The sequence below is a fragment of the Pristiophorus japonicus genome, chromosome 6 (assembly GCF_044704955.1).
Source record: "Pristiophorus japonicus isolate sPriJap1 chromosome 6, sPriJap1.hap1, whole genome shotgun sequence".
Lineage (NCBI taxonomy): Eukaryota > Metazoa > Chordata > Chondrichthyes > Pristiophoridae > Pristiophorus > Pristiophorus japonicus.
This window is the reverse complement of record NC_091982.1, coordinates 83,039,194-83,183,372: the sequence shown is the minus strand read 5'-3', so window position 1 is coordinate 83,183,372 and position 144,179 is coordinate 83,039,194.

Below are 144,179 nucleotides of genomic sequence, written 5' to 3'. Positions count from 1 at the left end.
GTCCAGTGGCAAGGGTTAACCAAGACAACTGGAGACCAGCTTTGCTGCACGGACCTAGTGCGCACACATATCACAGTGTGGACTGGTCCATGCTGCCCCTAGGCCCACATATCTTCTGGGCCCCGAACTCACACCTCTCCTGGGCCCCGATCACGTCGCTCCACAATCACGCGCCACTCCTACTGTTATCGATGTGGACTTGTATTTACTCTGTACAGCCACCAGAGGGCTCATCCCCTGGAGTCCAAAGGGATCACATAATCCCTTGCGAGCACAGGTATTTAAGGAGGCTTCACAGGTTGGAGAGGCACTCTGGAGACCTGCAATAAAAGACTACGGTCACACTTTACTTTGAGCTCACAGTGTTCAGTCTGACTCTTTCTCCATACACAACAACTGGCGACGAAATACAGATAGCGAACCCAAAGATGCAGAGAGCAGTGGGCATCCAGGAGAAATGTTCGAAGGAAGATGATTGGGAAACTTTTGTGGAGCGACTCGACCAATACTTCGTGGCCAACGAGCTAGATGGGGATGAGAGCACTGCCAAGCGAAGGGCAATCCTCCTCACCGTCTATGGGGCACCAACGGACGGCCTCATGAAGAATCTGCACGCTCCATCGAAACCTACGGAGAAATCGCACGACGATTTGTGCACACTGGTCCGAGAACATTTGAACCCAAAGGAAAGCGTTCTGATGGCGAGGTACCAGTTCTACACCTACAAAAGGTCTGAAGGCCAGGATGTGGCGAGTTATGTCAGCGAACTAAGACACCTTGCAGGACATTGAGAATTTGAAGGACATTTGGAGCACATGCTCAGAGACTTTTTCGTACTTGGCATTGGCCACGAAATCATACTTCGCAAACTTTTGACTGTAGAGACCCCAACCTTGAGTAAGGCCATAGCAATAGCCCAGGCATTCATTGCCACCAGTGACAATACGAAGCAAATCTCTCAGCACACAAGTGCTGCTACAAGTACTGTGAACAAAGTGATGTTGTTTTCAAATGGTAACGTTCAGGGCAGGTCGCACATACCTGCAGCTGCACGTCCGCAGATGACGCAGAATCCACCATCAAGGGTAATGAATGCAAGGCCATTAACACCTTGTTGGCGCTGTGCGGGTGATCATCGTTTGTATTCATGCCGATTCAAAGAGTATGTTTGCAAGGGCTATGGAACAATGGGACACCTCCAATGATAGTGCAGGTGAGCTGCAAATCCTGTTAAACCTGCAAACCACCATGTTGCAGAGGAGGACAGATCCACGGAGAATCACGGCGAACCAGAGCCTCAGATCGAGGAGGCAGAGGTACATGGGGTGCACACATTCACCACGAATTGTCCCCCGATAATGCTGAATGTTGAACTAAATGGACTCCCGCTGTCAATGGAGCTGGACACGGGCGCAAGCCAGACCATCATGGGCAAAAAGACTTTTTAAAGGTTGTGGTGCAACAAGGCTTCAAGGCCAGTCTTAACTCCAGTTCGCACGAAACTAAGAACTTACACGAAAGAACTGATACCTGTAATCGGCAGTGCTACCGTAAAGGTCTCCTACGATGGAGCGGTGCACAATCTACCACTCTGGGTGGTACCGGGCAATGGTCCCATGCTGCTCGGCAGGAGCTGACTGGGAAAGATGCATTGGAACTGGGATGACGTCCGAGCGCTATCGCCCGCTTACGACACTTCGTGTGCCCAGCTCTTAAACAAATTTCCTTCGCTGTTTGAACCAGGCATCGGGAAATTCCAAGCAGCAAAAGTGCAGATCCAGCTAATTCCGGGGGCGCGACCCATCCACCACAATCCACCACAATGCGAGAGCAGTACCGAAAAGGGTAGAGATCAAGCTAGACCGGTTGCAAAGAGAGGGCATCATTTCACTGATCGAGTTCAGCGAGTGGGCCAGTCCAATTGTCCCAGTCCTCAAGGGAGACGGCACCATCAGAATCTGTGGTGATTACAAAGTAACTATTAATCATTTCTCCCTGCAGGACCAATACCAACTACCAAAGGCCGACGACCTCTTTGCAACGCTGGCGGGAGGAAAGACGTTCACGAAGCTGGATCTGACATCAGCCTACATGACGTAGGAACTGGAGGAATCATCAAAGACCCTCACCTGCATCAACACGAACAAGGGTCTTTTTGTTTATAACAGATGCCCTTTTGGAATCCAATCAGCGGCGGCGATATTCCAGAGGAACATGGAAAGTTTACCGAAGCCAGTCCCACACACCGTGGTCTTCCAGGATGACATTTTGGTCACAGGTCGGAACACAGTCTAGCGCCTGCAGAACCTGGAGGAGGTTCTTAGTTGACTCAACCGCGTGGGGCTCAGGTTAAAATGCTCGAAGTGCGTTTTCCTGGCGCCTGAAGTGGTTCTTGGGAAGGAGGTTTGTGGCGGACGACATCAGGCCCACCAATGCGAAGACGGAGGCAATCGAGAACGCACCGAGGCCATACAACATGATGGAGCTGCGGTCGTTTCTGGGACTCTTGAACTACTTTGGCAACTTCTTACCGGGTCTCAGCACCCTGCTAGAACCACTACATGTCTTACTATGAAAAGGGGGCGAATGGGTATGGGGCAAAAGCCAAGAAAATGTCTTTGTAAAAGCGAGAAAATTGTTATGCTCAAACAAATTGCTTGTGTTGTATGTTCCATATAAGCTTTTTGTACTAGCATGTGATGCGTCGTCATATGGCTTCGGGTGTGTATTGCAACAAGCTAATGATTTCAGGAAACTGCAACTGGTTGCTTATGTGTCCCGGAGTCTGTCTAAGGCTGAGAGAGCCTACAGCATGATTGAAAAAGAAGCATTAGCATGTGTCTATGGGGTAAAGAAAATGCATCAATACCTGTTTGGGCTAAAATTCGAATTGGAAACTGACCATAAGCCACTTATATCCCTGTTCTCCGAGAATAAAGGGATTAATACCAATGCATTGGCCCGCATCCAGAGATGGGCGCTCCTGTTGTCCACATACAATTATGCCATCCGCCAAAGGCCAGGCACAGAAAACTGCACCGATGCTCTCAGTAGGCTGCCATCACCCACCACGGGGGTGGAAATGGCGCAGCCCGCAGATCTAGCCATGGTTATGGAAGCATTTGAGAGTGAGCAATCACCGTCACTGCACGACAGATCAAAACTTAGACAAGCCAGGGCCCCTTATTATCTCTAGTCAAAAGCTGTGTGCTTCACGGGAGCAGGAAGAGATAAAGCCGTTCCAGCGGCACAAAGATGAAATGTCAATACAGGTAGACTGCCTTCTGTGGGGCAATTGAGCAGTGGTCCCCAAGAAGGGCAGAGACACCTTCATCAATGACCTCCACAGTACCCATCCAGAAATTGTAATGATGAAAGCGATAGCCAGATCCCACGTGTGGTGGCCCAGTATCGATGCGGACTTAGTCCTGCGTTCACAGATGTAATACATGCTCGCAGTTAAGCAATGTACCCAGGCAGGTGCTGCTAAGTTTATGGTCTTTGCCCTCCAAACCGTGGTCTAGGGTACAGGCCCGTTCTTGGGTAAAATGTTCCTTGTGGTTGTAGACGCGTATTCCAAGTAGATTGAATTGAGATAATGTCGGCTAGCATGTCCGCTGCCACTACTGAAAGCCCGTGGGCCATGTTTGCCACACGCGGCGTATACGATGTCCTGGTGAGCAACAACGGGCCATGTTTTACCGGTGCTGAGTTCACAGAATTCATGACCCATAACGGGATCAAACATATCACATCTGCCCCGTTTAAACCAGCGTCCAATGGTCAGGCAGAGAGAGCAGTGCAAACCAACAAGCAAGGCTTGAAGAAGGTAACTGAAGGCTCACTGCAGACTCGCCTATCCCGAGTTCTGCTTAGCTACCGCACGAAACCCCACTCACTCACTGGGATCCCACCTACTGAACTGCTCAGGAAAAAAGCACTTAAGACAAGGCTCTCGTTCGTTCAACCTGATCTACATGAACAGGTAAGAGCAGGCAGCTTCAACAAAGTGCATACCATGATAGCGCAAATGTGCCACGCGAGATTGAAATCAATGATCCTGTATTTATATTAAATTATGGACAAGGTCCCAAGTGGCTTCCCGGCACTGTCTTGGCCAAAGAGGGGAGCAGGGTGTTTCGGGTCGAACTTTCAAATGGACTCATTCACCGGAAACACTTGGACCAAATCAAACTCAGATTTACGGACTATCCTGAACAATCCACCTTGGACCCTATCTTTTATGATCCCCCAACATACACACCAGTGGCAACCGGCACCACGGTTGACCACAAAGCAGAACCCATCAACCACAGCAGCCCAGCAGGGCCCATCACACCAGGCAGCTCAGCAAGGCCAGCAGCACAGCAGCCCAGCGAGGGCCGAACAAATTATTCAACAATACCAGCTTTCACACCGAGACGATCAACCAGGGTAAGAAGGGCCCCAGATCGACTCACATTGTAAATAGTTACACTATCGACTTTGCGGGGGGAGTGTTGTTATATATGTGGACTTGTATTTACTCTGTACATCCACCAGAGGGCTCATCCCCTGGAGTCCCAAGGGATCCCATAATCTCTTGGGAGCACAGGTATTTAAGGAGGCTTCACAGGTTGGAGAGGCACTCTGGAAACCTGCAATAAAAGACTAAGGTCACACTTTACTTTGAGCTCACAGTGTTCAGTCTCACTCTTTCTCCATATACAATACCTTCGCCCCGGCCTCGCCGCTCCTGCTGTACCTACCCACGTTCCTATCACTGACCTGGACCTTGATGACGTCCAATTCAGTCGCCCTCTTCACTGCGATCGCCCTCCTGCACCAGCTCGCGCTACTCCCTGGAGTGGTATGCCGCCACGCTGGTTCCAGAGCCTGCAGCTCCGCTCCTTCCTGCCGTTGATGGTTCCACGCAGGTCGGGGCCACCACGCTGCTGTGCTATGCTTGTGTATGAAACCAGGCACATACTCATCTCTATGCCCTGGGGATCAGATGCGGAAACCTTAAGGAATGCGAGCAGCCAAGGATAATATGCTGCTTCTTGACTGTGAAATGCTCGCAGGAAATAGATGTGCAGACATTTAAACATTGGTGATTAGCCTGCACTTGCTGAACCAGGGTTATTGGAGTGGGAATCAGGTTTTGAAAAATCTGTTGTTGTCTCAGTACAATATCCGCAAGTCTTTCTGTACTCTCAGCAACCAGCCGGTCAGGCATATCAGACATTTTACTTTGTTAAAGTAATCCCTGTTGCTTTGCATTCCAGTACACAAAACATAATCAGACTCAAAGGGGTAGTAGGCACATACTTACCACTGAACAAGCTAGAATTTAATGGCTCCGACTATACTATCACAAAATAATGTTTTTCTTGCTCCAATTTTCCTTTTGACTTTTTCTGTTACTGTTCTCCTGAAGTCATGCTAGGGTACAGTCCGACAGCCACTAACAGTGTCCCTCTGGAACCCGATTGAGTGGCCATTCTTAATCTAGGAGCCTCAACCGTGAATGGTGACAGACTATAAGAACATAAGAACATAAGAAATAGGAACCGGAGTAGGCCATATGGCTCCTCGAGCCTGCTTCATCATTCAATAAGATCATGGCTGATCTTATCATGGACTCAGCTCCACTTCCCCACCCGCTCCCCACAACCCCTTGTCCCCTTATCATTTAAGAAACTGTGTATTTCTATCTCAAATTTATTCAATGTCCTAGCTTCCACAGCTCTCTGAGGCAGTGAATTCCACAGATTTACAACCCTCAGAGAAGAAATTCCTCATCTCTGTTTTAAATGGGCAGCCCCTTATTCTAAGATCATACCCTCTAGTTCTAGTCTCCCCCATCAGTGGAAACATCCTCTCTGTATCCACCTTGTCAAGCCCCCTCATAATCTTATACGTTTCGATAAGATCACCTTTCATTCTTCTGAATTCCAATGAGTAGAGGCCCAATCTACTCAACCTTTCCTCATAAGTCAACACCCTCATCCCCAGAATCAACCTAGTGAACCTTCTCTCAACTGTCTCCAAAGCAAGTATATCCTTTCGTAAATATGGAAACCAAAACTGCACGCAGTATTCCAGGTGTGGCCTCACCAATACCTTATATAGCTGTATCAAGACTTCCCTGCTTTTCTACTCCATCCCCTTTGCAATAAAGGCCAAGGTACCATTGGCCTTCCAGATCACTTGCTGCACCTGCATACTATCCTTTTGTGTTTCATGCACAAGAACCCCCAGGTCTCGATGTACTGCGGTACTTTACAATCTTTCAACATTATTCTCCATCTGCCAAATTTTTTGCCCACTCACTTAGCCTGTCCATGTCCTTTTGCAGATTTTTTGTGTCCTCACTGCTTTTCCTCCTATCTTTGTATCGTCAGCAAACCTGTCTATGTTACACTCAGTCTCTTTTTCCAAGTCGTTAATATAGATTGTAAATAGTTGGGGCCTCAGCACTGATCCGTGCGACACCCCACTAGTTACTGGTTGCCAACCAGTGAATGAACCATTTATCCTGACTCTCTGTTTTCTGTTAGTTAGCCAATCCTCTATCCATGCTAATATATTACCCCCAACCCCGTGAACTTTTCTCTTGTGCAGTAACCTTTTATGGGCACCTTGTCAAATACACCACATCCACTGGTTCCCCTTTATCCACCTTGTTCATTACATCCTCAAAGAACTCCAGCAAATTTGTCAAACATGACTTCCCCTTCATAAATCCATGCTGACTCTGCCTAACCGAATATTGCTTTTCCAAATGTCCTACTACTGCTTCTTTAATAATGGACTCCAACATTTTCCCCACCACAGATGTTGGGCTAACTGATCTATAGTTTTGACCATGAAGACTATCACAGCTGAATCTCATCCTCTTCTCATCCAACATTCACTCATGCACTTTCCAGCAGTGGTCACTCGCTGTCAATTAGGAGCAAGGGCCCTGGCTGCATTCCTCTCCCTCCTCCCCACCTGCCTCCGCCCCGCCCTGGCCCCATTTCCCCGGCACAGGCTCGACGGGCTGAATGGCCTCCTTCAGTGCTGTAACATTCTATGATCCTATCAGCAGCTTGGCAACACCAAGACCAACTGGCATTGCCAGCCTCTCTGAGATGGGCTAATCCAGCACAGATCATAGATCAAACCTGGGATTTTAGATTCGGTACCACACCTCATGGTGCATTTATCCACGGAGCCATCAGAGGAGCTGTACTTTCAAATATCAAAGATTATTCTATAACTTCAAATAGCACTGCAAAGTAATATTCACTTACACCATAGAATGCATTGCATTTGGCACAGCCTAGATGGTTTAAAAAAATCCCTTTTGGCTCACTTTCCTTTTCGTAACAAATGTTATATATCTTAATTTTTTTAGTTGGTGATGAGACCCCTTGTTATTTTGAGGAAATGTCCTTCTATCTAAAAGTTTGCGCATTCTCTAGCAATGCCATTCCAAAAGTGACCACTCAGAAGTGTCCAAGAGTAGCCGGAGAGTTATTTGCAGTCTTTCAGTACCTGGTACATGGTGGCTCTAAGTTTTGTTCTAGTTTTTCGGGGGTGAATTTTGCCCTCACCAAAAGAGATGGCTATGCTAAGGAAGGGAATATTTTTTTCAATTTTTGGCACCAAGTATCAGAATAAGGCACACCCAGGTCAGGCACTACATGGGTTAGAAGCAGAGTAAATATCCACCTACTCTGCTCCAGCTCAGGTATAGGTTGCGACGTGAAATTTGCAGGATATTGATCTAATATCTTAATTTATATTAGTCAGTCCAGTCCAGTTGCATTCCAGATTTCTGATTTCTGTGGTTCCAGTACGTGTGTTTGGGTTCCTTCTGCTGACCTGTATAGGAAGAGCAATAGTGATGCCTCAAAATAGACATACTGTTCCCATTAGTGGTGTTTGAGAACCAGAAAGATGTAAAATTCTGTGATTTAAGGGTGAATAAATTGTTTCAGCCTCAACAAGACCCTAAACGCAGGTTTTGATAATATAGAAACACAGAAGTAACTACCCAGGTCACAATTGGAAAACTTTCGATACATTGTCCGTTGGAAAGGAGTGTCTTGTACATTCTGGCTGAATGTATTCCAGGAGGTTTCATTACATGACCTCCAACTGCTCCGCCCTCATGCTCCAGCCATTGGTCGCCCGACATGTCCATCCTCACAGTGCACCACCTTCCTGCGCCATGAGGATAGTGAAGAGACTCCTCGTTACCTGATTGGAGAGAACTTGACAGTCAGACAGCCTTTCTTCCCCTCCCCCATCTCCAATATTTTTATAACTAATAAAAGCATTACAAAGAAAATGCCCCTATGATTTTTCTTACAGGTTACTTGCAATGATTTATCAGTAATTCCTGGAGGGAGAGAAAGAAGGAGAGGAAGAGAGAAAGAGAGAGAGAGAAAGAGGGAACAAGAGAAAGAGAAAGAGAGAATGAGAGAGAGAGAAAGAGAGAGAGAAAGAAAGAGAGAAGGAACATAAGAACATAAGAAATAGGAGCAAGAGTAGGCCATTTGGCCCCTCGAGCCTGCTCTGCCATTTAATAAGATCATGGCTAATCTGATCTTCGCCTCAACTCCACTTCCCTGCCCGCTTCCCATAACCCTTTGCTCCCTTATAGTTCAAAAATCTGTCTATCTCCACCTTAAATATATTCAATGACCCAGCCTCCACAGCTCTCTGAGGTTGAGAATTCCAAAGATTCACGACCCTCTGAAAGAAGAAATGCCTCATCATTTCCATTTTAAATGGGCAACCCCTATTCTGAAACTATGCCCCCTAATTCTAGATTCCCCCAAGGTTTTATGAAAGGGAAATCATATTTGACAAATTTACTGGAGTTTTTTGAGGATGTAACGAGCAGGGTGGATAAGGGGAAACCAGTGGATGTGCTATATTTGGATTTTCAGAAGGCATTCGATAAGATACCACATAAAAGGTTGTGGTACCTTTTCGAATCGGATTGGGAGTAATATATTAGCATGGATAGAGGATTGGCTAACTAACTAACAGAAAACAGAGAGTCGGGATAAATGAGTCATTTTCAGGTTGGAAAACTGTAGCTCCACTGGGATCAATGCTGGGGCATCAACTATTTACAATCTATATTAATGACTTGCATGAAGGGACTGAGTGTAATGTAGCCAAGTTTGCTGATGATACAAAAATGGGTGGGAAAGCAAATTGTGAGGAGGACACAATAAATCTGCAAAGGGATATAGACAGGCTAAGTGAATGGGCAGAAATTTGGCAGATGGAGTACAATGTGGGAAAATGTGAGGTTATCCACTTTGGCAGATAAAATAGAAAAGCAAATTATAATTTAAATGGAGAATAATTGCAAAGTGCTGCAGTACAGAGGGACCTGGGGGTCCTTGTGCATGAACACAAAAAGTTAGTATGCAGGTACAGCAAGTAATCAGGAAGGAAAATGGAATATTGTACTTTATTGCAAGAGGTTGGAGTATAAAAGCAGAGAAGTCCTGCTACAACTCTACAGAGTATTGGCGAGGCCACACCTGGAGTATTGCGTACTGTTTTGGTCTCCGTATTTAAGGAAGGATATGCTTGCATTGGAGGCAGTTCAGAGAAGGTTCACTAGGTTGATTCCGGAGATGAGGGGGTTGACTTATGAAGATAGGTTGAGTAGGCTGGGCCTATACTCATTGGAGTTCAGAAGAATGAGAGATGATCTTATCGAAACATATAAGATAATGGGGTAGAAATTCCGATGTCCCCGAGCCCGTACGAAGTTTCCATGGACCCGGGAAAGCATTAGAAAACTGACTTTTCCAATCTGTCAAGCTGGAGCTTTAGCCAGATCGGGAGCAAGGACAGTTGTACGGGCAAGATTGCGATATTTACGCATATTTTGACCAGCAAATGTTCTCAAAAATCTTGTGCCTGAAAAAGCAGGCGCATAGCCTTCTTTTACAGGTGCAAGTGTTTTGAAACATACAAAAACATTTTAAAATAAAGTTATGAAAACATATTTTAAATTAATTTTAAGGCATAATTAAAAAAACTTTCTTAAAAATCGGGAAAATATTTTTTTTTCTAAGACATTAATAACTTTAATTTAAATGAATTTTAAATATGTAGTGTATATTTTCTATTTTTTATTAGTGTTTTGGGTGTTTGGGGGGGGTTCTCATTCATTGTAATAGCAGTTTCAGACATCCTATTACTATGAATGAGAATATACTATATCTGATTGGCTGCCCAGAGCCATGTGACTCCAGCTCCAGGCCTGCGCATGTCCCGACATGCACGCTCTGCGACGCGCAGGGAGAGGAGGCCTGCGGATCGGGAAGTCGAGCAGGTGCAGCAGCTTCAGGTGGTTGCGCATTTTTTTTCTAAAATCTAGTCGAACGCCGGTGGGAAGGAGAAAGCGGAATTTCCACGCCATTGGGGGAGCTTGACAAGGTGGATGCAGAGAAGATATTTTCACTCATAGGGGAAATTAAAACTAGGGGGCACAGTCTCAAAATAAGGGGTCACCCATTTAAAACTGAGATGAGGAGGAATTTCTTCTCTCAGAGGGTTGTGAAGCTGTGGCATTCTCTGCCCCAGAGAGCTGTGGAGGCTGGGTCACTGAATATATTTAAGACGGAGATAGATAGATTTTTGAGTGATAAGGGAATAAAGAGCTGTAGGGAGCAGGCAGGGAAGTGAAACTGAGTCCATGATCAGATCAGCCATGATCTTATTAAATGGCGTAGCCGGCTCGAGGAGTCAAATGGCCTACTGTTATTCCTATTTCTTATGTTCTTCTTATGTTCTTATAAGAGGAAACATCCTCTCTGCATCTACCCTGTCAAGCCCCCTCAGAATCTTATACATCTCAATAAGATCACCTCTTATTCTTCTGAATTCCAATGAGTATAGGCCAACCTGCTCAACCTTTCTTCATAAGACAACCCCTTCATCTCAGGAATGTGGTCTCACCAACACCCTGTACAGTTTAGAAGGACTTCCCTACTTTTATACTCCACCCCTCTTGCAATAAAGGCCAACATTCCATTTGCCTTCCTAATTACTTGCTGTACCTGCATACTAACTTTTTGTGTTTCATGTACAAGGACCCCTAGTCCCTCTGCAACATTTCATAATCTCTCCCCATTTAAATAATAATTTGCTTTTTTATTTTTCCTACTAAAGTGGGTAACCTCACATTTTCTCACATTATACTCCATCTGCCAAATGTTTACCCACTCACTTAGTCTGTTTATATCCCTTTGCAGATTCTTTGCGTCCTGCTCACAAATTGCTTTCCCACCCATCTTTGTATCATCAGCAAATTTGGCTACATTACACTCGGTCCCTTCATCCAAGTCATTAATATAGATTGTAAATAGTTGAAGCCCCAACACCGATCCCTGTGGCACCCCACTAGTTACTGTTTGCCAACCTGAAAATGATCCATTTATCCCGACTCTGTTTTCTGTTAGTTAGCCAATCCTCTATCCATGAGGAAGGAAGAAAGGAAGGAAGGAAGGAAGGAAGGGAGGGAGGGAGAGAAGGAAGGAAAGAAGGGAGGGAGTGAGGGAGGGAAGGAAGGAAGAAAGGAAGGAAGGAAGGGAGAGAGGAAGGAAGGGAGGGAGGGAGGGAGGGAGGGAAGGGAGGGAAAGAGGAAGGAAGGAAGGAAGGAAGGAAGGAAGGAAGGACGGAAGGACGGAAGGAATTATAGAGTGCCTATCAGGATGTCCGAAAAGGCACTTTTTTGTTGTGTAGTCACTGTTTTAATGTAGGAAACGTGGCAGCCAATTTGGGCACAGCCACCTCCCACAAATAGCATACGATAATGAGCAGATAATCTGTTTTTCGTGATGTTGATTAAGGGATAAATATTGGCCAGGTCACCGGGGATAACCAAAATGTTATCTTATATGTGAAGTAACTGGGACAATGGGCACAAAATCCATCATTTTGCAATGGGGTATACACTGAAAATAATATGGCTACCACCATGTTCTGCACTGCTGGCAAACACCATGCTGATAGGACATAAAACTCGGGCTGCAAATTAAAAATCAAGTTTAATGATAAGTAATAATGGGCCCAAGTTTCGGAGACCTGGACGCCCGTTTTTCGCGCCACAAAGTGCGCCTAAAAAAAACTTACAGATTCTCCGGCTCCCTGCAGGTCGTTTGCAGCTTGGCGCGGTGCAGCACGAGCTGTAGGGGGCGGAGCCAGGTCCCTGCGCTGAAAACAGTGCCGGGATCTCTGCACATGCGCGCTACTGTGGCCGCACATGTGCAGTAGCTCCAGGCGCCCAAATCTGTGTGGGAGGGGCCCGAAGCACGCAGCCCCTAGCCCTGGCCAAATGGCCGCACTGGGGCTGCATGCATAAGGCTGCCTCCCACGCCCAGCTCCTGCTTCCTCCCGACCCGACTCGACTCCCGCTTTCCCCCCCCCCTCCACCCCCGGACCGGACCCGACCCCGACCCCGACCCCGACACCGACCCGGCTCCCGCTTCCCCCCCCCCGCACCCACCCCCGGACCGGACCCGACCCTCCGGACTGGACCCGACCCGCGCTCACCCCCCCGACCTGACCTCCCTCTCCCTCCCTCCCTCCCCCTCAACCCGAACCGACCTCACCTCCCTCCCTCCCTCCCCCCCGACCGAACCGACCTAACCTCCCTCCCACCACCCCCCCGACCCAACCCGCACTCCCGACCTCGACCCGCGCTCCCCCCGACCCGACCCGTGCTCCTGACCCGACCCAACGCCACCTACCTGTAAATCTGGTGCTGGGGACGGGCACTGCCTGAAGTCTTGGGCCCTGCCCGAAGTCTTGGGCCCAGCCGGGCCCGGCCCGTTCAGCCTCCCTCCCCCTTCTCCTTCCCCCCCCTTCTCCTTCCCCCCCTTCTCCTTCCCTTCTACCCCCCTTCCCTATCCCCTTCTCCCCCCTTCCCTTTCCCCTTCTCCTCTCACCCCTTTCCCCTTCTCCTCTCCCCCCCTTTCCCCTTCTCCTCTCCCCCCTTTCCCCTTCTCCTCCCCTCCCCCCTCCCCCTTCTCCTCTCCCTCCCCCCCTTCTCCTCTCCCCCCTTCTCCTCCCCCCTTCCCCTCCCCTTCTCCCCCATCCCTCCCCCTTCTCCCCATCCCCCCTTCTTCCCCATCCCTTCCCCTTCCCTCACTCCCCCTCTGCCTCCCTCCCTCCCCTCCCCCTGCCCCCCCCTCTCCCTCTACCCCCCTCCTCCCCCTCTCCCCCTCCCCTCGCTGTCAGAAACACAGACACCGACAGACAGAGAGTGAGAGACACACACAGACAGACAGAGAGAGAGATAGAGACGCTGACAGAGACACACTGGGGGGGGGGGGGGGGCTCCCGGTGCTGCAGTCGGTAAGTAGAACATGTTTTATTTATTGATTTTTTTGGGAAAAAAAATTTTCTTATTAATTTTTTTTGATTGATTTATTGGTTGATTTATTGATGTTTTTAATCATTTATTATTGATGATGGCTCTTTATTTGTAAAACTGAAGTGTTTAATGTTTGTAAACTTCCCTTTAAACCTACGCCTGATTTGTAACCTACGCCTGATTTTCTAAAGTGTAGACAAGGTTTTTTCGTGTGTACAAAAATCTTCACTTATTCCATTCTAAGTTAGTTTGGAGTAAGTTTTCACTGCCGAAACTTTAAAAACAGGCGTAAGTGGCCGGACACGCCCCCTTTTGAAAAAAAATTTCTGTTCCAACGTGTAACTGTTCTAACTGACTAGAACTGGAGCAAACTAAATGCCGAGAATTTGAATTTCTAAGATACTCCGTTCTACACCAGTTGCTCCAAAAAATCAGGAGCAACTGAGGCCGAAACTTGGGCCCATTAAAACAGAAACAAGGTCAAACATAACAGATTTAGTTAGATTACAATAATTCTTGCAACTTTCAGTATCAGAACAATAAAAGTTTTTAATATCTTAAAAGTTTTCTTCAATAGCTTTGCATCTTGTCTGTAATGATAATCTTTGCAGGGGACTGAATACTCACAGGGTGCTCAATTCATTCCAGGCATGTAGAACAGAACAACTAGGTCGGAAAGTACTACAGAACCAAGGGTGTGAGCCTGATTATATCTTTCTCTTCCCTTTGAAATCACCTTGGTACATATGGAAAGATAAAAAAATGTTTACAATTAATCAAAACTGTCAATCAAATATATATTTCAAAGATCCATTCAGGTCTCACACATCTAATTAATACCTTGACAAGACATAAATCGATAAGCCTAGGTGATCGCTGGTTGATGTGTCAAACGCATGCTGCATCCTGCAGACAGCATGCTATATCATCTTGTAGACAATAGGGGGAGAAAATATCCATTTAACATGGTTCAGAGACATATATATTTCCAAAATGTCATTTACTGGTATCAGATAAAACCCACTGTCCTTTCAAACAGTCCCAAGCTAGACAACCTGGTCTCCTCCACCTATGTACACAAACCTTCTCAACAAGTAGTAACATATACTAATTTTAAGTTGTTATAATAATAAAAAAATTAAATGTTGAGATTTTTATGAGGGTGATTCTGAAAGCTACTCTCCCAGTGTGGCACCCACAGAGAGAGCACCTCAGGAAGTCAGGGGCTGCTCATCACATCACTGAATCATCTCTACCATCAGAAATGAATGGGTCCATTACACCTTTCGCCTCAGCCAGCGACAGCTTCAGGGGATGTGAACCAGGTGACTGGCCGCTCGCGGGGCGCAAGTTAAAGGGGAGGGTCCATGCTGCGATCTGTCAGCTTGAGTGCCAGGCTGTTGGCATGGCACCCGCGCCCCCTGGTGGTTCAGGTAGAACCCATTCATTACTGCAGAGTTTGCAGCTTGAGCTCTTCACTTTAAATGAAGGAAGAGTCCCTCCTACGCGGCAATGATACACAACCCAGCGCACAGCGCTGTACACCGCTCACGACCCGTTCGCCCCACTATCGCCCCAGAAAGGAAGTGGAGGGTGTTATTTAAGTCTTGCGCCTCGTGAGTGTTTCGCAATTTTTCCCCCTGTAACTCTACTTGATTTGTTTTCTGCATGAATTTTATCTCATGCATACTTGTGGAATGGAACACTTTTAGTTTCAGGTATCCAGCATCAAGTCATTCTATGCTGTTCCAACATTGAGCCTTCAACTTTGGAAGAGCATCCTTTACTAAATCAATGTAATAAACATAACAATTTTCCATTTCCTACATCAGCCATCCGGTGGCCTCACTGACTGAGAATGCTAAAGCAGTTAACTATTGCCAAACTAGGTGTCGTTTTCTGATGTGGGCCTCTGCACACTAGGAACTGGATTGAGACAGCACAAGCATTCCACAGAGGATCTTTTACAGCCATTCTGAGACTGAATTTGAATCCAGGTCCCAGAACTGAAAAGCCATTATCTAACCCATTGCACCATCTAATCCTTTATAATAAAAACAGAAAATGCTGGAAATCTCAGCAGGTCAGGCAGCATCTGTGCAGAGGAAGCAGAGTTAACATTTCGGGTCGATGACCCTCCGTCAGAACTGGGTGGCGGTGTGAGCTGTGAGGAGGACACTAAGAGGCTGCAAGGTGACTTGGATAGGTTAGGTGAGTGGGCAAATGCATGGCAGATGCAGTATAATGTGGATAAATGTGAGGTTATCCACTTTGGGGGCAAAAACAGGAAGGCAGAATATTATCTGAATGGCGGCAGATTAGGAAAAGGGGAGGTGCAACGAGACCTGGGTGTCATGGTACATCAGTCATTGAAAGTTGTCATGCAGGTACAGTAAGCAGTGAAGAAGGCAAATGGTATGTTGGCCTTCATAGCTTGAGGTTTTGAGTATAGGAGTAGGGAGGTCTTACTGCAGTTGTACAGGGCCTTGGTGAGGCCTCACCTGGAATATTGTGTTCAGTTCTGGTCTCCTAATCTGAGGAAGGACATTCTTGCTATTGAGGGAGTGCAGCAAAGGTTCACCAGACTGATTCCCGGGATGGCAGGACTGACATATGAGGCGAGACTGGATCGACTGGCCCTTTATTCATTGGAGTTTAGAAGGATGAGACAGGATCTCATAGAAACATGTAAAATTCTGAAGGGACTGGACAGATTAGATGCAGGAAGAATGTTCCTGATGTTGGGGAAGTCCAGAACCAGGGGACAAAGTCTTAGGATAAGGGGTAAGCCATTTAGGACTGAGATGAGGAGAAACTTCTTCACTCAGAGAGTTGTTAACCTGTGGAATTCCCTACCGCAGAGAGTTGTTGATGCCAGTTCGTTGGATATATTCAAGAGGGAGTTAGATATGGCCCTTATGGCGAAAGGGATCAAGGGGTATGGAGTGAAAGCAGGAAAGGGTTACTGAGGTGAATAATCAGCCATGATCTTATTGAATGGTGGTGCAGGCACGAAGGGCCGAATGGCCTACTCCTGCACCTATTTTCTATGTTTCTATGTTTCCAGCATTTTCTGTTTTTATTCCAGATTCCAGCATCCGCAGTATTTTGCTTTTGTAATCCTTTATAATTATAGCTGTACAGTTAATTCAGCTGCCTCATAGTGATGAGATCAGTAATTTCTCCTAAGTAACACCTTGTGTCAATGATTATATCTCTACTGATGTTAATTCAGCTACCTCACAGAGTCAGGCTCACAAAAGATGCTTTTAGTTTACTCCAGTGTAGATGACCCCTTAGACTGAGATCTTGCGCAATTGATGGCACTGGCAAACATAAACTAACTGGCTTCCAGACAAGAGGCAGCAGCAGAGATGTACCATTTTGTGAATCTCCCTATCTGCCACCAGAGCTCCCTCCATGGCCTTTCTAAATACTCTGACCTGGTTCAGTGTATCAACGTGCTTGTATCTGTCATTACTCAGATTTCTCTGTACCATCCTGTGCTTCCGTTCTCCTACAGACTCATTAGATGCTAATTTAGATTCAGCACAGGCACAGGGCAGTATATAAATAAAGGTGGGAACAAGAGCTTGGTTTAGCCAGGATAAATGCACAATCACTTTAACTCCTCTCAGCTTGTGCTGATGGTGGAATCTGGTGCTCGTGCAACTCCATCACATTGCTGGTGACTCACGTTTCTTTTCATCCAGCTTCTTCAAAAGTTTAAAAATTTATACCAGAATGACAGAAACAGACAAATATTAAGGTCGATCAAAATTCTAATTTACTGTCTAACTGCTCTGCTGACTGGTCCATTGAATAGTTTTGTTTGCGACTAGCAGCAGTTTTACATTTTCTCATATCATCGCTCTGTGGCACAAATGAAGAAAATCCAATCCCGATGAGAAATTCCATTGCTGGTTTTCCACAGCAAAGCCAGGCTTGGTGAGTGTGAATTGGGCTGGCAGAGCTGCAGGGAGCTCCTCAATAGTACTGGCTGACAGCAGTGAATGTGGATATACAGGTACGAATGTCTGTGAGCAAACCGTCTGCTGCCACTGCTGCTCCTCAACGGAAACCACACCGAATTCTCTTGGACATGCTTCAGGAGAGGAAGCATCACCCTAACTGACCAAAATAAAAAGGTAAGGGGATGTTATAGCATGACTAAGGGTTGCTGAAGCATTTCCCTGTGTTGGTAATTTGCTGTGATTGTCAGACATCAGTTGAATTTTGTCCAAAAAGCTATTTCACAGGAATTCTTAACTGGTAATATAAGTAGTTTTAGTCTATTTTATTCTTTGAATTCATGTGAGATTTTGGGTCAGAATCTATAAGGTTTACATCCAGTTGTGTTAAAGAATCATGATGATAATAATATACTTCTATAGTCAGTTCCTCCTGATGCATATAATCTAGGGTCCTTGAATTTTTAGTCATTTTGTTAGCAAAATAGAGTTCACATGAATTTATAGTACCTTTAAATGCCTGCAATAGCACCTTAGAATAACACAAACACAATCTTTCATGTGCTGGGGTTAGGGGATTGTCCTGAGCTTATTGACTCTTAGCACTGCCTGGATGCCCACAGTTGCTGAGTGTGTGCTGTCAGGAATTGCTGTTCCACCTATTTAAGGAGGTTTGAACTCGCAGGAGAAGGTGGGGGTCGGGGGCAAGGCAGACAGGTATCATGTGCCAGTAGCCTTTTAAACCGGGGCTGACCTGCATGTGCATCAAGTCCAAAACCCGATTATATAGCACACATGCACTGAACCTTTTAAATTCTTACTTCAAGCACTGAAACGCTGTTCTATCCATCTTACCTGGTTATAAGTGCGCCACCTGTCACATGCTAGTATTGACAGAAACTCCTGAATCCTGGTCTATTACAGCCTCCTTCCCTGGAGCAGGACAGCAGTCAATGACTGATCGGGAATGAAGAAATGAACAGAATCAATATACAGGATTACTGGATTAACATCTTGTTGAAGACAACAAGCAGAGCACATTATCATGATTAGACTAGTAGATTAGAATGGTCTAAATAGTTACTATAGCAACAGCATCAGTATTGTTCAAAATTGTTCACTGCCTTCTTTACTGTCATGTTGATCTCATAGATCCAGAAAACTCATCTTAATTTGGAAAGTTATGCACGAAGATCATGGCTTTCTAAAACAGGGTTATAGTGAAGAAAGTGTAGATTTATATTTTGACCCCACTTTGGATATGATACTGTTAGTGTGAAGATGAATTACAAACCAGAATTTCCTAAACTCTTTGCAGAAAGAGAACAATCCTTCAGACAATTCCCAACATGCCTTCTGTCAATCCCTACCCTGTTTCAGTGCCATTTATTTAAATGGTAGAAGTTTTTCCTTTTTATTTGTGGGATTTTTCCAAAACAAATACAATAACATGATATACATAAAAAAAAATGTTTTTGAAACTGAATCTCCAACGTGTTTCCAACAGTTCTTCACTGTAAAAGTGTCTTCCAACAACCTTGTACTTGCATTGCTGGTTAAAGAGGAAATTAATGCAATAGTAAGAAAGGACATTAGCTTGGATGATGTGGAATCGGTATGGGTGGAGCTACGGAATACCAAGGGGCAGAAAATGCAAGTGGGAGTTGTGTACAGACCACCAAACAGTAGTAGTAAGGTTGGGGACAGCATCAAACAAGAAATTAGGGATGCATGCAATAAAGGTACAGCAGTTATCATGGGTGACTTTAATCTACACATTGATTGGGCTAACCAAATTGGTAGCAGCGTGGTGGAGGAGGATTTCCTGGAGTGTATTAGGGATGGTTTTCTAGACCAATATGTCGAGGAACCAACCAGGGAGCTAGCCATCCTAGACTGGGTGATGTGTAATGAGAAAGGACTAATTAGCAATCTTGTTGTGTGAGACCCCTTGGGGAAGAGTGACCATAATATGGTAGAATTCTTTATTAGGATGGAGAGTGACACAGTTAATTCAGAAACTAAGGTCCTGAACTTAAGGAAAGGTAACTTCTATTGTTTGAGGCATGAATTGGCTAGAATAGATTGGCAAATGATACTTAAAGGGTTGACGATGGATAGGCAATGGCAAACATTTAAAGATCACATGGATGAACTTCAGCAATTGTACATCCCTGTCTGGAGTAAAAATAAAATGGGGAAGGTGGCTCAACTGTGGCTAACAAGGGAAATTAAGGATAGTGTTAAATCCAAGGAAGAGGCATATAAATTGGCCAGAAAAAGCAACAAATCTGAGGACTGGGAGAAATTTAGAATTCAGCAGAGGAGGACAAAGGGTTTTATTAAGAGGGGGAAAATAGAGTACGAGAAGAAGCTCGCCGGTAACATAAAAACTGACTGCAAAAGCTTCTATACATAAGTGAAGAGAAAAAGATTAGTGAAGACAAATGTAGGTCCCTTGCAGTTGGATTCAGGTGAATTTATTATGGGGAACAAAGAAATGACAGACCAATTGAATAAATACTTTGGTTCTGTCTTCATGAAGGAAGACACAAATAACCTTCCGGAAGTACTAGGAGACCGAAGGTCTAGTGAGAAGGAGGAACTGAAGGACATCCTTATTAGGCGGGACATTGTGTCAGGGAAATTGATGGGATTGAAGGCCGATAAATCTCCGGAGCCTGATAGACTGCATCCCAGAGTACTTAAGGAAGTGGCCCTAGAAATAGTGGATGCATTGGTGATCATTTTCCAACCGTCTATTGCATCTGGATCAGTTCCTATGGACTGGAGGGTAGCTAATGTAACCCCACTTTTTAAAAAGGGAGGGAGAGGGAAAGCGGGTAATTATAGATTGGTTAGCCTGACATTAGTAGTGGGGAAAATGTTGGAATCAATTATTAAGGATGAAATAGCAGCGCATTTGGAAAGCAGTGATAGGATTGGTCCAACTCAGCGTGGATTTATGAAGGGGAAATCATGCTTGACAAATCTTCTGGAATTTTTTGAAGATGTAACTAGTAGAGTGGACAAGGGAGAACCAGTGGATGTGGTGTATTTGGACTTTCAAAAGGCTTTTTACAAGGCCCCACAGAAGAGATTGGTGTGCAAAATCAAAGCACATGGTATTGGGGGTAATATACTGACGTGGATAGAGAACTGGTTGGCAGACAGGAAGCAGAGAGTCGGGATAAATGGGTCCTTTTCAGAATGGCAGGCAGTGACTAGTGGAGTGCCGCAGGGCTCAGTGCTGGGACCCCAGCTCTTTACAATATACATCAATGATTTGGATGAAGGAATTGAGTGTAATATCTCCAAGTTTGCAGATGACTCTAAACTGGGTGATGGTGTGAGCTGTGAGGGGGACGCTAGGAGGCTGCAGGGTGACTTGGACAGGTTAGGTGAGTGGGCAAATGCATGGCAGATGCAGTATAATGTGGATAAATATGAGGCTATCCACTTTGGGGGCAAAAACGCGAAGATAGAATATTATCTGAATGGCGGCAGATTAGAAAAAGGGGAGGTGCAACGAGATGTGGGTGTCATGGTTCATCAGTCATTGAAAGTTGGCATACAGGTACAGCAGGCGGTGAAGAAGGCAAATAGTATGTTGTCCTTCATAGCTAGGGGATTTGAGTATAGGAGCAGGGAGGTCTTACTGCAGTTGTACAGGCCCTTGGTGAAGCCTCACCTGGAATATTGTGTTCAGTTTTGGTCTCCTAATCTGAGGAAGGATGTTCTTGCTATTGAAGGAGTGCAGCGAAGGTTCACCAGACTGATTCCCGGGATGGCAGGACTGACATATGAGGAGAGACTGGATCAACTGGGCCTTTATACATTGGAGTTTAGAACGATGAGAGGGGATCTCGTAGAAACATATAAGATTCTGACGGGACTGGACAGGTTAGATGTGGGTAGAATGTTCCAGATGTTGGGAAAGTCCAGAACCAGGGGACACAGTCTTAGGATAAGGGGTAGGCCATTTAGGACTGAGATGAGGAGAAACTTCTTCACTCAGAGAGTTGTTAACCTGTGGATTTCCCTGCCGCAGAGAGTTGTTGATGCCAGTTCATTGGATATATTCAAGAGGGGGTTAGATATGGCCCTTACAGCTAAGGGGATCAAGGGATATGGAGAGAAAGCAGGAAAGGAGTACTGAGGGAATGATCAGCCATGATCTTATCGAATGGTGGTGGAGGCTCGAAGGGCCGAATGGCCTACTCCTGCACCTATTTTCTATGTTTCTATGTTTCTATGTTTCATTGTGATGCCCTCTGCGTGTCTTCTCTCTCATGGGTGAATTGAGGTTCTTGGTCAATTCAAAACTGATACATAAAGTACTAGATATATCTTACAAATATTTGCTCTATTAGGGCCCTGATTGGCAAAGTGTTGTTCTACAGTGCCCCTTCACTCTCGGTACATGCATTTGAATCCAGGTTACACTAACAGAATAAATAAAACATCTCTCTACAAGTTTCAAGAGCTCAGAGTTAAATATGCTGGTAGGAACTTTTTTTTTCGAGAGGAAGGATGATTTTTCTCAATCAACTGTAAATCAGGACTGCTGAGATTACCTGAGCAACTACAAGCTCAGTCATCATTAGTTAGCTTGATGGTTAACTATCTTCTTTTAGTGTGTGGATTTAGCCATTTTTTCAAACATGGGCCCTTTTTAAAGCATCATTTCAGAGAAGGTTTGGAGATCCAGTCTAACCTGCTGCCTGTGAGCAGTTACTTGACTATTCAGCAGTAGAAGAACCTGGCAGCACATAAACATTTAACTTTATATCCTAGTAGACAATAGTCCACACCATAAAACTGCTCACAATTCAACATAAGCCAATTATGTGCAAAACTGGTTCAAGATGTGTGTGCTGAAAGATTTCCAAATAGTCAATAGCAACAACTGCATTTTTCTCCTGGCTGCCCTCCAACCTGTTAATCCACATTTAAATTTAATTGAAATAAAATATTAATCTTTCAAAAATAATTCTTGTGCCCGTCAGGTACATTGAACTTGTCTTTTCTTCTTCCTCATTGGTTAAACATTTAAGTCCCTGTGTTTTCCATCTTTCCAGTTTCATTATTCATCAAATCATTACCCAACTAAATGCCATCAAAATAAAATACTATCCACATTTCAGCAAAAAGAGATACAGTGGCCATGAGCATTCCTCTCCTCTCCCACTGTATCCCTGAAGATAAAAATTCACATAACAATCACCTAAACCTTTTTTTAAATCAGAAACTTACTCATAATCTTGACTTTCATAATTTCCTCCACTGTTCCACAAACAGCAAATGATAGAACTTTAAATATATTGGGCTCCAGGTGGACTCTCCCCCAATGCAACATCCCCACCCAGCCAGAATTCAGACGCTCCCGATACGCATATCCCGGCAAGACCACAATTCCCAGAAGCAACCACATGCAGAAACTGACCATCTGATTTTTAATGTTTGGAGGCACCCCAATGGCGAGCTGTGGGCCTGATGTGTGCCATACTCCATTGTGGCTCCTTGAAATGGCTCAATATTTGAAAATCATGACCAACAACATAATCAGTTGTCAGTATAATCAGTATATGGGGCTGACAGAGGAAATATTCTCATCACTCATGTTACTCTTTTGTGAGGAGGGAGAGAGAAAATAAAACTAGGAGAGGAAAAGACAGAGAAGACAAATAAAAAAGTGTGAGGAAAATGAAAGGAAAACCATAAATGAAAGGGAGAGCAGTTCTAGGAAGCATGATTGGTCTCATGGCTTAGTAGGGCTATGATACAGAACAACATATCCTCTGGCAATGCCATGGGAAGAGTATATCCATAAATATATTGGGGGGACAATTGCAGTCCGAGGCTTCCTTCGTGCGAATGCCTCCAACTGGAAAAAAAATGACGAAAATACCTGGTGGTCCTGGAGGTATGTAAGATTGCAATCGGGGACTAGTTTCGCAGTCCAGCGTACAGAAACATGTCTTTCAGGTATGTATTCGTATCCTGAGATCACATGGGCCTGGACCATCAATGAATATCTAATATTCTCATTGGTGATAGTGGGAGCTCCGTTTGTACGAGCTCCCATTACTATCAATGAGAATGCCACCCAAAAACAAGAAACCCAACACAATAAATTAAAAAGCACCTCACATATTTAAAATTAATTGAAATTGAATGTAATTAAATGTTTTAGAAAAAAAATATATTTTTTAATTTTTTTTAATGTGTTTTAATAGGGTTAAAAATAAACTTACCTTGATGGACAGGGTTTTAAATATAAAAATTAGTGATTAAATTTAATTTTCTATGTATTAAAATGCTTACTCTGGTAAAGGTAGGCTATATGCCTACTTTTACCAGGTGTAAGAGTTTGAAGGACATTCGCTGGGCAAGAGTGGGGCAAATAGCCCAATCTCTACTCGCAGATGTCCTTTTCCTGAGGATGCGTGCGAGTTTGACAGATCACAAAAGCCGATTCTCAGTGAATGCGCATCGTGCTCTGAGAACCAGCATTTGCGAGGACTCTTCGGGTGTGCGCACATCGTACGCACCCGGTGAGGCTGCAATTTTTGGCCCAATATGATCTTTATAATTGAAATTGCGGTACTTGTAAAGTTTGTGTCACACATGTATCTTCCTGACTCAAATATCATACTCAAAGAACAGCAAACTACATTTGTAGAATCTTAAAAAAAAGTATATAAAAATAAATCAGTAATTTCCTATTGGTTTCTGTGGACCGTGATAATTTGACCTTCCCGAAGGGGAAGAGCCAGTGATTTACATGCAACAGCCAATCTAATGACAACATTTCATCAACAAAAGCAATTAGCTTTGATTGACTTAATTATTACACTTCCCTACAGCGAGTACACTCTGTGGCCTTAAAGGGACAGGCTCCAGTATAACTCTCCTCATGAAATTTCCTTTTGGTCGCATTCCTGCCTCAGAGTCAGAAGATGAAGGATTAAAGCCCACTTCAGACTGCCCTGGCTTTTAGAGACTAGAATATGATCTCTAAATACTGGTTTGACATCCAATGGGGTACTCACATCCAGACAGCGTGACCACTGGCTCAGTGGTCGTACTCCTGCCTCTTAGACAGACGGGTTGAGTGTTGGCCCCACTGCTGACAGCCCTGGCAAGCAAAGACCGGAGTGCTGGCTCTGAGTACTGGATTGATGTCCAGTGGAGGTACCTGTGAACAATGGATGTGGGTGCCCCACCCCCACCATCGTAAAGTGTAGATGGGATCTTTAGGCCTGGTTATAACCTATCTAGGAGAAGGTACTCCAAAGTTAAGAGCTGTGAGGAAGGCAAAAAGGGAAACCATCTCCACGACTCTTGTCTAGTAAGCGGCTCAAGAATCTCATGTAGGACCTGCCCTAGGGCAGAACACAATGAATGGACGGACGGACATGATATATCTCTCCAGTTCTAAACTACCATGTAATATGCCCTTACTATACAGTATAAATGCACACGAGGCTCATACTTGAGAGAAGGTCACTCTGTGACCAGTAACCTTTATTAGCCAGCACTGAAGTGATGAAGGTGGGTGGAGCTTGCCCTTTTACACCTCAAAGTCCAGGTTAGGAGTGTCTCCCACAAGTTCACCACCTAGTGGTCAATGTTCTCAAGGTGTACAACTTAGGTCAGTTTATACATGGGTTACAGTGACAGTTAAATACATGACATCACCTACCCCCCAAAGTCTTATTGGGATCACAGGTTAAGTCTCTCTGGTGGTTTACGCTCTCTTGTAGAGCGCCTGAATTGGGGCTCCGGTTGTTGGGCGCTGGCCTGAGTATGTACTATTTGCGGTGCCTCAGGCCTGTCCAGACTGTCCACAGTGACTGGGCTCTCCTCCGCTTGGTTCCAGTGTTCGGTCACCTGTAGAGGAGTGAACTCTGCATCGTGTTCCTCCTCTGCTTCTCCTATGGGGTTGCTGAACCTCCTTTTTGTTTGATCCACGTGTTTGCAGCATATTTGTGTAAGTTTAACTACCAGAATCCTTTTCCCCTCTTTGGCAATCACAGTGCCTGTGAGCCATTTAGGCCCTGCAGCGTAGTTGAGGACAAAGACAGGGTCATTGACATCAATACATCACGCCCTCGCATTCCCGTCATGGTAGTCACATTGTGACTGGCGCCTGCTCTCAACAATTTCTTTCATGGTGGAGTGTATAAGGGATAACCTGGTTTTGAGCATCATTTTCATTAGCAACTCTGCGGGTGGGACCCCGTGAGCGAGTGTGGTCGGGATCTATTGGACAACAGGAGGCATGATAAGCGGCTTTGTAGGGAACCCCCTTGGATTCTGAGCATCCCTGTTTAATTATCTGCACTGCTCGTTCCGCCTGGCCGTTTGAGGCCGGCTTGAACGGTGCCATTCTGACATGGTTGATACCATTTCCTGCCATGAAAGTCCTGGAATTCAATGCTTGTAAAGCACGGGCCATTGTCGCTGACCAAGACATCCGGTAGACCATGGGCAGCGAACATTGCCGGTAGAATTTCTACTGTGGCAGAGGATGTGCTTGAATTGAGAATGTCACACTCGATCCATTTGGAGTAGGCGTCTACTACAACCAAAAACATTTTTCCCATGAAAGGACCTGCGTAGTCCACATGGATGCGTGACCATGGCTTGGCGGGCCAGGACCAGGGGCTAAGGGGGGCTTCCCTGGGCGCATTGCCCAGCTGGGCACACGTGTTGCACTTGCGAACACAAAGTTCCAGGTCTGCATCTATCCCTGGCCACCAAACGTGTGACCTGGCAATTGCCTTCATCATGACAATGCCCGGGTGCTCATTGTGGCGTTCTCTGATGAACATCTCTCTGCCCATCTGGGGCATGACTACTCGGTTTCCCCATAGTAGGCAATCGGCCTGAATCGAGAGTTCATCCTTGCGCCTGTGAAATGGTTTTAATTCCTCAGGGCATGCCCTGTACGTGGCTGCCCAGTCCCCATTCAGGACACATTTCTTGACTAGAAACAATAACGGGTCTCTATTTGTCCAGACTTTAATCTGACGGGCTGTCACGGGTGAGCCTTCGCTTTCAAAAGCTTCAACAGCCATGACCATCTCAGCAGCATGCTCGGTTGCCCCCTCGGTGGTGGCTAGTGGGAGCCTGCTGAGTGCATAGGCGCAGTTATCAGTGCCTGGTCTGCACCGAATTGTATAGTTATAGGCGGCTAACGTGAGTGCCCACCTCTGTATGCGGGCCGATGCATTTGCATTTATGGCCTTGTTGTCGTCCAAAAGGGATGTTAGGGGTTTGTGATCTGTCTCCAGCTCAAATTTCCTGCCAAACAGGTACTGGTGCATTTTTTTTTACAGCACATACACATGCTAGCGCTTCCTTTTCTACCATCCCATAGCCCTGTTCTGCCTGGAGGCATAAGCTACCGGCTGTAACTGACCCTTGGCATTGACATGCTGCAACACAGACCCGACCCCATAGGACGATGCATCGCATGTTAACACAAGTTTCTTACATGGGTCATATAGCGTTAACAGATTGTTGGAACATAACAAATTGCGTGCTCTATTAAAAGCCCTTTCCTGGCTGTCCCCCCAGACTCATTCGCGACCTTTGCGTAGGAGCACGTGTAGCGCCTCTAACAGCGTGCTCAATTTGGGAAGAAAGTTTCCAAAATAGTTCAGGAGCCCCAGAAACGAACGCAGCTCCGTTGTGTTACGGGGTCTGGGTGCTCTCTGGATCGCTTCGATTTTGGACGCAGTAGGTCTGATCCCTTCTGCTGCTACCCTCATCCCCAGGAATTCTATCTCTGGAGGCACTTCACCTTTTTCAGTCGCAGCCCTACCCGGTCTAGTCTGCGTAGCACCTCCTGCAGGTTTCAGAGGTGTTCTTCAGTATCACAACCCGTGATGAGGATGTCGCCTTGAAAAACCACCGTCCTTGGAATCGACTTGAGGAGGCTTTCCATATTTTGTTGAAAGATTGGGGCGGCCGAGCGAATCCCGAACGGACATCTGTTGTACTCAAACAACCCCTTGTGTGTCGTGATGGTGGTCAGCTTCTTCGACTCACTCGCCAGCTCCTGGGTCATGTAAGCTGAGGTCAGGTCCAATTTTGAAAAAGGTTTGCCACTAGATAGCGTCGCAAAGAGGTCCTCCGCTCTCGGTAGCGGGTACTGCTCTTCGAGTGACACCCGATTGATGGTGGCCTTGTAATCACCACATTACCTGACCGACCCATCCGCCTTGAGCACCGGCACAATCGGGCTCGTCCAGTCACTGAATTCGACTGGCGAGATGATGCCTTCCCTCAGCAGGCGGTCCAATTCGCCTTCTATCTTTTCCCGCATCACGTACGGCACCGCTCTGGCCTTGTGGTGTACTGGCCTGACGTCCGGGTTTATGTGAATCACTACCTTGGTCCCCATGAAAATGCCAATGACGGGTTGAAATAGTGAGTCAAATTTGTCCAGGACCTGTGAGCATGATATTCGCTCCACAGAAGAAATTGCATTGACATCGGCCCATTTCCAGTTCATGACAGCCAGCCAACTCCTCCCCAGCAGTGCGGGACCGTCCCCTGGGACAATCCAGAGTGGCAACCTGTTCTCCGAATCTTTGTGGGTCACGACTACCGTGGCGCTGCCTAGCACCGTAATGATCTCCTTTGTGTGTGTCCGTAGCTGTGCGTCAATTGGCTATAATTTCGGCCTCCTGGCCTTGGACGCCCACAACTTGTCGAACTGTTTGGTACTCATCAGGGACTGGCTGGCCCCTGTGTCTTGCTCCATTGATACCGGGATGCCATTGAGGAGCACTTTCATTATTATCGGTGGCGTCCTGGTGTATGAACTGTATATGTGCTCCACATGAACTCGCTGAACTTCAGCTTCCAGCGATTTCCTCCAGTGCCCATTTGGCCTCGTAGGACTTACATCGTCCCCGTCCTCCTCATCCATCGACCTGGCTGCAGGCTTCCTGCACATATGCACCAAGTGACCGCTGACATTACAATTTCTGCAGGTATATTGCTGATACCTGCAAGCTCTGGCTGTGTGTTTGCCTCCACACCTCCAACATGAGCCATTGTTGGAAAGAAAAGGTCCATTACCAGTCGACCGTCTCTGACTGTCTCTTTAACTGTCCTTAAGCGCACCATTAACAGGTGTTGATGGCCCCATTACTGGCCGCATTGTCCCTTGCGATGACATGAATCGCCATTCAGCTAGCCATTGTCTCTGTTGAATTCCCCCTTTGGGTTTGACTACATGCTCGGGCATGTCCGATTGCCCCTGTCTGCCTGGAGAACTGTGTGCCGCATTAACAATGTTGACTCCTTGTCCATTTGCTGCATTTAAACTAAGATTTTTGTCAAACATCATTCTGGTCTCTTCCTCCCCTGAGATAAATGTCTGGGCCATCAAAGCTGCCGTTTCCAGGGTCAAGTCTTTGGTCTCAATCAGTTTCCTGAAAACCCCAGCGTGCCCAATGCCCTCAATAAAAATGTCTCGCAGCATCTCCGCTCTGCATGCATCTGGGAACTTACATAGGCTCGCCAGTCACCGGAGGTCTGCCACGAAGTCTGGAACGCTTTGCCTTTCTCGCCGATGATGCGTGTAAAACCGGTGTCTCGCCATGCGCATGCTGCTCGCCAGTTTAAAATGTTCCCCGATCAACTTACTGAGCCCTTCAAAAGTCTTGTCCGCTGGCTTCTCTGGCGCTAGAAGGTCCTTCATCAGGGAGTACATCCTGGACCCACAAACCGTCAGGAGATGAGCCCTGCATTTGTCGGCTGAATCCTGTCTCAGCCATTCCTCAGTGATGAAACTTTGCTGTAGTCTCTCAATAAAATCATCCCAATCATCACCAACACAGTACCTCTCGTCTGTGCTGCTAGTGGCCATGCTCGCGTGGTTTAAATCCCAGTTTCTTGTCGCCAATAATATGCCCTTACTATACAGTATAAATGCACACGAGGCCCATACTTGAGAGAAGGTCACTCTGTGACCAGTAACCTTTATTAGCCAGCACTGAAGTGATGAAGGTGGGTGGAGCTTGCCCTTTTATACCTGAAAGTCCAGGATAGGAGTGTCTGCCACAAGTTCACCACCTAGTGGTCAATGTTCTCACGGCGTACAACTTAGGTCAGTTTATACATGGGTTACAATGACAGTTAAATACATGACACCATGAATAATCCTGTGGGAGTTACATCAGTAATAATAATGAATGTAACACTGGAATTGCTGATACACATTTTACTAACTGTTGGCGAATTTGCCTTATTATGGAATAATCATAAAGGAGTGTTGACTAACCGAGTATTAAAAAAGATTAGGTCTCAACTAGTATCACAGCTAAACTCTTGTTGTGTACACCATGCTACTTAAGGCACTCATTGATACTATTGCCAACAAAATTTGGGGCCACCAGTGGCAGCAGTTAAAGTCTTGTAGCGGATGTAAATTAGTGACTGTTAGTACAAGCAACCTAAACGCTCCCTGATTGTATCAGTAAATATGCAGCAGAGGATTGACGAGTCTGTTGAGATAAGTAATGAAGTGTCGAATGCTGCCTGTGTTTGTATGTGAGGAAAGTTCTTCTGAAGGTCCCTACTGTCTCCCCGTCACTTAATTTTCATATGGTGAATGTGCTTAGTACATTTTTTGTGGACTTAATAAAAAATGATTTTCATAAACACTCCAGAAGGAGATTTTTTGTTGTTCCCAGTGCTGAAGAAATCATCCATTTATATTGTCAGATGGTGTCTAAAGCACTAAATCCACTAAATAAGTACTTGCAAGCTTGTTTATGCACTGCTATTTTGCTTTCCTAGGGCCTGCTGCCTTCTCTAATAGTTGGATGAGACTAATGACAGCACCATTTATGTTGCTATCTTGAATACTTTTTCATTAACTTTGGGGTTGCTCCCAGCAACCAAGCCAATGGGGCTTTAATGAGTTTTTTTCGAGCGTCAGAATCCATTATAATGACGGACAACAAGTTTATTAAAATAAGCATCATTCCAAACTGCCACAAGTTGAAAGGGCATGAGCTTTGCCACTGATTCTCCCCACACTGAGTTCCCAGTCTCAGTTCAGTCACTGTGGGGAGGTGCACCAGTTGCTCGCCACTGAATCCATTCCCTGAAACGGGCACTCTCAGATTGAACCAGACTAGTTGAAATCTTGGTATCCTCTTCGAACCTGAGCTGAGCTTTAAGCCCATATCTTGTCCATTAGCAAGACCGCTTACTTTCACCACCGCAACAATTCACTTCTGTGCACTTACTTCAGCATTCCCCCGCCACCCACCCGAAGCCACTGGTGAAACCCTCATAAATGCCTTGACACCTCCAAACTCAACTCCTATAATGCTTTCCTTGCTGGCTCCCCTCCTCCACTTTCCTTAAACTTCAACTTTGCCAAAACTCTGCTACATGATCCTGTCTCACACCTAATCCCACCCACCTAACATTCACATCCTTGCAGATTGAAATTGACTCCTTATTCCCCAACACATTCAATTCAAAATTTTCATTGTCATTCCAAAATCATTCCAATGCTTTCCTCCATCCACTCTATCTCTGCAATCTCTTCCAGCCTTATATCCCCTCCCAAATGTTCCATTCCTTGACTCCAGCCTTCAGTGCATTCACCCTGTTTTTTGCCCCACCAGTAGTGGCAGAGCATTCAGCCTTCCCTAAACCACTCTGTCTCTGTACCTCACTCTTCACTTTTAGAAACCTCCTCAAAACCTATCTCTTCAACCTAGCTGTCAGTCACTATTCCTAATCTCTTCCTTCCTGGCTCAACATCCATTTTCGTTATGCCTATTTACGAAGCACCTTGAGACATTTCTTTATATTTTGCATGCTAAATAAATACAAGTTTTTGGTGTAACGTTTGATGCTAATATGTGTGTATGAAATTGCCGCTTTCTATAAGAGCCATGACAGCCTCAAAGAGGTGACCGCAGGTTGGTAAAGAATCACTGATCAGTCGGCATGGAGGGGCTGTCATTTTGTTAATTGCCCTCCTTTACGTTTGGAGCAGTGCACGGAACTGCTCTGCTCATTTCCCCCCCTTTACCAACCAACAGTGACCCCCTTTCAGAAATTGCCCTGCGGGAAATTTCCCTGTGCAGAATTGCCCTGTGGGAGTGGTGCTGCCGGCGGTTGCTGCCCCCAGCGGCTTTCCTCAGTGGGAACCTTCTTGTGGCTGGGCGGCGCATCCAAAACCCTTTCTGGTGGTCCAGTGTTTGCCACTAAATTGGCTCCACAGTTCACCTTTAACAGAAGGGGAAGGACGTTGTGACGCATCAGTGCGATGCAGCATGTCCGCGTCACATTGACAGCGATGTGCTGACATCACCAGCGCGGTGCTGATGACTACGGTCACTCCGACCCGCCCACACTTCTGCCCCAGTGACGACGGCCGCTCCGACCCGCCCACACCTCCGGCCCGATGACGACGGCCGCTCCAACCCGCCCACACCTCCGACCCGATGACGACGGCCGCTCCAACCCGCCCACACTTCTGCCCCGGTGACAACGGCCGCTCCAACCCGCCCACACCTCTGGCCTGATGACGACGGCTGCTCCGACCCACCCACACCTCCGGCCTGATGACAATGGCCGCTCCCACCCGCCCACACTTCTGCCCCGGTGACGACGGCCGCTCCGACCCGCCCACACTTCCGGCCCGATGACAATGGCCGCTCCGACCCGCCCACACTTCTGGCCCGATGATGATGGCCGCTCCGACCTGCCCACACTTCCGGCCCGATGACGATGGCCGCTCCGACTCGCCCACACTTCCGCCCCACTGATGACATCAATTCCACCCCGATACAAAAAAAATTCAAAGAGCTGAATTTCTCCGGATTGTCTGCCCCGTGCATTGGGGCAGACAGAACCCTTAAAAATTGGTAGGTGCTCCCTGTTTCGGGCGGAGTGCAATTTCAGCCCCATAGTGTTTTACTTCCAGTCCCTCACTTTGAATAAGCCAAAATTCACCAACATTGTTTTTAAAGTCATTGTGAAAGAATGCTGACCAGAGATCAGTATGAAGCAAGCCCAGTGGATATTTTTCTGGATCTGTTTCTGTTGACTGGATACATCAATGATTTGGATATAGGGCTTAAGGGAGTGGTACCAAATTTTCAGATAATACTAAAATAGGAGGCATAATAAATACTTCTGAGGGTCATTGTTGGGGGATATTGTTAAGGCAATGGAATGGACAAAAAAAATCGCAGATGGAATTCAATGATAATAAGTGTTAGGAGGTATATTTTGGTTAAAAAAAAGTGATATTTATACTTTGAATGGGGAAAGCTGGATGAGTGAAAGAGCAGAGGCATTTGAAGGTTCTCAAGACATCAAAAGCAGTACTCAAGTGGATATGGCTATAAAAGGCTAATGTAATGCTATGTTTTATGGCAAGAGATGTAGAATATAAGTCAAGATGTAATGGTGAATCGATATAAAACCTTATTAAGACCAAAGTTGGAGTACTGTGTGCAATTCTGGACTCCACACTATAGGAAGGATGTTGAGGCAACAGGAAGGGTACAGTGCAGATTCACTGGATGCTACCTGGCATTAGGAAATAAAAATACGTAGAACGACTGGAAAATTTGAGCAAAATTCAATCTGCCATTTTTTTGTCTATTCCATCATCTTACCAATATCCCCATTGCAGCTTTCTTTGATCATCAGTATTATTTATTATGCCTCCTATTTTCAGTAGAACAGAAGATATTATGGGGTGAATTGATAGAGGTGTGAAAGGGGACAGAGTAGATAGAAACAGACTGTTTCCAGTGGTTGAGGGGCCTAGGACAAGAGGACATAGCTATAAGATTAAATGTAAGATATTTAAGATAGAGAGCAGGTAACATTCTGACACAGTGGGTTATGAGGCTCTGAAATGCACTGTTGTAGTTAGTGATTGAAGCAGAGATCAAGTCAACATTTAAAAATAGGTTAGATAGGTGGTTGAAGGAAAGAGGAATGATGCATATGGGAAGAGAGAGGCCAATGGGATAAGGATTAATGCTCATGTGGAGGGTAAACCCAATATGGACTGATTGGGCTGAATGGCCTATTTCTCTGTTGTAGTTTCTATGTAATTCTGAAGTTCCCAAAAGAAACCTGAAGTTTCCGGCTGGGTTGTAACTGCCCTCCCTCCACGTTCCCCTGCCCTGCACAGGAGGAGAGCCAAGTGTGGGACTGTAAAACGAAGCAAACTAAAAGCAAATTAAGTCGAATTTCTAGAAACGGAGTCATTGAACCTCAATTTATACTTGTGCTTTTTATTTGAAAGTTAGCAGCAAAAAGGAAATCTGAGGAGTGACTGGGGGAAGTAATTGCGCCAAATAGTACAAATAGGTTCACATCCCAATTAGATGCCTTTCTGGAGAGAGAAGGAAAAGATGAGGAGGTGGGAGCAAGATCAATCAAAAAGAAGTGAATTTGAAACAAAGTAAAACTACTTCTACACTGCCCCATAAATGCATTTGAAACTCAGTAATCTGGATTAGATTTTAACTCAGATGCTGGAGGTGAAAAGCAAGGGTTATAATACATTGCATCACCCAGTCCCTCCTGAAACTTTGTCCTATCAGGAACTCTCCATCTCCTTGATATTAACTGATTCCAATCGTTATGCTTATATAGTGTCCTATAAGAACATAAGAAATAGGAGCAGGAGTAGGCCATTTATCCCCTTGATCCTGCTCCGCCATTCAATAAGGGGATGGAGTATAAGACAGTTTCTTAAACGATAAGGGGATAAGGGGATAAGGGGTTATGGGGAGCGGGCGGGGAAGTGGAGCTGAGTCCATGATCAGATCAGCCATGATCTTATTGAATGGTGGAGCAGGCTCGAGGGGCCATATGGCCTACTCCTGTTCCTATTTCTTATGCTCTTATGTTATTATAAAAGCAGGGAAGTCTTGCTACAGCTATACAGGGTATTGGTGAGGCCACACTTGGAATACTGCATGCAGTTTTGGTTTCCATATTTACAAAAGGATATACTTGCTTTGGAGGCAGTTCAGAGAAGGTTCACAAGGTTCATTCTGGAGATGAGGGAGTTGACTTATGAGGTAAGGTTGAGTAGGTTGGGCCTCTACTCATTGGAATTCAGAAGAATGAGAGGTGATCTTATCGAAACGTATAAGATTATGAGGGGGCTTGACAAGGTGGATGCAGAGAGGATGTTTCCACTGATGAGGGAGACTAGAACTAGAGGGCATGATCTTAGAATAAGGGGCCGCCCATTTAAAACTGAGATGAGGAGAAATTTCTTCTCTCAGAGTGTTGTAAATCTGTGGAATTCACTGCTTCAGAGAGCTGTGAAAGCTGGGGCATTGAATAAATTTAAGACAGAAATAGACAGTTTCTTAAACGATAAGGGGATAAGGGGTTATGGGGAGCGGGCAGGGAAGTGGAGCTGAGTCCATGATCAGATCAGCCATGATTTTATTGAATAGCGAAGCAGGCTCGAAGGGCCATATGGCCTACTCCTGCTCCTATTTCTTATGTTCTTATAAGATCATGGCTGATGACCACTGAACATTAATCGAAAATATATAAGGTCATTGTTATTTCGTAGCATCTAGAAGTTGGACATCGTTGGTACCCCTGAAATTTGCAACAAGTTCAAAGTCAATGAAGCTATATTCTCATTGCCAGAGGCCCTGTATCAGATGGCAGCATCACCTCAGCCATTGTAAATGTTGCCATCACGGGTAGAGGGACCAGATCATGTGGTCACTGGTAGGCTGAGAGGATGAAGTGCTGCCAACAGCCATGTCAAAACCAACAAAGCTGGTTTGCTATCTCTGATCTCTGCAAACATTCCCCAGCCATTGGCTGAGGCTGAAGTGCTGCTGCCTGTATTATCATCTGGTACATAATATAAAAAATGCAGCATTTTCAGCAGCAGGAACAGTATTTAATATTGGATATTGCTTCAGGAAGCAGTTCTCCAGTGCAAATACAGCATTACAGAGGTTCAAATCAAATCCACACAAAGTGGCTCCTGTCTGTCACTGTGTCGATGAGAGCTTCAAAGGAATGTGATTTTTTTTTACAAGCACACTGTGCACTGATATACTTCACATTGAAATGCACCATATATGTTTGACTGTGTTGTAATGAGTGATGTATGCGTCGCATCTTTTTCCAAGTCCAAAAAAGAATGGAGGGCAGGATAGGGACCAAGGCCTAAGTTCTCACATTGGCTTTACTGCTGCTGAAAGTTTATTGAAACATGAACTACCAAGGCCACCAGATCAGACACTAAAGAAATGTAGGAAAAAAGTGACTTTTGTCTACTTTAGAGTGGAGCAGTAGAATGACACTACACTATCCCAGTGCCACAGGGACAAAACCATCACTGCAGGTGACCCCTGGGGAGGAGGTCACCATTAATAAACAAATGGCCCAACCAAGCTGATACGTGCAAGATACAAATAAAACCAAATCCTAATCTGGGTTATTTAAAGGGGCTGCTCCTCAAGTTTTGGCTAAATTTCAGTCCAACGCTATTGAACTTGGGTACATGTAAGTGAGCAAGCAAGTTGGAGGACCTCCACATCAGTCTGCTCCTGGGCCTGGCCAAATCCGCCATTCATAGGTTCAGGATGCAGAAAATCCGCGGGGTAGATTGATTCGATTGTCTGCCTCTCCTCCACAGCCTGTGGGTGCCTGGGTGGCGCTGGGGAGGAATCATGCGGAGTCCACCGGGACACGTGGGGCCTTCTGCAATTGGGGGGCACCACAGAACATTTATTGTATCATTAAAAAGTGAATTTTGTCAGTTTATATGTTACAAATATCCAAATTGCCTGCTCAAGAACTGGACTGGAAAACTGAATGGCTGCCAAACACTTTTTCACAAAGACAGTAACCCTTTAAATAAAGAACTGGTTTAAAAATATAATGCAAAGTTGGTAAAAAAAAAACATTATTTTGATGGGATAAAAACATGCTGGAAATACTCAGCAAGTCAGGCAGCATCTGTGGAGAGAGAAACAGAGATAATGTTTCAGGTCAATGATCTTTCATCAGAACTGAAAAATGTTAGACATATAACAGGTTTTAAGCAAGTGCAGAGACTGAGTAAGGAGGGAGGGGAGGAAAGAACAAAAGGGAAGATCTGTCATAGGATGGAAGGCAGGAGAGATTCAATGACAAAAGAGATGATGGTGCAAGGCAAAAGGAGAAGGTAATGGGACAAGTAAAGAAACAAAAGATGGGTCCAGAAGATGTGTAAATAGGAATGGCAAAATCATCAATAGCTGCCATTTGAAATGTGACATGTTGCATACTTTTCAGTTATTGATAATTATTTGGACTTGGCCATCGTGGTTCTAAATGAAGGTGTTTCAGCAAGGTAAAAAATAAAAGTTCTCTGGGAAGCATTAAATATAACATAGAAGGTCAGAGGCACAGACATGGAATGACAAAAAAAATTATCTGAAATTGTTGAAGTCCAGAAGATTGTAAAGTGCCTCATCGAAAGATGAGGTGCTGTTCCTCAAGCTTACGTTGAGCTTCATTTAAACAGTGTAGGAGGCCAAAGACAGAGAGGTCAGAGTGGGAGTGGAGCGAAAAATTAAAGTTACAGGTGACTGGAAGCTTGGGGTCAGGCTTGTGGACTGAACGGAGGTATTCCGGGCTGAGGACTGATTTTTCAGGGTCAGAAAGGGGAAGGTCAGAGGGTGAGGTTGGAAGAAGGGAAGGAGGTCAGAGGAAAGTGAAGGGGAAGAAGGTTCAAGAGGGTCCCAGTCACCTAAAGCTCCTAAATTAAATATTATAATTTCCATGTTCAGTATTACTATCGGACTGGTAGTAGGTATCAAAGCAGGTGCATCACCATTGTGACTGATGGTGTTAATATAATCTGGGCCTGTGTTGTAACTGATAATATACAAGAATAGTCAATTAAACTGGCAAGCAAAGCACAGACTATCAGTTGAAATCAGGCCTCCAGTTCCTTTGGCGTAGAAATTGTCCAATTACAGATTCCCAATCAGGACCAGCACAAATCATATCAACCTCAGGGGTAGAATCCAGGTGCAGATAAGTGCTGATTGACTACCAGTATGAGATGATGTCAGCTGTTTATATTACAGTCTTGCCTTTGGAGACAGAGCTGCCATATAAACAAGGCAGTGTACTCGTCTCCTAAGATAAGAGGAGATATCAACACTGGGAAACATCAGCTGCCAGAGGGGCAAAGTCTTAGGAGCCGAAATTGGTGGAAGTTACGCCCGCAGTCACCGAGGTACCGCTGGAAATGTATTTTTTTGGAGCGATTCCTCCAGAACCGCCCATCTGGCGTCCACGTTTCGCCCGGCGGGAGATTGGCCGTGGAGATTCCGCCGGTGTGATGTCGTGCCGCCCGCCTATGCCGGATGCTGGAAATGGCCCATTTTGGTCAGGGATGGTGGCCTCAGATCGATCTGCCGCCCGCCAGAAGGACCGCTCGCAAAAAGCAGGTGTGAGCTGGCCGTGAGTCGGGCAGCAGGGAGAATGGCTCCGAGTGCTGCAGTGCTGCACATCCCGGGTATCGTGCAGATGCTGCAGCATTATGAGTGGGACTGCTAGAAAAAAGTTTGCTGGATGTTGCTTTAATTTATTGATCATGCTCATGTTTAATTGATATGTGATAAAAGTGAGTAAAATGTGTCTTAGCTGATGGAAACTTTTATTTTTGACCTTGCTGAAACACCTTCATTTAGAACCACAATGGCCAAGGCCAACTAATTATCAATAACAGAAAAGTATGCAGCATGTCACATTTTGTACAGCCAAGCTCATTAATTAATTCTGTGACACAGTCCTTCTAAAAGTTCTCAGGGAAGCACTAGATATAACATAGAAGGTCAGAGGCACAGACTTAGAATGATCTAGTGTAAGCCTGAGACAGCTGCAGACTCTCACAACATTTGTATGGGAGGGAAAGGGTATAAAGTTACAGCTATTCAACTTTAGGGGCAGCGCTATTACAGAGGAAACTGAGGAAGGACTACAGTCAATAGAACACAGCAAGAGACAAGCGCCGTGGTGACTCAGTGGCCTATCGTTGAGGTTTCAACAAATAGACTGTCACTATCGCCTAGTTAAGTTTTATTTCTTTGCACTGCAAAGAAACTACTTAATAAAATCTGTTCTGCTCACTCACAAAACACCTGTACCCAGCGTGCTTTGTTGTGGTCACAGACATAACTCGATTCTGAGAGATATAATAAATCTGACAGATCGAATAAACCTCACAGCACATAAAGAGTACTGTGATGGACCTTAACCTGCACAGAAAGGGTTCACATATGTTTCTCCATATGACTCTGTTGAAGGGAAGGTGTGGTAGTAGAAGCGGCAATGAATAGTGAAAGATGATAAAGGCTCAGTGGAGATGACCTCCAAGTGTCTTGAGAGCATTTAATGCGGAACATATTCATGCTCATTATGGGCCCAAGTTTCGGTCTGCGCCTAGAACGGCGCAGCCCCGACCTGGACGCCTGTTTCCCGCGCCACAAAGTGCGCCGAAAAAAACTTACAGATTCTCCGGCTCCCTGCTGGTCCTCTGGAGCCAGGCGCGGCGCGGCACGAGCTGTAGGGGGCGGAGCTAGGTCCCTGCGCTGAAAACAGTGTCGGGACCTCTGCACATGCACGCTACAGTGGGCGCGCATGTGCAGTAGCTCCAGGCGCCCAAAACTGTGTGGGAGGGGCCCGAAGCACGCAGCCCCTAGCCCTGGCCGAATGGCCTCACTGGGGCTGCGTGCATAAGGCTGCCTCCCACGCCCAGCTCCTGCTTCCTCCCGTCCCGACTCAACTCCCGCTTCCCCCCCGCCACCGCCCCCCCCCCCCACCCCCGGACCGGAACGACACCGACCCGAATCCCGCTTCCCCCCCCCCGCCCCCGGACCGGACCAGACTGGACCCCCCGGACTGGACCCGACCCGCGCTCCCCCCCGGCCCCACCCGACCTAACCTCCCTCTCCCTCCCTCCCCCCCTCCCCCCCCGACCCGAACCGAACCGACATCCCTCCCACCACCCCCCCCGACCCGACTCGCGCTCCCGACCCCGACCCGCGCTCCCTCCGACCCGACCCGCGCACCCGACCCCGGACCCGACCCGACCCAACGTCACCTACCTGTAAATCTGGTGCTGGGGACGGGCCCTGCCTGAAGTCTTGGGCCCGTCCGGGCCCGGCCCGTTCAGCCTTCCACCCCCACTTCTCCTCCCCCCCTTCTCCTTTCCCCCCCATCTCCTTTCCCCCTTCTCCTTTTCCCCCTTCTCCTTCCCCCCTTCTCTTTTCCCCCCCTTCTCCTTCCCCCCTTTCCTTCCCCTTCTCTTTCCCCTTCTCCCCCTTCTCTTTCCCCTTCTCCCCCCCTCCTCTTTCCCCTTCTCCTCCCCTTCTCTTTCCCCTTCTCCTCTCCCCCCGCCTTTCCCCTTCTCCTCTCCCCCCCCTTCTCCTCTCCCCCTCCTTCTCCTCCCCCCTTCCCCTTCTCCCCCTTCCCCTTCTCCCCCCTTCCCCTTCTCCTTCCCCCTTCCCCTTCTCCTCCCCCTCTTCTCTACCCCCCCTCCCCTTCTCCCCTTTCCCTCCCCCTCTGCCTCCCTCCCTCCCCTCCCCCTGTCCCCCCTCTCTCCCTCTATCCCCCCCCTCCTTCCCCTCCCCTCGCTGTCAGAAACACTGACAGACAGAGAGTGAGAGACACACTCAGACAGACAGACAGAGAGATAGAGACACTGACAGAGACACACTGGCGGGGGGGCGGGGAGCATCCCAGCACGCTGTTGGAGGGCTCCCGGTGCTGCAGTCGGTAAATAGAAAATGTTTTATTTATTGATTTAAAAAAAATATATTTCTTATTAATTTTTTTTGATTGATTTATTGGTTGATTTATTGATGTTTTTATCATTTATTATTGATGATGGCTCTTTATTTGTAAAACTGAAGTGTTTGATGTTTGTAAACTTCCCTTTAAATCGCCCCCATTCCCTACGCCTGATTTGTAACCTACGCCTGATTTTCTAAAGTGTAGAAAAGGTTTTTTCGAGCGTACAAAAATCTTCACTTACTCCATTCTAAGTTAGTTTGGAGTAAGTTTTCACTGCCGAAACTTTGAAAACAGGCGTAAATGGCCAGACACGCCCCCTTTTGAAAATAAAATTCTGTTCCAAAATGAAACTGTTCTAACTGACTAGAACTGGAGCAAACTAAATGCCGAGAATTTGAATTTCTAAGATACTCCGTTCTACACCAGTTGCTCCAAAAAATCAGGAGCAACTGAGGCCGAAACTTGGGCCCATAGTGACTGCGCAGATGGTATGGGATTATGTCAGGCTGAATAAGTGAAAGTTAGAAGATGTAAAAATAGAACACATCACTGTAACTGATAGTCGGAAGAGCATTACATAAGGTATGGAACACGGGAAAATACATTTAATGCACTGCAATGCAACTGATGACCATGTCATCTCAGGGGTGGCTCTCCGCCATGTTTGGCCTCGGAAAAAGAGGGTTGAAGTACAAACCTTAAGGTCTGCCCTGCACGTAGGTAACGTGAGTGTCATTGAATGGCAGCCTTCCTGCATTGGTGACCCTTCCTTGTCGTGTTGCGATGGCCTGATGACAGGACCCATTATACAGTGCAGTCATATGTGGATGGGAAGATATTCCTGATAAAGCAGATTACCTGAAGGACAAGGCTCCACACATGATGTCAAAATGAGACACTGACCAGGAGAGGGTCAACAATGTGAGTGTATTTACAAGTGCACAATAACAAAGGTTACATAATATTATAACATTTAGGAACATTCCCACCACCAACACTCACCCCTCCACCCGGCACCACCACCTCTCTTCCACCCCTTGAAGTGAGTCCCATGCTCCTCTTCCTCGCCCCGCCTACACCACGGCGTGCCACTCCCCTGCCCCTCACTGCCTCTGGTTGATGAGGTTATGCAGGAGGGCAGCGGGATCTCTGCAGACGTGTGCGTCTTGGTGAGAAGGTAAAGGACATGACCGAAGGCGACGGGATCTCCTGCTCCTCTGGATTTGTCTGCTTCAGGGTGTGGGGTCGGGGGTTTGCACTACGTGTACAGAAGCCATCTCTTGCCTCATCGCCTCAACCGACTCGGTTGTGTGCTCCAACACAGTAATGAGCCGGTCCATCCTGTCATCATGCTGCTGTGAAGATGGCGATGCTGCCAGCTATCCCAGCCATGGTCTGGAGCATATCGCGACCTATCTCCACACTCGTCTGTGATAGCTGGACCATCTCCTCAATAGCAGAGATCGGTGCTGCATCCTCAGCTGGTTGCTCGCTTCTGGTGGGTTCAGGCGTCTGGGTTGCCTTCGCGCCGCGACCTCTGTGCTTGGTAGAGCTTGCCAGTGTGGAGTCCGTTCCAAACCCCAGGAACTGGGAGCCGGACGCCGAGGTTCTCTGGACAGTTGGCTCACATGGCAGGAGGCTGCTGTCATCCTCTTCCAGCTCCTCGAGCTCAAGGGCCACAAAGACGGGCCCTACTCCCTTCTCTCTCTCCTCATCTTCGTGGCTCTGGGTGGCGGAGGAGGGAGTGGTGGAAATGGGTGATCTGCGGGGTGGGAGGTGGGGGGGAGTTGGAGGAATGAGCTGCTGTGTTGAGCTGGGGACAACATCGAGGTGGGAGACGTTGGGGTCTGATGGCTCCTCTGAATGCCAGAGGTGGATTGTGTGCATTGATCCGTGCTGTCCGAGTCATCATCTGCAAGTAGAGGACAACATTTCAGTCTGTAGGGACGAGGTGGTGCTGGTCAAGCTGACATGTGAGCCATGCCATCTCACATTGTGCCAGCAAAGAGTTCCATCTCTACATTGGCACACCAATAATGGGCGACAAAGTGTGCATTAAACCGCGATTGCCTTAACATTGCATGATCTTTCATGCCATGAGCGTGGCACACACTAGAAATTAGTATAACCTTACCATGCTGTGGCACCGGATCTGCTCAATCGTTGTAGTTGCACGACGGCGGTCACCCACAAATGCCAATGCACACTCCTCCAGGCTGTTCAATTCTACCAACTCTGCTGGGCACCCTCTGGTTGCACTCAGGTTTGCTGCCTTGGATGCATTTTTCTTCTGCACAAAGAAGCGTTGCAGCCTTTAGCCCCTTTGCTGATGCCCCCCACACAAACTGCCACACACACACGCATCTGGCACACAACCTTTTTGAAGTTGGACAGGAGGGGGCAATAAATATTTATTTACTCTTGCTGCTGCCACCAAATCGTTCCAACGTTTCCTGCATTGTTTCCCATCCCACACACGTGCCCAATGCAGACACGATCTCAGTGATCTCCCTCCAATTGCATCGATATTGGGATGGTGGAGGCTTGCCATGACCATCCTGGGTGAGTTATTTATATCTGCGCTCTACCTCCATTATTAGCTCCTCCAATTCCTCTTCATTAAACCAGGGAGCTCTGGGCCTGGTTTTGACAGTCTTCATTGCAGATTTTTGGCCACTCATCCTCAATGATTAAAGGAATGGCTGCTCGAGACTTTGTGGCTCTCAATTTACAACACTCTCCCCTCTCCAACTCAGCCTCTTCGCTTTCATAAGAACATAAGAACATAAGAATTAGGAACAGGAGTAGGCCATCTAGCCCCTCGAGCCTGCTCCGCCATTCAACAAGATCATAGTTGATCTGGCCGTGGACTCAGCTCCACTTACCCGCCCGCTTCCCATAACCCTTAATTCCCTTATTGGTTAAAAATCTATCTATCTGTGATTTGAATACATTCAATGAGCTAGCCTCAACTGTTTCCTTGGGCAGAGAATTCGACAGATTCACAACCCTCTGGGAGAAGAAATTCCTTCTCAACTCGGTTTTAAATTGGCTCCCCCGTATTTTGAGGCTGTGCCCCCTAGTTCTAGTCTCCCCGACCAGTGGAAACAACCTCTCTGCCTCTATCTTGTCTATCCCTTTCATTATTTTAAATGTTTCTATAAGATCACCCCTCATCCTTCTGAACTCCAACGAGTAAAGACCCAGTCTACTCAATCTATCATCATAAAGTAACCCCCTCATCTCCAGAATCTGCCGAGTGAATTGTCTCTGTACCCCCTCCTAGTTCCTTAAGTAAGGTGACCAAAACTGCACGCAGTACTCCAGGTGCGACCTCACCAATACCCCGTACAGTTGCAGCAGGACCTCCCTGCTTTTGTACTCCATCCCTCTCGCAATGAAGGCCAACATTCCATTCACCTTCCTGATTACCTGCTGCACCTGCAAACTAACTTTTTGGGATTCATGCACAAGGACCCCCAGGTCCCTCTGCACCACAGCATGTTGTAATTTCTCCCCATTCAAATAATATTCCCTTTACTGTTTTTTTTTCCAAGGTGGATGACCTCACTTTTTCCGATATTGTATTCCATCTGCCAAACCTTAGCCCATTCGCTTAACCTATCTAAATCTCTTTGCAGCCTCTCTGTGTCCTCTACACAACCTGCTTTCCCACTAATCTTTGTGTCATCTGCAAATTGTGTTACATTACACTCTGTCCCCTCTTCCAAGTCATCTATGTATATTGTAAACAGTTGTGGTCCCAGCACCGATCCCTTTGGCAAACTACTAACCACCGATTTCCAACCCAAAAAGGACCCATTTATCCCGACTCTCTGCTTTCTGTTAGCCAGCCAATTCTCGATCCATGCTAATACATTTCCAGTGACTCCGCGTACCTTTATCTTCTGCAGTAACCTTTTATGTGGCACCTTATCAAATGCCTTTTGGAAATCTAAATACACCACTTCCACCGGTACACCTCTATCCACCATGCTCGTTATATCCTCAAAGAATTCCAGTAAATTAGTTAAATGTGATTTACCCTTCATGAATCCATGTTGCGTCTGCTTGATTGCACTAGATGTCCCGCTATTTCTTCCTTAATGATAGCTTCAAGCATTTTCCCCACTACAGATGTTAAACTAACCGGCCTATAGTTACCTGCCTTTTGTCTGCCCCCTTTTTTAAACAGAGGCATTACATTAGCTGCTTTCCAATCCGCTGGTACCTCCCCAGAGTCCAGAGAATTTTGGTAGATTATAATGAATGCATCTGCTATAACTTCCGCCATCTCTTTTAATACCCTGGGATGCATTTCATCAGGACCAGGGGATTTGTCTACCTTGAGTCCCATTAGCCTGTCCAGCACTACCCCCCTAGTGATAGTGATTGTCTCAAAGTCCTCCCTTCCCACATTCCCGTGACCAGCAATTTTTGGCATGGTTTTTGTGTCTTCCACTGTGAAGACCGAAGCAAAATAATTGTTTAAGGTCTCAGCCATTTCCACATTTCCCATTATTAAATCCCCCTTCTCATCTTCTAAGGGACCAACATTTACTTTAGTCACTCTCTTCCGTTTTATATATCGGTAAAAGATTTTACTATCTGTTTTTATGTTTTGCGCATGTTTACTTTCGTTATCTATCTTTCCTTTCTTTATTGCTTTCTTAGTCATTCTTTGCTGTCGTTTAAAATTTTCCCAATCTTCTAATTTCCCACTAACCTTGGCCACCTTATACGCATTGATTTTTAATTTGATACTCTCCTTTATTTCCTTGGTTATCCACGGCTGGTTATCCCTTCTCTTACCACCCTCCTTTTTCACTGGAATATATTTTTGTTGAACACTATGAAAGAGCTCCTTAAAAGTCCTCCACTGTTCCTCAATTGTGCCACCACTTAGTCTGTGTTCCAAGTCTATTTTAGCCAACTCTGCCCTCATCCCACTGTAGTCCCCTTTGTTTAAGCATAGTATGCTCGTTTGAGACACTACTTCCTCACCCTCAATCTGTATTACAAATTCAACCATACTGTGATCACTCATTCCGAGAGGATCTTTTACGAGGAGATCGTTTATTATTCCTGTCTCATTACACAGGACCAGATCTAAGATAGCTTGCTCCCTTGTAGGTTCTGTAACATACTGTTCTAAGAAACAATCCCGTATGCATTCTATGAATTCCTCCTCCATGCTACCCCGTGCGATTTGATTTGACCAATCGATATGTAGGTTAAAATCCCCCATGATTACTGCCGTTCCTTTTTCACATGCCTCCATTATTCCCTTGATTATTGTCCATCCCACCGTGAAGTTATTATTTGTTGGCCTATAAACTATGCCCACCAGAGATTTTTTCCCCTTACTATCTCTAATCTCCACCCACAATGATTCAACATTTTGTTCATTAGAGCCAATATCATCTCTCACAACTGCCCTGATATCATCCTTTATTAACCCCACCTCCTTTCCCTTCTTGTCTATCCTTCCGAATTGTCAGATACCCCTGTATGTTTAATTCCCAGTCTTGGCCACCCTGCAACCACGTTTGTGTAATGGCCACCAAATCATACTCATTTGTAATGATTTGTGCCGTCAACTCATTTACTTTATTTCGAATGCTGCGTGCGTTTAGGTAGAGTGTTTTAATGCTAGTTTCTAAACCATGATTTTTAGTTTTGACCCCTCCTGCAGCTCCTTTATATTCATACATATTGTCCCTTCCTATCACCTTGTGGTTTACACTTACCCCAGTGCTACTCTGCTCTGTTGACTCCTGCCTTTTGCTTTCTTTCTTGGGGTCCTGTTCATCTGTGCTCTCACCCACTCTAACTAGCTCAGAGCCCTCTCCTGGGTTCCGAATACTCCTCGCATTGAGGCACCGAGCTTTCTGGCTTGCCTTTTTATTACACTTTGACCCTTTAGAATTTTGCTGTACAGTGGCCCTTTTTGTTTTTTGCCTTGGGTTTCTCTGCCCTCCACTTTTACTCATCTCCTTTCTGTCTTTTGCTTCTGTCTCCATTTTGTTTCCCTCTGTCTCCCTGCATTGGTTCCCATCCCCCTGCCATATTAGTTTAACTCCTCCACAACAGTACTAGCAAACACTCCCCCTGGGACATTGGTTCCGGTCCTGCCTTGGTGCAGACCGTCCGGTTTGTACTGGTCCCACCTCCCCCAGAACCAGTTCCAATGCCCCAGGAATTTGAATCCCTCCCTTCTGCACCACCCCTCAAGCCACGTATTCATCTGCGCTATCCTGCGATTCCTACTCTGACTAGCACGTGGCACTGGTAGAAATCCCGAGATTACTACTTTTGAGGTCCTACTTTTTAATTTAGTTCCTAGCTCCTTAAATTTGTCTCGAAGGACCTCATCCCGTTTTTTACCTATATCGTTGGTACCTATATGCACCACGACAACTGGCTGTTCACCCTCCCTTTTCAGAATGTCTTGCACCCGCTCCGAGACATCCTTGACCCTTGCAGCAGGGAGGCAACATACCATCCTGGAGTCTCGGTTGCGGCCACAGAAACGCCTATCTATTCCCCTTACAATCGAATCCCCTATCACTATTGCTCTCCCACTCTTTTTCCTGCCCTCCTGTGCAGCAGAGCTAGCCACGGTGCCATGAACCTGGCTGCTGCTGCTCTCCCCTGATGAGTCATCCCCCTCAACAGTACCCAAAGCGGTGTATCTGTTTTGCAGGGGGATGACCGCAGGGGACCCCTGCACTACCTTCCTTGCACTGCTTTTCCTGTTGGTCTTCCATTCCCTATCTGGCTGTGAACCCTTTACCTGTGGTAAGACCAACTCGCTAAACGTGCTATTCACGTCATTCTCAGCATCGTGGATGCTCCAGAGTGAATCCACCTGCAGCTCCAATTCTGCAACGCGGACCGTCAGGAGCTGGGGGCGGATACAGTTCCCGCACATGTAGTCATCAGGGACACCAGAGGCGTCCCTGATTTCCCACATAGTACAGGAGGAGCATAACACGTGTCCGAGCTCTCCTGCCATGACTTAACCCCTAGATTAACTTAATTTGGCAACAACAATGCTAACTATTACTCCAAACTCCAAATCACACTCTCCCGTCTGCCACTCAAAGCTGCAAGAGAGTGGTGTGCCTTTAAGCGCATGCGCAGATGTCCCATCAGCCTCAAACGCGGCTGAAATGATGTCAAGTGGGTTTAAAGACTACAAAATAAATCTCACCAAGTCTCGCGCATGCGCGTTGCAGGGCCTCCGAAGTTCTCCGAGTGGAGAGGCCTGCACCTGACGCCCACTAACGCTCGCTCCCGCCCGTCGACTCCCACTGCCGCTGCCGCCCACACAACCTTGCCGAAATAGGCTCCCGACAGGACCTGGCGACAGCGGACGCCAGAAAGGTACGTGCCGCCTGGGGACCGACGGAAAATGGGTGAGAATTACCGGTGATCAATTTGGGCCCCTTAAACACTTCTTTGCAGCAACTTTGCATGCACAAAATCATGTACATTCTGGCATCACAGAATCCTTCATGCAGTATAAATGGGTTAAATTTGGCAAACCAGTGACTGGAACATATTACATATTCCATTGTAAGTGTTTCTATAATGTAAATGGCTGGCAGTCCTGTGAGAAAGAAATATTTGGCCTTGTAGTGGGAATGCTGAAATTCAGCAGATTTGTTTGCACTAAGCAATGGGAAATTAAATTACCTGAAGGTTGCATTTATCAATGCTCCATAGTGCTTTTGCTTTCACACTTTGTTACCTCTGCTACAGGTTATGAGTGCAAAGTAACCTAATTTTGACTAGCCTTAAAATTCGGGCTTCAGAAGTGTTGGACATTGACATTGAATCTGTCAAGTCTGAAGAAAAGATTATTCATTTTCTGGCATGTGGCTTTATGAGAAAAGGGGAAGGGGAGCAGAGTCAGAGATAAACAGACAGAGAGATATAGACACAGAAAGAGAGAGAGAGAGAAAGAAAGAGAAAGACAAAAACAAAGAGAGCGAGAGAAACAGAGACATAGGGAATTTTAAGCTAAAAAAAGCGAGTGGGTTTGGAGCGTGGGGTAGTTAAATTGCTAAAAATCTGAATCGCAACCTCAACCCGCCTGCAACCCGCCCACTTCCGGTTTTAATGGAGACCGGATTTGGGAGGGGGGGGGAGGGGGCAGTCACCAACCTGCTGCCAGGAGGCGGGTGGTCTATTTAAATATTATAATGAGGCTGGAAGCCTCTGCTGTTAGAAATTGCCTCTTTACGGCTATTTCTGGTCACTTTAAATAATCAGGTTCATGAGAAAACCAATATGGTGGACAATTGTGTTTAATCAGAGTTGAAGATGGAATAGAACACGTTAGTTACACAGTAAAAACAAACGACCGTAACAATAGTTAAAATCGATCCGATCGGACAGACAGTTGATACACGTGAGCAATTCTGTTCTTCCTTCACTCTCTCTCTCTTTCTCTGTTTCTTCCATCTGTGAGCCGTGTTCTCTTTCTGTTTCTTAAGTCTGTGACTACAAACTTCCAGGAGGTCACTTTTAACCTACTTTTCGGGGTGAACCTGAACCTGAATATTGACAAGACCTTTTGACCTATAGAGGTTCCCCAAAAAACTTGCTATCCAATACTGTATCGTTTCCTTTGTCTCAATTCTTGTTTTAAGATCCTGCCTTAAAGATGTCTTACAATTTTGGTCACATGTCATCGTTTATACCTTATCGAAGTCACTTTTCTGTAGAATTCCTTTGATGTCTCTCTGTCTCTATTCTCCCGGGTACAATGAATACAAAGCGTTAGCCTTCTACTCTTTGAACTATGAGGTCAAACTAGAGCTTTGTCACCTCAACCGTTCTTTATGACATAGCAAACTACCTGTGCTTATATTAATTCCGACAAACTTCTTTCGATTCTAAGCCATTCCATACAAGTTGTTTATGTATCTTAATACATAAACAAACTGAAGCTTTAACCTGACAACTACAGATAATTAGCTTTTCTAAGCATTCCCTATCATTCTAAGCAGATACCTCGGGCCCGAAACTCAGTACCGCTGGAAAGCGGGTGCTCCCCCAACCTTTTTGTGGCCATTAGCGCCGGAATTTTTTCGTGGCTGGGCCACCCCACATTCAGCTCCAAAAGTGAACAAATGGGTTCCAGCACTAATGAACCTTTCCAAAGTGGATTTTTCAGCGATGTGGCTGTCTTAATTTGAGCATTATTCAGCATGCAGGTAAGGATTTCTAATGAGCCAGCTGCTCCCTGGCCTTTTTAAAGCCAGGGTTTGCAGCAAGGCCCTGAGGGGGGAAGGAGTCTGGAAGAATGGCTGGTGTAAGAGGTGCAAGAAGAGCCAACAGGTTCACTGATATGGAGCTGGAGACACTGATGGACGGTGTGGAGGACGGAAGAAGAATACTGTCTCCTGACGTAGGGAGACCTGGCTGACCGCCAGTACATAATGTATGGAGGGAGATTGCAGGGGACATGTCAGGCACCTCCATATATGTGAGGATGCACCCACCCAGGAGGATGCTGGCTAGTCTGCACCCAGCCTTTCCAGGGTTGCGATGGTTCGACGCCTCCTAGCTCTGGGGTGATGGGGATCCTTCTCCTCCTTCTCCTTCTCCTCCTTCTCCTCCTCAGGTGGTGCTGCTGGCTCGACCTCCAGCGACTGTCCCTTCATGATGGCCAGGTTGGGCAGCATGCAGCAGACAATGATGGAGACCCATTGAGGAGAGTACTGCAAGGTGCCACCAGAGTGACCTCTGCTTAAGGTTGCCTATGCACTGCTCAATGATGCACCTAGTGGCACAATGAGCATCATTGTATGCATGCTCTGCCACTATCCTGGGGTTCCGCAGTGGAGTGAGCAGCCAAGTGGATAGGGGATATCACTTGTCCCCAAGCAGCCAACCGCAATCCTGATTCTGGCTGGTCAAGACGGCGGGCACACTGGTCTGGCGCAGAATGAACGAATCATGGCTGCTGCCTCCCTTGCCCGCTGTCTCTCTGCACGGTGCTCAAGGCAATGCCTTCTCCTGCGTGCCACCCTGCTTTTGAGTAGGTATACCAGGTGTTGCCCTCCAAACACTCCTCCCTTTCTCAGGGTGAACCCTGCCAAGCAGGTCTCTGCAGCCCACAGTCCTCCACTAAAGAGTCAGACCTGAAAGTTGTACAAAAGTATGTGCAAAGCTCTGAGCAGCACTCAGCAGGTTGAATGGAGCCAAAACAATTAATAAAACTATATGAAAAGCTAAATACAGCGGACGATGTAATCTGACATAAAAACACTAATAATTAATAAAACAAGATGAAAAAATAAATACAGTGGATGATGTAATCTGGCATAAAAACACGAATAATTAATAAAACTGTATGAAAAGATAAATACAGAGGATGCTGGAATCGGAAATAAAAACACTAATGATTAATAAAACTATTTCCCTGCCAAAGGGCCCCGATCGTGGCAACACTCCACAGGTGTTACCTTTTTGCAGCTGAAAATCCCTGTCCTGGCCGCTTTTCAGCGGCCCGCACACTGCTGAGCTCACCACTAGAATGTTACCTTTATAGCAGCTTCACCGCGGCGTTTCCGACGGAAGTGCGCACCGCTCAAATACCCCCGAGCTGAATATGGCTCAGGGAGGGAAAATCACCTGATCACGGCGGCCGATTGATTTTTTCGATCGACCGCCCAAACCCCGCGGTAGCCATCCCTTCGGGGACACTGAAATTCGGCCCCCTCGTCTCCACTCCAAAACAACAATTTAAAAATAGCATCCGTATCAGTCTTATACATTTATATCAGTTTTATACATTATTAGGTATCCCTGATTTCTAACACTGCTTTAACCTGTATTTTGAATTTAACTTTAGCTGGTCCGGTTTTGTGCGCCTCGTGAAACCCGTCAGCTAAAGCAAGACAAGGACTGTTATATCCAGGAGGTAAGTGCCTTTACTCTTACCTCCTAGAACCAATGTCCCTACCTAACCCACTACGCCACATTTGGAGATCCACCCACGAGGCTTCCAGTTCCCCCATCCCAGGCCTCTGATCCTCCACAGGCCACCCCCGCCCAAGGTCACCTCTTCCCAGGCCACCGATATCCCAAGAGGCCTTCCCCAAAAATGGCTCATGATCTACTGGAGACCCTCGCCTCCGCTCCGATGGCCGGCCCACGATCCTCTGCTCATCCTCTCAGCCTGCGCTCTTTCATCGACCCCCACCCCACCACAACCCCACCTCACTACTTCCACCCTGCAATCTTGCATCAAACCATTGCCCCCTCCCTCTCCCCTCTGTGCTCCTCTGGCCGCTCCCGGCCCCCACGAGATCCCTCCCTCCCTCCTTCGTACGGCCTAGTACCGGAGGCCTATCCGCCTGGAGCCATGCTGTCTCTCAATCTGGCTGGCTGTGGATGGGAAACAGAGGCAGATAAGTGTTACTTGTTCTCCTGGGTTTCCCGACTGCTTCGGAGCACACCATTCCCTCCGCCAACCCTACCTTATCCATAACCCCCCTCCCCATCCCGCTACCCACCAACCCTAACCCTAACCCCTCCTACAACGCCACCCCCACAATCCTAACCCGAACCCCCTCAACCCTAACCCTAACCATAACCCCCTGCGAGCCCCCCAACCCTAACCCTAACCCCTGCCCCAACCCCCCTAAACCTAAACCCCCCAACACGCCATCCCCCAACCCTAACCCCCCCACCCGGCCATCCCTCCCAACCCTAACCACCTGTCACCCCCCAACACTAACCCGAACACCCCCACCCTGCCACCCTCCCAACCATAACCCTAACCCTAACCCCCCCAAACCTAACCCTAATCCTAACCCTAACCCTAACCCCCCAAATCCTAACCCTAATCCTAACCCTAACCCTAACCCCCCAAACCTAACCCTAATCCTAACCCTAACCCTAACCCCCCAAATCCTAACCCTAATCCTAACCCTAACCCTAACCCCCCCAAACCTAGCCCTAATCCTAGCCCTAACCCTAACACCCCCTAACCCTAACCCCTCCCCACCGCCACAACCTGCCTTCTCCATTAAAATTCAGCCCACAGAGAGGGACAGACAAAGTGAAAAAACAAAAAGAGAAAGAGAGAATGAAACAGATGAGGGAGAGAGAAAAGGAGGGAATGATGGGGAGAGAGAAAGATAGAGAGAAACACAGAAAGACAAAAAGAAAGGAAACAGGGCTGATGCTGAGAAAAGGAAGAAGGAGGGAGCCTTTTGCAGCATCAAACTCGGTAATATAAAGGAAACATGCAGGTGCCTGCAGCAGGATGAGACACTGTCAGAGGCACACTGCCACCACTACCAATACTGTTTGTACATTTTATTCAGCCTCCCCACTCACCTACACAGACCAGTAATGTAGATATTTCACCTGGGCTCAGCTGGTAGCATTCTTGCTTGTGGGTCAGAAGGTTGTGATTTCAATCACCATACCAAAGGTTGAGATCATAATTTAGACTGCCACTCCAGTGCAGGGAATGCTGAATTGTCAGAGGTTCTGTCCTTTGGATCAGGCTTTAAATCAGGGTCCCATCTGCCTGTTCTTGCATGAATGAATGTTTCAGCAGCAGATGGGTTGAGATAGGGGCAGAGACGGGCGATGTTACAGTGATGGAAGTAGACAGTCTATCTGATGAGAAGCATATGGGGTGAGAAGCTCAGTTTGGACCAAACAGGATGCTGATGTTGAGAACAGTGGTTCGGACTGAGATAGTTGCTGGGGAACCTGATGGAGTGAGTGGCAAGGATATGAAGTTTGAGGCACGAATCGAAGACGAGAGCTCCAGTCTTCCCAATGTACAACCAGAGGAAGTTATGACTTATCCAACCAGTCTGACAACGTGGAGGCAGTGGAGAAATTGAGAAAGATGTTGGAGAGATAGAACTGGGTGTCATTGCATATATGTGGAAGGTGACCCCATTTCTGCAGATGATGTTGCAGGATGTAGATAAGGAAGAAGAGGGGGCCAGATTCCAGAGCACTGGGAGGAGAAGTTCTCCAATATAAAATGCTATTATAACGTCGCAGAGGATCATGGAAAGGGCCCCGTTCGGACAAGCAAAGTTTCACGGTGGATTGGCAACAGTCAAATTTGGTTTTACACTGGTAAGCTGAAAAACCGACCTGACCTTAGAAAAATGTTGAAACCATAATCAACTTTTATGTATAGATCATTAACATAGTCTTGAGTTTTAGGTACAGCAGTTGATATGAAACTGTCACTGGATGAATACAGGTGCACTCGGGCTGAAAGAATAGGGCTGTTTGTAAGTGGAACTGCCTTGCTCATATTAAGGGACCGGTTTCCTTGATATGAACAGGAAAGATATGCACTTGGATAATTATGGTCATTACTATTTTTTTTAAATTATAACTAATACTTTAGAAATCGAAAGTCTGCTACAATATTTCATTTGAAGACATGTGAAAAGTATGTACATCTAAGTTTTGTTGCAATTTTGAAGGAAAGGTGAATTTTTGAGGAACAGGGAATATTGACCAAAACAGAGTTTATCCTTTACTCTTGTACAATGCCTGCAGCCTCTTTTACAAATGCTGAAGTTCTGAAGGACGGAATCTTTGTCATGTCTTCATCATCCTGAAGAATATTTATTATTGGACACCCATTTCAGAAGGACATGTTTCATTTTAAAAGAGAAATACAAATTGAAATTGCACCTCCTGAAAGGCAGGAGACGATTTCAGAGATTCATATAGTAGAGTGAAGCCAGAGACGATCAAGAAATATTACTATTGACTCAAAATCTTAGCCACTGTAATGTTTAGATGGTTACGTGCTCAACAAGAGCTTTGACATGAATTTAATACTTCAGCATCTTGTGGTAGGATTTCCAGAGTCATGTCTGTGCAACCATCAGAATTCAAAGCTATTCATGGAATCAAGGCAGGCTTTAATGGATGGATTTAAAAGGTTTGGCTTTCATAAACTGGTTATGGAACATCAGTTAAAGAAGAAGACAATATTCACAGAACAATTCTGAACAGCAAACAATGATGCGAATGATCTACTCATTAATCTGAATGAATTAATCCAGTGGAGAAGGCTGAAGTAGTCTCAAAGTAAAGGGAATTACGTAAGCCCTTCCAAGTTGTCTTCTAAACCCACAGTCGCGCCTCAGTTGAGAAAGCATTGGTGTATACTTCCTAGGGCAGTTAACCATAAAAGGTGGGAGAAAAATAGTTTGCTGTGTCTTGGAGGCAGAACCTATTATGAAAAGCTGAATTGGATAGTCCAGGTACAGAATTAAAAACAGACTTTCCTTCTGAACCCAATAAATTGGCTGGAATTAATGATCCCTTATATTTGATTATGTAAGAACTTTTTGGAGCAGGAAAAGGTTATTAAGCCTAAAGCACCAGTCGCTTTTTCATAGATCAATCATATCTATATGCCTTCTCACCATAAACATCAATCCCTTCTATCTCCAGAAACACAGCTAATTGGGTCTTGAACCCATTTATACATCAACAGCCTTCCCTGGTCATTATAATGGGGAGAAATTACAACATGCTGCGGTGCAGAGGGACCTGGGGTCCTTGTGCATGGATCCCAAAAAGTTAGTTTGCAGGTGCAGCAGGTAATCAGGAAGGCGAATGGAATGTTGGCCTTCATTGCGAGAGGGATGGAGTACAAAAGCAGGGAGGTCCTGCTGCAACTGTACAGGGTATTGGTGAGGCTGCACCTGGAGTACTGCGTGCAGTTTTGGTCACCTTACTTAAGGAAGGATATACTAGCTTTGGAGGGGGTACAGAGACGATTCACTAGGCTGATTCCGGAGATGAGGGGGTTACCTTATGATGATAGATTGAGTAGACTGGGTTTTTACTCGTTGGAGTTCAGAAGGATGAGGGGTGATCTTATAGAAACATTTAAAATAATGAAAGGGATAGACAAGGTAGAGGCAGAGAGGTTGTTTCCACTGGTCGGGGAGATTAGAACTAGGGGGCACAGCCTCAAAATACGGGGGAGACAATTTAAAACCAAGTTGAGAAGGAATTTCTTCTCCCAGAGGGTTGTGAATCTGTGGAATTCTCTGCCCAAGGAAGCAGTTGAGGCTAGCTCATTAAATGTATTCAAGTCACAGATAGATAGATTTTTAACCAATAAGGGAATTAAGGGTTACGGGGGGAGCGGGCGGGTAAGTGGAGCTGAGTCCACGGCCAGATCAGCCATGATCTTTTTGAATGGCGGAGCAGGCTCGAGGGGCTAGATGGCCTACTCCTGTTCCTAATTCTTATGTTCTTTATTTCACAACTCCATTTCCCTCTCAATGAAGACTTTATGCCTGACTTCCTTCTGATTCCTAACTTCTTCATTTTTAAACCTGTGTCACTGTTACTTGAACCCTTCGCCATAATGAATCAGTTGCCTGGATCAGTTTTGTCAACTTCCCTTATAATCTTGACAATATAAATTAGGTCACAAAATATCTTCTCTTTTCTAAGGAAATCAAATGCAATTTCCTAACATTCCCCCATTACATGAATTCCTGATGCCTGGAACTATCTTTAACATTTGCTGTGTGTTCTCTCACGGGCAATAATATCCTTTTATCCTTGGTTTCATTCGTGAACAAACTGCACATTATGCTCCAGATACACTGAGAAATTCTATAAAATACAACAATCTAACTTTTCATTTGCTCTCTGTCCATCTGCTAATTTAACCCAATATCTTGTTTACTTTTTATGTGGATAAGCACTCTGTAGACTGTTTCATTAATGCATTTTGTAAAGTCCTTATACAATACCACAAATCCACACGAGGCACATTCTATGGACAAGGTCATTCCATGACCTGAACCTTAATTCACAGGACCAAGAAGTGATGACCCTGCGTGGGACCTCCCTTTATAGACCTGGATGACCAGGTGAGGAGTGTCTCCCACAAGTTCACCCCCTGTGGTCAAGGTGTGCATTTCTTACGTATATACACTGTTGCAGTGTTGTTACATAAAGGTTACATACATGACATCACCTCCCCCTCAACATCTTATTGGGATCATAGGTTAAGTCTCTCGGGTGGTCTGCGTTCTCTCGTGGAGCGCCGCAGTTGGGGCTCTAATTGTTGAGCCTTGCTATGCGTGTCTGTCGCCTGTGGTGATTCCGGCCTGTCCGGGCTGACCGCAGGGACTGTGCATGCTGCTGAATGTTCTTGTTGCTTGTTCACTGGCGGTGGTGTGAATACCATCTCATGATCTTCCTCAGGTTCCTCAGTGTCCATGCTGAACCTTTTTTTTTACTTGGTCCAGATGCTTGGGCATATCTGCCCATTGTTCAGTTTAACCACGATGACCCTGTTCCCCTCTTTGTCTATTACAGTACCCTCAAGCCATTTGGGCCCCAAAGCGTGATTGAGAACAAATATGGGGTCATCAATTTCTATGCATCTCCCCCTTGAATTTCGGTCATGGTACTCGTTTTGGGACTGGCACTTGCCCTCAACAATGTCGGACAGGACTGGATGAATGAGGGACAGCCGAGTTTTGAGTGTTCGTTTCATGAGTAGCTCCGCGGGCGGGACCCACGTGAGCGAGTGCGGTCGGGATCTATAGGCCAGCAGGAGGCACGATAGGCAGCATTGAAGGGAGGGTCCTTGAATCCGGAGCATGCCTTGTTTTATGATTTGGACCGCATGTTCCGCCTGGCCATTGGAGGCCGGCTTGAACGGTGCTGTCCTGATATGGTTAATGCCATTACCCGACATGAAATCCCGGAATTCGTAGCTTGTGAAACATGGGCCATTATCGCTAACAAGGATGTCCGGCAAGTGGGTCGCAAAGACCACGCGCAGACTCTCCACAGTGGTGGATGTCATGCACGAATTCAAAATGATGCACTCGATCCATTTCGAGTACGCATCAACCACAATGAGAAACATTTTTCCCATGAACGGGCCCGCATAGTCTATGTGAATACGTGGCCATGGCCTGGTGGCGCTCCCCAGGGAGCGGGGCCTCCCTGGGGGCATTACCTAGCTGGGCACATGTCGTGCACCTGCGAACACAGTGTTCCAGGTCTGAATCAATTACCGGCCACCACACATGTGACCGGGCAATGGCCTTCATCAGCACGATGCCTGGGTGCTCGCTGTGGAGTTCTCTGATGAATGCTTCCCTGCCCCTCTGGAGCATGACTACCCGGCTGCCCCATAGTAGGCAGTCGGCTTGGATGGAGAGCTCATCCATCCGTCTATGAAACGGTCTGACCTCCTCAGGGCATGCTCCGTGTGCGGGCGCCCAATCCCCAGTCAGGACACATTTCTTAATCAAGGATAGGAGGGGATCTCTGTTGGTCCAGATTTTGATCAGGCGGGCTGTGATGGGGAAGCCTGCACTGTCAAAGGCATCGACAGCCATGACCATCTCAGCGCTTTGCTCCGCTGCCCCCTCAGTGGTGGCCAGTGGAAGCCTGCTGAATGTGTCAGCGCAGTTTTCTGTGCCGGGCCGGTGCAGGATGGTGTAGTCATATGCAGCGAGCGTGAGAGCCCATCACTGTATGCGAGCTGACGCATTGGCATTGAAAGCCTTGCTGTCTGACAGCAGGGATGTTAATGGCTTGTGGTCCATTTCTAATTCGAACCTCCTGCCAAAAAGGTACTGATGCATCTTTTTCACCCCATAGACACATGCGAGTGCTTCCTTCTCAACCATCCCATATCCCCATTCAGCTTGGGAGAGCGACCTGGAGGCATAAGCCACAGGTTGTAGTTGGCCCTCAGCGTTACTCTGCTGCAACACGCACCCAACCCCGTAGGACGATGCATCATATGTCAGAACCAATTTCTTATGGGGTCGTACAAGGTCAACAATTTATTTGAACAAAGTAGGTTCCGTGCCCGATTGAAAGCCCGTTTCTGACAGTCCCCCCAAAACCAATCGCAACCCTTATGCAGGAGCACGTGTAGCGGCTCCAACAATGTGCTTAAGTTTGGCAGAAAGTTCCCGAAATAGTTCAAGAGTCCCAGAAATGAACGCAACTCCGATGTGTTGTAGGGCCTGGGCACTCATCGAATCGCCTCCGTTTTGGATTCGGTAGGCCAAATCCCGTCTGTAGCAACCCTCCTGCCCAGAAACTCGACCTCGGGAGCCAAAAACATTCACTTAAACTTCTTGAGTCGCAGACCTACCTGGTCCAGTCGGCATAGCACCTCCTCCAGGTTGTAGAGGTGTTCCTCGGTGTCACGACCGGTGATGAGGATGTCGTCCTGTAATACGATCGTTCCGGGGAATGGATTTGAGCAGGTTTTCCATGTTTCTTTGAAAAATCGCGGCCGCCGACCAAAGGCCAAACGGACACCTGTTGTAAACAAACAGTCCCTTGTGCGTGGTGATGGTGGTCAGTAGTTTAGATTTGTCGGCCAGTTCTTGGGTCATATAGGCTGAGGTGAAGTCCAACTTGATGAACAGCTTACCGCCTGCCAGCATGGCAAAAAGGTCCTCCGCTCTCGGGAGCAGGTATTGGTCTTGTAGGGACACCCAGTTGATAGTGGCCTTGTCGTCGCCACAGATCCTGACCGAGCCATCCGCTTTTTGGACGGGAATGATTGGGCTCACCCAGTCGCTGAATTCAACGAGTGAAATGATGCCCTCTCTCAACAGCCGGTCCAACTCGCTCTCAATTTTCTCCCGCATCACATACGTCACAGCTCCAGCTTTGTGGTGCACTGGTCTGGCGTCCGGGGTGATGCGTATTACTACTTTGGTACCTTTGAACGTCCCGATGCCAGGTTGAAATCATGACTCAAATTGCTGTAGGACCTGTGAGCATGAACTTCGCTCCTCAGATGACATAGCATGCACATCCCCCCATTTCCAGTTCATCTCAGCTAACCAGATCCTCCCCAACAGTGCGGGAACATTGCCCAGGACAATCTAGAGCGGCAGCCGGTTCACCGATCCATTGTGTGTGACCGCCAACATTGCACTGCCTAGCACTGGAATGATTTCTTTGGTGTACGTCCGTAATTGCGTCTCAATGCGTTCTAGTTTGGGTCTGCTGGCTTTGAGTGGCCATAGCTTTTCGAATTGTTGGACACTCATGAGTGACTGGCTGGCCCCTGTGTCCAGCTCCATGCGTACAGGGATGCTGTTTAATAGGACTTTCATCATCATAGGTGGCGTTTTGGTAAATGAGCTGTGAATGTTTGCCACATGAACCCATAAGAACATAAGAACATAAGAATTTGGAACAGGAGTAGGCCATCTAGCCCCTCGAGCCTGCTCCACCATTCAAAAAGATCATGGCTGATCTGGCAGTGGACTCATCTCCACTTACCTGTCCGCTCCCCATAACCCTTAATTCCCTTATTGGTTAAAAATTTTATCTATCTGTGATTTGAATACATTTAATGAGCTAGCCTCAACTGCTTCCCTGGGCAGAGAATTCCATAGATTCACAACCCTCTGGGAGAAGAAATTCCTTCTCAACTCGGTTTTAAATTGGCTCCCCTGTATTTTGAGCCTGTGCCCCCTAGTTCTAGTCTCCCCGACTAGTGGAAACAACCTCTCTGCCTCTATCTTGTCTATCCCTTTCATTATTTTAAATGTTTCTATAAGATCACCCCTCATCCTTCTGAACTCCAACGAGTAAAGACCCAGTCTACTCAATCTATCATCATAAGGTAACCCCCTCATCTCCGGAATCAGCCTAGTGAATCGTCTCTGTACCCCCTCCAAAGCTAGTATATCCTTCCTTAAGTAAGGTGACCAAAACTGCACGCAGTACTCCAGGTGCGGCCTCACCAATACCCTGTACAGTTGCAGCAGGACCTCTCTGCTTTTGTACTCCATCCCTCTCGCAATGAAGGCCAACATTCCATTCGCCTTCCTGATTACCTGCTGTACCTGCAAACAAACTTTTTGGGATTCATGCACAAGGACCCCCAGGTCCCTCTGCACCGCAGCATGTTGTAATTTCTCCCCATTCAAATAATATTCCCTTTTACTGTTTTTTTTCCCAAGCTGGATGACCTCACATTTTCCGACATTGTATTCCATCTGCCAAACCTTAGCCCATTCGCTTAACCTATCTAAATCTCTTTGCAGCCTCTCTGTGTCCTCTACACAACCCGCTTCCCCACTAATCTTTGTGTCATCTGCAAATTTTGTTACACTACACTCTGTCCCCTCCTCCAGGTCATCTATGTATATTGTAAACAGTTGTGGTCCCAGCACCGATCCCTGTGGCACACCACTAACCACCGATTTCCAACCCGAAAAGGACCCATTTATCCCGACTCTCTGCTTTCTGTTAGCCAGCCAATTCTCTATCAATGCTAATACATTTCCGCTGACTCCGCGAACCTTTATCTTCTGCAGTAATCTTTTGTGTGGCACCTTATCGAATGTCTTTTGAAAATCTAAATACACCAAATCCATCGGTACACCTCAATCCACCATGCTTGTTATATCTTCAAAGAATTCCAGTAAATTAGTTAAACATGATTTCCCCTTCATGAATCCATGTTGCGTCTGCTTGATTGCACTATTCCTATCTAGATGTCCCGCTATTTCTTCCTTAATAATAGCTTCAAGCATTTTCCCCACTACAGATGTTAAACTAACCGGCCTATAGTTACCTGCCTTTTGTCTGCCCCCTTTTTTAAACAGAGGCTTTGCATTAGCTGCTTTCCAATCCACTGGTACCTCCCCAGAGTCCAGAGAATTTTGGTAGATTATAATCAATGCATCTGCTATAACTTCTGCCATCTCTTTTAATACCCTGGGGTGCATTTCATTAGGACCAGGGGACTTGTCTACCTGAGTCCCATTAGCCTGCCCAGCACTACCTCCCTAGTGATAGTGATTGTCTCAAGGTCCTCCCTTCCCACATTCCCATGACCAGCAATTTTTGGCATGATTTTTGTGTCTTCCACTGTGAAGACCGAAGCAAAATAATTGTTTCAGGTCTCAGCCATTTCCATATTTCCCATTACTAAATCCCCCTTCTCATCTTCTAAAGGGCCAACATTTACTTTAGTCACTCTTTTCCTTTTTATATATCGGTAAAAGCTTTTACTATCTGTTTTTATGTTTTGCGCAAGTTTACTTTCGTAATCTATCTTTCAGCGTCCATTGATTTGCCCCAAGCATCATCCTGCCTCGCAGACCCCTCATCTGGTTCATCCGCCTCGTATATTAGTCTGGTTACAGGCTTTCTGCACATTCTGGCTAAATGGCCACTGAGGTTACAATTTCTGCAGACGAACTGTTGAAACCTGCAAGTCCTGGCAGCATGTCTGCCCCCACACCTCCAGCATGAACTGAGATTCCCATTATTGTGAACAAAAGAGCTGTTACAAGACATTCCTCGCTGATTGTCCCTTTGACTGCACTTGAGCACCCTGTTAATGGGTGTCAATGGCCCCACCCGGGCCGCATTGTCCACTGCGGGGGCGTAAATGTCCGTTCAGCCTGCTGTTGTCTCTGTTGAAAACCTGCTCTGGGGTCTATTGCTGCCTGGGGTGTGTCGAACTGCCCTTGCCTGCCTGCGGGGCTGTGTCGCGTTTATGATATTGACTCCCTGATCCATCGCCATGTTGGAGGCAGAATTGCGCGTGTATATTATTTTGGTTTCCTCCTCCCCCGCCATAAAAGTCTGAGCCATCAATGCCGCCGCTTCCAAGGTCAAGTCCTTGGTCTCAAGTAGCTTTCTGAAAATCCCAGCATGACCGATGCCCTCAATAAAGAAATCCCTTAGCATCTCCCACCTGCAGGCGTGTGTGAACTTACAGAGGCTGGCCAAGCGCAGGAGGTCCGCAACGAAATCCGGTATGCTCTATCCTTCCCGACGTCGGTGGGTATAGAATCTGTGTTGGGCCACGTGTACGCTGCTCACTGGTTTGAGGTGCTCACCGATTAGTTTGCTGAGCTCTTCAAAGGTTTTGTCCACCGGCTTCTCGGATGCTAGCCGGTCTTTCATGAACGCGTAAGTCTTAGGTCCACAGCTGGTCAGCAGATGAGCCCTTCGCTTGTCGGCCGCTGCATCTCCCAGCCAGTCCTTCATGACAAAACTCTGCTGGAGCCTCTCAATGAAATCGTCCCAGTCCTCACCAACACAGTACCATTCATCTGTGCTGCCGGTGGCCATTCTCGTAGGCCGTTGATTCCCGTTTCTCGTCGCCAATGTAAGGTCCTTACACAATAACACAAATCCACACGAGGCACATTCTATGGACAAGGTCACTCCATGATCTGAACCTTTATTCACAGGACCAAGAAATGATGACTCTGCGTGAGACCTCCCTTTATATACCTGGATGACCAGGTGAGGAGTGTCTCCCACAAGTTCACCCCCTGTGGTCAAGGTGTGCATTTCTTATGTATATACAGTATTGCAGTGTTGTTACATAAAGGTTACATTTACTGTAAGATTTCTTCCCAATGGTATGTTGTATCATTGTTCTGCTTAATAAATAGTGTTATGTTTGGTTTTTTTTACAAATTGATCACATTGAACTGCAGCTGCACCTAATGGCCAGTTTATCTGTAAGCTAAATCCCTATGAATCTGGTTGTGTTGTTGCTCAGTACACACCTCCTGTTTTTGTATCATAAACAAACTTGGAGACTGTGTTTATGAAACCCTTATTTAAGTTATAAATATATAAAAATACCAAGGCTCTCGTGACTGATCCCTGGAGAACCGCAGTTTTTCCAGTTGAAAAGTTTCCTTTTATGCTACCCTCTCTTTACGGTTTTATAAGCCAATTACTTATCCATACTTTACTTCTTATTTCATAAATCTTCGTCTTAGTCATTAATTACGGATGTGGAAGCTTGTCAAAATGTTCTGCAAACCCGGATATAAAGTGTCAACTGCTTTTCACTGTCCACTTTGTCTGTAATCTTTGCAAAATAAATCCGGCTAATTAAATTGAGCTTCTTTGCCTGTATTTATATTCTTGAACAAGGTGCATTTTTTCAAGTATTTGCCCTAAACGATTTCTCTACAACTGATGGTAAGTTGAGTGGTCTATTGTTCTTAGGTATGTCTTGATAATTAAAAATAATGGCATAAACAAAGTTTGGGTCAGCTTAGATTTTCATACAGGATTAGTAGTTCCTAATTCCCTATAAGGTTACATATGTTTCAAATGTTCTTATGTTCTTAAATCGAGAGATGCATTGCCTAAGGGAAGGTTAAGATTTTGTTTTGAAGTTTCTCCAATGTTCTGGACTAGAATCAGAAATATGTTTTTCATAACATAATTTGAAGAAAATATATTTTATCTGCTTTTTGGCAAATAAGTAAAGCCCCTTTGTGTTCAAAGGTTTATGTTATCGTGTAGAAGTAATTTGCACAGTGCATGCCAGAAATTAAGCAATTCATTTTCCTGCAATTATCAACAGACTCTGGTAAGCAAAGATAAGAGTTTTTAGGCTTCACAAGGTACATGTCTACTGAGGTGATATTGTATGGTATTTTCTGTCAGGTTTGTTGTATGTCTGTTTATTAAATATATATATATTTTATGCCCTTGCGTTTTCGTGGGTGTTCATCTTGTTTTTGTGAGCTGGGTTCGAAAGGGGAGTACTGCAAGATTGCCTCAGTTTTATTGAGACCCCTTGCAAACTGGAACCGGTATGAATAATTAGCAAGGGTGTCGGGAGACTAGGAAAAGACTAGCTCGGGGAACGAAAACAGAAATGAGAAAAAGGGGGAGAAGAATGGGAAGAGAAAATGGCAAGCTAGAGAAGAGAAGGGGCGGTTATATCGTAAACCTGAAACCTTTTTTTTTTATTTATTCACAACCTGGACTGTCCCAAAAAAACTGTAACATTTAACTCATTTCTGCTCCTTTTCCTGTTATGCCCCACCCCCAACCCTGGCCCATGCACACACACACCAAAGATCTAGACTCACCGGCCAGGAAATTGCGTGGTGGCCCGTTTGTGCGCGGTAACATCCGCGAGGCGGGAGTTCTTGTGCCAGGCACGGAAGTCCTGCCACACTCGCGAAATTGGTGTTACCACCTGCAAGAGGAAGTGGAGCACAAAAAAACACGCTTCACTTTCTCTCTGGGGGCGGAAGCAGAGGGCGCGGGGCGCAGCGCTACCCACTGGGCCGCGTAGCGCTGCCGCGTAGAAGGGGCTCTCCCCTTCATAAAAGGGGAAGCCCAAGCTGCAGACGCGGCGGGGCCCTACCTGGACCACCGGGGAGCGGAGTGCCGTGCCATCAGTCTGGCATTCAAGAGGAGTGCCAGGCTGCCAGATCACGGCACGTACCTCACGTTCAAGGAGGCAATGGGCCGTGACAGATAAGTCAGCTGATATTTCATTTATGCCCACGTCATCTCCCCTTTAGTTGGTGCCCCACGAGCAGCTGGCGGTAATGTACGCACCCCCTGAAGCTGTCGCTGGCATCACCCGGCACAGCTTCAGGTGGACGATCCTGAATTTTTGCTTCGGGGCGAAAATAGATCGCTGCGCACATCATCACCAGTGCAGCGGAGCAGGGCGCTACCGGTTACTGCCGCAGCTAAACTCCCACGAAACTTAGCGGGAATCGTTGGCTGCGCTGTGCCCGGGCAAAAAGTCATTAGCATCCTCCGGGAGTGGGGGGGGGTTAACGGGAGGTAGAAACTACCCCAATGTTTCCCCCATAGAATTTACAGAAAGACTTAATTAGCATTGTTTGAGTAAAGCATGTTCTTGGTTCACCAACACCTGGTGCATATCATCATGGAGTTCACAATCATACTTCATCTCCTGTGTAATGGATATTGCTGCACATTTTTCAGTAAAACTAAACTGTTTTTGATGTGGGGGCAAAACATTAATAATGCTTGGGTAACAATTTAACATTCATCAAAAACCAACCTGATCAAGTTTTGCCTGCTGTTCACAGGCATTAACAGTTTGAAAGGGCAAAAACAAATGTAGCTGCTGCTTGTGATTACCTGAACATCAGGTGAGAACAAGCCAGGGGAATGGACTGCAGCCAGCACTCACTCTCTGTATTCATCGAATCATAGGCCCCGAAATTGGTCACTGGTAAGGCCCGCCTATTTTTCAGCGATCCCCGGGCGGCACCTACGTTTGTGGCGCCCTCTGCCACCAGGTCCCGTCGGGAGCCAGTTTCGGCGTGGTTGTGTGGGCGGCAGTGGCAGCGCAGGCAGCGTGAGTCAGCGGGCGGGAGCAGGCGGTGGCAACAGTGGGCAACAGGTGCAGGCCTCTCGAATCGGGGAAATTCAGACGGCGTGCAATACGCTTGTGGCAGATTTTTTTTTATAGTCTTTTCACCCACCTGACATCAGTTTGGCCGCGTTTGAGGCTCATGGGACATTTGCGCATGCGCTTAAAGGCACAGCACTCTCCTGCACCTGCGAGTTGGAGAAAGGAGAGTGCTGTAAATTGAGAGCCACAAAGTCTTCAGCAGCCATTCCTTTAATCATTGAGGATGAGTGGAAAAAAAGCTTCAATGAAGACTATCAAAACCAGGCCCAGAGCTCCCTGGTTTAATGAAAAGGAATTTGAGGAGCTATTATCGGTGATGGAGCGCAGATATAAAGACCTCACCTGGGATGGTCGTGGAAAGCCTCCACCGCCCCAATACAGATGCATTTGGAGGGAGATTGATGAAGCCATGTCCTCAACGGGCAACGTTGCGCGGGATGGGGACCAAAGCAGGAAACGTTGGAACGATTTGGTGGCGGCAGCAAGAGTAAGTACAAATTTAGTGCCCCCCTCCTGTCCAACTCCAAGAAGGTTGTGTGCCAGATGTGTGTGTATGTGGGAGTGTGTGTGGGGGGCATCAGCAAAGGGGCTAAAGGCTGCAACATTTCTTTGTGCAGAAGAAAAATGCATCCAAGGCAGCAAGCCTGAGAGCAACCGGAGGGGGCCAAGCACAGGTGGTAGAATTGAGCAGGCTGGAGGAGTGTGCGTTGGCATTGGTGGGTGACCGCCACCATGCAACCACAAAGGGTGATGCAGTTCCAGTGCTACAGCATGGTAAGGTTATACTAATCTCCGTTTTGAGCGTTGCTCATGGCATGAAAGGTCATGCAATGTTAAGGCAATTGCGGTTTAACGCGCACTTTGTCACCCATTATTGGTGTGCCCAGGTAGAGATGGAACTCTTTGCTGGCACAATGTGAGATGGCTCGGCTCACATGTCAGCTTGACCAGCACCACCCCACCACCCCACCCCTCCCACCCACCCCCACAGATGGAAATGTCGTCCTCTACTTGCAGATGATGAATCAAGGCACACCATCCGCCTCTGGCATTCAAAGGAGCCATCAGACCCCAACGTCTCCCACCCGATGTTGTCCCCAGCCCAAGACAGTGGCTCCTTCATCCACCACCCACACCCCCACCCCGCAGATCACCCATTTCCACCACTCCCTCCTCCACCACCCAGAGCCACGAAAAGAGGAGAGAGAGGAGGCAGTTGGGCTCGACTTTGTGGCCCTTGCGCTCGAGGAGCTGGAAGAGGATGACAGCAGCCTCCTGCCATGTGAGGCAACTGTCCAGAGAACCTCGGCGTCCGGCTCCCAGTTCCTGGGGTTTGGAACGGACTCCACACTGGCAAGCTCTACCAAGCACAGAGGTCGTGGCGTAAAGGCAACCCAGACGCCTGAACCCACCAGGAGCGAGCAACCAGCTGAGGATGCAGCACTGCTCTGTGCTATTCAGGAGATGGTCCAGCTATCACGGACAAGTGTGGAGATAGGTCGCAATGTGCTCCAGACCATGGCTGGGATAGCTGGCAGCATCGCCATCTTCACTCAGCAGCATGATGACAGGATGGACCGGCTCATTACTGTTGGAGCACACAACCGAGACCGTTGAGGCGATGAGGCAAGAGATGGCTTCTGGATGCGTAGTGCAAACCCCTGACCCCACACCCTGAAGCAGACAAATCCGGAGGAGCAGGAGATTCTGGCGCCTTCTGTCACACACCCTGTCTTCTCATTTTGACATCATGTGTGGAGCCTTATGAGAAACACACATCTGTCCTTCAGGTCTTCTGCTTTATCAGGAATATCTTTCCATTCACATATGACTGCACTGTATAATGGGTCCTGTCATCAGGTCATCGCAACACGACAAGGAAGGGTCACCAATGCAGGAAGGCTGCCATTCAATGACACTCACGTTACCTACGTGCAGGGCAGACCTTAAGGCTTGTACTTCAACCTTTTTTTTCCAAGGCCAAACATGACAGAGTGCCACCCCTGAGATGACATGGTCATCAGTTACATTGCAGTACATTAAATGTATTTTCCCGTGTTCCATACTTCATGTAATGCTCTTCCGACTATCAGTTACAGCGATGTGTCATATCGTTACATCTTCTAACTCTCGCTTATTCAGCCTGACATAATCCCATACCCTCTGCGCAGTCACATAGAAACATAGAAAAATAGAAAATAGGTGCAGGAGCAGGCCATTCGGCCCTTCGAACCTGCACCATCATTCAATATGATCATGGCTGATCATGCAACTTCATTACCCCATTCCTGCTTTCTCTCCATACCCCTTGATCCCTTTGGCCATAAGGGCCACATCTAACTCCCTTTTGAATATATCTAACGATCTGGCCTCAACAACTTTCTGTGGTAGAGAATTCCACAGATTCACAATTCTCTGAGTGAAGAAGTTTCTCCTCATCTCAGTCCTAAAATCTGTTCTGCTCACTCACAAAACACCTGTACCCAACGTGCTTTGCTGTGGTCTTGCACATAACTCTATTCCTTAGACCTTACCCCTTTTCCTTAGACTGTGACCCCTGGTTCTGGACTTCCCCAACATTGGGAACATTCTTCCTGCATCTAATCTATCCAATCCTGTCAGAATTTTATATGTTTCTATGAGATCCCCTCTCATTCTTCTAAATTCCAGTGAATATAAGCCTAGTCGATCCAGTCTTTCTTCATATGTCAGTCCTGCCATCCCGGGAGTCAGTCTGGTGAACCTTTACTGCACTCCCTCAATAGCAAGAATGTCCTTCATCAGATTAGGAGACCAAAACTGTACACAATATTCCAAATGCAGTAAGACCTTCCTGCTTCTATACTCAAATCCTCTCGCTATGAAGACCAACATACCATTTGCCTTCTTCACCACCTGCTGTACCTGCATGGCAACTTTCAATGACTGATGTACCATGACACCCAGGTCTCGTTGCACCTCCCCTTTTCTTAATCTGTCACCATTCAGATAATATTCTGCCTTTGTGTTTTTGCCCCCAAAGTGGATAACCTCACATTTATCCACATTATATTGCATCTGCCATGCATTTGCCCATTCATCTAACCTGTCCAAGTCACCCTGCAGCCTCTTAGCATCCTCCTCACAGCTCACACTGCCACCCAGCTTAGTGTCATCTGCAAACTTGGAGATATTACTCTCAATTCCTTCATCCAAATCATTAATGTATATTGTAAATAGCTGCACTGAACCTTGCGGTACCCCACAAGTCACTGCCTTCCATTCTGAAAAGGACCCGTTTATTCCTACTCTTTGCTTCCTATCTGCCAACCAGTTCTCTATCCACGTCAATACATTACCCCCAATTTAATGCCGATCATATTCATGTCACAATATGAGCATATGTTCCGCATTAAATGGTCTCAAAACTCTTGGAGGGCATCTCCACTGAGCCTTTACCATCTTTTGCTACTCATTGCCACTTCGTCCACCGTACCTTCCCTTCAACGGAGTCATATGGAGAAACATATCTGAACACTTTCTGTGTGGGTTTATGGTGCATCACAGTACTCTTTATGTGCTGTGAGGTTTATTCAATCTGTCAGATTTATTATATTGCTTAGAATAGAGTTATGTGCATGACCACAACAAAGCATGCTGGGTACAGGTGTTTTGTGAGTGAGTGGAACAAATTTTATTAAGTAGTTTCCTTGCAGTACAAAGAAATAAAACTTTACAAGGCAATAGTGACAGTCTCTTCATTGAAACCTCAACGGTAGGCAATGGTGCTTATCTCTTGCTGTGTTCTGTTGACCGTAGTCCTTCCTCAGTTTTGTGTGTAGTAGCGCTGCCCCCAAAGTCGAATAGCTGTACCTTTATTTCCTTTCCCTCCCATACAAATGCTGTGAGAGTCTGCAGCTGTCTCAGGCTTACACTAGATCATTCTAAGCATGAGCCTCTGACCTTCTATGTTATCTTTAGTTCTTCTCTGAGAACTCTTACAATGACTGTGTCACAGAATTAATGAATGAGCTTGGCTGTACAAGATGTGACATGCTGCATACTTTTCTGTTATTGATACTTATTTGGTCTTGGCCATTGTGGTTTTAAATTAAGGTGTTTCAGCGAGATTAAAAAAAATGATGACCATAAGTTTGCAAACATTTTAGTTGCTTTTATCAGACACCACTTAAACAAAAGCATTATCAATAAAATAAAACAACATCCAGCCAACTTTTTTCTAACAGTGCCACTGATAATGCTGCAGCACCTGCACGATACCCGGGATGTGCAGTGCTGCAGCACTCGGAGCCATTCTCCCTGCCGCCCGACTCACGGCCAGCTCACACCTGCTTTTTGCCAGTGGTCCTTCTAGCGGGCGGCAGGTCGATCTGAGGCCATCATCCCTGTGGAAAATGCCAGATTTCCATCCTCCGGCATGGGCAGGGGGCAGGACGTCACGCTGGCGGAACCTCTGTGACCAATCTCCCGGGGGCGGAACGTGGACGGCAGATGGGCGGTTCCGGAGGAATCAGCCAAAAAAACTACATTTCCAGCGGAACCTCGGCGGCTGCGGGTGCAACCTCCACCAATTTCGGCCCCATAGAATCATCGCAATTTACAGCACGGAAGAAGGCCATTTCACCGCATCATGCCCGCGCTGGCCAACAAAGAGCTATCCAGCCTAATCCCACTTTCCAGCTCTTGGTCTGTAAGCCCTGTAGGTTACAGCACTTCAAGTGCACATTCAAGCACTTTTTAAATGTGGTGAGGGTTTCTGCCGCTACCACCCTTTCAGGCAGTGAGTTCCAGACCCCCACCATCCTCTGGGTGAAGAACTTTCCCTTCAAATCCCCTCTAATCCTCCTACCAATTACTTTAACTCTATGCCCCCTGGTTGTTGACTCCCCTGCTAAGGGAAGTAGCTCCTTCCTATCTACTCTCTCTAGGCCCCTCATAATTTTATACACCTCAATGAGGTCTCCCCTCAGCCTCCTCTGTTCCAAAGAAAACAAACCCAGCCTATCCAATCTTGACTCGTAGCTAAAATTCTCCAGTCCAGGCAACATCCTCGTAAATCTCCTCTGTACCCTCTCTATTGCAATCACATCTTTCCTGTAATGTGGTGACCAGAACTGCACGCAGTACTCTAGCTGTGGCCTAACTAGTGTTTTATACCGTTCAAGCATAACCTCCCTGCTCTTGTATTCTATACCTCGGCTAATAAAGGCAAGTATTCCATATGCCTTCTTAACCACTTCATCTCCTTGGCCTGCTACGTTCAGGGATCTGTGGACATGCACTCCAAGGTCCCTTTGTTCTTCTGCATCTCAGTGCCTTACCATTTAATGCGTATTCTCTTGCTTTGTTAGCCCTTCACAAATGCATTACTTCACACTTCTCTGGATTAAATTCCCTTTGCTACTGTTCTGCCCACCTGATCAGTTCATTTATATATTCCAGTAGTCTGCAACTTTCTTCTTCATTATCAACCACACAACCTATTTTAGTATCATCTGCAAACTTCTTAATCATACCCTCTACATTCAAGTCTAAATCATTGCTATATACCACAAAAAGCAAGGGACCCAGTACTGAGCCCTGCAGAACCCTACTGGAAACAGCCTCCCAGTCACAAAAACACCCATCAACCATTACCCTTTTCTTCCTGCCTCTGAGCCAATTTTGGATCCAACATGCCACTATGCCCTGGAGTCCATGGGCTTTTACTTTTGTGACCAGTCTGCCATGTGGGACCTTATCAAAAGCTTTGCTAAAATCCATATATACTACATCAAACGCGCTACCTTCATCAATCCTCCCTGTTACCGCCTCAAAAAATTCAATCAAGTTAGTCCGACACGATCTTCCCTTAACAAATCCACGCTGACTATCCTTGATTAATCCCTGTCTTTCCAAATGAAGATTTATCCTGTTCCTCAGAATTTTTTCCAATACTTTTCCCACCACTGAGGTTAGGCTGACTGGCCTGTAATTACTCGATCTATCCCTTTCTTTCTTTTTAGAAGTCAGCATGGATTTGTGAAAGGGAAATCATGCTTGACAAATCTTCTGGAATTTTTTGAGGATGTTTCCAGTAGAGTGGACAAGGGAGAACCAGTTGATGTGGTATATTTGGACTTTCAGAAGGCGTTCGACAAGGTCCCACACAAGAGATTGATGTGCAAAGTTAGAGCACATGGGATTGGGGGTAGTGTACTGACATGGATTGAGAACTGGTTGTCAGACAGAAAGCAAAGAGTAGGAGTAAATGGGTACTTTTCAGAATGGCAGGCAGTGACTAGTGGGGTACCGCAAGGTTCTGTGCTGGGGCCCCAGCTGTTTACACTGTACATTAATGATTTAGATGAGGGGATTAAATGTAGTATCTCCAAATTTGCGGATGACACTAAGTTGGGTGGCAGTGTGAGCTGCGAGGAGGATGCTGTGAGGCTGCAGAGCAACTTGGATAGGTTAGGTGAGTGGGCAAATGCATGGCAGATGAAGTATAATGTGGATAAATGTGAGGTTATCCACTTTGGTGGTAAAAACAGAGAGACAGACTATTATCTGAATGGTGACAGATTAGGAAAAGGGGAGGTGCAAAGAGACCTGGGTGTCATGGTACATCAGTCATTGAAGGTTGGCATGCAGGTGCAGCAGGCGGTTAAGAAAGCAAATGGCATGTTGGCCTTCATAGCAAGGGGATTTGAGTACAGGGACAGGGAGGTGTTGCTACAGTTGTACAGGGCATTGGTGAGGCCACACCTGGAGTATTGTGTACAGTTTTGGTCTCCTAACCTGAGGAAGGGCATTCTTGCTATTGAGGGAGTGCAGCGAAGGTTCACCAGACTGATTCCCGGGATGGCGGGACTGACCTATCAAGAAAGACTGGATCAACTGGGCTTGTATTCACTGGAGTTCAGAAGAATGAGAGGGGACCTCATAGAAACATTTAAAATTCTGACGGGGTTAGACAGGTTAGATGCAGGAAGAATGTTCCCAATGTTGGGGAAGTCCAGAACCAGAGGTCACAGTCTAAGGATAAGGGGTAAGCCATTTAGGACCGAGATGCAGAGGAACTTCTTCACCCAGAGAGTGGTGAACCTGTGGAATTCTCTACCACAGAAAGTTGTTGAGGCCAATTCACTAAATATATTCAAAAAGGAGTTAGATGAGGTCCTTACTACTAGGGGGATCAAGGGGTATGGCGAGAAAGCAGAAATGGGGTACTGAAGTTGAATGTTCAGCCATGAACCCATTGAATGGCGGTGCAGGCTAGAAGGGCCGAATGGCCTACTCCTGCACCTATTTTCTATGTTTCTATGTTTCTATGTACAATGTTAGCAGTCCTCCAGTCCACCTCACCATGCCTGTAGCCAGAGAGGATTGGAAAATGATGGTCAGAGCCTCTGCTATTTCCTCTTTTGCTTCTGTTAACAGCCTAAACAGTATTCATTCAGAAAGAATGGCCACTGGGTGAGATACCTAAGAGCCAGCTCCTGGTGCCTGTAGATTTATACCTTGGCACAGCTTCAGGTGAAAATATTTGGAGAAAACAGGATTTTTCTTGAAACCATATCTCCAACACGAACAGCTTATATCAGGAAAACAAACCTAGTGCCTGGCTTTCAAACGAGACTGGCTTAAAAGATGAAACATTCCTGACCAGTATTTAAATAATCTGGTCAAATAAATTGTAAAATGGACTTCAGAGCCTGATGCTGATTCATCTCTGTGGATTGTTAAGGGTTGGCACTGTATCTTCAGTGTTGTTAGCTGACTGTGTGCTGGCAACATTCAATTTTCCAACCTTCATTTAATGAATTGGTTTCCATTGTCATGTCTCTTTTTATATAATATATAATAGATCTTGAGACATTCAGTTTAGCTACTGAGCTATTTAATTTTTCAACTGGATTGACTTTTCATTTAACAAAAATTGTGATTAAAATGAGTACCATTAAACCTAGCCATGCCTGTTTAGCCCTGATGCCTCTTTGAATCATTAAGAGCATCTACATAGGCTTGAGAGTGAGCAAGATATTAACAAGTGATTAACCTCTCTTAAACTCAGGGATCAAGGACCGATAACATTCAGTGCTTCAGAATCAAGTGAAGCATGATTTTTCTGCATCGCCTCATACTCCTTCATTTTCAACAAAACTCAAGGCAGGGGGAGGGGGGGAGGGGGGCGCAAAATTGCCCCACGACAGGTTTGGGCACATAATTCGAATAAAGTGAAAATTTATCGCCCGGCGCCAAGGGATGGAAAGTGACCCGGAATTCGTCTCTTTAACTTGGCCGCAGAAATTGTTGATTCTCTGGCAGTGTTAAAGGGGTTGCGGTGAACAGGACAGAAAGGAGTTTGGTGAGGTTACCCACCCTCAGTGTGCCCAATAGGTGTGCACAAAGCAGAGATGAGTAGGAGTAGGAGAAGTGGTAGAGGACAAAGAGAATGCATTTAACTGAGAGGAGAGGTCACCTCCAAACACATCTGGTGCCAACAGGAATCCAGATCTTCAAGCCCACCTTTTAAAAAAAGGATGCTTTCAGAGTATAAAAGATCTTCATCAGATGAGCAGCAGCCTGATGTAGGCCCATCTGGGGGCCTTGCTCACAGAGTTCACAAGTCACGTTAATCCTAGGGGCCCCACATTGACAATCAGCTGCCATGAGGAAAGCACTGAGATAAGCACCAGAATGGGCAAGTGAATACAACACTCACCCAACGATAGGTTGTATAAGCACCAAGGGAGAAGGAAGTAATTTAATGCCCACTTCTGTTTTCTGAGCAATAAATATTAGGCATTCTGCAGTTTCACGAAGCTGATTTCAGAAATGTGCTAAGAGAATAGTGTTACTAAGGAACAAGTAAAGTTGCCCTGGTTAGGCTGTGGATTATGGAATCAAAGAATGATACAGCACAGTAAGTGGCCATTTGGCCCATTATACCTGTGCCAGCTCTTAGGCAGAGCTATCGAAGTAGTCCCACTCTCCTGCTCTTTCCCCATTGCTGTGTATTTTCTTCCCTTCAAGTATTTATCCAATTCGCTTTTGAAAGTTATTATTGAATTTGCTTCCACCACCCTTTAAGTCAGTGCATTCTGGATTATGACAACTCACTGTGTAAAAAAAATATTTCCTCATGTCGCCTCTGGTTCTTTTTCCAATAACCAAAATCTGTGTCCTCTGGTTACCGACCCTTCTGCCACTGGAAGCAGTTTTTCCTTATGTATTCTATCAAAACCGTTCATGATTTTGAATAGCTCTATTAAATCTCCTCTTAATCTTCTCAGCACTAAGGAAAATAACCCCAACTTCTCCAGTCTTTCCACACAACTGAAATCCTTCATCCCTGGTAACATCCTAGTAAATCTCCTCTCCATATTTCCCTTCAAAATGTCGCTTCACTTGCAAGCAAGACCTTTGCCATCCACCATCTTATGATGGAAGATTACAGTGATGTCTTGGCTTTGACTGAAACTTAATTCATGAGTCCTGACATCTTGCCCTCTCCTGAAACCTCCCCACTTGACTATATTTTTCCACCAATGTGTTGGCAGCTTGGCCCAAAAAACAAGTCACTCTTTGTTCTCTGCACCTACTCCTCTGGCACCTTCTCGACCTTTGAGCACCCCTCACCTCTCCTTTAAAATCCTCTTTGTCTACTGTCCCCATTCCAAGTTTCTCCCCCAAATATCTCCCTCAACATCTGCACTTTAGTAGGGGTCCAAGGCAGGTCATAGCACAAGATTTTACCAATGAAGCACTTTTGAAGTGTAATCACTGCAATAATGTAGGAAAATGCAGAAGCCAATTTATGTCAATGGAAATGAGAATCAGGAGAGACGTATAACGGATGGCTGAATCGATAGTGCCCACAGTCGAAATTACCCTTTAAATTTGTAACAGCAATATATCCCACTATCAACCTCAATCTACATTGTGATGTTAACTTGATAACAAATTTGCCACCTTATTTGCTTTCATTCTCCCCCCTCGCCACATTATTTATAAGCAAAGTACTGTGATCATTAGCAACGGTACAGAATTCAAACTCCATAGCTGCTAAATCAGACTTGTCGCCAAGCTAACCCCATTAGCAAGTCAAGGCAACGAATGCCTGGGGTTGTTTTTGTGGCGATCATAGATAAGTGTAAAGGGGCATGGTTTCATTTTGTTTTTTAAAAGTTATTTGCAAACCCCTGTTGTTAATTGACATGCATCAGCTAGTTTGGTCACAATGAGGTATATTGTGTTCCAGTCACTAATGTGAGAAAAAGTATAAAAGATCGGACAGAAACATGATTCGTATCATCATATTCTGTTCTTGTACACAAAGAAACATTTGCTGAGGAAGATCGTAGCCTTTATTTTGCACAGTTGGCAAAGCAGGGAGGTCAAAATAATAGGGGGAAGAGAGAAACATTAAATGAAACACAAGAAAACGACCACGAGGCTAGGGGAGGCAGTACTGAACAATTTATAAACATAGCAGGTTCATAAGGAGGGTGAATGTTAGGGTTACTAACCCTCGAACATTATCATGGAATCTCCAGAAATTAAGGAGTAGTCTCCTGAACACTGCTGTGAGTAACCCAGGAGAAAAATCAGTAGGGCATGAAAAATTTTTCAAAAATTATTTTGTTGATTAGTTATGAAAATACTGGAAATTGGAAATAAGGCTGTTTGACTGGATAGGGCGGTTTGAGACAGAAGGTCATGTGATGAAATCTCAAAGAAAACATCCAGTCAGAGTTGGTAACCCCAGTCCTTAATCATCATAGGCAGTCCCTCAAAATCGAGGAAAACTTGCTTTCACTCTAAACACTTTTCTTAGGTGACAATCCAATACTGGAATTACAATCTCTGTCACAGGTGGGACAGAGAGTCATTGAAGGAAATGGGACTAATTTGCCGCATGCTCTTTCCGCTGCCTGTGCTTGGTTTCTGCTTGCTCTCGGCGCTGAGGTGCTCAACACCCTCCCAGATGCTCTTCCTCCACTTAGAGCGGTCTTTGGCCAGGGACTCCCAGGTGTCGGTGGGGATGTTGCACCTCATCAAGGAGGCTTTGAGGGTATCCTTGAAACGTTTCCTCTGCCCACCTGGGGCTCGCTTGCCGTGTAGGAGTTCCGAGAAGAACGCTTGCTTTGGGAGTCTTGTGTCAGGCATGTGAACAATGTGGCCTGCCCAACGGAGCTGGTCGAGTGTGGTCAATGCTTCAATGCTGGAGATGTTGGCCTGATCGAGGACATTAATGTTGGTGGGTCTGTCCTCCCAGGGGATTTGCAGGATCTTGCGGAGACATCGTTGGTGGTATTTCTCCAGCAATTTGAGGTGTCTACTGTATATGGTCCACGTCTCTGAGCCATACAGGAGGGCAGATATCACTATAGCCCTGAAGACCATGAGCTTGGTGGCAGATTTGAGGGCCTGATCTTCGAACACTCTCTTCCTCAGGCAGCCGAAGGCTGCGTTGGCACTCTGGAGGCGGTGTTGAACCTCGTCGTCAATGTCTGCCCTTGCTGATAATAGGCTCCCGAGGTATGGAAAGTAGTCCATGTTGTCCAGGGCCATGCCGTGGATCTTGATGATGGGGGGCCGTGCTGTGTGGCGGGGTCAGATTGGTGGAGGACCTTTGTCTTATGGATGTTTAGTGTAAGGCCCATGCTTTCGTACGCCTCAATGAAAATGTTGACTATGACTTGGACTAAACCTAGTGAAGGCTATAAGGCAGCAGGAAGTGTGAATACACACAAAGTTGAATTCAGTGGTGAGTGGGAGGAAAAGAGAAAGAAAATATCAATTGTAGATGTAAAAACAAGTTCAGAATTTAAAATGAAAAGCTAGAGCAGTTGTGGGGGAGAAGGAATCAATGAAGATGAATCCTTTCACCCGTACGAGACGACAGGAGGTGAACAAAAGAAAAGGAATGGTTTATTGCGAAAGCACTGTCAAGTTTCAAGATTTTTTTTTGCTGTTTTCTCACAGTAAGGGTTACATTTAAGCTGTTTTAAATCTATATGAATGTACATAGGTTTAAAATTCTCTTCCCAGCCTCGTGCTGCAGCCACTTAGACAAAGATGAACTTATTAGCTAAGGAGCCAGCCATTGTTAAGCTCCCGATTACATTATTTTATGATTAAATATTGGGCAGTAAAGATATATTGCTGTATACAAGGTGCTTTTTTTTGTTGCCCGCCTGTGCTGTGTGCATAGATTTGGGAGACAGAGTGAATTGCTAAACAGAGTGCAGAGGGGCAAGGAGATACTCAATAAGTTAAACCAAGGGGTAACAGTAAATAAGTACATTTATCAATAAATAATCAGAGTCATTAATTCGATCTCAAGGGATAAAATTTAAATTAACTAAATAGAGGTTACCAATGTTGAAGGGATCTGAATTGCATTACATACAAATCTGCCATATCTAAATAATAAATAGGAAGAAAGGGGGTACTGAAATAAAGAAATTAATAAACAAAACGCAAGACAAATTAGTTCCAAATTAACCTGAAATCAAGCGAAATCCAGCTACTCAGTATAACCTAGATCTCGTCATTCTATTATGTCTAGAATTAAATTACAGCTAACCAATAAATAAATAAATAAATAAAAACTAGAAATGTATGTGTCAGGATTGTGATGTGTGGGAGTTTGCAGACAGTGAGACTGTCCTGGATTGCCACATCTGCAGGAAATGTCTCTGCCTCGAGACACTCCGGCTCAGAGGCCTTGATTTGGAGTGAGAGTTAGAGACACTCCGACACAGAAGGGAGGAGAGGAATTTCTGGTTCGATTTCTCCAGCGTACAATCACATCTCAGAGGAAAGCACAGATGCAGGAAGGGAGAGTGTCATTGTCAGTCAGCAGGGTGAGGGGAACCGAGGGGAGAGAGAGGAAGAGATCCCGTAGACACTGGAGTTTAGAAGGATGAGAGGGGATCTCATAGAATAAAATTCTGACGGGACTGGAGAGGTTAGATGCAGGAAGAATGTTCCCGATGTTGGGGAAGTCCAGAACCAGGGGACACAATCTAAGGATAAGGGGTAAACCATTTAGGACTGAGATGAGGAGAAACCTCTTCACTCAGAGAGTTGTTAATCTGTGGAATTCCCGACCACAGAGAGTTGTTGATGCCAGTTCGTTGGGTATATTCAAGAGGGAGTTAGATGTGGCCCTTATGGCTAAAGGGATCAAGGGATATGGAGAGAAAGCAGGAAAGGGGTACTGAGGTGAATGATCAGCCATGATCTTATTGAATGGTAGTGCAGGCTCAAAGGGCCGAATGGCCTACTCCTGCACCTATTTTCTTTGTTTCTATGTTTCTATCCAACAGGTATAATGTATTTGATACCTGTAAGGAAAAGGAGAAAGGTTGTGGGGAGGATAGTCATAACACTGACCTAGGCATCATGAAGCAGGAGGCTGTCCAAAGGGCGGAGGAGCAGATAAGAAATATGGCAGTTATAGGGGATTCAATAATTAGGATAGATAGCATCCCCTGCAGCCACGATCGAGAATCTACTAGGTGCCAGGGGAATGGATATGTTGGGGGTAATACTGCAAACTAAAATAAGGTAATAACAGACTTGTTGAATAACTACCTTGGCCAAGATTTTGTTTGCCTCGACGAGTCATCAACCAGTTTCCTTAAAGGGACCATGGCCAATTAATTTTGACATTTGTGCTGTCAGTGTTCTACAGCATTGAGGTGCTGAAAACACTGACCAGCAATGCACAGAGGAGTACTGTGCACAGTTCTGGGCACCGCACCTTAGAAAGGATATATTGGCCTTCGACAGAAAGCAGTGCAGGTGTAGAGTCTATGACAAGGAGGCAGAACCTTAAAATTCAGGAGAGAAGTTAGGAAACATTTAGAAGAAGTGTGGAACTTTCTCCCGCAAAAATCAGTAGATGGTAGCTCAATTAGTCATTTAAAATCTGAGATCTATAGATATTTGCTAGACATGGGTATTAAGAGATATGAATGGAGTTAAGATACAAATCAGCCATGGTCTCACTGAATGGTGGAATTGGCTCATGGGAACTCCTGTTCCTATGTTCCTTGCACAGGGAGCTGATGGAGTGCTGTATGGGGTCCCTGGGAGGGAGGGACCTGGGAATAACTCTCCCAATCCGCAATGATAGCCAGACGCAAGCATTTCTGGCAGTATGGGGTGGACGGACACCCGAGATGCATCTATGGTTGCCTTGCAGATGCCTACTGGTCCCATGTGATCCACAAGTTCTGGTGGGATTAGCGCTAGAGAACACTGGTGGTGCAATCTCAGTAAATCTCATCCCGTCTATTTCTTTTTACAGATCAGATTATTTTTATTAAAATATTTTTTTGAATATAAGAATGATGGAGTTCTTTGAATTAAAAGTTCTCCCCCTAGACTTTCCTTAAATCTATCTTTTAACTTGCATTTGCAGCTCTGACCAATTCCTTTCCACCCAGTGACTCAGCTATATCCCCAGTACATGAACCATCATGTTCTGTAGAGTATTATCCTCTCTGCTATGGAATGTGATATTTAAGAACAGTCAATGTCCTGTAACACTGGGAGGATATATGCCAGGGACTCGGTGTTAGAATTACCCTTTCGTCTTTAGGGTTTGGTTTTGCAGTCCGCAGAGGGAAGAGATATTCCATTTGATGAAGGGTTACATATAAAACAGTGATGCTTCCTTCTGCTAACAGATACGCTGAACATTTCCAACATTTTGCAGTCTTCCATAATTTAATTCAATCAGACTAGGCTGGATTCAAGCTGACATCCCGGAGATGAAAGCATATAGTGCTAAACCACTGCACTAGCTAGTTAATACGGCAAAGTGAGAGTCTCAGCATATTAGTGATGGGGACAAGAAATAGATAATTGCATTTCATAATTCCAGCTACAAAGAATACCAACCAGAATACATAAAAGGAACTGCACAGTTTCACATTTGCAAGACCTTTTTATTTAATACTGAGAACTGACCTCTCATGGCAGTAGTATTTTCATCTAGTAGAACCGGCCGGCACACACTGATGCCCACGGTTCATTAACTCGCAAATTCAGATGAATGTTTTAACAGCAGTATTATTGGATGTGCTCAGTTTCTCTGATATTAACTTCGTCTGGTTGTAAATGAACAATAAATAACCTTTCCATGCATGGGCCTCCCAGAAAGAGACAAGAGTTTTATGGCAAAGGCTAGATCACTGATTTTCAAGTGATAATCTCATCGGAATAGTGATGGGTTAGGTAATTTAGGAAAGTAAAAAATATAAAAGGTTGTAAAATTGCACCAAACTATGTGAACTATTTAAAAGGTTCTAATGTAAAAAACAAAGGGCTATATATTTTTTGCTGTTAGTTGACATCAGCAACAGGGTAGATTTGAGTGTGAAGCAGGGACCACTTTATACTCATACCTACAATATATGTCAAAAACCAATTGAAATTGTAAAAAGATATTACAAGCTTAAATTGCTTTTACCTTACTCAACTATGTCCAGCCCTTCAACCGAATCCAATACTGAGAAAGGGTCTGCTGTATATTTTGAGTGGGGTGTGCAGCAAGACTGAATCACACTACCTTACACTTTCAATGTAAACATAGTAACAGGAGTAGGCCATCCAACCCCTGGAGCCTGTTCCGCCATGGATGATCTGTACCTTAACTCCAGCTACCCGCCTTGGTTCTGTAGCCCTTAATAGTCTTGCCGAACAAAAATCTATCAATCTCAATTTTGAAATTTTCAATTGACCTGGTCTCAACAGCTTTTTGGGGGAGAGAGTTCCAGATTTCGACTAACCTTTGTGTGAGGGAGTGCTTCCTGATAGCAACCTTGAACAGCCCAGCTCTAACTTTAAGGTGATGCCCACTTGTTCTGGATTCCCCCACCAGAGGAAATAGTTTCTCTGTACCTTCCCTATCAAATTCTTTAATCATCATAAGCCCCTCAATAAGTTCATCCATTGATCTTCTATAAAGGGAGTATGAGCTGAGTCTATATGCAACTTGTCCTCATAATTGGCAACCTCCTGCTTAAAAGCTGGTATTTTGGTCCTGTATGCTGTGCAAATTAAAACTGATGCAGAACACATAGTTGGAATGAGAAAACCCATTCAGCTCAACAAGATCAGTGAAGTCCACGCAAAGGACTCGCTCGGACCATTTTCAAAACTTGGAAAGGAGAATCAGGCAGTGTATCATGGGCGGCAGATCCATTACCGCTAGTTTTGTGGCCCCATTGAAATTTGACTTTCATCCCCCAGCATGTGAAGGATCACAAATGCAAATCCCTGGCTCATAGCCATGTGCTGGATTGAGTGGGTGCTCCAGTTCACTGTATCAGGTTCATTTTCTTTTGAAATACATTCACCCGTGTTCAATGGCTGTACAGGCACAAAGCAGAGATTATTTCATTAACATGTAGCTCACATTTTTCTTAGCTTTCAATTGTGGAGCTGGAATAGCCAATTACAATACTGTTTTTTTTGCACCTCTGGGAACTAGATTTCAAAAACCACACAGACTGATGGGATTAAATCCGCTCCCTGACCAGCTGTATGGATCCTAAATGAAATGAATTTGGCAACAGTCTCAGCTCAATTCCCAATGGGCATACATCATGCTGCGGTGGTGAGCAGCTCTTATTCTTCACCTAAAGAGGTGTGAGGGTGAATTTCCGCAGGGATTCTGTCACTCGTCTGGCCTAACATCAGCAGAAAAGCCACAGAACCTCTGGAAAAATGGAGTAAGTGTCATGGCCGTGGCCTTTTCTGCAAAAAGTTACAGCAGCTGAGTGGGAAACCCCAGGAAACTCACCCTCAATGGCACAGATTGAGATGTAATAATTGAAAAAAATAATCCATTGATAGGGTAAATTGTTTTCTAATTAGGGCTGGATTTTCAGTTGTCAACAGCTAACGGCCAGAGAGGGCGTTAATGCGAGCGTTAGAGCTTACCGACCGGGCACGCAGCTTTTAGCACCCTGAAGGAAAATTCACTAGAGGTTTAACGGGGGCGCAAACCGCTAGTGCCTGGCTGCTGATGTTCACTCCGATCATGATGTCAGTCCTGGTGTAACGCCCACGCTTGTGCCCAGTCTCATCAATAATAACGTCTGGACAGACAGTCGGTACAGGGTCGTTAACTGGTGGCTACTTAAAGGGACGAGAAAGCGCTTCCTTCGGAGGTCACAGTCAGTGCAGCGTTTACACAGAGCACGGTGTGTGAGCCTTCAAGTTTGCAGCGGCAGACAGACCTAACAGTTCAGCTTGACAAAAAGTCATTTTGAAAACTTTAATGGGTGCATTACTATGTCTCCAACGTCACATTCTACATGCTCTAGTAAGACAGCATCAAGAGAGAAGGGCTGTTGGCCATGTCACCGGCTGAAGGAGGAGAGCCCCTAGATGTCGGGGCAGGAGACCTTATCCCCCACGCTTTACCGGCGGCAACGCTCATACCTGGACCTATCCGAGGAGCAGTGTGTCAGATGGCTGTACTTCCAAAAGGAGGTCGTTACAGAGATATGCCATCTCTTGCAGGAAGACCTGCAGCCTCACATCGGCACCAGGACTGCGCAGCCCGTCGCAGTGAAGATCACAGTGGCACTCACCTTCTATGCCTCAGGCTCCTTCCAGGCAGCATCAGGGGACATATGCAGTGTCTGATAATTCACAGCACATTGTTGCATCCGCGACGTCACACAGGCACTCTACGCCCATCAAATTGACTTCATTACCTTCCCGATAACCAGGGAGAAACAGGATGAGTGCACATGTGGGTTTGTCAGGATAGTGGGCTTCCCGAGGGTGCAAGGAGCAATTGACTGCATGCACGTGGCCTTGCGAGCACCATTCCAGAGTGCGGAGGTCTTCAGAAACAGAAAGGGATACCATTCCCTAAATGCGCAGCTGGTGTGTAACCACACGCAGTGCATCCTCGCAGTCAATGCTCAGTATCCTGGAAGCGCACAAGATGCATTTATCCTGCGGGTGAGCACTATGCCTCGACTGTTTCAGCCACCACAGGAAGGCCAAGGCTGGCTGCTCGGGGACAAGGGATATGGCCTGGCCACCTGGCTAATGATCCCCTCCACAACCTCACCACAGACCCGGAGGAATGCTACAATGAGAGCCATGCCACCACCCGCAACATAATCTAGCAGATAATATGGGTGCTCGAGCAGCGATTCCGATGCGTGGACTGCTCTGGAGGCAGCCTTCAGTACTCCCCAAAACAGGTCTCATTATTCATTGTGTTGTGCTACATGCTGCACAACTTGGCCATCACTGAAACAACCCCCAAAACCCCACAACCTCAAATAAAACAACATGGTGCATTCGCCCCTTCAAAAAAAAAACAAACATGAGACTTGATTAATTTTTTACAGAGGTCCCATGGGTCAGCGGGTCTCACGCTGGCATTTCCCACGCCTCTGCCGCACCCCTCTCCCACACCTACTACTTCTCCTCAATGTGGCCTCAGTGCCTGCAGCAAGGCCACTTGTGGGCTGCTGTGTGTCTGAGGCAGTCAGGACAGACGGCCTTGTGGATGCCCTGGACCAGCTGTGGCCATGGAAGGCCTGGCTGTTGACTGCACTGCCTTAGGATTGGCGGCAGCAGCGTGGGATGGCTGGGTTGCAGGCCGTGGCGGCTGCAAAGGCAGATTGGCAGTGGCGGGAGCAGGAATGCATCATCATGAGGAAGGACAGCACCTTCCATTACCAGCGGCACACTGCCCCTCCTCTGGGGTGGTGCCAGAGCATCCGGAGCAATATGTGTTGCCACAGATTGCTGGCCTGCTGAGACACCGTTTATTCCCCATCTGACTTGGGGATGACAGAGAGGATAGCGGCAGACATTCGTGCATGGCATCACTCTGAGACTGCATAAATGCAGGGAGCACTTGAGATGCTGCAGTCTGAGATTGCATGCCAGCAACCAGTGTCTGCGTGACATCACAAAGACCTTGCATGGCTTCGGCCTGTGAGGTCATGGTTGCTGCCATGTTAACGCGCTATCACCTCTGCGACCCCATTGTTGCACGTTGAGGCCGCTTTCTGGTTTAGACAGGCAAGGATGGTCTCAGTGGACTGCTGAGAGGCATGGGCAATGCTGGAGGTGGCCTCCACCACACTCACAGCAAGTGCATCCACGCTCTGTGGCACCCTTCACAATGCACCCATAATCTCCCGGTGCATCTGCATGGACTCCCTGAACACAGCCTCCTAATCCAGATCCTCATCTGCCTGACACTGAGCAGAACTCCTGGGTGACTTACCTCTGGAGAGCTGGCCCCGAGCTTTCCCTCGCACTACGCATTGCTGCACTCCACTGGGGCCAGGAGCGTCAGGATCAACAAACCCCGTGAATGTGCCCTCCTCCGTCGAGCTAGTCTCCCAACTCGCGGGCATTGAGGACGGGTCCTAGTCTGTGGCCACATACATCTCCACGTCCTCCTCACCCTCCCCTTTGATAGGTCCTTACTATACAGTATAAATGCACACGAGGCCCATGCTTGAGAGAAGGTCAGTCTTTGACCTGTCCTTTATTCCTCAGCACTCCAAGTGATGAAGGTGGGTGGAGCTTCCCCTTTTGTACTTGAAGGCCCAGGTTAGGAGTGTCTCCCACCTAGTGGTCATTGTTCTCACAGTGCACAACTTAGGTCAGATTATACATGTGTTACAATGCTGGTTGAATACATGACATCACCTAACCCCAAAGTCTTATTGGGATCAGAGGTTGAGTCTCCCTGGTGGTTTACGCTCCCTTGTAGAGCGCCTGAGTTGGGACTCCGGTTGTTGGGCGCTGGCCTGAGTGTCTGCTGTTTGCGGTGCCTCAGGCCTGTCCGGACTGCCCACAGTGAATGGGCTCTCCTACCTTTGGTTCCGGTGTTCGGTCACCTGTGGTGGAGTGAACTCTACATCGTGTTCTTCCTCTGCTTCTTCTATGGGGTTGCTGAACCTCCATTTTGTTTGATCCACGTGTTTGCAGCAGATTTGTCCATTGGTAAGTTTAACTACCAGAATCCTATTTCCCTCTTTGGCAATCACAGTGCCTGTGAGCCATTTGGGCCCTGCAGCGTAGTTGAGGACAAAAACAGGATCATTTACATCAATACATCGCGCCCTCGCATTCCTGTCATGGTAGTCATATTGTGGCTGGCGCCTGCTCTCGACGATTTCTTTCATGGTGGGGTGTATAAGGGTTAACCGGGTTTTGAGCGTCCTTTTCATTAGCAGCTCTGCGGATGGAACCCCTGTGAGCGAGTGTGGTCGGATCGATAGGCCAACAGGAGGCGTGATAAGCGTCTTTGTAGGGAACCCACTTGGATTCTGAGCATCTCCTGTTTGATTATCTGCACTGCTCGTTCTGCCTGGCCGTTTGAGGCCGGCTTGAACGGTGCCGTTCTGACATGGTTAATTCCATTGCCTGCCATGAAGTCCTGGAATTCAGTGCTTGTGAAGCACGGGCCATTGTCGCTGACCAAGACATCCGGTAGACCGTGGGCGGCGAACATTGCCCGTAGACTTTCTACCGTGGCAGAGGATGTGCTTGAATTTAAAATGTCACACTCGATCCATTTGGAGTAGGCGTCTACTATAACCAAAAACATTTTTCCCATGAAAGGACCTGCGTAGTCCACATGAATGCGTGACCAAGGCTTGGCGGGCCATGGCCAGGGGCTAAAGGGGGCTTCCCTGGGCGCATTGCCCAGCTGGGCACATGTGTTGCACCTGCGAACACAAAGTTCCAGATCTGCGTCTATCCCTGGCCACCAAACATGTGACCTGGCAATTGCCTTCATCATGACAATGTCCGGGTGCTCATTGTGGAGTTCTCTGATGAACACCTCTCTGCCCATCTGGGGCATGACTACGCGGTTTCCCCACAGTAGGCAATCGGCCTGAATCAAGAGTTCATCCCTGCGCCTGTGAAATGGTTTAAATTCCTCAGGGCATGCCCTGTACGTGGCTGCCCAGTCCCCGTTCAGGACACATTTCTTGACGAGAGACAATAGCGGGTCTCTATTTGTCCAGACTTTAATCTGACGGGCTGTCACGGGTGAGCCTTCGCTTCCGAAAGCTTCAACAGCCGTGACCATCTCAGCAGCATGCTCGGTAGCCCCTTCAGTGTTGGCTAGCGGGAGCCTGCTGAGTGCATCGGCGCAGTTTTCGATGCCCGGTCTGTGCCGAATTGTATAGTCATAGGCGGCTAACGTGAGTGCCCACCTCTGTATGCGAGCCGATGCGTTTGCATTTATGGCCTTGTTGTCGGCCAAAAAGGACGTTAGGGGTTTGTGATCTGTCTCCAGCTCAAATTTCTTGCCAAACAGGTACTAGTTAATTTTCTTTACAGCATATACACATGCGAGCACCTCCTTTTCTACCATCCCGTAGCCCCTTTCTGCCTGGGATAGACTCCTGGAGGCATAAGCTACCGGCTGTAACTGACCCTTGACATTGACATGCTGCAACACACACCCGACCCCATAGGATGATGCAAGACACGTTAACACAAGTTTCTTACATGGGTTGTATAGTGTTAACAGTTTGTTGGAACATAACAAATTGCGTGCTCTATTAAAAGCCCTTTCCTGGCTGTCCCCCCAGACCCATTCGCGACCTTTGCATAGGAGCACGTGTAGTGGCTCTAGCAGCATGCTCAATTTGGGAAGAAAGTTACCAAAATAGTTCAGGAGCCCCAGGAACGAACGCAGCTCCGTCGTGTTACGGGTTCTGGGTGCTCTCTGGATCGCTTCCGTCTTGGACGCAGTAGGGCTGATCCCGTCTGCTGCTACCCTCATCCCCAGGAATTCTACCTCTGGAACTAGGAAGACGCACTTCGCCTTTTTCAGTCACAGCCCTACCCGGTCCAGTCTGCGTAGCACCTCCTCCAGGTTGTGGAGGTGTTCTTCAGTATCGTAACCCGTGATGAGGATGTCGTCCTGAAAAACCACCGTCCCTGGAATCGACTTGAGGAGGCTTTCCATATTTCATTGGAAGATCGCGGCGGCCGAGCGAATCTCGAACGGACATCTGTTGTACTCAAACAACCCCTTGTGTGTCATGATGGTGGTCAGCTTCTTCGACTCACTCACCAGCTCCTGGGTCAAGTAAGTTGAGGTCAGGTCCAATTTTGAAAAAGGTTTGCCACCGGATAGCGTCGCAAAGAGGTCCTCCGCTCTCGGTAGTGGCTACTGGTCTTGGAGTGACACCCGATTGATGGTGGCCTTGTAATCACCACATATCCTGACCGACCCATCCGCCTTGAGCACCGGCACAATTGGGCTCGCCCAGTCACTGAATTCGACTGGCAAGATGATGTGTTCCCTCAGCAGGCGGTCCAATTCGCCTTCTATCTTTTCCCACATCATGTACGGCACCGCTCTGGCCTTGTGGTGTACTGGCCTGGCGTCCGGGTTTATGTGAATCACTACCTTGGCCCCATGAAAGTGCTGATGCCGGGTTGAAATAGTGAGTCAAATTTGTCCAGGATCTGTGAGTATGATACTCGCTCCACAGAGGAAATTGCATTGACATCGCCCCATTTCCAGTTCATGACAGCAAGCCAACTCCTCCCCAGTAGTGCGGGACCATCCCCTGGGACAATCCAGAGTGGCAACCTGTTCTCCGAATCTTTGTGGGTCACGACTACCGTGGCGCTACCTAGCACCGGAACGATCTGCTTTGTGTAAGTCCGTAGCTGTGCGTCAATCGGCAATCATTTTGGCTTCCTGGCCTTGGACGGCCACAACTTTTCGAACTGTTTGATACCCATCAGAGATTGACTGGCCCCCGTGTCTAGCTCCATTGATACTGGGATGCCATTGAGGAGCACTTTCATCATTATCGGTGGCGTCCTGGTGTATGAACTGTATACGTGCTCCACATGAACTCGCTGAACTTCAGCTTCCAGCGATTTCCCCCAGCGTTCATTTCTGCAATTTCTGCAGGTATTTTGCTCATCTCTGCAAACTCCGGCTGAGTGAGTGCCTCCACGCCTCCAACATGAGCTGTTGTTGGAAACAAAAGGTCCCTTGCACGTCGATCGTCCCTGACTGCCCCTGTTATTGTCCTTGAGTGCGCCATTAACAGGTGTTGATGGCCCCATTACTGGCCGCATTGTCCCTTGCAATGGCGTGAATCGCCGTTCAGCTTGCCATTGTCTCTGTCGAACTCCCCCTCTGGGTTCGACTACATGTTGGGGCATGCCCGATTGCCCCTGTCTGCCTGGAGAACTGTGTGCTGCTTTAACAATGTTGAATCTCTGTCCCAACCATTCCTTAACACAGTACCTCTCGTCTGTTCTGCTAGTGGCTATGCTCACGTGGTTTAAATCCCAGTTTCTCGTCGCCATTGATAGGTCCTTAATATACAGTATAAATGCACATGAGGCCCTTGCTTGAGAGAAGGTCAGTCTGTGACCTGTCCTTTATTCCTTAGCATCCAAGTGATGAAGGTGGGTGGAGCTTCCCCTTTTGTACCTGAAGGCCCAGGTTAGGAGTGTCTCCCACCTAGTGGTCATTGTTCTCACAGTGTACAACTTAGGTCAGATTATACATGGGTTACAATGCTGGTTGACTACATGACACCCCTCATGTAATGAGAGCGGCTGACGGGCAGGCTGTGGCTCACCTGGCTCATCATCTGTAAGCACAAAGCAACACAAGTGTGGGCAGCAGTTGGAGAGGGGGCAGGAAGGCAAGAAGGAGGGGGCATCGTTATTTTGGAGCTACATGTTGTAAGGTGTGTGGGCCCCAGGGTCAGGGATCTCACAGAAAACGGGCATCTCATTCACAAACCGTCACTGTCAAGCGGGGACTGTGCCTTGCTGGCCACCACCGCCTCAATTGGTGCGCCCATGAGGGCAGACACTTGCTCCTCGATCGTGGTGAGGTCCTGGAGATCTGGCTCCTCTCCACGCGTCTGCTTCTGCTCTCGCCTGTTGTGGGCAAGTTTGGCCTGCAATGACCAAAACAAGAAGTTGTCAGTGACTCTGTAGCTACTCGTGTGCCACATGTGTCTGCAGTAAGTGACTCGATACTAATGTCGCGAGATGTGCATCTCTGCATCTCAGCCTGCATGGCAGCTCACAGTGCATGCATCAAAGGGGGGATTTGGGGACAAAGAGCTATGAGTAAGTATGAGGCTGAAGGCCTGTGGCCACATATGGAGAGTTAAAAGGTATTGGTAGTGTTATATATGGAGAGACAGTCAGACATAACACTGTGAGCTCAAAGTAAAGTGTGACCTTAATCTTTTATTGCAGGTCTCCAGAGTACCTCTCCAACCTGTGAGGCCTCCTTAAATACCTGTGCTGCCAAGGGATTATGGGATCCCTTGGGACTCCAGGGGATGAGCCTTCTGGTGGCTGTACAGAGTATTTACAAGTTTACATATATAACAACACTTCCCCCCCCCCCCCCCCACCCAAAGTCAGTGTTGTAACTATTTACAATATGAGTCGATCTGGGGCCCTTCTTGCCCTGGTTGATCATCTCGGTGTGAAAGCTGGTATTGGTGAGTCAATTGTTGGGCCCTCGCTGGGCTGCTGTGCAGCTGGCCTTGCTGGGCTGCCTGGTGTGTTGGGTCCTGCAGGGCTGCTATGGATGATGGGTTCTGCTTCGTGGCCAACCATGGTGCCGGTTGCCACTGGTGTGTGTGTTGGGGGATTAAGAAAGTTATGGTCCAAGGTGGGCTGCTCAGGATAGTCCATGAATCTGAGTTTGATTTGGTCCAAGTGTTTTTGGTGAATGAGTTAATTTGAAAGTTTGACTCGAAACACCCTGCTCCCCTCTTTAGCCATGACAGTGCCATGAAGCCACTTGGGACCTTGTCCATAATTCAATACAAATACAGGATCATTGATTTCAATCTCGTGTGACACATTTGCGCTATCATGGTATGCACTTTGTTGAAGCCGCCTGCTCTCTACCTGTTCATGTAGATCAGGGTGAACTAACGAGAGCCTTGTCTTAAGTGGTCTTTTCATGAGCAGTTCAGCAGGTGGGATCACAGTGAGCGAGTGGGGTCTCGTGCGGTAGCTAAGCAGGACTCGGGATAGGCGAGTCTGCAGTGAGCCTTCCATTATCCTCTTCAAGCCCTGCTTCATGGTTTGCACTGCTCTCTCTGCCTGACCATTTGATGCTGGTTTAAATGGGGCAGATGTGATATGTTTGATCCTGTTGCGGGTCATGAATTCTTTGAACTCAGCACTGGTAAAAACATGGCCCGTTGTCACTCACCAGGACTTTGGGCAGGCCACGCGTGGCAAACATGGCCCACAGGCTTTCAGTAGTGGCAGCGGACGTGCTAGCCGACATTATATTACATTCAATCCACTTGGAGTACGCATCAACAACCACAAGGCACATTTTACCCAAGAACGGGCCTACATAGTAAACGTGTACCCTAGACCACGGTTTTGGAAGGCCAACACCATAAACTTAGCGGCGCCTCCCTGGGTACATTGCTTAACTGCGAGCACGTATTACATCTATGCACGCAGGACTTTAAGTCCGCATCGATACCAGGCCACCGCACGTGGGATCTGGCTATCGCTTTCATCATTATGATGCCTGGGTGGGTACTGTGGAGGTCACTGATGAAGGTTTCTCTGCCCTTCTTGGGAACCATTACTCGATTTCTCCACAGAAGGCAGTCTGCCTGTATAGACATTTCATCTTTGCGCCGCTGAAATGGCTTTATCTCTTCCTGCATTTCCACTGAGATACTGGACCCAGCTCCTGGTAAGCACACAGTTTTTACTAGGGACAATAAGGGGTCCTGGCTCGTTCAGGTTTTGATCTGCCGGGCAGTGACGGGTGATTGCTCACTCTCAAATGCTTCTAAAACTGCGGGCTGCACTATTTCTACCCCCTTGGTGGGCAATGACAGCCTACTGAGAGCATCGGCGCAGTTTTCTGTGCCTGGCCTGTGGCGGATGGCGTAGTTGTATGTGGCCAACGCGAGTGCCCATCTCTGGATGCGGGCCGATGCATTGGTACTTATCCCTTTAATCTCGGTAAAAAGGGATATGAGTGGCTTATGGTCAGTGCTGAGAGATTTGCTTAGTATTGTCACTGGTAGCAATGAACGCCTGGGCTATCGCTATTGGCCTTACTCAAGGTTGGGGTCTCTACAGTCAGAAGTTTGCGAAGTATGGTTTCGTGGCCAATGCCAAGTATGAAAAAGTGTTCCAAGTGTCCTTCAAATTCGCAATGTCTTAGCTCGGCGACATAACTCACCACTTCCTGGCCTTCAGACCTCTTGTTGGTGTAGAACTGGTACCTCGCCATCAGAACGCTTTCCTTCGGGTTCAAGTGCTCCCGGACCAGTGTACACAAATCATCGTACGATTTCTCTGTGTGTTTCGCTGGAGTAAGCAGATTTTTCATGAGGCCATACGCTGGTGCCCCACAGACGGTGAAGAGGATCGCCCTTCGTTTGACAACGCTCTCTTCTCCATCTAGCTCGTTGGCGACAAAGTATTGGTCGAGTCACTCCACAAAGGTTTCCCAATCATCTCCATCCGAGAATTATTCCAGGATGCCCATTGTTCTCTGCATCTTTGGGTTCGTTATCTGTAACTTGTCGCCAGTTGTTATGTATGGAGAAAGAGCCAGACTGAACACTGTGAGCTCAAAGTAAAGTGTGACCTTAGTCTTTTATTGCAGGTCTCCAGAGTGCCTCTCCAACCTGTGAGGCATCCTTAACTACCAGTGTTCCCAAGGGATTATGGGATCCCTTGGGATTCTAGGGGATGAGCCCTCTGGTGGCTGTACAGAGTATATACAAGTTTACATGTATAACAGGTAGGTGGCCTCAGGCTGAGTCGGGAGCTAGAAGGTGAGAGACGCTTGGATGGGCGGAGTCTGTCTAGTGAGGCGAGCGAGAGGTTTTAGTGTGTCTCCAGCGATGAGGAGCATGGCCTGATACACATAGAGAAGGGGTGGGCAGTGTAAAGTCTTTACATTGTGTAAGACAGTGAGGCTCACATGAACGCATTGCAAGGTTAATGTAAAGGGTATTCACCCTGCCGACCCTAGTGAGGTCGTTGTATTTCTTGCAACATTGAGTCGTTGTCCTGACCACCGTGTCATGGACAGAGATGTGCTGGGCCACCTCCTTCCACAGCCTCCTGAACACCTGTAGCGATGGCCTTCGTCCCCTCCAGGATGTAGGGCATTGTTCCGCCTCTCCACAGCCTCCTACAAGGCTGAAAGTGCCATGGCTGACAAGCAGTGTGCTCTCTGCCTTCCTCCCTGCTCCTCCATCTTCCTGCTCTAAGGTCAGTGAGGAGGTGGAGCTGTGCATGCGCATACTTAACGTGCCGCACCTTTAAGACTCGGCTTTTCCCGGGATCGGAATCGGAGATAGGCGCATGTGCAAATGGGTTGCCAGCATTTTCGTTAGCACCTCCCCTGCCCCCCACTCCCACCCCCCCCAACCTCCTCCCCCACGCGCCCCCCCCCTCCCCCCAGGTCATGTGTGATTTTGCACCACCTTCAGCTCTGCGTCTGATTCCGACAAATTTCTCGGCAGGAGGCACAAACCTTTTCAAGGCGCTAAAATTACTGCTCCGCCTGGGTTAATGCCGCAGCAGAGACATGCCTGAATTTCCACCCCATAGTATTTTCCTATGTTTTATTTGATTGCATTTACAGACTTACAAAAGCTACGTACCTTCACCCAGTGAGTTTATATCTCCATCTGGATAAATATCAATATCCTAACTCTCCTCACAATGTCCAGCCCAATGAATGAAAATAGAGTGGCCATGGTGCACTGCAAAAGTGTGCACAATAGCTATTAAATTAATTTATTGAATTCACCTAGACCACTATAAGCAGTAAATAAGATACACTTTTGAACAAACTGGATGCTTTATAGTCTTTCATTTTGAAACCAGTGGGACCCCTGGACTGTTCTAAGCATAATGAACTGTCAGTGTACAAAAATCAATATATATTCACTCCCGGCAGTTGTAATTTATTGCGTTTTATAGTAAAACATTCGGAGACTTTGCAGAACTCTCTCACCAAAATAATTTATGAAACAGAAAGTCTATTTTGTGATGCACTATCGTTTGTTTTTTGCCGAGGCATTATATTCTGGTATGAGACTCTAGCCTTTCACAATAAACAGCAGATAGTTCTAATGAGATACTGTAGACTTGAAATTGCAGCTTCACAGGATTGATTGTTAGCCAACATTGCAATTTATTTCATTATGATGTTTGCAGATGCAAGTATTTTAGACAAAAGCAATACTCGGAATTATGCTTTGTAATAAGGGCTGACTGGGTTTTTCCACAAATAGGTTAAGGCCCTGAAATTACGTACTGCGTTGCGAATGTACAAACATTTAATTAATTAATCATGAATCAATTTATTTATTTTCTGTTGGGGTAGCGAAGGGTTGAGTGCGTTGCAGAGATGGTAAGGTGACATTTGGCTCCCCGCTGGGCCAAAGATTTTCCCAATTGTCTGCCATAACTTTAGTCACCAGTTGGATATGGAATCCCATCCTACGGGCTGCTCAGTGGAAATCGCCAAAGATCATTCATTTATCATCCCTCTTGCCTTCTCTGGTTCACTGGTGGACCATAGCATGCACACGGTCTTCAAAATGGGTAATGGAGAATGTGTTTCTCTAGTTGCCAACTTAGTTTGTTATTTTCAGATGGCATTCACCAATTTGTTTAGAGAAGTGGTGCAATCTTAACTGGGCTTTGGACATTTACTGTGGTGATGATCCAGTCATTTGAGTTTGAAAACCGTGGCAGGCTTGTTCAGCAAGTCGTAAACACGTGACACTTAAAAGCCGAGGTCCTGTTCCTGTGCTGCATGTGGTAAGGGTTCTGGCAAGAGTCCTTGGAGTTATATTCTCAGTCTGGGACACTATGACAGTTATCTAGATGGGGATCTGGGCTCTGCCAATATAATCTCTGTTGCCCTAGTGAGTTGTTTTGGGTTATAATGGTAGAGTTGCAGTGCATCTGGATGACTTATGGTGGGTAGCTCCTTTGGCCTAAACAAAGAGGGATGCATGTTTCACCTGGGCTCCGGTCTTTGGGATTGTGGTCTATTTGAGAAGGCAGTAGAGTTCCTGCAAGACAAGGGCCCAGGAAGGTGCAGAGAGCATGAAAGGAGTCAGGATGTTAAACTTGACACGATATAGCATCTTATATTAAATGTCCTTACTTTAGATGGTTGGTTTGATGCCATCAAATGACTTTGCCTCCATTGTAATTTAGGGAAGAGGTCAACAAACAAAAAGGAATGTAGGAGACATGAACTCAGAGCTGCCCTTTGGCTCTTGTGCGTGTTTTGATGTTTTCTTTATATTTTCAGAATTTGTGAACTTTTATCACAAATGCCCCTGGGATGTTTTAGATTTAGTGGTATAGGTTGAGCATCCTATGGACTTGGGTCAGTTTTTGGAATACAGTATGGATCAGAATGTGTCCTGGATGAAGAGAATAGACCTTCAACAATGCTGAAGATGCTGTTGTTGCAATGAACCCCGCTGTTGAGGTCATCTTTAAACCTACATCTGGTTTCTGTTTGTATATAGGTCAGTTTGGGTTCTGATTTCCATGGGGTCTTTATCTCCCTCACCCCAGCTGGTTTCCACTATGGCTAAGATGTGCTCTGTTTGGGTATTGGCAGACTGAAGGTCATGGATTTTTCTGTGTATTGTATTGAGAGGGTTTACTTGAACATGTTGTCCAGTCTTCTAATTTTGATGAGCTATGTATATTTTTGGAGAATTTTGCTTTCAATATTAGTGCTGCAAATGGATTTGTTTTTCTCTTCATTTTTTGGCAGTTAATGTCATGATGAAGCACTGCCAGAACCATTATAGCATAGATTAGATGCAGGATACATTATTCAAGCAAGCACTCCCAGGTAAGTTACAACATGCATTAGATGCCAGGGAATGGTTTATCTACACTCTGCCCATTAATATATTTAATCCGATTTTCAGAAGAGTATACTTTACTACAGTAGAGTGACATATTCATTTCAAATGCCATCCATCCTCTCTGAATAAGACTGTAAATGCGTGAACTGTACATAAATTTGTACTGTACACATAAGCGCCCCAGGAACTGGATTAAGACTAATCAAAAACTATTTCTAAGTAAAATCCTTATAACAGAGGGGTTAGAACATAAGAACATAAGAAATAGGAGCCAGAGTAGGCCATATGGCCCCTCGAATCTGCTCCGCTATTTAATACGATCATGGCTGATCCGATCATGGACTCAGGTCCACTTCCCTGCCCGCTCTCCATAACCCCTTACTCCCTTAAATCTGTTTCTGTCTTAAATTTATTCAATGACACAGCTTCCACAGCTCTCTGAGGCAGCGAATTCCACAGATTTACAACCCTCTGAGAGAAGAAATTCCGCCTCATCTCAGTTTTAAATGGGCGGCTCCTTATTCTAAGATTATGCCCTCTAGTTCTAGTTGTTAAGTATGGAAGAATTCCACAAGACTGAGTACTGTGAGCTAAAACTGATGTGACCTTAGTTCTTTAATACAACTCCGGAGTGCCTAAGCAGCATGGCAGACAACCTTTTGTACTCCCTTGCACGAGGTGTGCAGGTGACCCTTGGGCCTCCAACAGCTGCGCCCTCTGGTGGCAAGTCTTAAACAGTTACAATGTTTACATACATAACATCACTCCCCCCCAATTTACAATTTGAGATGATCCGGGGCCCTACACTCCCTGGTTGATCGTCTGAGTTCAAACTCTGGCATGGGTGAGTTGTTCGGACCATTGCTGCACTGCGGCGCGGCTGGTCTAATAGGACTGCTGGGAATGGTGGGTTCATCCTCTTGATTGACAGCGAGGTCGATTGCTGGTTTGGTGTGTGTTGGCGGATCGGTGATGGTGATATCCTCTTCAGGTTGTTCCTGGTTGTCAGTGAACCACAGTTTGGTCTGATCCAAATGCTTTCTGCACGTTTGTCCATTCAGTAGCTTGACTATAAACACTCGATTCCCCTCCTTGGCCAACACAGTGCCAGTGACCCATTTAGGACCATGACTGTAATTAAGGACAAACACAGGGTCGTTAACATTAATGTCACGCGATACAGCCGTGCGATCGTGGTACATGTTTTTCCGGTGACGCCGGGTTGCCACATGATCATTTAGAGCCGAATGGACTAGGGAGAGCCTGGTTTTGAGTGCTCTCTTCATTAAAAATTCTGCAGGGGGAACCCCAGTGAGCGAGTGGGGTCACGTCCGGTAGCTGAGCAGAACCCGAGATAAGTGGGTCACGCGTTTCAAGCTCTGCTTGATAGTTTGGACTGCCCGTTCCATTTGACCGTTGGATGCGGGTTTAAATGGGACAGACCTGACATGCTTGATGCCATTGCGGGTCATAAACTCATTGAATTCCGAGCTGGTGAAACACGGTCCATTTTCACTGACAGGGACGTCGGGCAAGCCATGGGTGGCGAACATAGCCCGGAGGCTTTCAATGGTGGCAGTGGATGTGCTGGATGACATAATTACGCATTCAATCCATTTAGAGTAAGCATCCACTACAACTGAAAACATCTTTCTGAGAAAGGGGCCAGCAAAATCTACGTGGATCCTGGACCACGGTTTGGAGGGCCATGACCACAAACTCAATGGAGCCTCCCTTGGTGCATTGCTCAATTGTGAGCACTGTTGCACTGGTATACGCATGACTCTAAGTCCGAGTCAATGCCGGGCCACCAAACATGTGACCTGGCGACAGCTTTCATCATGACTATGCCTGGGTGGGTATTGTGTAGGTCGCGTATAAATATTTCCCTGTCTTTTTTTGGCAAAACCACGCGATTACCCCATAAGAGACAATCTGACTGGATGGCTATTTCAGCTTTGTGTCGGTGAAACGGCTTAATTTCATCTTGCATTTCCCCAGGAACAGCTGGCCAACTCCCATTGAGGACGCAACTTTTTGCAAGTGATAGCGCAGGATCCTGGCTGGTCCAGTTGCTGATCTGGCGAGCAGTGACGGGTGACATCTCGCTCTCAAAAGCATCCATGACCAGAAGCAAGTCTGCGGGCAGCGCCTCTCCAGTAGTGGGCAATGGTAGCCAACTGAGGGCATCAGCACAGTTCTCCGTGCCTGGTCTGTGGCGGATAACAATGTTAGTGCCCATCTTTGGATGCGGGTCGAAGCATTGGTGTTTATACCTTTGCTTTCTGAAAACAGTGAAATGAGCGGTTTGTGGTCAGTTTCAAGCTCAAACCGAAGTCCAAATAGGTATTGGTGCATTTTCTTAACCCCATATACACATGCTAACACCTCTTTCTCGACCATACTGTAGGCTCTTTCGGCCTTAGACAGACTTCTAGGAGCGTATGCAACGGGTTAAAGTTTGCCCGATACTTTGGTTTGCTTTAACACACAGTCGACCCCGGACGAAGATGCATCACAAACTAGCACTAATCGTTTACACAGGTCATGCAACACAAGTAACTTATTAGAACAAAGTAGGTTTCTGGCCTTCTCAAAAGCTGTCTTTTGAGATTTACCCCAAACCCAGTTGTCACCCTTACATGGCAACATGTGCAACGGTTCCAACAAAGTGCTTAACCTGGGGAGAAAATTACTGTTGTGTATCTGTAAAGCATGCACTCCCATGTTCTGCCACCAGGGAGCGCATCCCCTGAAGTCCCAAGGGATCCCAGCATCCCTTGGGAGCACTGTATATAAGCCGGCCCCAAAGGCCTGTTCCTCACTCTGGAGTGTCTTAATAAAGACTGAGGTCACTGTTACTTTAACCACCCGATGTGCAGTCTCATCTGTGTTAGGAACACAATAACTGGCGACGAGAATACGAATCCAATGCAAAGATGCAGCAAACTGTGGGCATCCTGGAGAAGTTCTTGGAGGGTGAGGAGTGGGAAGCCTATGTCGAACAGCTAGACCAGTACTTTGTAGCCAACGAGCTGGACGGAGAAGGAAGCGCTGCAAAAAGGAGACCGGTCTTCCTCACGGTCTGTGGGGCACTGACCTACAGCCTCATGAAGAATCTTCTGGTTCTGGTGAAACCCACACATAAGTTGTATGAGGAGCTGTGTACACTAGTTCGGGAGCATCTTAACCCAAGGGAGAGCGTGCTGATGGCGAGGTATCGGTTCTACACGTGCCATCGATCTGAAGGTCAGGAAGTGGCGAGCTATGTCGCCGAGCTAAGGCGACTTGCAGGACAATGTGAGTTTGATGGCTATCTGGAGCAAATGCTCAGAGACTTTTTTGTACTGGGCATTGGCCACGAGACCATCCTATGAAAACTTTTGACTGTAGAGACACGGACCCTCAGTAAGGCCATTGCAATAGCACAGGCGTTTATGTCCACCAGTGATAACACCAAACAAATCTCTCAGCACACAAGTGCTCGCAATGTTCATAAATTAACTGGAACTGTGTTTGAGAGCAGAAATGAACAGGGCAGAAACCACGAATCTGCAACTGCCAACAGGCCTCAGGTGACCCAGATGAATCAGAGTCCACAAAAAAGGATGAATGCAAGGCAATTCACACCTTGTTGGCGTTGTGGAGGCTTCCATTCAGCCTATTCATGCCGCTTCAAAGGGTATGTTTGCAAGAGCTGTGGAACAATGTTTTGCAAGAGCTGTGGAACAATGGGGCACCTTCAACAAGCTGCAAGCTCTGCAAAACCTGCTAACCACCACGTGGCAGAGGAAAATCAGTCCATGGTGGATCAAAGCAATTTCGAGCCTCAGAGAGAGGAGGCAGATGCTGACGTACATGGGGTGTACACATTTTTGATGAAATGTCCACCTATAATGCTAAAGATAAAATTGAATGGCTTACCCGTAGCCATGGAACTGGACACTAGTGCTAGCCAATCCATCATGAGTAAAAAGATGTTTGAGAGACTGTGGTGCAACAAGGCACTCAGACCAGTCCTGAGCCCCATCCACATGAAACTGAGAATGTACACCAAAGAGGTTATCACTGTCCTGGGCAGCGCCATGGTCGAGGTCACCTACGAGGGTACAGTGCACGAACTGCCACTCTGGATTGTCCTGGGCGATGGCCCCACACTGCTTCGAAGGAGCTGGCTGGGCAAAATCCGCTGGAACTGGGATGACAGCCGAGCGCTATCACATGTTGATGAGGCCTCATGTACCCAGGTTCTTAACAAATTTCCTTACCTTTTTGAGCCGGGCATTGGAAACTTTTCCGGGGCAAAGGTGCGGATCCACTTGGTCCCAGAGGCACGACCCATTCACCACAAGGCGCAAGCGGTACCTCACATGATGAGGGAGAGAGTGGAAATCGAGCTGGACAGGCTGCAACGCGAGGGTATCATCTCCCCAGTGGAATTCAGCGAGTGGGCCAGTCCGATTGTTCTAGTACTCAAAAGTGATGGCACGGTCAGGATTTGCGGTAATTATAAAGTAACTATTAATCGTTTCTCGCTACAGGACCAATACCCACTACCTAAGGCAGACGACCTATTTGCGACATTGGCAGGAGGCAAGACGTTCACCAAGGTCAACCTGACTTCGGTCTACATGACGCAGGAGCTGGAGGAGTCTTCGAAAGACCTCACCTGCATCAACACGCACAAGGGACTATTCATCTACAACAGATGCCCGTTTGGAATTCGGTCGGCTGCAGCGATCTTCCAGAGAAACATGGAGAACCTAATCAAGTCGGTACCATGCACAGTGGTTTTTCAGGATGACATATTGGTCACGGGTCGGGACACCGTCGGGCACCTACAAAACCTGGAGGAGGTCCTCCAGCGACTGGATCGCGTAAGGCTGCGGCTGAAGAGGTCGAAATGCATCTTCATGGCAACAGAAGTGGAGTTTTTGGGGAGAAAGATCACGGCGGGCAGCATTCGACCCACAGACGCCAATACAGAGGCTATCAGGAACGCGCCCAGGCCACAGAACGTCACGGAGCTGCGGTCGTTCCTGGGACTCCTCAGCTATTTTGGTAACTTGCTACCGGGGTTAAGCAACCTCTTAGAGCCCCTACATGTGTTATTGCGTAAAGGTGAGAGCTGGGTATGGGGAAAAAAACCAAGTAATTGCTTTTGAGAAAGCCAGAAACATTTTATGCTCCAACAAGCTGCTTGTATTGTATAACCCATGTAAAAGACTCGTGCTAGCATGTGATGCATCGTCATACGGAGTCGGTGTGTATTACAACAAGCTAACGTTGTGGGGAAGTTGCAACCTGTTGCCTATGCCTCCAGGGGTTTGTCTAAGGCTGAGAGGGCCTACAGCATGATTAAGAAAGAGGCATTAGTGTGTGTGTGTTCGGGGTAAAGAAAATGCATCAGTACCTGTTTGGCCTCAAATTTGAGTTGGAAACCGATCACAAGCCCCTCATATCCCTGTTCGCTGAAAACAAAGGGATAAATACGAATGCCTCAGCCCGGATACAAAGGTGGGCACTCGCGCTATCAGCGTATAACTATACCATCCGCCACAGGCCAGGCACTGAGAACTGTGCGGATGCTCTCAGTCGGCTACCATTGCCCACCACGAGGGTGGAAATGGCGCAGCCTGCAAACTTGTTGATGGTGGCGCAGCCCGCAGACTTGTTGATAGTCATGGAAGCACTTGAAAATGATAAATCACCTGTCACGGCCCGCCCGATTAGGACTTGGACCAGCCAAGATCCTCTTCTGTCCCTAGTAAAAAAACTGTGTACTGCATGGGAGCTGGGCCAACATCCCCGTTGAAATGCAAGAGCTAATCAAGCCATTCCAGGGGCGAAAGGACGAGTTGTCCATTCAGGCAGACTGCCTGTTGTGGGGTAACCGCGTAGTGCTACCCAAAAAGGGCAGGGAGGCGTTCATCTCGGATCTCCACAGCACACACCCGGGTATTGTAATGATGAAAGCGATAGCCAGATCCCATGTGTGGTGGCCCGGTATCGACTCTGACTTCGAGTCCTGTGTACGGCAATACAGTGTGTGTGCTCAGTTGAACAATGCGCCCAGAGAGGCACCACTAAGTTTGTGGTCCTGGCCCTCCAGACCATGGTCGAGGATCCATGTCAGCTATGCAGGCCCATTTCTCGCTAAAATGTTCCTGGTGGTGGTGGTGCTTTTTCAAAATGGATTGAATGTGAAATAATGTCAGGACGCACCACCGCTGCCACCATTGAAAACCTGAGGGCCATGTTTGCCACCCACGGCCTGCCTGACATATTGGTCAGTGACAACGGGCCATTTTTCACTAGTGCCAAATTTAAAGAATTCGTGACCCACAATGGGATCAAACATGTCACCTCGGCCCCGTTTAAACCAGCCTCCAATGGGCAGGCAGAGCGGGCAGTACAAACAATCAAACAGAACCTCAAACGAGTCACAGAAGGCTCACTCCAAACCCGCCTGTCCCGAGTACTGCTCAGCTACCACACGAGACCCCACTCGCTCACAGGGGTGACCCCGGCTGAGCTACTTACGAAAAGAACACTTAAAACCAGACTCTCGCTGGTTCACCCCAACCTGCATGATCAGGTCGAGAGCAGGCGGCAGCAACAAAATATAAATGATGGTCGCGCCTCTGTGCCACGGGAAATTGATCTGAACGACCCTGTGTATGTGCTAAATTATGGACATGGTCCCAAGTGGATCGCGGGCACGGTGATAGCTAAAGAAGGGAGTAGGGTGTTTGTAGTCAAACTAGACAATGGACAAATTTGCAGAAAGCACCTGGACCAAACGAGACTGCCCTGAACAACCCACAGCAGACACCACCTTTTTCGAGCCCACAACACACACCCAAAGGATCAACGACACCACCCCGGACCAGGAAATTGAACCCATCACGCCCAACAGCCCAGCAAGGCCAGGCTCTCCCAGCAGCCCTGCAGGGCCAACAACACGCCAGCCCAGCAAGGACACAGCCAACACACCAGAACAGACATTTGTACCGAGACGGTCCACCAGGGAAAGAAAGACTCCAGACCGCCTCACCTTGTAAATAGTTTTCATTTTGACTTTGGCGGGGAGTGATGTTGTGTATCTGTAAAGCATGCACTCCCATGTTCCGCCACCAGAGAGCACATCCCCTGAAGTCCCAAGGTATCCCAGCATCCTTTGGGAGCACTGTATATAAGCCGGCCCCTAAGGCCTGTTCCTTACTCTCGTGTCTTAATAAAGACTGAGGTCACTGTTACTTTAACCTCCCTGTGTGCAGTCTCACCTGTGTTAGGAACACAATAGTTACCAAAATAGTTGAGGAGTCCCAGGAACGAACGCAGCTCCATCACATTCTGTGGTCTGGGTGCATTCTTGATGGCCTCTGTCTTTGAGTCCATGGGTCTGATGCCATCTGCCGCAATCTTTCTCCCCAAAAATTCGACTTCTGGCGCCAGGAAAACATACTTGGAGCGTTTCAGCCTGAGTCGCACTCTGTCGAGTCGACTTAGAACCTCTTCCACGTTGTGCAGGTGTTCGGTGGTGTAACAACCGGTGATCAGGATGTCATCTTGAAACACAACGGTGCGCGGAACCGATTTCAGCAGACTCTCCATGTCCCTGTGGAAGATGGCAGCAGCCGAGCGAATCCCAAAAGGGCACCTGTGGTATATAAACAGTCCTTTGTGCGTGTTGATGGACGTCAATCTTTTCGAAGATTCAGCCAGCTCCTGTGTCACGTAGGTGGAGGTTAGGTCCAACTTGGTGAACGACTTCCCCCACGCTAATGTTGCGAACAGGTCATCCACCTTGGGTAGAGGGTACTGGTCTTGTAACGAGACTCGGTTGATCTTCGTAGATTCTGACCGTGCCATCGCTTTTCAACACCGGAACAATCGGACTCGCCCACTCGTTGAACTCGACTGTGATATGATTCCCTCTCGTTGAAGTCTGTCCAGTTCAATCTCGACTTTCTCCCTCATCATATATGGAACCGCTTGAGCCTTGTGATGAACGGGCCTTGCATCAGGGACTGATGGATCTGCACCTTGGCACCTGTGAAGTTGCCGATGCCTGGTTCAAATAGCGACGGAAACTTGCTCGGTACTTGGGCGCACGAGGCATCATCCACTGAAGATGGTGCTTTGATGCCGTCCCAGTTCCATCGAATCTTTCCCAGTCAGCTTCTGCCGAATAGCGTTGGGCCATCGCCTGGTACAATCCAAAGTGATAAATCATGCACAGCTCAATCGTTCGATACCTTACCTGACGTACTGCCAATGACTGGTATGAGCTCTTTGGTGTAGCTTTGTCTGAATCAGGCTCAATTTTGGCCTTTGTGCCTTGTTGCCCCACAGTTTCTCAAAAGGCTTCTGGCTCATAATTGACTGACTCGCCCCCGTGTCCAATTCCATTGATACAGAATACCGTTCAATTTGACTTTCAGCATAATAGGAGGGCTCTTGGTGGTGAAGTTGTGTACCCCATACACTTCTTCCTCGGGTTGAGTTGCCTCTCTTGTTTGCTCTGCATGATCCACGCCGGAATGATCACCCTCTGCCGACTCTGCCACATGGTGAGTCGCAGCGCTCTTGCACATTCACTGGAGGCGCCCCATTGTTTCGCAGCCTTTGCACACGTAGTGCTTGAATCGACATTGATGGGCTCACTGATTACCCCCACAGTGCCAACATGATGCTAATGGATTTGCATTCACGCCCGATGGCGGACTCTGAGACATCCTAGGTCTTGCAGCTGCTGGCGTGTAGGCCCTGCCATATGCAGTTCTGCCTGCTAGCGACGTTATTTTATGCACAGTACTTGCCGGTGAGCTTCGATGCTGGGAATATATCTGTCTGGTATTATCGCTCATGGATATGAATGCCTGGGCTATCGTGATGGCCTTGCTCATGTCTAGGGATTCGGCAGACAGCAGCTTGCGAAGAATGACCTCATGGCCAATGCCAAGCACAAAAAAGTCCCGCAGCATTTCCCCCAAAAACCCAGCAAATTTGCAAGTTCCTGCAAGGCGTCTCAGGCCGGCGACATAAGTCGCCACGTCCTGGCCCTCGGAGCGGTGGTGCATGTAGAAGCGATACCTGGCCATTAAAACACTCTCCTTTGGTTTGAGGTGGTTCCGAACCAGCGTACACAACTCTGTATATGTCTTCTCTGCTGGTTTCTCCGGTGCTAGCAGATTCTTGATGAGGCCGTATATTATGGACCCACACACAGTGAGGAGAATCGCTTTATCGTCTCCATCCAGATCATTGGCCATGTAGTACTGGTCAAGACGCTCAACGAAGGCTTCCCAATCATCACCCTCTACAAATCTTTCTAAAATACCATGGGCAGTCATGACCGCGTGAAAGTTCGTAATCTGTTACTCGTCGCCAATTGTTAAGTATGGAAGAACACAAGGCTGAGTACTGTGAGCTAAAACTGATGTGACCTTAGTCTCTTTAATACAACTCCAGAGTGCCTAAGCAGCATGGCAGACAACCTTTTACACTCCCTTGCACAAGGTGTGCAGGTGATCCTTGGGCCTCCAACAGTTGCGCCCTCTAGTGGCAAGTCTTACACAGTTACAATGCTTACATACATAACACTAGTCTCCCCTAACAGTGGAAACATCCTCTCTGCATCCACCTTGTCAAGCCCCCTCATAATCTTATACATTTCGATAAGATCACCTCTCATTCTTCTGAACTCCAAAGATTAGAGGCCCAACCTACTCAACTTTACCTCATACGTCAACCCCTTCATCTCCGGAATCAACCTAGTGAACCGTCTCTGAACTGCCTCAAAAGCAAGTATATCCTTTTATAAATATGGAAACCAAAACTGCACGCAGTATTCCAGGTGTGGCCTCACCAATTCCTTATATAGCTGTAGCAAGACTTCTCTGCTTTTATACTTCATCCCCTTTGCAATAAACGCCAAGATACCATTGGCCTTCCTGATCACTTGCTGTACCTGCATTCTATCCTTTTGTGTTTAATGCACAAGTACCCCCAGGTCCCACTGTGGCACTTGGCAATCTTTCTCCATTTAAGTAATAACTTGCTCTTTGATATTTTCTGCCAAAGTGCATGACCTCACACTTTCCAACATTATACTCCGTCTGCTAAATTTTTGCCCACTCACTTAGCCTGTCTATGTCCTTTTGCAGATTTTTTTTGACCTCCTCACACATTGCTTTTCTTCCCACAGCTTTGAATCGTCAGCAAACTTGCCTACCTTACACTCGCTCCCTTCTTCCAAGTCGTTAATATAGATCGTAAATATAGGGTTCCAGTACTGATCCCTGCGGCACCCCACCAGTTACTGATTGCCAACCCGAGAATGAACCATTTATCCCGACTCTGTTTTTTGTTAGTTAGCCAATCCTCTATCCATGCTAATATATTAGCCCCAACCCCGTGAACTTTTATCTTGTGCAGTAACCTTTTATGTGGCACCTTGTCAAATGCCTTCTGGAAGTCCAAATACACCACATCCACTGGTTCCCCTTTATCCACCCTGTTCATTACATCCTCAAAGAAATCCAGCAACTTTGTCAAACATGACTTCCCCTTCATTTTATCCATTAAAAATGGGTGTATTTGGGTTGGATGAGATGCAAACATTTTTAAAATCTCAAACCCAACCTCAAACTGCCTCCAAACCCGAACACTTCCGGATTTAATGGAGGTGGGATGGCGGGGGGCGAGGAGGAAGGGTAGCCAACCCACTCCTAGGAGGCGGGTTGGCCAGTTAAATGTTATAATGAGGCTGCATGCCTCAGGTTTAACCTGTCTTACACATTTAACCCTGGCCGGCTGGGTTTCTCGGGCCTCAGGAAACCTGTCCGATAAAGGGAGGCAAGGATTGCTTCCTGAGAAAGATTAGGTGCCTTTACAGCACTGCTTGTGGGGCAAGAGGAGCAGGAGTCTTCCCCCCAGCCACACAAGCTTACCTTATTCCCTGCCATCAGGCCTGCCCCCACCATCAGATACCTCGATACCCCCCGCCCCCGGAATCCAATCCACACCCCCACGGGTTCAAACTCTACAGCACGACAAAAATCCCTGCACCACCATTTACACAACCCGCCCCAATCAATATCAGGGTCTCTTAGAGATTCTTTCCCATCAGCCTGGGAGGGATTTGAACCCAGATCATAGATTTAATAACCTAGGAGTGAATTTTCATTGTGTTTTCTCATTTGCCGGCCTTAACTCCAGTGGAATAGCCATGGAACCTCCGGAAAATGGTGCCCATTTAGAAATTTATCTCTCTAGATGGTACTTCTGCCATCCAATGCAACTCTTCTCAGAACAAGCCCAATTTCCCTCAGTACATCTTCATTGCATATAATCATGGTGGATTTCTTGCACTATTAGCACCCTCCATGAGAACTGTGCCTTGGTGCAGGAGGAGAAGTGTCATGTATTCAACTGTCATTGTAATCCATGTATAAACTGATCTAAGTTGTATACTGTGGGAACACTGAGCACTAGGTGGTGAACTTGTGGGAGACACTCCTAACCTGGACTTTCAGATATAAAAGGGGAAGCTCCACCCATCTTCTCCACTTCAGTGCTGGAATAAAGGTTACTGGTCACAGAGTGACCTTCTCTCAAGTATGGGCCTCATCTGCATTTGTACTGTATAGTAAGGACATATTATTGGCGACGAGAAACTGGGATTTAAACCACGCGGGCATGGCCACTGGCAGCACAGATGAGAGGTACTACGTTGGTGATGATTGGGATGATTTTATTGAGAGACTACAGCAAAGTTTCGTCACTAAGGAATGGCTGGGACAGGATTTGGCCGACAAACGCAGGGTTCATCTCCTAACGGTTTGTGGATCCAGGACGTACTCGCTGATGAAGGACCTTCTAGGGCCAGAGAAGCCAGCGGACAAGACTTTTGAAGAGCTCAGTAAGTTGATCGGGGAACACTTTAAACGGGCGAGCAGCATGCACATGGCGAGACATCGGTTTTATACTCACCGGCGGCGAGAAGGGCAAAGCATTCCAGACTTCGTGGCAGACCTCCGGCGACTAGCGAGCCTATGTAAGTTCCCAGATGCATGCAGAGCGGAGATGTTGCGAGACTTTTTTATTGAGGCACGCTGGGGTTTTCAGGAAGCTGATTGAGACCAAAGACTTGACCCTGGAAACGGCAGCTTTGATGGCCCAGACATTTATCTCAGGGGAGAAAGAGACCAGAATGATGTTTGACAAAAATCTTGGTTTAAATGCAGCAAATGGACAGGGAGTCAACATTGTTAATGAGGCACACAGTTCTCCAGGCAGACAGGGGCAATTGGATATGCCCGAGCATGTAGTCAAATCCAAAGGGGGAATTCAACAGAGCTTGCAGGTATCAGCAATATACCTGCAGAAATTGCAAGATCAGTGGTCACGGCGAGTATGTGCAGGAAGCCTGCAGCCAGGTTGATGTACGAGGAGGACAGGTCCGATGTAAGCCCTACGAGGCCAAATGGACACTGGGGGAAATTGCTGGAAGCTGAAGCTCAGCGAGTTCATGTGGAGCACATATACAGTTCATACACCAGGACGATAATGATGAAAGTGCTCCTCAATGGCATCCCACTATCAATGGAGCTAGACACGGGGGCCAACCAGTCCCTGATGAGTATCAAACAGTTCGACAAGTTGTGGGTGTCCAAGACCAGAAGGCCAAAATTATTGCCGACGGAAGCACAGCTACCGACATATATAAAGGAGATCATTCCGGTGCTAGGCAGCACCACGGTAGTCATGACCCACAAAGATTCCGAGAACAGGTTGCCACTCTGGATTGTCCCGGGGGATGGTCCCATACTGCTGGGGAGGAGTTCGCTTGCTGTCATGAATTGGAAATGGGACAATGTCAATGCAATTTCTTCTGTGGAGCGAATATCATGCTCACAGGTCCTGGTCAAATTTGACTCACTATTCCAAACCGGCATTGGCACTTTCATGGGGACCAAGGTAGTGATTCACATAAACCCGGATGCCAGGCCAGTACACCACAAGGCCAGAGCGGTGCCATATGTGATGCGGGAAAAGATAGAAGGCGAATTGGACCGCCTGCTGAGGGAAGGCATCATCTCGCCAGTCGAATTTAGTGACTGGCCGAGCCCGATTGTGCCGATGCTCAAGGCGGATGGGTCGGTCAGGATATGTGCTGATTTCAAGGCCACCCATCAATCGGGTGTCACTCCAAGACCAGTATCCGCTACCAAGAGCGGAGGCCCTCTTTGTGACGCTATCCGGTGGCAAACTTTTTTCAAAATTGGACCTGACCTCAGTTTACATGACTCAGTGAGTCGAAGAAGCTGACCACCATCACGACACACAAGGGGTTGTTTGAGTACAACAGATGTCTGTTCGGGATTCACGCGGCCGCCGCGATCTTTCAACAAAACATGGAAAGTCTCCTCAAGTCGATTCCAAGGATGGTGGTTTTTCAAGACGACATCCTCATCACGGGTTGCGATACTGAAGACAACTTCACAACCTGGAGGAGGTGCTACACAGACTGGACCGGGTAGGGCTGCGACTGAAAAAGACGAAGTGCGTCTTCCTAGCTCCAGAGGTAGAATTCCTGGGGATGAGGGTAGCAGCAGACGGGATCAGACCTACTGCACCCAGACTCTGTAACACGACGGAGCTGCGTTCGTTCCTGGGGCTCCTGAACTATTTTGGTAACTTTCTTCCCAAATTGAGCACGCTGTTAGAGCCGCTACACATGCTCCTACGCAAAGGTCATGACTGAGTCTGGGGGGACGGCCAGGAAAGGGCTTTTGATAGAGCACGCAATTTGTTATGCTCCAACAATCTGTTAATACTATATGACCCATGTAAAAAACTTGTTTTAACGTGCGATGCGTCATCCTATGGGGTCGGGTGTGTGTTGCAGCATGTTAATGCCAAGGGTCAGTTACTGCCGGTAGCTTATGCCTCCAGAAGTGTCCCAGGCAGAAAGAGGCTACGGGATGGTAGAAAAGGAAGTGCTTGCATGTGTATATTCTGTAAAAAAAATTGCAACAGTACCTGTTTGGCAGGAAATTTGAGCTGGAGACAGATCACAAACCCCTAACCTCCCTTTTGGCCGACAATAAGGCCATAAATGCAAATGCGTCGGCCCGCATACAGAGGTGGGCACTCACGTTAGCCGCCTATGACTATATAATTCGGCACAGACCGGGCACTGAAAACTGCGCCGATGCACTCAGCAGGCACCCACTAGCCACCACCAAGATGGTCATGGCTGTTGAAACTTTCGAAAGCAAAGGCTCACCCGTGACAGCCTGTCAGATCAAAGTCTGGACAAATAGAGACTCGCTACTGTCTTTAGTCAAGAAATGTGTCCTGCACGGGGACTAGGCAGCCACGTACGGTGCATGCCCTGAGGAATTTAAACCATTTCACAGGTGCAAGGCTAATTGTCTACTATGGGGAAACCGAGGAGTCATAGAAACATAGAAACATAGAAAATAGGTGCAGGAGTAGGCCATTCGGCCTTTCGAGCCTGCACCACCATTCAATAAGATCATGGCTGATCATTCCTTCAGTATGCCTTTCCTGCTTTTTCTCCATACCCTTTGATCCCCTTAACCGTAAGGGCCATATCTAACTCCCTCTTGAATGTATCCAATGAACAGGCCTCAACAACTTTCTGTGGTAGAGAATTCCACAGGTTAACAACTCTCTGAGTGAAGAAGTTTCTCCTCATCTCAGTCCTAAATGGCCTATCCCTTATCCTAAGACTATGTCCCCTGGTTCTGGACTTCCCCAACATCGGGAACATTCTTCCCACATCTAACCTGTCCAATCCCGTCAGAATTTTATATGTTTCTATGAGATCCCCTCTCATCCTTCTAAACTCCAGTGAATAAAGGCCCAATTGTTCCAGTCTCTCCTCATATGACAGCCCAGCCATCCCGGGAATCAGTCAGGTGAACCTTCGCTGCACTCCCTCAATAGCAAGAACGTCCTTCCTCAGATTAGGAGACCAAAACTGAACACAATATTCCAGGTGAGGCCTCACTAAGGCCCTGTACAGTTGCATTAAGACCTCCCTGCTTCTATATTCAAATCCGCTAGCTATGAAGGCCAACATACCATTTGCGTTCTTTACCGCCTGCTGTACCTGCATGCCCACTTTCAGTGACTGATGAACCACGACACCCAGGTCTTTTCCTAATCTGCCGCCATTCAGATAATATACTGCTTTCGTGTTTTTGCCCCCAAAATGGATAACCTCACATTTATCCACAGTATACTGCATCTGCCATGTATTTGCCCACTCACCTAACCTGTCCAAGTCACCCTGCAGCCTCTTAGCATCCTCCTCACAGCTTACACCACCACCCAGTTTAGTGTCATCCGCAAACTTGGAGATATTACACTCTATTCCTTCATCCAAATCATTAATGTATATTGTAAATAGTTGGGGTCCCAGCACTGAACCCTGCGACACTCCACTAGTCACTGCCTGCCATTCTGAAAAGGACCCGTTTATGCCGACTCTCTGCTTCCTGTCTGCCAACCAGTTCTCTATCCACATCAGTACATTACCCCCAACACCATGTGCTTTAATTTTGCACACCAATCTCTTGTGCGGGACCTTGTTAAAAACCTTTTGAAAGTCCGAATACACCACATCCACTGGTTCTCCCTTGTCCACTCTACTAGTTACATCCTCAAAAAATTCTAAAAGATTTGTCAAGCATGATTTCCCTTTCATAAATCCATGCTGACTTGGACCGATCCTGTCACTGCTTTCCAAATGAAAGGCGACATGATATGTGTTAATCACTGCTAGTCAACCTCTCTGGCACTGAAAACGAATTATTACAAGTGTGGAGTCTCATTCCTTCAGCTTTTAATTGTTGTTGTGGCTCTGCCCCAGATGGGCAGAGAGGCGTTCATCCGAGAACTCCACAATGAGCACCCGGGCATTGTCATGATGAAGGCAATTGCCAGGTCACACGTTTGGTGGCCAGGGATAGATGCAGACCTGGAACTTTGTGTTCGCAGGTGCAACACGTGTGCCCAGCTGGGCAATGCGCCCAGGGAAGCCCCCTCTTAGCCCCTCGTCCTGGCCCACCAAGCCATGGTCACACATTCATGTGGACTACACAGCTCCTTTCATGGGAAAAATGTATTTGGTTGTCATAGACGCCTACTCCAAATGGATCAAGCGTGACATTCTCAATTCAAGCACATCCTCTGCCACGGTAGAAAGTCTACGGGCAATGTTCACCGCCTATGGTCTACTGCCACCCATTATACACCCCACCATGAAAGAAATTGTTGAGAGCAGGCGCCAGCTACAATATGACTACCATGACAGGAATGCGAGGGCGCGATGTATTGATGTCAATGACCCTGTCTTTGTCCTCAACTACGCTGCAGTGCCCAAATGGCTTGCAGGCACTGTGATTGCCAAAGAGGGGAATAGGATTCTGGTCGTTAAACTTACCAATGGACAAATCTGCCGTGGATCAAGCAAAAAGGAGGTTCAGCAACCCCATAGAAGAAGCAGAGGAAGAACACGATGTAGAGTTCACTCCACCAGAGGTGACCGAGCACCGGAACCAAGTGGAGGAGAGCCCAGTCACTGTGGGCAGTCCGGACAGGCCTGAGGCACCGCAAACAGCAGACACTCAGGCCAGCGCCCAACGACCGGAGCCCCAACTCTGGCGCTCTACAAGGGAGCGTAAACCACCAGAGAGACTTAACCTGTGATCCCTATAAGACTTTGGGGGGGAGGCGATGTCATGTATTTAACTGTCATTGTAATCCATGTATAAACTGATCTAAGTTGTAACCCGTGAGAACACTGACCACCAGGTGGTGAACTTGTGGGAGACACTCCTAACCTGGACTTTCAGATATAAAAGGGGAAGCTCCACCCATCTTCTCCACTTCAGTGCTGGAATAAAGGTTACTGGTCACAGAGTGACCTTCTCTCTAGTGTGGGCCTCGTGTGCATTTGTACTGTATAGTAAGGACATATTAAGAAGGATGAGGATAATCCAACTTTGTTGCATTAGCTGAAAAGGCCAAGGCAGCCATTTTGTATGATTGTGAATGAGTATTGTAGCACAGCACAGTACAACACATTAATACCTCCACATGGCATCAAAAAGGAAGCCATGAAAGTAAGCATGCAACTAAATGTATTTGGCAGCATATCTGGATGAAAGGATCTAGCAAGAGTTGAGATCAAAGCAAAATGAACATAATTTTGCAGAATTCTTTTGTCTTTGTGGGAAAATTGAGCAAATGAGAGTTCCTGGAGCCTCACCAGATCAGGCTAAAACTTGTTCTCCAACCTGTTTTCTGGTCTAGCATTTCAAGAACATAGCCTCGCTGAATATTCCCATATATTCAAAGCATTAGCCCTTATTTGATTAACTTCAATAAATCAAAACCTTCTGTGCGATGGCATACATTACAGTCACCTGGCTGGAGAAAAGTAATTTTTCTTGAAGGTTTTTATCATAATACCCACATAGACACTGAATATAAAGAAAACCATGATTGTTGGAAATCTGAAATAATGCAAATACACAGCAAAAATGGTGATTGTCTTGATATAAACGTGTTTGTAATGTTTGCCTGGTTGTGTATTAATTCCCTTAGATGACAAAAGAGTGAATACACTGTTCACAGTAATTTTTTGCATGCAATATGCACCATTTTACATTGAAAAATGGGGGGGAAATATTCTGGCACATGTATGAAAAATATAATGGCAGATCACATTTTTGAATGCGATTGTATCTTTTCTTTTGGGTCATTCAGTACTTCAGATTTTTGGGAGAACCAAAACAACAAAGGTTTGGCTTGGGTCAAACCTGTTCAAGTCGCAGCTAGAACTGAAGTACAAGAATGAATAATGAATTTATTTCTGTGGTTATTCAGTCTGGTTATGTAAGATCTATTGAAATATGCAGCTATTACAATTGTTCATTAGCATTGATCTGTATTTGAAAGAGCCAACACATCTTACAATTTCAGCACAATAATGGGGAGAAGATTCCATGATGTAAAGCATTTTCAAAGCATTTTTACTGCAATGTAAGTCATAGATGTAACATTATAAAGGATAAGAGCACTGATGCACAAATGTCAATAAGATAATTGATCAATGCAGACTCTGTGCATTGTCATTCCTTTTGTGTGTAATATTTAATAGGAAGCAATCTATCTGCAAGTCAGAATTGTAATTGCAAATCAGGACAGACTGGATTCTGGTAATTGAAACCATACAAGACCTAAGTGGATGCAAGATGAAGTTTAACAATTCACTACAGGCTCAGCTTTCAAACCAGATAGTTCAATATTTGTTTTCTTGTACTGTCACACACCATCGTCCCCGATTTTCTGCCATTCCAGTTCCCCCCAGACCATGTATCTCCTACACTGAGAGACTGTGAAATATTCTTACTACACTACTAACAAACACACTCTACAAGATGACTCCAACTGTCATCATGTGACTTGGCCACATGATCCTTTTATTATTGGATGCGTTTATTTGTACTGTAAAAATGGCTGCCCCTTGTCTCTGATTGGTCCCTTTGGAGGATAAGCCACACCCTGAAATTTCTCTGGAATGTGTAACTGGAACCGCCCAGTCCAAGTTCTCACTGACTTTGCAAATTGTAACTCGATCCACTTTGATTTCCAGAAGCCACAGAGGAAAGATCGCCCCAGAAGCCACCAAGTGCCAGCCAAAGTCCCTTACCCCAGCGCAAGTGCGTCTCTCCCACCAGCCAAAGACCCATGCCCCCCAGCGCAAGTGCTACCTCCCCCAACTGAAGCCCCTTACCTCAATGCAAGTGCATCCCTCCCGCAGCCTAAGTCCCTTACCCAAGCGCAAGCGCATGATCTTACCCCTACCTCCCCCACCCCGCCATAGATGTGGCATTGTGTGCGGATTGGTAACAGGTTTATTGAGTATGAAGTGTCAATGTCATGACTTCTGGATTTCATCCACTCCAACGATGCCGAGTGTGGATGTAAAGGGAGTTGGAAGAACGTGATCTGTCTTCCCTGTGTTCCCTGTCTTCCCCCCCCCTCCCCCCCCTTCCCCCAACCAGGTTCTCACCCCCCCCCCCCCCAACCAGGCTTTCTCTCTCCCCCCAAGCAGGGTCTTCTCCCTACACCCCCAACCTTCACATTCTTCACATTATAATAGTGACAGCACTTTAAAAAGTACTTCATTAGCTGTTAAATGCTGTGGGTTGTCCTCAAATTGTAAAATATGCTATATTAATGCAAGTCCTTTCTTTCCCATCTGTATATCAGCAATTCATTGGATAAACATGCAGAGGAATTGGTATTTCCTTGATAGGCAAGTTCTATCCAAACAAAATCGCTTTCTCTGAGCAGCAATTCTAAAGCATAAAACGGAGCAAAAAGGCTTGAGTGAGAAACACTGATCGCCTTTTATAAAAATTAGGATTACACGTGTCAACTATCGGCTTTTTAAGCTGTCAGGTTTTCAGCCCAGGTGTCAGCATTTTACAAGAAGAATCAGCCTTTTTCACTGGGATTGAAGGTCATCATTATTAACCAACCATTTAGAAGGTCAGGCTAGAGCCTGACAGAACTAGATATAGTGATGGGCATGACTGGAACAATTCAGACGTTACTTTCCCCATTGTTGCGCACAAACCTGAGGCAGATTTTTTTGGTCTCAGAGTACAACTAGCAGCATTGTTGTTGGGGATGCAAGTTATTTGTGAACCAAAGTTTAACAGCATATTCATTTTATGTGACATTTTGGGTGGACAGGTACTGAATAAATAGTTCCCTAACTGGATGTTTTTTGTATGTGTTTATTTATTGTTTGTCCCCAAAATAAATTATACACAATAAATGGCAAAACATGAAATTTTTCTCAAATGGAATTTCCTGGGGAATGCCCAGCTGTTGCCGTCTGTTAAATTGATTTTCTTCCATATTGGCTGCAGTTGCTTTCCTGAGAGAAGGGGGATACTTCCTGGTCTAAATACATTGGCCGTAATTTTCCTGCTGCCGTGCATGCGGGATTGGAGTTGGGTCGGGAGTAAAAGTTGCAAAAAATGGAAGTGCATCGGGATCGTGCCGCCATCCCGTCTTCTCGCCCTTTAACTCGGGCATGTTTGCCAGCGTGACACAGACCCGAATGGCAGAGGCGGGCAACCTAATTTAGTTTATTAATACCTTGTTGTCAGACCATTAACAGTGTTTTTCACTGGATGACCATGGGAATCACGCAGATCGGGAACTACGTCTGTCAAGCTGAGGTGGAGGTTCAGTGGCCATTGATTGAGATCATTACTGCAGAGCATGAAGGCCACAATAAATATTGACACCTGCTTACTTGCCTAATGGAAAGGCTCTTGCTGAGTGCATTTTGAGCACAGAGTTAGGTGCCTACAGTTTGCAAATCTTTTCCGCAACTTTGGAATCCACTCTCACCTCATTGTTGCTAACTATTGACAGATTGCTTCTCTGATCCCAGCTTGACCTGCCATCTATTGCATGAGCATGGGTGCCATTTATACTGTTTCACCTTGGTCCTCAGAATCGGACCAGGATGAGCCCCAACTGCAGCAGCAGCATGCACACCATCATCAGCAGCTGCAACACCAACAACCTTCTCCTCAACGACCTGATGCCCCACAGGCCAGAGGGCATCAGCGCAGGGCTGTACCGCACTGGAGGCAATACCTCCAACACAGAGTATACAGGCAGAGGATGAGATTCCTCAACATATCAGAGCAACCAAAGGAGACTCAGGCTATCATGCCAGTTCATCGCAGACATTTGCAGCTTGCTGGAGCAAGACCTGTAGCCCAGAGGACCTGGAGGAATCACCTTACCAGTGCTGTCAAAGTCACCAGTGTTCTCAAATTCTTCACCCCAGGCTCCTTCCAGGGATCTGCAGCAGATATTTGCGGCATCTCGAAGCCGACCGCCCACAGATGCATCGCACAGGTCACCGATGCCATGTTTCAAAAGTCAGCCAATTATATCAACTTTGCTACTGATGAAGCCAGTGTTACTGAGTGGGTGCTCGGCTTTGCCACTCTGGCTGGTTTCCCACGGGTGCAGGACATCATTGACTGTGGCTATCAGGGTATCCCCACATTACCCAGTAGTGTTTGTCAACCGCTAGAGCTTCCACTCCCTTGTTGTGCCGCTCGTCTGCAACCACAGGAAGATCACCATGCATGTGTGTGCCAAATTCCCTGGCAGCTGCTGTGACTTTTTCATCCTGCGCCAGTCCACCTCCCTCAGCTCTTCACACCACCAAACATATTTACAGGCTGGCTGCTGAAGATGTGGTTCATGACACGCTTGAGGAGACCAAGTACCGAGGCCCAGGAGGGATATAATGAAAGACACAAGTCCACCGGATATGTCATAGAGCAAACAATAGGGATGCTGAAAATACATTTCAGATGCCTTGACAGACTTGGAGGAGCCCTTCAATACGCACCAGCCAGGGTCTCCAGAATCGTCGTGGTCTGCTGCATTCTGCACAACAGAGTGCAGCAGTGAGGATTAGTGCTGCATGAGGAGCAACACGCAGAGTGCACAGCCTCTTCATAGCATGAGGAGGAGGAGGAGGAGCATCAGCTGGAAGGCAAGGAGGAGGAGCATAGAATCATAGAATCATATAAATTTACAGCACGGATGGAGGCCATTTCGGCCCATCGTGTCCGTGCCGGCCGACCAAGAGCTATCCAGCCTAATCCCACTTTCCAGCTCTTGGTCCGTAGCCCTGTAGGTTACGGCACTTCACGTGCATACCCAAGTACTTTTTAAATGTGATGAGGGTTTCTTCCTCTACCACCTTTTCAGGCAGTGAGTCCCAGACCCCCACCACCCTCTGGGTGAAGAGATTTCCCCTCAAATCCCCTCTAAACCTCCTACCAATTACTTTAGTTCAGTTGAGGCTAGCTCATTGAATGTATTCAAATCACAGATAGATAGTTTTTTAACCAATAAGGGAATTAAGGGTTATGGGGAGCGGACAGGTAAGTGGAGCTGAGTCCACGGCCAGATCAGCCATGATCTTTTTAAATGGCGGAGCTAGATGGCCTACTCCTGTTCCTAATTCTTATGTTCTTATGTTCTTATGTAAATCTATGCCCCCTGGTTGTTGACCCCTCAGTTAAGAGAAATAGGTCCTTCCTATCCATTCTATCTGGACCCCTCATAATTTTATACACCTCAATTAAGTCTCCCCTCAGCCTCCTCTGTTCCAAAGAAAACAAACTCAGTCTATCCAAACTTTCCTCATAGCTAAATTTCTCCAGTCCAGGCAACATCCTCGTAAATCTTCTCTGTACTCTCTCTATTGCAATCAAATCTTTCCTGTAATGTGGTGACCAAAATGGCATGCAGTACTCTAGCTGTGGCCTAACTAGTGTTTTATATAGTTCAAACATAACCTCCTTGCTCACAAAGACAAGTAATACGTATGCCTTCTTAACCAGGAGATATTGGAGGTGGACTCCACCATTTTCTGAACATTTGCAGACATCATGGCCGCAAAACCTGTCAGAGCCTCCTGCACTTCTTGCTGCACCTCCAGGATCGCCCTCTTTCTCAATGGCCCCCAAGGCTGAGCGTCTACATGCAGCTGAGCAGAGCTGGGAGTGTCCTGCGTCTTTCTTGCAGACTCTCCACTGCTGTCCCTGTCTCCACCATCTGCTCTTGCTCACTTGTGACTTTTGACACACTCGGTGACAAGACAAGTCTTATGTCGCATAGGACCCACCGAGGTACGCTTATCTGCGCTGGTGCTGGCTGTGCTTATGTCTGATGACGCTGCACCCTCAGACCCTGGAGGCTCCTCAGGAAGCATTTTCCTCATCCAGCTGGGAGGGGTGGAGGCTCTTGATGGACCTGTCGGAGAGTCAAGAAATGATTTAGAATTGTTATATTAAGAATTGGTAACAATACCATTATGCATATGATGAATATTCACTGGCTGCTGACATCAGTCACCATACGAGTGACTGCTGTATGCCATGTGGTTGCATGAGATGTGATTCTGTCACCGGTTGCTGGGAGGCCCCCCTCTCTCCATCTCCCACCACCAGCAGCTCTGCAACTCCTGAGACCTCCAGAGCGACCTCCTCTGCTGCTGTCAAAGTGGCAAAGGATGGAGGGCCACCTCCAGTTCTCTCCCTCTCCCTGTTGTTGTGTCTTAATTTCTTCTGCAAGAAGGGAGAGAAGAGAAGTTTGAGTGAGAGTGATGGCATGAATATATGATTAGTATTCACTTGCATTATTTTATTTTAAGGAATGTGTGGATTACATCTTTAGAGAATGACTATCAGGGAGTGTGATGCCAATGCCAAAGTGCCAATGCTAAATGGCCTCTTTGTGTGTTGTTAGTTGGTATGATTGCATTAGGATGAGGTGAGAGATGCTTAGTCAGATGGGGATGTGAGTATGTAGATAGAGAAAGAGGGATGGGTGGAATTGCAAGGTGCATTGGTGTGAGTAATGATGTGCAGGAGTAGGCTTGGGAAGGCAGAGTGATGGGGATGTGATAACAGGCATAGCAGGATGAAGCTGAATGTTTCTTTGCACTCACCTTTCCTGATCTCATGTGTTCATTGAAGCGCTTCTGGCACTGCACCCAGGTCCTGCTCACCACATCCCTGCTGTTCAGCTCCTCTGCAATTTGGAGCCACGCTCCTTTTGGCTCCTGGGGGCGGTCTCGTGCCCATCAGCTTCTCTGACTCCCTCCACAAGAATATATAGAGAGATATCTGAAAACTTTGGTGCAGCCTTCTGTCTTTGTGAAGCCAGCTCTGCAAGGTTGAGCAATAACCAGTCGGTGATATATCCTCCCTGCACACTCCTAGATGAACCTTCAAATGCGATGTGGCCAAGGGTGCTTTAAATATCCCCACCGTAAATGAGTCATCGATGACGGCATCAGACCCGTACCATTTAATAGGGCTGGGAAACCTGCAGGCCTGCTTTAATAGACGCCATTAACAGAAAGTCACTCTAAGGAGCGGGATGATAAGAAGAACGCGTTTCTGACCCACCATGCCGGCCGCCTGCACCCAACCTTCCCAGGTAATGGAAATTACAGCCATTAACTTAAAAAATATATTTTATTGACAATTTATGTCACTGCACTTGTGGAATTGCTAAAGTTCAGAAATGAAATAGCGATGAAGGAATGTTGGGTTATGCGATTACGATTTTGAATTAAAAAATTATGATGAGATTCACATTCAGAATTACAGTCGGTTTCAAAATGCCGATAAGTTCACCAAAACAGGTGTCACAAATAAAATTCTTGAGGCATGCCCCATAGAAAATATTTCTCATGCCCTCAGCACTGACATCCCTTTTCAATAATTGCTGCTAACTGTGCTAACCTACACCTTAGGCTATGAGAAGTCCTTTTCCCACTGCACTCCCAGTCAAACTCACTATCTTCACCTCATAGATTATCATAGCACATCATAGGTCGATAGAACTGTTCAGGAGTTAGCAGCTTGTTTGAAGCTGTTGGTCAGTTTTAATTAGTTTTCTGGTTTGGAACAGATATAGGATTATGAAGCAATGCAGTAGAATATATTTATTTAAAATCTCACTTTGAATATACTGGTTGCCTGTAGAGGTATGAAGGGCATGTCTAATGACCAACATGTGTTGGTGCTCTTGTAGAGACTGATAGCTCAGTACAGGTTTGGGATGAGCTATAATGCCTCAGATGACATTATCTCTTATACTGATTATTGGGATATTCTTATTAAAGTGAACTATCCCAATGGTTAGCTGTCAACTATGACTATCCCTCCACCCACGCACATCTATACTTCTAACCTTGTAAATTTTTCCCAGTTTCCTCGCTTGTTCATTCATTCAACCAAATGAGTAGGTAAATGAAGCCTTGTAAAGCAAATTGCTTTATAATCTCAAAAATTGAAATGACTCTTGGTAGATCGTAGGAGACTTAATGCAAGATAAATTACATCTCCTGTGTAATTATTTCAGGCTATCACTGTAAAGGCACAAATGGCTTATCTTGGATACAGGAGATTTCACATCACCACACAGGTGCAAATAGAACATCAGCTATTAGACTGCACCTGCTGCTCCGTGTTGCTATTTTTAGTGCCTGCCTCTGAACAAAATAATTGACGAAATGTCAGCTCAGTTACCTTGTACTGTGCAGCAACAGTGTTGCTTTCACGGATGCTGATACCAGGTTCACTATATACTGCAAGTGCTCATGGGGTCCAAACTTGGTCAAACCCAAAGCCCGCCCAAGTGCCACCCATAAGACCGCCGATGGCCGCCGAGAGACCGGGCGGTACTTTGCCAGGAAGATTCCTCTCAAAGAGATGGCAGTACCGCCCGGTGGCAAAACAATGGCTTACGCCGTCAATCTGGGTGGCAGCAGGCAGGAGCTCCCAAACTCGGTGGCAAATATGATCCTCGCCAAAGTGCTACCGAGGATTGAGTCGGGCCCAGGGAGGGGAGAAGACATAAAAATAAAAATCTTCACCAAAAAAAGCACTAGAACACCTTCAGGGGACCCCATGCAGATAAATCGCTGGAAAAAAAAAATTAAAAGAAGTTCACTCACCTTTTTTTGCGGGTCTTCTTACTTACTGTCGGGGTTAGACCTGCCTTCACGCAGCAGTCATTCCCCTGCCGCCGCGACTCCTGCCTGGAGGAATCTGCCAACTCGGCAGGCGGGAGGTCACTTATGTGCCTTGCATGACAGGAGCCGTCAGCGGGCGGTTCCCGGCGGTACTCCCCTCCCGCCGGTGGCAGACCTAGAGGAATCTGTCACCGAGGGGAGAGCGGCGAAACAACTCGGTGGTAGTGGGCGGCAGTGGGCAGTAGTGGGCGGCAGTGGGCAGTAGTGGGCGGCAGTGGGCAGTAGTGGGCGGCAGTGGGCAGTAGTGGGCGGTAGAGGGCAGTAGTGGGCGGTAGAGGGCAGTAGTGGGCGGTAGAGGGCAGTAGTGGGCGGTAGAGGGCAGTAGTGGGCGGTAGAGGGCAGTAGTGGGCGGTAGAGGGCAGTAGTGGGTGGTAGAGGGCAGTAGTGGGCGGTAGAGGGCAGTAGTGGGCGGTAGAGGGCAGTAGTGGGCGGTAGAGGGCAGTAGTGGGCGGTAGAGGGCAGTAGTGGGCGGCAGTGGGCAGTAGTGGGCGGTAGAGGGCAGTAGTGGGCGGTAGAGGGCAGTAGTGGGCGGCAGTGGGCAGTAGTGGGCGGTAGAGGGCAGTAGTGGGTGGTAGAGGGCAGTAGTGGGCGGTAGAGGGCAGTAGTGGGCGGTAGAGGGCAGTAGTGGGCGGTAGAGGGCAGTAGTGGGCGGTAGAGGGCAGTAGTGGGCGGTAGAGGGCAGTAGTGGGCGGTAGAGGGCAGTAGTGGGCGGCAGTGGGCAGTAGTGGGCGGTAGAGGGCAGTAGTGGGCGGTAGAGGGCAGTAGTGGGCGGCAGTGGGCAGTAGTGGGCGGCAGTGGAGTTCTGTATCAGCTTTACTTTCAGCCTGCTCTTCTACTGGTCCATCTTTAGTCTAACCTGTTCCATCATCTCACTTCGAGTTTGTTTCGCTCTGGTCGGATCTGGTGTAATCAGATTTGTTCTATCATCTCAGTTCCACATCCATATGTTATCTGTCCCTTCTCAATTCCCTTTCCATCTTTTCAATTTTCTCAATTTCACTCCCAACCCTGCTTTGGCCTCTGCCCTTTTCCACCTCATAAGTTGTGGGCCATTAGTGTTCTGTATAATCTGAGTAGCAAGTCAATGTTAAAACATGTTGCCACTGCTCCAAATGATTTCAATGTCTCAAATTTCCCCTTCTGCATTCTTGTATTGCAGCCTTTTTAATATATATATTTTTGTACTTACTCTGCCTTCTGGACTATTTACCTATCAACTTGCTGTGGACCTGATCTCGTAGTCTAATTGGGGTCATGCATTGAAGCCATTTTCTGTTAAATATTTTCCTATTAGCCTAGAGGCTCCGATAATTTAACGAGATCAGAAGGTTGGGATTTTGTGCTCGATATCGATGCTTCATTTATTCCAAAATGTGCTCTTAATTCTTGATTGTTCATTTTAAATAGAGCTCCTCAACCTCCTGTATCAGGGGATATTTTTTACAATCCATAGGAATTAGGCGGTAGCTTTTCCTCTCGGTTGTGCTGATATTTTCGGTGCAATTCACACGAAATCGGCGTAACTCGCGCAAAAGATTGTAGAATTTTAAATGCAAATTACATTCGGAGCAAATCAAGTTTCTGTGATCTTTTGCGCTGGTGTAAAAAACATTGGTCTATAAGCTGGCCTCACCCACAACACTGGCCACACGCCCAGATTGAATTCATCAGCATTGGGAGTTTCTGCTGCTGCACTCATTTGCAGGCCTCTGAGGAGGCTCTAAAATTAAGCTGGTTCTTGTTGTGTATGGAGATAGAGTCAGACTGAACACTGAGCTCAAAGTAAAGTGTGACCTTAGTCTTTTACTGCAGGTCTGCAGAGTGCCTCTCCAACCTGTGAAGCCTCCTTAAATACCTGTGCTCCCAAGGGATTATGGGATCCCTTGGGACTCCAGGGGATGAGCCCTCTGGTGGCTGTACAGAGTAAATATAAGTAAACATATATAACAACACTCCCCCCCCCCCCCCCAAAGACAATAGTGTAACTATTTACAATGTGAGTCGATCTGGGGCAATTCTTGCCCTGGTTGATCGTCTCGGTGTGAAAGCTGGTGTTGTTGAATCATTTGTTGGGCCCTCGCTGGGCTGCTGTGCAGCTGGCCTTGCTGGGCTGCCTGGTGTGTTGGGCCCTGCTGGGCTGCTGTGGACGATGGGTTCTGCTTCGTGGTCAACCATGGTGCCGGTTGCCACTGGTGTGTATGTTGGGGGATCAAAAAGGGTAGGGTCCAAGGTGGGTTGCTCAGGATAGTCCATGAATCTGAATTTGATTTGGTCCAAGTGTTTCCGGTGAATGAGTCCATTTGAAAGTTTGACCCGAAACACCCTGCTCCCCTCTTTGGCCACGACAGTGCCGGGAAACCACCTGGGACCTTGTCCATAATTTAATAGAAATACAGGATCATTGATTTCAATCTCGCATGACACATTTGCGCTATTATGGTATGCACTTTGTTGAAGCCGCCTGCTCTCTACCTGTTCATGTAGATCAGGGTGAACCAACGATAGCCTTGTTTTAAGTGCTCTTTTCATGAGCAGTTCAGCAGGTGTGATCCCAGTGAGTGAATGGGGTCTTATGCGGTAGCTAAGCAGGATTCGGGATAGGCGAGTCTGCAGTGAGCCTACAGTTAACCTCTTCAAGTCTTGCTTGATGGTTTGCACTGCTCTATCTGCCTGACCATTGGACGCTGGTTTAAACGGGGCAGATGTGACATGTTTGACCCCGTTACGGGTCATGAATTCTTTGAACTCAGCACTGGTAAAACATGGCCCGTTGTCGCTCACCAGGACATCGGGTAGGCCGTGTGTGGCAAACATGACCCGCAGGCTTTCAGTAGTGGCAGCAAACGTGCTAGCCGACATTATCTCACATTCAATCCACTTGGAGTACACGTCTACAACCACAAGGAACATTTTACCCAAGAACGGGCCTGCATAGTCAGCGTGTACCCTAGACCACGGTTTGGAGGGCCAAGACCATAAACTTAGTGGTGCCTCCCTGGGTACATTGCTTAACTGCGAGCATGTATTGCATCTGTGAACGCAGGACTCTAAGTCTGCATCGATACCGGGCCACCACACGTGGGATCTGACAATCGCTTTCATCATTACGGTGCCTGGGTGGGTACTGTGGAGGTCATTGATGAAGGTGTCTCTACCCTTCTTGGGGACCACTACTCGATTGCCCCACAGAAGGCAGTCTGCCTGTGCAGACATTTCATCTTTGCACCGCTGGAACGGCTTTATCTCTTCCTACATTTCCACTGGGACACAGCTCTCGTGAAGCACACAGCTTTTGACTAGAGATAATAAGGGGTCCTGGCTTGTCCAGTTTTTGATCTGTCAGGCAGTGACGGGTGATTGCTCACTCTCAAATGCTTCCATAACCATGGCTAGATCTGCGGGCTGCGCCATTTCCACCCCCGTGGTGGGCAATGGCAGGCTACTGAGAGCATCGGTGCAGTTTTCTGTGCTTGGCCTGTGGCGGATGGCGTAGTTGTAAACGGGCAATGTGAGCGCCCATCTCTGGATGCGGGCCGATGCATTGGTATTCATCCCTTTACTCTCGGAGAACAGGGATATAAGTGGCTTATGGTCAGTTTCCAATTCGAATTTTAGCCCAAACAGGTATTGATGCATTTTCTTTACCCCATAGAGACACGCTAACGCTTCTTTTTCAATCATGCTGTAGGCTCTCTCAGCCTTAGACAGACTCCTGGATGCATAAGCAACCGGTTGCAGTTTCTCGAAATCATTAGCTTGTTGCAATATACAACCGACGCCATATGACGACGCATCACATGCTAGTACCAAACGGTTACATGGATCATACAACGCAAGCAATTTGTTTGAGCATAACATTTTTCTCGCTTTTATCAAGGCATTTTCTTGGCTTTTGCCCCAAACCCATTCGTCCCCTTTTCATAGTAAGACATGCAGTGATTCTAACAGTGTGCTGAGACCGGTAAGAAGTTACCAAAGTAGTTCAGGAGTCCCAGAAACGACCGCAGCTCCATCACGTTCTGTGGCCTTGGTGCGTTTTCGATTGCCTCCGTCTTCGTGTTGGTGGGCCTGATGCCGTCCGCCGCAATCCTCCTTCCCAGGAACTCCACTTCAGGCACCAGGAAAATGCACTTCGAGCATTTTAACCTGAGCCCCACGTGGTTGAGTCGACTAAGAACCTCCTCCAGGTTCTGCAGGTGCTCAACTGTGTTCCGACCTGTGACCAAGATGTTGTTCTGGAAGACCACGGTGTGCGGGACCGACTTCAGTAAGCTTTCCATGTTTCCCTGAAATATCGCCACCGCCAATCGGGCATCTGTTATAAACAAAAAGACCTTTGTGCGTGTTGATGCAGGTGAGGGCCTTCAATGATTCCTCCAGTTCCTGTGTCATGTAGGTTGAAGTCAGATCCAGCTTCGTGAACGCCTTTCCTCTCGCCAGCGTTACAAAGAGGTAGTCGGCCTTTGGTAGTGGGTATTGTTCCTGCAGGGAGAAACGATTGATAGTTACTTTATCGCCACAGATTCTGACGGTGCCCTCTCCCTTGAGGACTGGGACGATAGGACTGGCCCACTCATTGAACGCGATCGGGGAAATTATGCCCTCTCTTTGTGGCTGGTCTAGCTCGATCTCTACCCTTTCTCTCATTATGTACGGTACTGCTCTCGCCTTGTGATGGATGGGTCACGCCCCCGGAATTAGGTGGATCTGCACTTTTGCTCCTTGGAATTTCCCGATGCCTGGTTCGAACAGCGAAGGAAATTTGTTTAAGACCTGGGCACACGAAGTGTCATCAGCGGACGATAGTGCTCGGACGTCGTCCCAGTTCCAGCGTATCTTCCCCAGCCAGCTCCTGCCGAGCAGCATGGGACCATTGCCTGGTACCATCCAGAGTGGTAGCTTGTGCACCGCTCCATCGTAGGAGACCTTTACGATAGCACTGTTGATTACAGGAATCAGTTTTTCATGTAAGTTCTTAGTTTCGTGCGAACTGGAGTTAAGACGGTCTTGAGGCCTTGTTGCACCACAACCTTTCAAAAGTCTTTTTGCTCATGATGGACTGGCTCGTGTCCGTGTCCAGCTCCATTGACACCGGGAGTCCATTTAGTTCAACATTCAGCATTATCGGGGGACAATTCGTGGTGAATGTATGCACCCCATATACCTCTGCCTCCTTGATCTGAGGCTCTGGTTCGTCGTGATCCTCCGTGGATCTGTCCTCCTCTGCAACATGGTGGTTTGCAGGTTTATCAGGCTTTGCAGCTCACCGGCACATACATTGGAGGTGTCCCATTGTTCCACAGCCCTTGCAAACGTACTCTTTGAATCGGCATGAATGGAAACGATGATCACCCCCGCAGTGCCAACAAGATGTTAATGGCTTTGCATTCATCACCCTTGATGGTGGACTCTGAGACATCTGCGGACGTGTAGCTGCTGGTATGTGTGACCCTGTATATTACAATTCGAAAACAACATCACTTTGTTCACAGTACTTATAGCAGCACTTGTGTGCTGAGAGATTTGCTTCGTATTGTCACTGGTGGCATCGAACGCCTGGGCTATCGCTATGGCCTTACTCAAGGTTGGGGTCTCTACAGTCAAAAGTTTGCGAAGTATGGTTTCATGGCCAATGCCAAGTACACAAAAGTCTCTGAGCATGTGCTCCAAATGTCCTTCAAATTCGCAATGTCCTGCAAGGTGTCTTAGCTCGGCGACATAACTTATCACTTCCTGGCCTTCAGACCTTTTGTAGGTGTAGAACTGGTACCTCGCCATCAGGACGCTTTCCTTTGGGTTCAAATGCTCTCGGATCAGTGTGCACAAATCATCGTATGATTTCTCCGTGGGTTTCGCTGGAGTGAGCAGATTCTTCATGAGGCCATACGTTGGTGCCCCACAGACGGTGGAGGATCGCCCTTCGTTTGGCAGCGCTCTCTTCCTCATCTAGCTCATTGGCCACGAAGTATTGGTCGAGTTGCTCTGCAACAGTTTCCCAATCATCTCCCTCGGAGAATTTCTCCAGGATGCCACTGTTCTCTTTGGGTTCACTATCTGTATCTCATCGCCAATTGTTGTGTATTGTGAAAGAGTCAGACTGAACACTGTGAGCTCAAAGTAAAGTGTGACCGTAGTCTTTTATTGCAGGTTTCCAAAGTGCCTCTCCAACCTGTGAAGCCTCCTTAAATACCTGTGCTCCCAAGGGATTATGGGATCCCTAGGGACTCCAGGGGATGAGCCCTCTGGTGGCTGTACAGAGTAAATACAAGTATACATATATAACAGTTCTTTTGGGCACAAGGACACTATTAGATACGGTTTAAAAACATTTAAATGTAATTTTTAAAAATTTACTAAGCAACTGACTACTGTACCCCAATCTAGCTAGAAAATGGTTCTGTATACTTTAAAAAAAAGTCATTTTCAGTAACATAAAATTTGGTTAGTCGTAGGTAGTGGATTCGCACTGATTAAAAATGCTTATTTTTTATGATAAACCAATTTTCAGCTGTATTAATCAAACTGCACCAAGTTACCACTCTTAAATTCAATTAAATAAATCTGGAATAAAAAGCTAGTCCAGGTACAACATCCGAAATCTGGAGTCCTCAGGACCGACTCCGTTCCGGTTTTTGGGTTTTTCCGGATTTCAGACAAGAAAATCAATACCCTGTTGTCTGAAATCCGAAATCCTCGACTGAATCCATGCCGGATTTTGGGTTTTGTGTCAAAAATATCCGGTTTTCAGACAGTAATTCCAGATTCCGGACAACTCCATCAGCTATGCGCAAAATGTCCGATTTTTGGACAATTCTGGTTTCCGGAGTTCCGGATTCGGGACCTTGTACCCATATCAGTAATGGTGACCATGAAACTACTGGAATCTCATAAAAACCCATCTCATTCACGAACATCCTTTAGGGAAGGAAATCTGCAGTCCTTACCCGGTCTGGACTCCAGACCAGTAGCAATGTGGTTGACTCTTAACTGCCCTCTGAAATGACCTAGCAACCCACTCAATTGTATTCAAGAAGGCGGCTCACCACCTTCTCCAGGCCAATTAGGGATGGGCAATAAATGCTGGCCTTGCCAGCGACGCCCACATCCCGAGAATGAATTTTTAACATTCCTTGTGAGAAATTACCTTTTAAAATATTGCCCGATTGTGCTGGTCCATGGATTGACCGTATGCAAATCCATTTGAGAGGAAATTCGAGAAAAAAGACACTTCCAAAACTGTCGCAAACTTGAGCGCAATTTGTTCCTGGATCGCCGATTGCGCCCAAAGTGGAAATGCTAAAAGGTTTGGTACCTTGTTTGTTTAAGGAGGAATCTGTATTGGATAAAATTGCAGCATCAGTGGAACTCTAGCAGGAGCAGCAGGCAAAAGATATTCATAAAGATTAAAGCTACTTCGAGACTAAATAAGGAAGGAAGCATCAACAAAGATGCTTTTCGGCCATTGGGTTCAGCTCAGTTTCTGAGAAAGGCTTTGAACTGTGATTCTACTAGTGAGAGATACAGGGATTTAATTTCCACTGGTGTTCTCCAATCGAGTGTCGTAATTTCTGTGGAAGATCTGCGGAAACCCCAGTGAGACAGCTTAAACGGCTTTGTCCCCTTTCTCTGGGGTTTCTGCTGATCTTCTACTGATGATCAAGAGAACTCTGCAGAAATTCAAACCCATGGTCAGTAGAGGATAGATTTAGAAAATGAGACAGAGTTAGAGTTAGAAATATAGTTACCAGGGCATAACTATAGAAATTGTACGTCTGAGACAACAGGGAATAGGTTTAGAAAATGTGTGCACAGGTTAGAGATGAAACAGTCAGTAAGAAATAGGTTTGAGAATCAGAGAACTTTAGACAGGCAGTGCGCTGTGGACTGAAACAAAGCATCGAGGAAAATCAGCCTCTAAAACTCCTACAATACAAACTTTCACAGGAGCTCAGGAAGTATCAAGGTGCCTGATGAAGCTACAGAGTCCCGTGGCAGTCGGCAAGTCAAGTTAAATTTATAAAGTGGGGGGAATTTTAACCCCAAAAATCGGGTGGGTTGGGGTCAGGCAGGAGGTTAAAAAGTGTTAAAAAAAAACAGAATCCCGACCCTAACCCACCCACTTCTGGTTTTAACGGAGGCAGGTCGCTCATTTAAATATTATAATGAGACTGCCGTGCCTCAGATTTAACCACCATTACAGATATAACTCTGGTTGGTCGGGTTTCGCAGGCCTCGGAGAATCCGCCAGCTAAAGTACGGTGAGTTCTACTGGATTCAACCTCCCTGCCTCACCCATCTCCCGTGATTGGAGACCCCCCCATGAGGTCTACTAACACCCCCACGAGGCCTCCGATCCCAATCCTCCCCACAAGGCCTCCGATCACCTTCCCGGTCTCCCCTTTCCACCACCGATGCTCCTCCGGCCTCAATCCTCCCCTGCCCCCCCTCAATACACCGGCCCCGATCTTTTCCCCCATTCCATGTTCCTCCAGCCAGCCCCGAGCCTCCCCCCCCCACCCTCCTGCACTATGATCCTCCAGCTCCTGACCACGCCCCTGTCCCCCCGGCCCTCACTTGATCCCTCGTTCCCTCCTCTCTGTGACCTAGTGCCGCAGGCCTACTCGCCCACAGCCAGCCAGCCTCTCAATCTGGGGTGTGAAACAGAGCTTTGAAATGTAAATCAGGCCCTGCTTTTAAATTTGGCAGGACCTATGGTTAACCCATTCTCCCGGGATTCCCGATCGCTTTCTAGCCCCCCTTTCCCGCTCCAGACTCGTCTCCAGATTAAAATGCCAGCCTTGGTTTTGGTTTTGAGATTTTCTAATAATACAATATTTAATGGTTGAAATGACAAGATGAGTGAAAGCATGCCAGAGAGATCAATTGGCACCCCTCACCAGATAGCACTTGTCATTATGTTACCAATCGTATCTGCAGGCACTGGCACACCAATTAATGATGACTATGGGGAACTGGCTCTGCAGTTTCCAGGTCAACAGGGAGCTAGTTGAAAGAACACCTGCAGCCAACCCGCTTCATAGGGATGGCAGGGGTCACATTGCTGCTCACATTGGCTGATACTGTCATTCGTGGCTAAAGTTTTCATCTCCTTTCCTACTATAGCTGATCATGGGAAACCCCACAAAGTACTAATTTCACTGCACTCTGGTCCTTCTTGCCCTTCAGTAGCACTAATTTTCTGCCTATTCATCTATCCCTGCTATCTGTCCATTTTCTCTACCTATCCTGTGAATGTGTGGCTGTTCCAGATAGTATCACCAGGTATTCGGCAGGTTTTTATATTTTTGGACTAAATTGTTACTTCATGGTTGTAACATGTAAACCCAGTACCCAATCTGGGCTTTTTACAGTTATTTTAGCCCCTATGACAACATTTCCTCCTGTCTGCAGCTAGAGTGCACCTCCCCTTTAAGAGGTGCTGGCTGCCTTTAAGTGGTGTGAGACACCCGATTTCCAGCCTCCTGCAAACAGGCGTGCAGCAAATGCATAGCGCAGGTGGCACTGGCTGCACACTGAATTATTTTAATAAGATCCCAACACTAATACAATGTGCTATATGGGTCCACCTGAACAGGCGCTTGCAACCTGCCCCTGTGCACTTGCTTATCGAGGATAAAGTCTTTTCCCATCTATTACCCTTGCTCTTTCACCCCCCCTCCCCGAGTTCCTCTCTCTTTTATGTTTCTCAGTGTAATATTTTATTTTATAAAACCTTATCAAACAATGGAATTATCTTAATTGTCAGAGTTATTAGATGGTTGATTAGCCAAGGCAAAGAACAAAAAGGGCCATTGTACAGCAAAATTCTAAAAGGACAGAGGGTGTTAAAAAAACAAGCCTAAAGGCTTTGTGTCTTAATGCAAGGAGTATCCGCAATAAGGTGGATGAATTAACTGTGCAAATAGATGTTAACAAATATGATGTGATTGGGATTACGGAGACGTGGCTCCAGGATGATCAGGGCTGGGAACTCAACATCCAGGGGTATTCAACATTCAGGAAGGATAGAATAAAAGGAAAAGGAGGTGGGGTAGCATTGCTGGTTAAGGAGGAGATTAAGGCAATAGTTAGGAAGGACATTAGCTTGGATGATGTGGAATCTATATGGGTAGAGCTGCAGAACACCAAAGGGCAAAAAACGTTAGTGGGAGTTGTGTACAGACCTCCAAACAGTAGTAGTGATGTTGGGGAGGGCATCAAACAGGAAATTAGGGGTGCATGCAATAAAGGTGCAGCAGTTATAATGGGTGACTTTAATATGCACATAGATGGGGCTAACCAAACTGGAAGCAATACGGTGGAGGAGGATTTCCTGGAGTGCATAAGGGATGGTTTTTTATGTCGAGGAACCAACTAGGGGGGAGGCCATCTTAGACTGGGTGTTATGTAATGAGAGAGGATTAATTAGCAATCTCGTTGTGCGAGGCCCCTGGGGAAGAGTGACCATAATATGGTGGAATTCTGCATTAGGATGGAGAATGAAACAGTTAATTCAGAGACCATGGTCCAGAACTTAAAGAAGGCTAACTTTGAAGGTATGAGGCGTGAATTGGCTGGGATGGTTTGGCGAATGATACTTAAGGGGTTGACTGTGGATGGGCAATGGCAGACATTTAGAGACCGCATGGATGAACTACAACAATTGTACATTCCTGTCTGGCATAAAAATAAAAAAGGGAAGGTGGCTCAACCGTGGCTATCAAGGGAAATCAGGGATAGTATTAAAGCCAAGGAAGTGGCATACAAATTGGCCAGAAATAGCAGCGATCCTGGGGACTGGGAGAAATTTAGAACTCAGCAAAGGAGGACAAAGGGTTTGATTAGGGCATGGAAAATGGAGTATGAGAAGAAGCTTGCAGGGAACATTAAGACGGATTGCAAAACTTTCTATAGATATGTAAAGAGAAAAAGGTTAGTAAAAACAAACGTAGGTCCCCTGCAGTCAGAATCAGGGGAAGTCATAACGGGGAACAAAGAAATGGCGGACCAATTGAACAAGTACTTTGGTTCGGTATTCACGAAGGAGGACACAAACAACCTTCCGGTTATAAAAGGGGTCGGGGGTTCTAGTAAGGAGGAGGAACTGAGGGAAATCCTTATTAGCCGGGAAATTGTGTTGGGGAAATTGATGGGATTGAAGGCCGATAAATCCCCAGGGCCTGATGGACTACATCCCAGAGTACTTAAGGAGGTGGCCTTGAAAATAGTGGATGCATTGACAGTCATTTTCCAACATTCCATTGACTCTGGATCAGTTCCTATAGAGTGGAGGGTAGCCAATGTAACCCCACTTTTTAAAAAAGGAGGGAGAGAGAAAACAGGGAATTATAGACCGGTCAGCCTGACATCGGTAGTGGGTAAAATGATGGAATCAATTATTAAGGATGTTATAGCAGTGCATTTGGAAAGAGGTGACATGATAGGTCCAAGTCAGCATGGATTTGTGAAAGGGAAATCATGCTTGACAAATCTTCTGGAATTTTTTGAGGATGTTTCCAGTAGAGTGGACAAGGGAGAACCAGTTGATGTGGTATATTTGGACTTTCAGAAGGCGTTCGACAAGGTCCCACACAAGAGATTGATGTGCAAAGTTAGAGCACATGGGATTGGGGGTAGTGTGCTGACATGGATTGAGAACTGGTTGTCAGACAGGAAGCAAAGAGTAGGAGTAAATGGGTACTTTTCAGAATGGCAGGCAGTGACTAGTGGGGTACCGCAAGGTTCTGTGCTGGGGCCCCAGCTGCTTACACTGTACATTAATGATTTAGATGAGGGGATTAAATGTAGTATCTCCAAATTTGCGGATGACACTAAGTTGGGTGGCAGTGTGAGCTGCGAGGAGGATGCTGTGAGGCTGCAGAGCGACTTGGATAGGTTAGGTGAGTGGGCAAATGCATGGCTGATGAAGTATAATGTGGATAAATGTGAGGTTATCCACTTTGGTGGTAAAAACAGAGAGACAGACTATTATCTGAATGGTGACAGATTAGGAAAAGGGGAGGTGCAAAGAGACCTGGCTGTCATGGTACATCAGTCATTGAAGGTTGGCATGCAGGTGCAGCAGGCGGTTAAGAAAGCAAATGGCATGTTGGCCTTCATAGCAAAGGGATTTGAGTACAGGGGCAGGGAGGTGTTGCTACAGTTGTACAGGGCATTGGTGAGGCCACACCTGGAGTATTGTGTACAGTTTTGGTCTCCTAACCTGAGGAAGGACATTCTTGCTATTGAGGGAGTGTAGCGAAGGTTCACCAGACTGATTCCCGGGATGGCGGGACTGACCTATCAAGAAAGACTGGATCAACTGGGCTTGTATTCACTGGAGTTCAGAAGAATGAGAGGGGACCTCATAGAAACATTTAAAATTCTGACGGGGTTAGACAGGTTAGATGCAGGAAGAATGTTCCCAATGTTGGGGAAGTCCAGAACCAGAGGTCACAGTCTAAGGATAAGGGGTAAGCCATTTAGGACCGAGATGCGGAGGAACTTCTTCACCCAGAGAGTGGTGAACCTGTGGAATTCTCTACCACAGAAAGTTGTTGAGGCCAATTCACTAAATATATTCAAAAAGGAGTTAGATGAGGTCCTTACTACTAGGGGGATCAAGGGGTATGGCGAGAAAGCAGGAATGGGGTACTGAAGTTGAATGTTCAGCCATGAACTCATTGAATGGCGGTGCAGGCTAGAAGGGCCGAATGGCCTACTCCTGCAACTATTTTCTATGTTTCTATGTTTTTCTCCTAATGCGGATGGAGATCTTTTCTTGAGATTTAAAGTAATCTTCTCACACATCCTTGCTTAAAAGTGTTGGTTTGATGAAATCCTAGGTTTTGATGAAACTCTAGGTTTCAAGGATGGATACTGTCATGTATCTGACATTATTATATATAACTGTATCCTAACATGCTATACATGACTGTAATAAGATAAGACCTGTAACCACCAGCATACCTCACCACCAGGGGTGCACTTGCAAGACAGAGGTATATAAGGAGAGGTCTCAGGCAAGTGCAGCATTCAAGAGCTGTGAAATAAAGGTGCAGGTCCAGAGTGACCTTGACTTCACTACATGCCTCGTGTGAATCTGTACTGAGGGGACAGGACTTTACAGTGGCGACGAGTTACAGGATTACAGAATCCACAGAATGGCGAACAACGGATCAGATGAAAAGTACAATGCGGGAGACAATTGGGAGGACTTTATAGAAAGGCTCCAGCAAAGCTTTGTAACCAAAGACTGGTTAGGCAACGATAAGGCAGACAAGAGAAGAGCCCATCTCTTGACCAGCTGTGGCTCGAAAACATACGCTTTAATGAAGGATCTGTTGGCACCCGAGAAACCAGCAAGCAAGTCGTTTGAAGAATTGAGCACACTGGTAAGAGACCACCTGAAGCCAGCGAGCAGCCTACACATGGCCAGACACAGGTTCTACAACTACAGACGCTGTGTGGGCCAGAGCATACCCGACTTCGTGGCGGAACTTCGGAAGTTGGCTAGTTTATGTGAGTTCTCCGATGAACTGAGGAGAGAAATGCTGAGAGACTTTTTCATTGAAGGAATAGGCCATGCAGGCATATTCCGAAAGATCATAGAGACCAAGAACCTGACTTTAGTGGCAGCAGCACTGGTTGCACAGACATTCTTGGTAGGGGAAGAAGAAACGAGGTTGATTTACAATGCAGGTACGACAAGTAACGAAATATTGGAACAAGAAGTTCACAGCACTAAACAAGCTGCTACCCCCACACACAGACAAAACCGGGAGAACAGGCTCTCGACAGCAGGCAGAAGCCAGCAAGTGCCACAGGAATGGCCGTTCACACCTCATCAACCCACAATGCAAGCAATCAACTACAAACTGAGAGAAGCTCAAGAGAGATCAGCCAGACGCAGCTCATTCTTTGGGAACACTTTGAACAATGGAACAGGTCTGTGCTGGAGGTGTGGGGGTGGGCACTCGTCAAGGGGATGTCGATTTCAGCAGGCTGGTTGCAGAAATTGTGAAAATACAGGGCATTTCGCCCGCATGTGCAAAAAAACGGCAGCTCGGCTGGTATACGAATCGGATGGGTCGGAAAGCGGACCAGAAGATGGTGAGGACAGTACCCGGGACACCGATGTACAGCAGGTCAACACGATCAATGGCCACTGCTCCTACAACAGGACACTTCCTATAATGATGAGGGTCCTACTCAACGGGATATCTGTCAACATGGAGCTGGATATGGGAGCGAGTCAATCTCTCATGGGCGCTCAACAATTTGAACAACTGTGGCCGCATAAAAGAGACAGACCAAAACTCACAAGGGTCGACACCAAACTAAGGACCTATACCAAAAAAATCGTACCAGTCCTCGGCAGCGCCATGCTCTCTGTCACACACAAAGGGGCAGTGAACCAACTTCCCCTGTGGATTGTCCCCGGAGACCCCCCAGCACTGCTGGGGAGAAGCTGGCTGGAAAAACTAAACTGGAAATGGGATGGTGTCCATGCCATGTCATTAGAGGAACGGACCTCCTGCTCAACAGTTATAAAGCGATTTGAACATCTCTTGCAGCCAGGTGTGGGCACTTTCAAAGGGGCCAAAGTCAAAATCTACATCACACAGGATGCTAGACCGGTCCATCACAAGGCCAGAGCTGTACCCTATGTGATGAGGGAAAAGATTGAGCACGAACTAGACAGGCTTCTGCGGGAAGGCATTATATCATCTGTGGAATTTAGCGACTGGGCAAGTCCCATCGTCCCAGTCATGAAGCCTGATGGATCCGTACGAATCTGTGGGGACTACAAATCTACCATAAACAGAGTCTCCCTACAGGACCAGTACCCGCTGCCCAGAGTGGAGGACTTATTTGCCACATTGGCTGGAGGTAAACTTTTCTCAAAATTAGACCTCACATCTGCGTATATGACGCAAGAATTGACCGAGGAATCCAAGCTATTCACCACCATCAACACACATCGAGGCCTTTTCATGTACAATCGATGCCCATTCGGCATCAGGTCAGCAGCTGCCATATTCCAGTGCAACATGGAGAGTCTGCTCAAGTCGACATACTTATCACGGGCAGGGACACCGACTCCCATCTCCGTAATTTGGAGGAAGTACTAAAGCGGTTGGATCGGGTAGGCCTACGAGTCAAGAAATGCAAGTGCCTGCTTCTCGCACCCGAGGTTGAATTTTTGGGCAGAAGGATTGCCGCTGATGGAATCCGCCCAACAGAGTCCAAAACAGAAGCAATTCGCCTGGCACCCAGGCCCCGGAATGTCTCAGAACTGCGCGCCTTTCTCGGGCTACTCAAATACTTTGGGAACTTTATGCAGAACTTAAGCACGCTGCTGGAGCCTCTCCACGTGCTACTCAGGAAGGGGTGCGATTGGTTTTGGGGGAACGCCCAGGAACGCGCCTTCAATAAGGCATGCAACCTTCAGTGTTTTGACTTTATTTGACCCAGGTAAAAAGCTAGTTCTCACATGCGATGCGTCAGCGTATGGGGTCGGGTGCGTTATGCAACATGTCAATAGTGCGGGCAAATTACAACCCATAGCTTATGCCTCCAGGTCACTTTCGCGGGCGGAGCGCGGGTACGGAATGGTGGAGAAGGAGGCGCTCCCATGCGTGTACGGTGTCAAAAAGATGCACCAATACCTTTTCGGGGCCAAGTTCGCGCTAGAAACCGACCACAAGCCCCTCATGTCCCTCCTATCCAAGAGCAAGGCAATAAACGCCAACGCCTCGGCGCGAATTCAACGGTGGGCACTCATGCTGGCATCCTACGACTATATCATAAGGCACAGACCAGGCACAGACAACTGTGCTGACGTGTCTACCTCTGGCGACCACGGAAGGGTCTGACGAACAGAACTGTGAGATAGTCATGGCAATCAATGCCTTTGAGTCCACAGGTTCACCCATGACGGCTCGCCAAATCAGAGCCTGGACAGCCAGCGACCCCACGTTATCCTTAGTAAAAAGATGTGTCCTAACCGGTGACTAGGCAGAGGCTCCCGATGCCTGCCCCGAGGAATTAAAACCCTTTCACAGGCGCATGCATGAGCTATCACTACAAACAGACTGCCTGATGCGGGGCAGAGAGGCATTTGTCCGGGAGCTCCACCGCGAGCACCCGGGGATCATTCTCATGAAGGCCATAGCCAGATCCCACATCTGGTGGCCTGGTATTGACACGGGCTTGGAGCTCTGTGTCCGAAGGTGCACCTTTTGTGCCCAACTCAGCAATGCCCCCAGGGAGGCTCCACTGAGCCCCTGGCCCTGGCCTACCAAACCGTGGTCGCGGGCGCACGTAGACTATGCGGGCCCATTCATGGGCAAAATGTTCCTCGTAGTTGTAGATGCATTTTCAAAGTGGATCGAATGCACCATTTTAAACTCGAGCACAACCTCCACCACTGTGGAGAGCCTCGCAACCATGTTTGCAACGCACGGAATCCCTGATATATTGGTCAGTGACAATGGTCCGTGCTTCACCAGCGCAGACTTCTAAGACTTTCTAATTGACCATGGCATAAATCACGTCAAGATGGCACAGTTCAAGCCGGCCTCCAACGGCCAGGTGGAGAGAGCAGTGCAAATCATTAAACAAGGCATGCTTAAAATCCAAGGTCCCACGCTGCAGGGTTGCCTGTCGCGACTGCTGCTGGCATACAGATCTCGTCCGCACTCATTGACTGGGATCCCCCCCGCGCAACTGTTGATGAAAAGGACTTTAAAAACAAGGCTCTCATTAATCCTCCCAGACATGCACGAAATTGTTGAGGCAAAGCGCCGTAAGCTGACTGAGTACCATGACAGAAATTCAAGGGGGAGATGGAATGAGATAGGGGACAAAGTATTTGTACTAAACTATGGCAGGGGTCCCAAATGGCTTGCAGGGACAGTAACGGGCAAGGAAGGAAACAGGCTACTGGTAGTACAAATGGACAATGGCAAAACCTGCCGGAGGCATGCCGACCAAGTCAAAAGCAGATTTACCAACAACACTGCGGAACCAGAGGCAGACTACAATGTGGAACTCGCACCACACCTGGTGGACAGACAGAGGGAACAACCTGAGGAAAGGACAATCCCAACAGACAGCCCAGGCGAGTCAACAACAATCACACCAATTGAAACAGACAGCCCAGGCGAGATACCAGCAACCACACCCAAAGAAAAACAGACACCAAGGCAAACAACTGAACCACAACTCAGACGCTCCATGCGAGAGCGTGGACCACCTGAGAGACTGAACCTATAAAGATAATAAGACCTTGGGGGAGGGTGATGTCATGTATCTTACATTATTTATATATAACTGTATCCTAACATGCTATACATGACTGTAATAAGATATGACCTGTAACCACCAGCATACCTTACCACCAGGGGTGCACGTCCAAGTCAGAGATATATAAGGAGAGGTCTCAGGCAAGTGCAGCATTCCAGAGCTGTGAAATAAAGGTGCAGGTCCAGAGTGACCTTGACTTCACTACATGCCTCGTGTGAATCTGTACTGAGGGGACAGGACTTTACAGATAGAACTTGCATTAATTATTCTATCTGTTTTGACTGCAGTCTTCAGTTGTGACACTTCACAAATCGTCAACACTGACATCCCACAGCAACAACCAACAAAAAAGCTAATGATGACAGCGTCTGTGAATGTCCATAAATTACACAACCCATTTACTGTAGTGAAGACTCTTGTACAATTATTTGTCTTGTTTATGTTAACAATTTGCGCCTTTGGGAATTTACAGTTGTTATTATAAAGCTCAGATTGTGGATGGCTGCGGCTTTCACAATGCAGTGACAAATTTCCCAAAACAGCTCGACTGGTTTTTGCTAATAGGTTTAGTCTTCTGACAAATTTTGTGAACTGTCCTACATGTCAAAATAATATATCCTATAATTTGTCAGTATTCATTCAACTACAAGAAGTGATTAGTCAATCCTTCAGAATAATTTATTCATTTTATAATATGTGTTGTTGGAAGATGGAAGTTAAACATCGAATATATTGCTCTGTCTGTTATCCTCTTTGGAATAATTGAATCAATTATGTATATTAGCTTGGTTATAGAAATTGGAGGTCAGTGCTGATTCATTGAACATAATTCAGGGATTATAACTTTATAATTAAGCAACCATTCTGTCCTTCTGTCACTATTCCTTCTTTAGGAGGTAGCTTTCTATACAAATGCATCAGTGTAACTCCTTCAGACTGGGATTATCCTGACAGTTCACAACACTGAGCTAGGGTGCCTTGCGGCTGCTACACAATGATCCATGTACAAGCTCAGTGAAACAAACGGCCAAACTCAGTGCAAGAGGACTGATGGCTTTTGACATCGTCAATGGCTGGCATTCGAACTGAAAGTCGCCAAGTTAGGAGTCCAGTGATATGCAACTATTGGGCCAGATAATTAAACCTGTTAACTTACAGAAAATATTATCAGTTAATAATCTTGCCAGAAAGCCAAGCTTGCATCCCAGTGAAGCAGAAGAATACGTGCATTAGATTCTGTAATACAGAATCTGTCACAAAAAATTGTTAATGTAGCTGGAATGTCAAAATCACAGCATGCACCAGAATATAAAATCTGTTCATCTTTAGTTTAATAGCATCCCTGGTGGCATGGTGACTAAAGGCAGCACCTGTTGTTGCACTAAGCAAAAGCATCAGAAGATCTCAAATAGAAAGTGTCCATTTTTCGAATTGGAAGAATCATTGTTTAAAAAGTTTAAACTTTCCATCTAGCTTGCAGCCTTTAAATGGTTTTAATTGCGCATGTCAGCTGTGGCTCAGTGAGTAGCACACTTGTCTCTGAGTCAGAAGGTTGTGAGTTCAAGTCCCATTCCAGGGACTGGAGCACAAGAAATCTAGGTTGACACTCCAGTGCAGTGCTGAGGAAATGCTTCCCTGTCGGTAGGTGCTGTCTTTCGGATGAGATGTTAAACTGAGGTTCCGTCTGCTCTCTCAAGTGAACGTAAATGATCCCATGGATTATTTCAAAGAAGAGCAGGGGAGTTATCCCTGATGTCCTGGCCAATCTTTATCCCTCAATCAACATAACAAAAAAAACCAGATTATCTAGTCATTATCACATTGCTGTTTGTGGGAGCATGCTTGTGTGCAAATTGGCTGCTGTGTTTCCTACATTACAAAGTGACAACACTCCAAAAGTACTTTATTGGCTGTAAAGCACTTGAAAGGGAAATCATGCTTGACAAATCTTCTGGAATTATTTGAGGATGTAACTAGTAGAATGGACAAGGGAGAACCAGTGGATGTGGTGTATTTGGACTTTCAAAAGGCTTTTGACAAAGTCCCACACAAGAGATTGGTGTGCAAAATCAAAGCACATGGTATTGGGGGTAATGTACTGATGTGGATAGAGAACTGGTTGGTAGATAGGAAGCAGGGATTATCGGGTCCTTTTCAGAATGACAGGCAGTGACTAGTGGAGTGCCACAGGGCTCAGTGCTGGGACCCCAGCTCTTTACAATATATATTAATGATTTAGATAATGGAATTGAGTGTAATATCTCCAAGTTTGCTGATGACACTAAATTGGGTGGCAGTGTGAGTTGTGAGGAGGATGCTAAGAGGCTGCAGGGTGACTTGGACAGGTTAGGCGAGTGGGCAAATACATGGCAGACGCAGTATAATGTGTATAAATGTGAGGTTATCCACATTGCGGGCAAAAACAAGAAAGCAGAATATTATCTGAATGGCGGCAGATTAGGAAAAGGGGGGGTGCAATGAGACCTGGGTGTCATGGTTCATCAGTCATTGAAAGTGGGCATGCAGGTACAGCAGGCGGTGAAGAAGGCAAATGGTATATTGGCCTTCATAGCTAGGGGATTTGAATACAGGAGCAGGGAGGTCTTACTGCAGTTGTACAGGGCCTTAGTGAGGCCTCACCTGGAATATTGTGTTTAGTTTTGGTCTCCTAATCTAAGGAAGGACATTCTTGCTATTGAGGGAGTGCAGCGAAGGTTCACCAGACTGATTCCAGGGATGGCTGGACTGTCATATGAGGAGAGACTGGATCAACTGGGCCATTATTCATTGTGGTTTAGAAGGATGAGAGGGGGTCTCATAGAAACGTATAAGATTCTGACAGGACTGGACAAGTTAGATGCGGGAAGAATGTTCCCGATGTTGGGGAAGTCCAGAACCAGGGAACATAGTCTTAGGATAAGGGGTAGGCCATTTAGGACTGAGATGAGGAGAAACTTCTTCACTCAGAGAGTTGTTAACCTATGGAATTCCCTGCTGCAGAGAGTTGTTGATGCCAGTTCATTGGATATATTCAAAAGGGAGTTAGATATGGCCCTTACGGCTAAAGGGATCGAGGGGTATGGAGAGAAAGCAGGAAAGAGGTACTGAGGGAATGATCAGCCATGATCTTATTGAATGGCAGTGCAGGCTCAAAGGGCCAAACGGCCTACTCCTGCACCTATTTTCTATGTTTCTATGTTTCTAGGTTTCTATGAGACGTCCGGTGGTCATGAAAGATGCTATATAAATCCAAGTCTTTCATTCTTTACTTGTTCATGGTCTTCTGCAGCTGCTGAAAAAGTGAAAGTCAAGGCTGGCATTAAGAATAAATTTGACTATCGTTAATTGTGACTGAACAGTGTCGCAGGAAGTGTATGATGACACATTCAATAAACAAGACCTTTATTTAAATAATTAGCAGATCTCCCATGGTGTTGCTCACAGTGAGTCAGAGAACAGGAGTGTTAAATGAAGTAATATCAGTGACACTGATTTATCAACATTGGGGGCAGTCTTGGGATCTGGAAGTACTGGGGATGAAGCCTAGAGACTGGCAGTATTAGTATAGAGTGGCTGGTGGACAGATTTGAGTGATTTTCACTTCAAGGACTGTTCCATCTCTTAACTATTCCCTTGTTTTATTGAGGGCAAATTTGCAACCACAACATTTATATTGTTTCATGGGGACTGTGTTGGCACCCGACCTCCTGCTCCGACATCACCGTCGGAGGCTGCTTAGGTGGAGACAAAGGCAGAAAAAAATGCAGAGACAAATGCAGAGAGAAAGACAGGGAGCAGGACAGGGAGAAAGGCAGCAACATATGGCCAGAGGGAGAAAGCTCTGTGTAGGGGATCCAGCAAAACAGGGTATGGGTCACTGGGGAGAGGTAGAGTTTGTCAGTATTTGAAGACAGAGTTTCGCAGGAGAATATAAGCAATCTGCCTAAAACCTCTTTCAGATCATCAGCCCCCACCCCCACCATATTCCCTCCTGTTGCTTGCTCCGACTTTCCAAAGACTCTTTTGTACTCTCAGGAATTTTTCTAATTCAACAGATTAATCACAGGGTGTTGCTGATCACATGTGTGTTAATCTCAAATTTCGAAGTAAGCAGTTCATAATGGTAAAGGAGCAGCTGTTAATATACTAACTGTGAGACTTACCAGAAATAAAGTTTTGAAAATTCAATCGCAAATCTTTTGGAATAAACAAATAAAGTCATATATCCTCACGAAATGAGAAGACAATCCTGCTGCATCAAAGTAGAAACATACTGATGCATGGCCGGAAATTCTGCAAACTGTACGTGCTCAGAATGTCCAGGTGGGGTTGGAAACTCTCCAACTATAAAACTGAGAAATATCCAGTCGAAGCCCAAGCTTTGAGACAGACTGAGGCCTTAATGAAGGCATTAAAAGACAGTTCAATGGTAAATTTAATCATATTATTGTGAAATATGTCACTCTTTTGTGCATTAGAAATATCAATTAATGAAGTGAAAAATGGTAGATAAAAAGCTTTTCACAAAGTGTTTTTTGATTTGATCAGTTTACCATTTATTTCATATTTTGGTAGGTTCTCCTGACTGATCATACAGGAGTTATTGTTTCCTTAAGTTCTTAGAAGCTTCTAATTGGCAGTTGTTTGACTCAAACTTTTTCTACCTCTTCAATTTTGATTTGCTGCTGTTCTACGGTTTCTCACAGGTCGGGGCCTCCACGCTGCTCCCTAGGCTGCATGCCCGCTCCTTGTAAACAATGTGAGCGGCGGCCATGAGCAATGTGGAGGCATGCCACTACAAGGTACAGTGCGAGCTGGTGCAGGAGGGCAACGGCAGCAAAGAGTGATGTCAGCAAGGTCCAGGTCGCTGATTGGAGCGTGGGCAGATGCAGCAGGAGCGGCGAGATTGGGGCGAAGGAGCTGTGAGAGACTGTGAAGGGGTGTGATCGGGGCCCAGGGGAGGCGTGAGTTCGGGGTCGGAGCCCAGAGGCAGCATGGGCCAGCCCACACTGCGATATGTGTGCGCACTGGATCCATGCAGCAGAGCAGGTCTCCTGTTGTCTTGGGCAATCCTTGCCACTGGATCAAGACCTAGCTCTGTCAAGCCCATGTGGTGGCTGGTGTGCAACGGCCACCGCACGTTAAAAAAATCCACGCACAGGCATCTTCCACCCTTCAGGATGTAGTTCGGGTTCTTCATTCAAAACACCTGTGAACTCGTCCTTTTTTTTGGCGTGGAAGCAAGTCATTCTCGTTTTGAGGGACTGCCTATGATGATGATGACTTTGAGTCAATCAACAAAATGTAAATGTGATATGTCCATTTAAAACATTCACACACAAAGTATTGCTTACATTTGTGATGCAGGGAAGTAAAGAGGTGTGTAGGATGTGTGCAACCTATGCAAGACTTTTAGTAGATTTTAGATAAATGATCAGCAAGATATGCTGCAGACAGAGCACTGTTATGGAATTAAATGGGTTGAGCAGCACAGAATCCTATCCTGTGCCTCATCAAGGCGTATAATGACATATCGAATAACATGTTCACTCTGATTCTGGCCATTACATTCTCCCTCTTGCCTTCCTACTCTTCCCTGGATGGAAGTGCCTGCCCTTCCCACAGATCAAATGGCTTATATCAGGAACACAAAATATAGAGAATAATGTGGGTGCAAATCAGTTTCCTATTGCCTCATGATGGTCTACCCAAGGATTCCATTATGCTGTGCTGCTTCTGACAAAGCAAATTATTCATTAACAATATAAATGGTGTCAGTGCACAAAGGTTTAATTGAAACCCT